The 143,093-nt window shown below is 42.4% G+C and overlaps 10 protein-coding genes, 2 non-coding genes and 3 pseudogenes across 14 annotated transcripts in view; 5 read left to right on the top strand and 10 right to left on the bottom strand.

Moving 5' to 3' along the window:
- LOC133929030 (uncharacterized) overlaps positions 1-110 on the top strand; it is a 2,790-nt gene extending 2,680 nt beyond the window's left edge. Inside the window, exon 9 of the mRNA XM_062375607.1 lies at positions 1-110. This exon is cut by the window's left edge and continues 198 nt beyond it. The gene's annotated coding sequence lies outside the window, so the exon portion shown is untranslated.
- A 13,960-nt stretch (positions 111-14,070) lies between these two features.
- LOC133929029 (probable monofunctional riboflavin biosynthesis protein RIBA 3, chloroplastic) lies at positions 14,071-20,927 on the top strand (annotated as a pseudogene).
- Positions 20,928-21,059: 132 nt separating this feature from the next.
- LOC133929028 (histone H2B.11-like) lies at positions 21,060-21,726 on the bottom strand. Its single transcript, XM_062375606.1, has one exon. It carries the CDS (start codon positions 21,621-21,623, stop codon positions 21,189-21,191), a length of 435 nt encoding a protein of 144 aa, XP_062231590.1. The 5' UTR covers positions 21,624-21,726; the 3' UTR covers positions 21,060-21,188.
- Positions 21,727-32,915: 11,189 nt separating this feature from the next.
- Positions 32,916-32,989, bottom strand: TRNAV-AAC (transfer RNA valine (anticodon AAC)). The gene has a single exon. It is a non-coding gene; the product is annotated as a tRNA-Val (tRNA).
- Positions 32,990-33,508: 519 nt separating this feature from the next.
- LOC133929027 (ubiquitin-conjugating enzyme E2 7-like) lies at positions 33,509-41,131 on the bottom strand. 3 transcript variants are annotated; one of them, XM_062375605.1, is made up of 6 exons: positions 40,900-41,131; positions 40,687-40,789; positions 38,297-38,394; positions 38,107-38,207; positions 37,144-37,221; positions 33,509-34,032 (listed from the first exon to the last, which is right to left on the bottom strand). In XM_062375605.1, exons 1-6 carry the CDS (start codon positions 40,949-40,951, stop codon positions 33,985-33,987), a joined length of 480 nt encoding a protein of 159 aa, XP_062231589.1. In that variant the 5' UTR covers positions 40,952-41,131; the 3' UTR covers positions 33,509-33,984. The 3 variants fall into 3 exon arrangements, with proteins under 3 accessions (XP_062231589.1, XP_062231587.1, XP_062231588.1); XM_062375603.1 differs by lacking the exon at positions 33,509-34,032 and adding an exon at positions 34,051-34,441 and having other exon boundaries at positions 40,900-41,130; XM_062375604.1 differs by lacking the exon at positions 33,509-34,032 and adding an exon at positions 34,492-35,261.
- A 12,863-nt stretch (positions 41,132-53,994) lies between these two features.
- LOC133929026 (cysteine--tRNA ligase CPS1, chloroplastic/mitochondrial-like) lies at positions 53,995-58,066 on the bottom strand. Its single transcript, XM_062375602.1, has 9 exons — positions 57,687-58,066; positions 56,840-56,903; positions 56,251-56,412; positions 55,752-55,922; positions 55,399-55,680; positions 55,168-55,293; positions 54,853-55,056; positions 54,574-54,744; positions 53,995-54,496 (listed from the first exon to the last, which is right to left on the bottom strand). The coding sequence occupies exons 1-9, from the start codon at positions 57,863-57,865 to the stop codon at positions 54,275-54,277; spliced, it is 1,581 nt and encodes a 526-aa protein (XP_062231586.1). The 5' UTR covers positions 57,866-58,066; the 3' UTR covers positions 53,995-54,274.
- Positions 58,067-61,333: 3,267 nt separating this feature from the next.
- Positions 61,334-64,228, top strand: LOC133929025 (heat shock 70 kDa protein 4-like). The gene is made up of 2 exons (XM_062375601.1): positions 61,334-61,662; positions 62,312-64,228. The coding sequence occupies exons 1-2, from the start codon at positions 61,452-61,454 to the stop codon at positions 64,042-64,044; spliced, it is 1,944 nt and encodes a 647-aa protein (XP_062231585.1). The 5' UTR covers positions 61,334-61,451; the 3' UTR covers positions 64,045-64,228.
- A 3,247-nt stretch (positions 64,229-67,475) lies between these two features.
- LOC133929024 (large ribosomal subunit protein eL36x-like) lies at positions 67,476-69,337 on the bottom strand. The gene is made up of 4 exons (XM_062375600.1): positions 69,284-69,337; positions 69,082-69,199; positions 68,226-68,425; positions 67,476-67,677 (listed from the first exon to the last, which is right to left on the bottom strand). The coding sequence occupies exons 2-4, from the start codon at positions 69,181-69,183 to the stop codon at positions 67,644-67,646; spliced, it is 336 nt and encodes a 111-aa protein (XP_062231584.1). The 5' UTR covers positions 69,184-69,199; positions 69,284-69,337; the 3' UTR covers positions 67,476-67,643.
- Positions 69,338-70,905: 1,568 nt separating this feature from the next.
- On the bottom strand, positions 70,906-71,703 carry LOC133929822 (chlorophyll a-b binding protein of LHCII type 1-like; annotated as a pseudogene).
- Positions 71,704-79,691: 7,988 nt separating this feature from the next.
- LOC133929023 (fasciclin-like arabinogalactan protein 4) lies at positions 79,692-81,349 on the bottom strand. Its single transcript, XM_062375598.1, has one exon. It carries the CDS (start codon positions 81,263-81,265, stop codon positions 79,973-79,975), a length of 1,293 nt encoding a protein of 430 aa, XP_062231582.1. The 5' UTR covers positions 81,266-81,349; the 3' UTR covers positions 79,692-79,972.
- Positions 81,350-90,322: 8,973 nt separating this feature from the next.
- On the bottom strand, positions 90,323-99,770 carry LOC133929821 (protein ESMERALDA 1-like). The gene is made up of 11 exons (XM_062376587.1): positions 99,441-99,770; positions 99,142-99,365; positions 97,795-97,864; positions 96,832-96,899; positions 96,633-96,721; positions 94,638-94,835; positions 92,030-92,234; positions 91,722-91,889; positions 91,371-91,538; positions 91,099-91,289; positions 90,323-90,989 (listed from the first exon to the last, which is right to left on the bottom strand). Exons 1-11 carry the CDS (start codon positions 99,580-99,582, stop codon positions 90,827-90,829), a joined length of 1,686 nt encoding a protein of 561 aa, XP_062232571.1. The 5' UTR covers positions 99,583-99,770; the 3' UTR covers positions 90,323-90,826.
- Positions 99,771-102,171: 2,401 nt separating this feature from the next.
- TRNAK-CUU (transfer RNA lysine (anticodon CUU)) lies at positions 102,172-102,244 on the top strand. The gene has a single exon. It is a non-coding gene; the product is annotated as a tRNA-Lys (tRNA).
- Positions 102,245-102,472: 228 nt separating this feature from the next.
- On the bottom strand, positions 102,473-106,860 carry LOC133929022 (kinesin-like protein KIN-10C). Its single transcript, XM_062375597.1, has 13 exons — positions 106,372-106,860; positions 105,975-106,140; positions 105,678-105,878; positions 105,423-105,594; positions 105,129-105,334; positions 104,744-105,048; positions 104,581-104,663; positions 104,217-104,443; positions 104,090-104,136; positions 103,178-103,199; positions 103,028-103,096; positions 102,920-102,958; positions 102,473-102,792 (listed from the first exon to the last, which is right to left on the bottom strand). Exons 1-13 carry the CDS (start codon positions 106,548-106,550, stop codon positions 102,748-102,750), a joined length of 1,761 nt encoding a protein of 586 aa, XP_062231581.1. The 5' UTR covers positions 106,551-106,860; the 3' UTR covers positions 102,473-102,747.
- Positions 106,861-112,748: 5,888 nt separating this feature from the next.
- Positions 112,749-113,915, bottom strand: LOC133929021 (uncharacterized). The gene has a single exon (XM_062375596.1). The coding sequence runs from the start codon at positions 113,702-113,704 to the stop codon at positions 113,045-113,047; it is 660 nt and encodes a 219-aa protein (XP_062231580.1). The 5' UTR covers positions 113,705-113,915; the 3' UTR covers positions 112,749-113,044.
- Positions 113,916-137,076: 23,161 nt separating this feature from the next.
- The window catches only part of LOC133929019 (transcription factor MYB3R-2-like), an 8,948-nt pseudogene continuing 2,931 nt past the window's right edge, over positions 137,077-143,093 (top strand).

The raw sequence follows: 143,093 nt of genomic DNA, 5'->3' as shown, positions 1-143,093 counted from the left end.
GTTGTAGAGGCTCTGCTGATTTGAGTGGCAACTTAACAAACTATTAGCAGACTTCCGGGTTCTTAAGCTTATTTCAGTTGTTCTGCTCTGCTTGTTTGTCTATGAGAAGAGTTGCTGCACTCAGAGTTATACTGCAATTGTTTATTTCTTTCGGGCGAGAAGTAGGGATGGGCATGGATCCACTTTAGTTTAATTTAATTAATTAACTGTAGGACCGATGTAGGTAATTGGAGAAGTGAATACACGTCTTATAATTTTTTCCGAAATAAACGACCTATTATTTGTTCACCTAATGCTTATAAAAAACGTACAAACGAAAGTATGAACTTTAAAAGACAGCGAGGAAGAAAATTTCAAGATAATATAACTTCACAGATGGAATATAAACTATAGGTTTTATTCAAGATCATTTTATTTGTCTTTGTGCATAAAAGCCTAAAATTTGAATCAAGAATAAAACAAAAAGACAGTCACCGAAAGAAACAATTCTTCAAGTTGATAGTCTAACGATAAAAAGATTCAAGACCTTGTCAAATACATGAGTATATGAATGTTTATACCTCTAGTAACAAGAAGAATTACTTCACAAAGATGAAAAAAAACTACAACTCAAAAAGAAAAAAAAGATCACAATAAAAAAGGAAAACTTGCAGGGAACCAATAGAGAAAAAAGAGAAGAAGGAGAATTCGAGCACATGCAAAAATATAAACTTCATTATTTAAAGAGATCAATCCTATTTTAGAAGGATTACAATGATTTTTCTCTCAAAAACTCTCACATATTACATAGGCTAAGCACTCATCTTCTTCTACTCTAAAACTCTAGCACTATGCTCTCAAATGAGTGGCACAAGGTGCTCAAGTAGCTGGTACAAACTCTTCCATAGCTCTACATCTCTATTTATAGGCATAGGAAATTTGACCTCTAATTTTTCTAGCTTGTTACTAAAATACCCCTCTCTTGTAGTACACTTCTACCTACCACTAAGGGTATGTTGGTCATTTTTTTATTCGTCCATCAAATGGTCGTGGCGTCTTCACAACTTAGCTTCGCCTTGACGCAATCTTCGTGATGGTGCCACATACTCCTCCAATCCTCCCAGCTCTATGATGTCGACACGTATACTTCATCTTGCGATCCTGACAGCCAGCAAGTCACTCCCGCTCCCGATCTCTCGGGCCGTCTTGTCACTTGCACTGTCATCCCTTTCGCTTGATTTTGTCAACATGACGTCTTCATCCTTCGTTTAATGTTTTGCTTGACCTCCACGTGTACAGCTAGGATCACTCTTGACTCCACCCGACCTCCTTGATCGCTTAGCACCAAACACCCGTTTAGCCCTGATCACCCGCCGTTGACCACCAAGTTGCATCTATCACCTGCATACTATGAGACAAGCAAACATATTTCTCCAACTCCAACTTCAGTGAATCCATAATCAAAATGCTCAAACCAAGCCCAAACAATCCAAAACTCAACAAACTAAATCGATAATCTTGTCAATCACTCATCACATATAAATCAAGTTATATTTCAACTTGGTTTCTCAATCACCCCCTTGATGAGTGCATTGACAACACCTCAAAAGCACAAAGATTTTGGTTTGAAGAAGATATGCTCATCCAAGTGACCAAAAACTTAAGAAAGAGCAAAAACATATCACTTGGCATAAGAAAGGTTGCATAAATTCTAAGAGAAGCAAAGAAAATCCAAAAACCTCAAAAGAACAATAACAACTCAAAAACATAAAATCAAATGGTCACCATTGATGAATGCATTTTTCATTTATGCAAGATTTTTCTTTAATTCGATGTAAAGTTTTCATTTCTCCCCTTTTTTAATTGATTTCTCCTCCTTTGACAATGCAAACATCAAAAATAAAATATTATGCAATGTATGAACATGCAATCCTAATGAGCTTTCACAAGTATACCACAAAGTATTTGCAAAAGTTAAAAAATATCAAAGTGTTATAGAAAGTAGAAGATAGAGCTCACAAATACACAAAGGCTAAAAAAGAAACAGTGACACAAGAATATGAAGCTGTACAAACTAAATATGAATGATTAGTTGGCGTATTTAATTTCATATAGCCAAATCATGTTCAAGGCGACCACCACATAAGTATCCAATCGTGATAAGACAATACAAGTATTAATAACTAGCCAACTTCAATCTCAAACTAGGCAACAAACAAGCATTGGTGATAGTGGCCTTTCCAAACGCTCACATATGAAATTACGGCTTATTTAGATCAAGTGATTTAAAACAAAATTGACACATTTCTTTCATTTTATCTCAAGTTGCCTCTTATCCAAGTAAAATATCGCGCGACTGGATACGATAAACACATTGAGGCTTCAAAACAACCGTATTAGATCACATTTTAGTATAAGATACTTGATTTCACAAGATTAATAATATTTTCACAAAGAATCGAGTTTTAAGGAACATATGCTCCCCCATTGTTCTATCATGAGATAAATATTTGACAAAGATAGAAAATATAGTGTAATGTTCCCTAATTCACTTACTTGAACCAAGAAGCCTAGAGCAAGATATTCATCAAACTAGCCTTAACACAAACATTGACTAAGTCAAAGCAATTATAAACATGGTGATCAAGAATGTAGCATTTTATAGTCTATATGATTCATAAAAATGTCAAATTTCATCTTTAGTAAAGCTAACTTGCTTGAAATGTGTCATATAAAAGTATCAAGGGGAGCCTAAGATTAAAAACTTGCTCCGCACAACCACTCAACTTAGTCCAAATTCAAGTCTAGCAATAAAAAATGTTAAAGACATGCAAGTCAAAACTCAACTACTATGATTATCTTATATGATAGGATGCAATGCAAATACAACAAAAGTAAGATATAGTATATACAAATATAACTCACTCTCACATAATTCTATAGGGATTGGCACACACTAAGCACTCCCCTCAAATAGGCAAATCTAGTAGCATCTAGATGCTTAATGAAGATGTCGGCTAGCTGGTGTTGGGTATCAATATATTTCAAGTCTATATCCCCTTTTTATTGTGGTCTCTCAGAAAGTAGAATCTCACATCTATGTGTTTTATGCTAAAGTGCTGAACTGGATTATTGGCTAAGCTTATGGTACTGGTGCTGTCATACAAAAGTGGCACACTCCTGAAATCTAACCCAAAATTCATCAAGGTAGCAACTATCCACAAAATCTGTGAGCAATAGCTAGGGGTAGCTACATATTCAGCTTCAGCAGTAGACTGCTTGTGAGAAGACCAAATAAGAGAAATACCTAAGAAATGATACGTATTAGAAGTACCCTTCATGTCAATTATACACTCAGTAAAATCCGCATCGGAAAAACCTCTAAGAGGAAGTAGAAAACCAGAGTTCATACTCGAGAGTATGCTTGAGGTACTATCTGTGTATTGAGTAAAGGGGTACCCTGGCAAACGGGACCCGTGAGGGATATAATGGCTAGAGGCTTATATTTCCTAAAACAGGTCGATAGAGCGATCAGGGTATGGTCCCCGTGACCAGTACAAGGCATACGCGACCAGTCTCCCGGCGCCATCGTATAAACCCGCGATTGACCTCACTGGTCGCAGGGCCGGATCTGACACAACCTGTCCAATCGCATTTATTGACATCCACTCAAGTGTTTTCCTTCCCCAGACGCTAACTCCAGTGAACGAAGTCATAGATGGCGCAGATGGGAATTGTTCCATCTCGTAGCATTAAATGCTACAGAATGGGACTTTTGCAGGTCGACGCAGCACCACACGATGGACGGGACGTTGTTAGCAGGCCGATCAAGCAAGTGGTCGGGGACGGCACAAAGGGGCATTGCCCCATCCCGTAGTATTAAATGCTGCAGAGTGGGACTTTATATACCAGCACAACGGCGCACGACGATGGGATATACTGAGCCATCTGAGTAAGTAGACACACCTAGCCCTCCATTATGATGGTTTGGGTTAGATATTAGGATGAGCAGGGTTTTCTGTTTGGACCCACATGTAAATTCCCCTCCTCTTTACTATATAAAGGGATAAGGATCCCGTTTGTAGAAAAAGTCAGATCAAGTCTGGCAGTTAGCTAGAACTACCTCTGTAACCAATTGAGATCCTCCATAACACAACACACAGGATGTAGGGCTATTATCCTCCGGGAGGTCTGAACCTGTATAACTCCTTGTGTCCCTGAGTCCATCGTAGGCACACACATTAATTCCTGAAAGGTCGTTCATGCACCCACTGTCCAGTATACCCCGAAATCATTGTCAGGGACTAACCCTCGATAGGTACCTCATAATGTGTTTCACCGCTTAGCGGTGAGACGTCCTCGGTGAAGATTGGAAGCACGCAGAGAGGCATATGGCAAAGTGGATGTTCGGTCTTATCGCCGTCAAGTACAGGGGGGAGTCGATCATGCTCATGAACTCCCGCTAGTCCACTGCTTCGTCATCTTCATCTAGATCAAGCACAATTGAGGTAGCTATCAATGTCACCAAGGGCTTTGCGTCGCTCATGTCGAACTCCTTCAGCAGCTTCTTAGTGTACTTCGTCTAGTGGACAAATGTACCCTACTTGCATTGCTTGATTTGAAGTCCAAGAAAGAAGTTGAGCTCGTCCATCATCGTCATCTCGAACGTCCTGCTCATATTTTTTGCAAATTTGACCACAAGTGCATGAGAAGAGCCACAAAAATGATATCATTCACGTAGATCTAAACAAGAAGGAAATCTTTGTCACACCTGAGAGTGAATAAAATTTTATCAACCGACCTCATGACATACTCATGCTCTAACAAGAAAAACATAATCCTATCATACTAAGCCCTAGGTGTTTGTTTAAGCACATACAAAGTTTTCTAAAGCTTGTATACTCTATATGGATTTTTGGTGCGTTCAAAGCCTAGGGTCTGCTTGACATAGACCTTTTCCTGTATGAAACCATTTAGAAACGCACTCTTGACATCCATTTGATATAGCTTGAAACCCTAGGATACCGCAAAAGCAAGAAGGATAATAATGACTTCTAGCCTAGCTACCCGTGCAAAGGTCTCTCCAAAATCTATCCCTCTATTTGAGTGAAACCCTGAGCCACTAGTCTAGTCTTGTTTCTCATTGCAAACCCATCCCCCCTTGTTTGTTTTTGAAAACTCATTTTGTGTCTATAGTGTGAACATTAGGGGGTGGCTCTATAAGAACTCAAAACTTGGCTTCTCTCAAAAAAAATTAAGCTTTCATGCATGGTATTGACCCAATTTAAATCAGATAAAGCATGTCCAATATCATGGAGCTAAAAAAGCAACGAATGTAGAATCTGTAAAATGAGCATGAAAAGCAAACTTGGACCTATTTACCCTCTCATCCGGATCTCAGATCATCATGTGTGGGGAATGTCGCTGTTGAATGTGTTGAGGGGTCTCACGCCGTGAGAGAACCTCCCTCTCAAACACAGCCAGTGCAGGCACGAGAGCAGATGAAGTGGATGTAGAGGCTACAAGACCCTCTGTTAGAGTAGAAGCAGGAGCCAGCTCTGTAGTAGGTGAGGTCAAGGTAAGTAGTGGATCATCCTCGTCATCACCGAGAGCAACTAAAGTTCACCATCTACAAAGATGCTCTTGCTCATCTCCTAATCTCCTGCACACTCAAAGGTAGAACCAACAAAGAGGGTTGTTTCATCAAAAATCACATCACAGGATTTCATGATAGTGTTAGTGTCGAGATTATAAACACTATAAGCATGACTATGAAGAGAATACCCCAAGAAAATACCATCGGAAGAATGTAACTCAAACTTATCGAGATTGTCACGTTTTAGGATGAAGCACCGACAACAGAAAACTCTCAAATGTGAAACATTTGGCTTCCTCACAAAGCACAACTCATAAGAAGTCAAATTCAAGATCAAGCGCAAGATAATCCGATTTGAGATATAGCATGTTGTGCTAATAGCCTCAGCCCAAAAATTCCTAGGGATCCAATGCTCATCGAGCATCGTCCTACCCATCTCCACCGAAGTCATGTCCTTTCTTTCAACCACGTCATTCTACTGAGGAACGTGTGGGGCAAAAAAAATTGATGCTTAATGTCATGTTCAATGTAGAAAGCATTAGAGAGATAGTTATTGAACTGGGTGACATTATCACTGTGAATTGCTTTTAATACACCTAAGATTTCTTTGAATAATCTCAAAGCTAAGCTTCGAAAGTGTGAGAACACTTTATCCTTACTTACAAGAAAGAAGACCCAAGAGTACCGAGAGTAATCGTCAATAATAATAAGGACATATCACTTCTCACCCACTGAATGAACCCGGGAAGGACCAACAATATCTATATGAAGAAGTTCTCCTAGTCGTTCAGTTATCACCGGATTGGCTGGTGGGTGAGGAGTGGCAACCATCTTGTCATGTTGACAAGGAGTGCAAACAAGATTCTTCTCAAACTTAAGCTTAGGCAATCCTAAGATCAAGCATAAGGCACTCAAACGAGTAAGCAAATCAAAGCTCATGTGTCCTAGTCTTCTATGCCACATCCAAAACTCATAAAAAGGTTTGACAATTAAACACAAGAAGAACTAGAAGACTTAGAAAAATATGCTCCAAAAACTCTCCAAACTCAAGAAATCTTGTAAACCAAAGCGCTAGAAAAATCAAGAACTCAAGAAGTATCATGCTTGAAGCGCACTTCTAAGTCATCATCAAGCAACTGAGATATAGAAAGCAAGTTATATCCTAGATGCTCAATTAAAGCCACATCTTTGAGAGTGAAACTCTCATTTACCTCTACTGTTCCTTTGGCCTTCACTTTACCTTTTCAATCATCCCAGAATGTGATGTACTCGTGATGCTTCGTTGGGGTGAAGCTGGAGAACCATAAGGAATCTCTGGTCATGTGACATGAACAACTAGAGTCGATGAGCCACTTATTCTCCAGGCTTCCGCATGCCACCTACATATGAGAAGAATATAGTGTAGCATCTAGGCCCTTAGGTAAGTGGTAAGTGTTTCGGTGATTAATGACAACTGTATCATTGTGACTAATGCATATGTTTTGAAGGGAATCAAATTTCTTTAGTTCATAATGATTGAATGGGTTTCTTGGTCCCTCATGAAATTCTATTGATCGATCAAAGGACTTTTGAGTCAAGATTAAGTATCTTTTAGTTCTAAGTATCACAAGGTGATAAAGGACACTTAGAGTAGACATATATCTCTTTTTGTCTTTTGACCGTACTATAAAGGGGAGCTAAGTGTTGTAACTTGACCTAGTTAAGTCTAGACTTAGTTGAATGTACACTTGCGAAATTCTAGCAATAGGTAGCTCAAAGAAGCCCATAGGTGAGAAGTTGAGAAGTTAGAACTCAAAGTCGATTGAATTCAACGAGTTCCAAAAAGTTTGTTCTCACCGGATTGTCCGGTGTGAGAAGGATTATACTCCCCAGACTATTTTTCTTCTCTGTGAAGATTTCAAATGACCTCACCGGATTATCCGGTGATGGAAGTAATTTTGCACCGGAGCATTTAATAGAAGAGTCATTTTTCATAGAAATTTGAAGTTACATGCACCGGATTGTCCGGCGATTTGGAGGACGCATACAACAGACTATTTAATAGAAGGACTGTTTTCCGGAGAAAATTAGAGTTGAACTGACAGGACTGTCCTGTGACTTAAAAGAGTTATCACCAGACTATTTAACAGAAGATTGGTATTTTCGGAGGAATTGGATTATAACTCACCGAACTATCCGGTGATGCTATGTGGAAGAACACCGGAGCATTTTGCAACGGCTACTGACAACAGTCAAATCAGCGTGTGGAAAAAGTAAACGCGCCGGATTGTCCGGTGTTAACAGAGATGTGTGCACCGGACCATCCGGTGTTCACAGAAAAAGTGAGTGGTTGGGCAACAGCTATATTTGGACCTCTAGCCTATATATACCCCCTCACTTGATTTCATTCAGCTCTCTTGCAACCCAGAAGTATTTGTACACGGTGTGTATCATCTAGAGGCAATGGAAAGCTCTTGAGGTGATTTGCAAGTTCTTAATTGAAGATTAAGGACTCCATTAGTGCTTCAATAGTAGTGAGTGTGCATCTAGCTGTTGTTTAGGCTTGATAGAAATCAAGTGAACTAATTAGCTTGTTACTCTTGGTGGTTGGCAACACCTAGCCGATCGTGGAGGTTGGAGGTGTTTTCGGTGAGCTTTTGGAGATCTTGTAGGAGCCCCGAGAAGCTCGTGTACTTGGTTTGATGCTCGTTAATCCAGAGATGGAGAACAAGCAATCACTAGTGAGCACTTGAGTCTTGGTGACTCAAGGAGGAGCGACATCCTTGTGTAGATGCTCCAACGAGAATTAGTGGAGAGTGCCAACTCTTTGATACCTCAGAAAAAATTCGGTGTCCTCTTTCCCTACTCTTGTTACATTCCACATTTTGCTTCTAGCATTCCCTTCATGCAAGTTTTAATTTTGCACTTTACTTATGTTCTATATGCTTGCATGTTTGTGCTTATCATTCTAACTTGCTAGGTCGTCTAGTTGCTTTTATTCATTCTAGGCTAAGGTTGCTCTTTGTTCTAGAAATAGGTAGTTGATTTTGTTTTTGATTAGTGCCCTTTTCACCCCCCCCCCCTCTAGGGCCATTAGATCCTTTCATATAGGGTGGATGTCTCAGTACTGGAGTTAGTCAAAAACCTCATATGAATCCAGTACTAGATCGTCCACCCTAAAGGAAAAAAATGTAGGTGCATGGAACTTAACGCCAACATAGTAGGGGCGAATACCACGATGAGGAAAATATGGTCCGCCTAAGCGTTAGGACTCAAAGCCTCTTACATGTGGACCCCCACATGAGTCATGGTAAAATCCACGCCGAGTAACATCTATAGTAAAAGACTAAAAAACGCTAGAGACTCATGAGTAGGAGCGGGGGAAAGGCTCATGTATACCAACAGAGGGGTGGTACATGTCCTGGGCACTCCACTCCCACTCACACGGCTCATCTCTCCTACGGCAAAAGTAAAACCTAACCAAGTGCCCCTTTGTCTAACAGTAAGTGCAATGGTAAAGCTTTCAGAAGCTCGAATGTCAGTCACTCTAGGCTCTCTCACAGGGGTTCTCGCGTTAGGTTGTGGAGCTTTCTTAGGCTATGGTGTGGGTTTCTTCTTAATGGGTTGTGATGTGGATTTCTTCTTAATGGGTGGTGGTGTAGCATCAATCTTAGACTTTTCAGCTTCTAGGATATTAGGTGTGGTGGACACAATCTTACTCTCCTTATTGTAAGCCATCATCTCAAAACCCAAGCCAAGAGCCAAACTTGTCTTGTCAACACATATCTTGGTCTTGGCCAAGATCAGATTTATTTTTCTCTTGCCCTCTGAGCACTTCTCCACTAGAGAAAGGATGTACTCATTCTCTATCAAAAACTTTTAAACTTATCATCTAACCTACCTAAGCTTGTCCTAAAAGACTATACATGTGGAATAGTTTGACTACGCATCCTTTGAACACCCAACACTCTCTAATTTAGATTCTAGCTTCTTAAGATGCTTGTATTTTAATTCAATATCCTTTTGCAAGCAAAGTGCAATTCTTGCAAGCATCTAAGAGAGTAGATTTAGATTCCTCCTCAAGGAGCTTCTTCTCGGCATTCTCAAGCTGATTGGTGACTTGAGCATGCACATTCTAAAGCTCAACAAGTCCAGCCATGATAATCAAACAACTCTCACACTCCTCAATATCAGGTCTAGACCAAAGCAATACAAGTTCAGTAGACACAAACTCATATGTATCCCTAAGATCCTTCAACTCATACACAACTTTCTTAAGTAACTTATCCTGACTTACAAGAGTATCATTCAAGGTATCGACTTGGATGAAAAGCTACCTTAAAAGAATCAAGCTCGGGGTCATTGTCGTTGTCGTTGTTATCCACCATGAAGCAGAGGCCGATGAAGTGCTTGGCCTTCTTCTTGCTCTTCACTTGAGATTCCTCCTCCTTCGAACTCTCCTCCTCGTTTGAAGAGGTATCGATGTTGGTGAGGGCTACCACGAACGCCCTAGAAAATATCTTGAATGACTTCTTGGCCATCTTGTTGCGGTTCTTCTTGGAGAAGGGCTTTTTTTCTTCTTCTTGTGTTTGTTGTAGTCGTGGTCGTTGTCCTCATTCTTCTTGAGTTTGGGGCACTCCGCCTTGAAGTGAGTGGTTTCACCATACTCAAAACAAGCTCGAGAACCCCCTCTCCTCTGATCTTTTATATTGTTGTAGTCGTGAGTGAACTTCTTCACAATGAGCACAAAGTCCTCATCATCCAATGCATTCATCCGCTCCTCTGTGATAGAAACCAAGGAAGACGAAGAAAATCCACTCTATGAAGTGTTAGGATAAGAAAAATTAGCTCCAGCCTGATTGTCACCATTAGGTCTGAAAATCAACGTCATGTTCTGAGATAGAGGGTTTTCAAGACTGATCTGAGCCGTCTTGGCTATCTCGATGGACTTAGCTTCCTAAAAAGTTCATTACAAGTTAATATATCATAAATTGATGACTCTTCAATGCTTGAGATCTTAACTTCTCATATACCACGATCAAGAGCATAGAGAAGTTTGATCGCTCTCTCGTGGTCAGAATAGGGTAAAACACCAATGAATCTAAGGTTGCTAATAGTTCCATCAAAACGAGCAAATATAGCATCCAAAGAGTCTCCAGGGTTCTATACGAACATCTGGTATTCCTGGTTATACGTGCTTTGGCGTCTGGTCTTAATCTGGTTAGTATCCTCATGAAAGACACTAAAAGTCGACCAGATCTCGCGAGCAGTACGAAGGTGTTGAACTCTATCAAACTCATTACGACTCAGGCTAGTGAACAATATATTACGAGCCCTGTTGTTGGCCTCATATTGTTCAATCTAGGCCGGAGAAGAATGAGCAACAGGAATCACATAATTAGCGTCTACAATCTTTCATATTGTAGTTCCTTGGCTTAGGATATAAGCCTCCATATGCACCTTCCAGTGCGAAAAATCTTGACCACTGAAGAACATAATTTTCCCACTTCTCTCCATTGTCGCATAAGGATTACAAAGCCGATTAAGTTCAACAAGTGATCAAACCGGCTTTGATATAATTGTAGAACTAAGATAGACGACTAGAGGGGGTGAATATGCGCCTTACAAATTTCTTACAAAATAGATAACATACTCCTTGTTCACCTAACGCTCCTCAAAAACACACATGCAGAAGCATAAACTTTAGAGAAACAAATTGAGAAAGAAAGTTCTAAGACAACATGACTTTATGAATAGAATATGAACTATAGGCTTTATTCAAAATCATTTCATACGTCTTTGTGTACAAAAGCTTCAAACTTGAATGAAGAACAAAGTAAAAAGACAGCAACTGAAAGAAGCATATCTCCAAGTTGATGGTCTAGAGGCAAGCGGATTCAAGACTCTCTCAAATACATGAGTATATGAATATTTATGCTTCTAGTAACAAGAAGAATTACTTCACAAAGATGAAAAAAAACTGCAGCTCAAAAAGAAAAAGGAAATCACAACCGGAAAAGAAAAACTTGCAAATTTACAAGGGAAGCAATATAGAAACTAGAATAAGAGAAATTCAAGCATATGTAAAAATATAAACTTCATTACTCAAACATGTCAGCCATATTTTAAGCAGATTACAAGGATTTTTCTCTCAAAAAATCTCACCTATTACATAGGTTAAGTACTCATCTTTATCTTCTCTAAAACCCTAGCACCATGGGCGGACCCACCATGATGCATGGGTATTCAATTGAATACCCAACTTTTTTGCAAAAAAATTGAGTATATAGCACATATACTACGTATATATATCTTTGCTGCTTCAATCCATCAGACCACTCAACAAATCGTAAACTAATTGTTTTAGTAAACTAATAAAAGTGGTTTCACTAATTTTGGGGGTGTTATGGATTAGTTATGAATTAATCTATCTGCAACACATTTACTCAATCTTGTATGTTACAATAACTATTTCAAGATTTCATGTATTTTTACAAGATAGAGGATCATGTAAGAAGACTAAAAAATTTTGTTTCATAATTTTTGGATTAGTAAATAATTAACTATGCATTTAACTCGAATTAACAAATGAGTTGCATGTTTTTCTTTTTTTTTTCAAACTTACTCTCCATGTAATATGATGCAAAGGATATTATTTTTGAAAACAAATTTCACAAAAGGTCTTATAATTGTCTCTAGTATGTTTTAGAATTTTTTGTGATTTTTTTAAATTTTTTAAATTTTTGGGCGTGTTTTTGCAACAAAATCAAACCTTTGGGGGTTTTTTTTTGCAACAAAATAATTTTTGGAGGGGAAAGTTAAAATCCAAGTGACTTTTGGGGGGGTTTTGCATTTTTTTCTAACTAAAAAGAGCCCACATAGCAACAAACATCAGGTATTTATGATCTTTATGTTGTGACTGCCCAGTTCGGCAATCAGCAATTGAGCGTGAATTTTTTATGCAAGTTAAGGATAGTGACATCATTAAACGCTTCCAAGCCATAAAGTAACACAAAGTTAAATTGTAATTTTCTTTAAATGCTTTGTAATTTCTTTTAATTAGTTGAAACTTCTCTACTATGAACAATTTATACTTTAAAATTTACGCTACTATGGACTTCTCGTATTTTGGATTGAATATTTTTTTTAATATTGAATACCCAATCGCCAAATCCTGGGTCCGCCACTGCCTAGCACTAGGCTCTCAAATGAGTGGCACAATATGCTCAAGTGACTGGTTCAAACTCTCTCATAGCCCTACCCCTCTATTTATAGGCATATGAAACTTAACCCTTAAGTTTTCTAGCTTGTTACTAAAATAATTCTCTTTTATAGTATATTTCTACCTACCACCGAGAGCATTTTAGTACAATTCTTGTTTCATCCATCGAACGGTTGTGGCACCTTCACGACTTAGCTTCGTCTCGACGCAAGCTTCACGATGTTGTGATATAGTCCTCTAATCCTCCCACGGTTTTGATGTCCAACCGTGAAACTCTCTACACACTTCTCAAAGTGTGACTCGTCACTTGCTTACACCTTAAGTAAGCGCTCTGATATCGACACGTGTACTTTGTCTTGCGATCCTGGTCATTGGCAAGTCTCTCCCGCTTTTGATCCCTCGAGCCATCTTGTCACTTGTACCAGCATCCCTTTCGCTTGATTTTGTCAACACGTCGTCTTTATCCTCCGTTTCATACTTTGCTTGACCTCCACGTGTACAACTAGGATCACTCTTGACTCCGTTCGACATTCTTGATCATCCGACATCAAACACCATCTTAGCCCCGATCATCCACCATCGATCATAAAGTTACATCCGTCAATATACACTATGAGATAAGCAAACATATTTTTTCAATTCTAACTCCAATTAATCCATAATCAAATTACTCAAACCAATATCAAACAATCCAAAATTCGACAAACCAAATCGAAAATTTTATTAATCACTTATCATATATAAATTAAGATACATTTTAACTTGATTTCACACTAATTTAATCATTTTTAATAGTTAATTAATTAAATTGAATTAGGTGGATCTACGGATACCTACGGACGTTCAGCCCTAGCGAGAAGGATACCTACTCATGTTGCTGCTATTGTTGCAAGTTTAAAGCACTAATCGATCTGACGAGTGATGATCCTAAACTGCCTGCTCTCCAAAGACATTGATGCATTTCCCATCCCCAAATTGCCAAGCCAAGCGGCAGGACGGCAAGCAGCCTCCCGAATCCGCCAGCCTGCCGCGCCCGCGCCCCTCGAAAATGCCTCAACGCCAGTGCGCCGCCGCCTTGGCCAAGAACCCCCATTCCTCCCCTTGCGGCAGCCAAACCCCCTGCCGTTGCTCTCTTCGGCGCATGCGCATTCCTGCGACCTTGTTCTCGCCCTTGGTTCCTTCATTTGGGCGGCCGCCGTACTGCCTGCGAGCGCGACCATGCCTGCTGCCCGCGTTGACAAGCGCGGCGGCCTCCTCCACTGCCTGTTGATTTACAGGTTCGCAACTGGCTTGATGCATTGATTTCTGATCTGGAGCAAGGATCGTTTAGCTACTTTTCAGTGCAAAGTGCAGACGCTTTCAAATTCAGGAAACTCACATGATGCTTGGATAGCATTGTCCCTTCAGATGGTTTACTAACGCTGAAGACATTGTTACCGTTTCTTTTTACAATGTGGTGAGCATGTGTACTGCTTCCTCTGAAGTCAAAAAGAAGGGGGAAGTGGCAAATCTTGCAACTAATTTCAATGGACATTGACCTGAAGTGCCATTTTCTTCTGAAACCACATTCTTCAAAAAAACTTCTGAAACCATCCAAAAGATGAGATTTAAAAAAAAAATCGTTTACCTGTCATTATCAGCTCCAACTTCTACTACATTTGACTCAAGTATGATCACAACAAAAGGCATTTAAAGGGTGATACCTTGGCATTACCTGAAGTGTGCGATGTGTTGATACGGCTGCTGCTATCTTGCAGCACAGAAATATGTGGTCAGTTTGCCTCCACCTTGTTGGATTTTCCTTCTGTTATCCACATGAGCAGATAAGTCCAAGTGATAGGCTGAGGTGTTGTGACACTGCAGGAGATAAAGGTATATAAACATATTTTGGAGCTGAGATTTGAGGATCGGCTGGGTTAACTAGGAGTCTGGAATCATCAAATGGATCGTGTTCTTCTGAGCCCCCACTCGCCATCACACGCTACAGTTAACGCATGGTATGATTCTCCCACTTCCTTTGTCTAATACAAAAGTTTTATTAAAATATTTCTGAGACCACAGAGTTCATGTTCATATCTTTGTTGTCCAATATGCCAGTTATCCTGATCATCTTTCAGGTTTCATCAAGGCCCTGGTGGTCTTAACAGTATCGGATTTGCAGTCATAAGAAAAGGGTGCTTAAAATTGAGATGTTATGCTATTGGTGATGGACTTGGTGATCCAGGGCATTTAAGTGATCCTTTGAACGAAAACAATAATGGGTCTGTTTTCTGAGGACTCCATGGATCTGGTGCCTCCTTTTGAACTGTTGGTGCTGAAATCACTCAGGAAACAGGAGATTTCTTTGTCAGTGATGCAGAGAGTGACCCAGACAAACCTACTGACGGTTTCTCCTCGATCGACCAGGCTATAAATGCTTTGCGTGAAGGAAAGGTAGGTGAATGACTACATTAGAATATCTCACAAATTGGGTTTTTTTTCATCTCTATATTTTGTATCGTCATATTCAGAGTTTCAGCCTGAACTTGGGCTGTTGGGCATGGAACCTGTATTTTGTGTCATCATATTCAGAGTTTCAGTCTGTACTTTTCATCTCTGTATTTTGTTCCATTCATGTAGTTCTTGGGCATGGAACCTGCATGATCAAGACCGAATTGGATATCTCTACTTGAACATAATATTCCGTGTGTACTTTATATTAATTGATTCGTAAAAATATATCAGTAGCTCCCAATCAAGCATAATTTTGCGTTATTCACTTAATTCTTTTTGAAACTAGAATTCTACAGCTTAACTAGATGAATGATCCTTTCCTAGTCTATCAGGGACACATTGTATTATGAGTTCATTCGGACAGTGGCAATTTCTGCTGTTATCCTGAAACAATGTACCGATTTTTATGCACACTTTTACTTACTTTGCTTTTAAAATGATAAGACTCAGTAAATGAAATCATGTGATACTCGTATTTCCATGGAGCAAGCCCTTCTGCTTCAAAATTCAGGAGAGGATCTTGAATGCATAATTGCATATTGTTTCCCAAGTACAGTTGAATTTAGCTAGAAAGTTAATTCCATTCTTCTCCAGTTCGTTATTGCTGTAGATGATGAAAACGGAGATAACGAAGGGAATCTTGTCATGGCAGCCACTCTAGTGAACCCAGAGTCGATTGCATTCATGATCAGGAAAGGTTCTGGGATCATCTCGGTCGGCATGAAGGAAGAGGACCTAGCAAGATTGATGATTCCTATGATGTCTCCAATTACAGAAATTGAGGATATTTCAGCTGCTGCTTCCACAGTAACAGTGGTAAAACTGTCTCTTAATAGTCTTTGCAAACAAAGAGTGATCCAGAATCCTTACAGATTTCTGGTTCTCTGTTGTGCCAAATCATCCTTACGAATCCTTACGAAGCATTGCTTTCAATCTATTGAGGATGCCAGAGTGAGCATATCTACCGGTGTCTCGGCTGCAGATAGAGCAAAAACCATCCTTACTCTCGCCTCCCCTGATTCCAAGCCCAGTGATCTCAGAAGACCAGGCCACATATTCCCCCTCAAATACCGAAACGGAGGTGTATTGAACATAGCTGGGCACACAGAGGCGTCAGTCGATCTTGTCACATTAGCTGGTTTGCGCCTTGTATCCGTCCTGTCGACTGTCATGGACCCGAAGGACGGCTCAATGGCAGGCATAATAGTTCTGCAACAGATGGCTTTGGAACATGATATACCGATCGACCTCATCCGGTTAGTATACCTTAAGGTGAAGCTTTTGCGAACCTATAGTTCCACTATTTTGCTTTAAATTCTACTGCTTGCATAATTCTCCAAGATCAATAGATAACCGAAATGGAATGTTTTTGTATTAGGATAGTTCCTGGTTTCATCATAACTCTCCTTTCTGAAGGTTTCATCAGAATCTTTTGGTCTGATTCAGGTATAAAAGGAAAAGGGAGAAGCTGGTGGAATTGATTGCTGTCTCACGCTTGCCCACAAAATGGGGCCTTTTCGAGCTTACTGCTACCAATCCAAGCTCGATGGAACTGAACACATTGCTGTTGTGAAGGTAATGCAATGCAATTCTGTCGTGTTTCATCTTCCAGGACTTTTGAGATTGAGCAGGAAAACTGCAGGTTCTTTGGTGTGTGGAGTTGGAGTTGGGATAGGATAGGATAATACAGCAAAGATAGTTCGTCCCTTCAAGTGCGTCCAGGTTTCCAGTCCTTCTCCAGCGATCTCATCTTTTCAGCGGCTAATGTGTGCAGGGCGACATTGACGACGGCGAAGACGTCCTGGTGAGGGTGCACTCCGAGTGCCTGACGGGCTACATCCTCGGCTCAGCCCGCTGCGACTGCAGCAACCAGCTAGACAAGGCGATGCAGCTGATCGACAAGGCTGGCCGCGGCGTGCTCGTGTACCTCCGCGGCCACGAGGGCCGCGGTATCGGCCTGGGCCAGAAGTTCCGCGCCTACAACCTCCAGGACGAGGGCCATGACACCGTCGAGGCCAACGTCGAGCTCGGCCTCGCCGTGGATTCCCGCGAGTACGACATCGGCGCACAGGTAGAGAAGCCCTCTCGACACATCTCAATCCACAAGAATTTTTGGGTCATTTCATCAGATTTAAGGGAGATTGGTGCATTAAATTCGAAGCTCTTTCGATCCAAATATCGGTTTCAGATACTCCGGGACATCGGCGTGCGCACGATGCGGCTGATGACCAATAACCCGGCCAAATTCGTTGGGCTCAAGGGCTACGGGCTCGCCTTGGTGGGGAGGGTGTAACGCCCCGGGTCCTACAACCCGGATTGCTACCAACCATATCTACAAACCTATCTAACCGGGCAAATTATTCAAAATTTCGGTGGAGTTTTTCTTGAAACTGTTATTTTCCTGCACAAGCGAAAACATACATACACCACAGGCATGAAATTCATAACAGAAAGATAGCCCTAACAGTTTAAAAGCTAATACTCGATACAACTCATGGTTTAGAACGTTACACCAAACGAGTCATGAGCTGCAACCGATCAACGTAACCAAGTAAGGCACAAAAGGATTACGGAGACAACTATGAAGTGGTTCAAAAGTGAGCTAAGTATGATCCTTGCCACTATGTGCTGCTACTTTTCCCTTCCACACATGTCGCGTTTAGAACTACCTAAAAACCAAATAAATATAAGGGTGAGTAAAAACATTTAGCAAGTACAAAACTGAACTGGAAGAATAGATGCGTTAATAGTGCCAAGGAAGAACTAGAAATTCTGAGTTTTTTCCCCTTAAAAACAAGAATAAACCTTATAGTTTTCGTTTGAGACGGGCATCCTGAATTTTAACAATAAACCCCGTAGTTTCTATCTGAGATGGATATCCTAAATTTTCTTTGCATTTACAGGTAAAATCGAGCAAGTGAGGTCAGTATTTACTCACAGGAACATGAACATAAAAAACAAATTGCATAGCCGGTATTTCACCGGGAACTTGAATGGGATATAAAGGAATACTTGAGCTGAAAATCAGAATCTTGAAACACATTCTTGAACTTGAATCACATGAACATAAGAAATCTCAAATCTTGAATAAACACAATCGGGACGAATCAATAGACACAAACAATGAGCAAAATTGTGCCAACCTTGGCGTGAAGTCAATCTCGCAACGCTAGTACCAATACTTCTGAAACCTATGGAACAAGATCGTATTCAAAATCTACTTTATAATACTCACGTGAATCTACATTGGATGTTGAACTGCTCTCTAATCGAACTCCGAAGGGAGCACACTTAGAAACCCCCCATCCCCCCTTTAGCCGAAAAACACCCTTCCTGGCGGTCCAACCGCTCCTCGGGTTGTCTGGTCGTCATAACGCGCAGTCCCTTAGAAGTCTCTATTCGCGAGGGGTCTGACCGCACGTTCAACTGTGTCCCCAGGCGGTCTGACTATGAGAAACACTCAAAACCCCAAAAACTCTCTGTACAATTGGCAGTCTGACTACCACGCTCGCAGTTGGACCGCCAGAACACAAGAAGGTATGTTGACTGCTCTACACTGTTTTGGGTATAACTTTCAAATCGCTCATCCAAATATGCCAAATAAATACATCTGGCATATCTAAAGAAAATTATCTACAACTTTCATGTTGCGTGAAAATGTGAATTATGCCTCTATCACGCCAGATTTAAAAAGAAGATCTGTTGTGTGGGTTTTTGATTCCGGACTATGGTACGATTTCGGTGATAACTTCCAAACTGCTTATCCAAATTGAACGAGACTGGCGCCATTGAAAAGATATCGGTGAGACCTATAACTTTTGTTTTGGCGCCATATTAAGATTGCATGCTGTTTAATCCTAGAATTTCGATGACTATATCGGCATAAACCATGGTTCTTTCCAAACCAACTTCATCCTACTAGCTCCATTTTAGCAAGAACAATGGTACTTCGCAACCATGCATACACAGCTCCAAAACCTATCCAAAATCCAAACTAAAACGTGTATTCTCCTATGAAATCCTAGAGAACTTACCCAAGGTCCTTATTGTGATTGGTAACCATCGGTTGGAAAAGAAATTGGAGGGAAAAGCCTAGAGAAGAGGCCCAATGCTTGCTAAAAATTCCAGAGCAAAGGGGGTGATGATTTTGATTTGAAAACCATCCAAAACTTCATGCATGCAAAGAAATTTTTTGGTGGATGGAGAGCTAAGGAGCTAGGGAACGCCATAGTATAACATGTATATCTTGAATCTTGTTGCTTGAGATGGGATTTGGGGAGAAATGGGGAGAGTTTGAGAGAGAGGGAGAGCAGCTCCTGTTGTCTTTTGCTCTGGCCGGTTGGGAGAGAGAGCACGTGAGAGTGAGGGAGTGAGGTGGAGGGTGAGAGAGAGAGATAGTGCTGCTGTTGTAGCCCAAAGAGCGGGAGTGGTGTGGGCCAGCCAGGTGGGCCCTATATGTGAGAGAAACAAGTCCAACTTAGCTGTAAATTCTATTCCTTTCTCTCCTATTTGGAAATTCGTGCAGCAAACGTTGTTTCTTTCATAATTTCATATTACATCATTCTTATTACATTGTCCAAAACTCAGGTATTACACTCTCCTTCCTAACAGAATTCGTCCTCGAATTCATCAATCACGTTACACACGGAGGGGAAACGACTTAAAAAGAACAAGAACACCACTACACGCTTGACATGAACAACTCCAGATATTTCTCCCGCATGTGTGACTCAAGCTCCCATGTCGCTTCACGTTCAATCTGATTTGTCCAAAAAACCTTGACAAACTTGAATGTATTACGCCTCAACACTCTTTCAGATTCTTCCAGAATTCTCACGGGTTAGGATTCGAATGTCAGATTATGTTCAATGGTCACCGGTTCTAACGTCATATGATGTTCAAAATCTCTCAAATACTTCCGTAAATAGAAATATGAAATGCATCATGTATACCTTCCATCCACTCGGGTAACTCCATGCGATATGCTAGCTTCCCAACTCGTGCAACTATCGAGAATGGTCTGATATATCTTGAACTAAGCTTTCCTTTGGTGCCGAACCTTACCACACCCTTGGTAGAAGAACCTCATCTCCCTCATGAAATTCCAAGTTTCGTTTCCTAATATTCGCATAGCTCTTCTGACTACTTTGAACAGTTAACATGTGTTATCGTATCTCAACCACGTATTGCGTCGACTGCTGAACCCAATCAAGTCCCAAGACTGCCCTCTCACCTACTTAATCCTAACAAAATAGTGATCTGCATTTCCGTTCATAAAGTGTTTGTGAGCTAGCTTTACGTTTGCCACACGCACTCTCACGTGCTCTCTCTCCCAACCGGCCAGAGCAAAAGACAGCACGAGCTGCTCTTCGCCTCTTCCTCAAACTCTCCACATTTCTCCCCAAATCCCACCTCAAACCACTTCAAGGTATACATGTTATAAGAACATTTGTCACTCGTGAAGTTTGACTACCATAACAGTTATCATGCGACAGGATGCCGGTGATCTTCCCCATCACCAAGGAGAACCAGAAGTACCTCGAGACGAAGCGGACCAAGATGGGGCACGTCTACGGCTCCGACCTCCCTGGCAGCCTGCCGGAGCAGTTTGCCAATCCCCAAGACGATGCCGCAAACGAAGACGATACCCAAAACTGATAGCACTATTACAATTACAATCACAAATTCTCCTTTCTTTTAGTTTCCCAAATAAAGAATAAAGATTCAAATTAAGTTCAAGAATTGTAGAGGATTATCAGATTGCAATCTTGTACAGTGACAAGAAATTCGGATACCAAACGTAGCACTACCATTCATTTCATTGTTCACGAACTAGCATCACCAATTACAAACTAATCCTCGGCCCATAATACAGGGAAGAGGCAAGAACAGACACGGTCAAAGGGGACATCTATGAATCTAGGAGGAGGTGAACTTGGTGACGGCCTTGGTGCCCTCGGAGACGGCGTGCTTGGCGAGCTCGCCGGGGAGGACGAGGCGCACCGAGGTCTGGATCTCGCGGGACGTGATGGTGGGCTTCTTGTTGTACCTAGCGAGGCGCGCCGCCTCCTGCGCGAGCTTCTCGAAGATGTCGTTGATGAAGGAGTTCATGATGGACATGGCCTTGGAGGAGATGCCGATGTCCGGGTGCACCTGCTTGAGCACCTTAAAGATGTAGATCTTATAGGTCTCCACGCTCTTCTTGGCCTTCTTCTTGCCCTTCTTGTCGCCGCCCTCCTTGGACGCCGGCAGCCGCTTCTCGGCCTTGGGCTTCTTCTCCGCCTTGGGGGCCTTCTCCGCCTTATCCTCCGCGGGCTTCTTCTCCGCAGGCTTCTTCTCCGCCTTCGGCGCCATCACGCACGGATCGGGACGAAGAGGACGAGACGTTGAAGCAAACTCGCGCGAGGAGAATAGAAGAGTGGGGTGATTGCGTAGCGACGCGATGAGGAATCGGGCAGGGGGGCGCGGGGCATATATAGAGGGCGAGATGGTGTGTGATTGGCGGAGAGTAGGGTGGCACGGATCGATGAGATGGCGTGATCTAGAGCGTTTGCTGGATCGTCGGTAGGGATTGTGACGCGTGGGGAACTTTGATTGGGTGGAGGGTGGTGGGGTGCGGATCCCGGGACAGTTTAGGCGGTGAGCGGAAATTTTGGGCGTCCAAATGATGGCGGGGAATTTTTCTTTTTTCTTTCCTGGTTTCGGGCTCGGCTTTTCTGGTGGGGACCGGATTGAGGCAAGTGGGGCCACATTAAAACTACGTGGAAAATATGTGTACAGTCTCTTGTTTTCATCTCACGTACTTCGATATTGGGTATAGATGCTCACCCTAATAACCAAAAAAGGCTTAACGGACGCTTGAACATCCACTGCCATTTGACATAGGATGATCAGACCCTCATGCCTCCGGAGCGAAAAAAAAAAGGCGAGTGCAAAACACTTTTACCATCCCTTAACTCTTGTTGACGCACCTCCCACTTTTTCATCATTGTTCGTGTTGCCACGGGCCCACGGCTTTGCCTATTGTGCCACCGTTTTAGAGCATCTCCACCATTCAGCTCTCAATCGCTATATTTTCTCACCATTTGAGAAAACGCACCTCTAGTAGAATAGCCAACAGTGTCGCTATCACTGTTGATTCGCCATCACGCGAGAGAGGGTCGCCAATTTTAGCTGGTTCTTGTGCCTCGTTGTCCTAATCAAGTACCCCGCCTTTGTTCCTCCGTTCCTTCGTTCTTGCGCAGCGTCCTCGACCTCCCCTCCTCCGGCCTCACAATAGCTTCCGGACCCATCGTCGTGTGCCCTCTCTGCCGCCATGGGACCTGGTGGTGGTGCTGGGGTGGCCCAAGGTGGCGCACGGGAAGGCCCCAGCGGCGGCAGTGTGCAAAGGCCGCAGGCGGAGGGGAGGCCAAGGTGGCGCACGGGCAAGCCTCGGCGGAGGCGGCGCGTAGAGGCCAAAGGTGGAGGGAATGGGGCTAGGAAGAGGAGCAGAGGTGACTATGGTGGACAGGAAGGTGTGGGGAGCGGGCCAGTGGTAGACGTCGGTTGGGAGCATGAGGAGGGCGGGCGGAGCAGGGAGACGCGGTGGGTCATCGTAGAATCAAAGGTGGAGGCGGAGGCGGAGGTGAATGCAGAAGAGGAATGCGGCAGACGTGCAGCCGCCGCTCGAGCTTGTCTCGACTGAACATGTAATGATCTGTGTTGCTACTGCTATGCTTGATTAGTTGTATGCTTGATTCCTAAGGCTAAATTTCATTGGTGGAGCTGCTGCTCTATGCTGTTGCTACTTGAATGCTTGATTGCTTCATTCCTGGTCTTGTACGCTGCTTCGTACCGCTACTGCTTGCTTAATTGCTTCAATTTTTGTGGTGCACTGAAGTTGTACGATGAAATGCCACTTAAGAAACACCCGTTGCAAAAAATTAACCGTTGCAAAAAATAGCCGCTCCAAAAAAACTAGTCGTTATGAATAAAATATAGGTAAATAAGATATGGAGAGTGGATTTAGATAGTCTGCTGGGGTGTGCAGAAATATAGAGAGAGAATTTTTTATAGTGGATAGCCAAAGGGAGATATAGAGGGTGGAATTTGGCTAGTCTGCTGGAGATGCTCTTAACCCTTCTTTAGGCCTCACTCTAAACCCTAGTTGTCATACCCTTCTGTCAATTCATTGTTAGAGCATCTTCAACCGGTCCCCTATATTTGATCTTATATATCTTCATATAGGGGTTTTCTCTATCCAGACCCACTATTTCTCTATGCATTTCAACCGACTCTCTAAATTTGACCCCCTTTATTTCTCTCACTCATATTTTACTACTTTTTTGTAACTACCAAATCAATTCTAACGGCTATATTTCTAATGGATTTTGACCAACATCTTTTTTCAACGGCTTTTTTTCCCCCAACGGCTACTTTTTTTCGGCTACTACTATTTTTTACAATGGCTATTTTTTTCCAAAAGCTACTTGTTCCAACTCTACATATACCCGACCAGTCCACTAGTTGTCATTCACCAAGTCTCACTCCATTGTAGTTCCCTCTCTAGCTGAATTGAGTCATCGTTTTCTCTTAGATTCATCATCATCAGAGGAGGAGGATGACGAAGAACTTATTCTTACTACGCTACACCAAGCACACACTCAATATGAGCTTATGAATGCCGCATGACCCGGTGATTTCATGCCTGGACGTCAGTATATCAACCGCAACAGAGAAGCCGGACATTGAAGGCTATATGAAGACTACTTTTCATATGCTCCAATATATGGCCCAACTTTCTTTCGTCGTAGGTTTGTAAATGGTCTGTTTTTGTTTGTTCGCCATTTTTGTTACCCTCTTGGGTTTGGCTGATTCTTTCTTATTTCTTTCTTCAGGTTTAGAATGGCTCGTTCTCTATTTCTTCGCATACTGCAAGCTATAGAACAACATGATGATTATTTTGTGCAGAAAAGAGATAGAAACAAACGTCTTGGGTTATTTCCTTTGCAAAAGATAACCGTAGCATTAGGATGCTAACTTATGGAGTAGCAGCAAATGTACTGATGATTATATTTGGATTGGAGAAAGTACTACTATAGAGAATCTTAAAAAGTTTGTGAAAGCTATTGTTGAAGTTTTCTGTGATAAGTACCTGACATCCCCAAATAATAATGATACAACTAGATTATTTGCAATTGAAGAGCAAAGGGGTTTTCTCTACATGTTTGGGAGCATAGATTGAACACATTGGAAGTGGAAGAATTGCCCTAAAGCATGGCAAGGTCAGATTACCTGCCATGTGCACGAACCTACCATTATTTTAGAAGCTGTTGCTTCACAAGATCTTTGGATTTGGCATGCCTTCTTTGGTTTACCAAGGTCTCACAATGATATTAATGTTCTTCATCGTTCCCATCTGTTTGCAAAGTTAGCTGAAGGGCACGCTCCAGAAGTGAACTACACTATCAGTGATCATAATTATATAATAGGATATTACCTTGTAGATGGCATGTATCCTTAATATGCCACATTTGTGAAGCCAATACCATCTCCACAAGGGAATAAGAGGAAATATTTTACAAAAGCACAAGCAACGATGAAGAAGGAGGTGGAATGAGCCTTTAGAGTTATGCAATGTCGTTTTGCCATTGTTCATGGACCAACATGATTTTAGGATCAAAACACTAAGACAAATCATGATAGCTTGTATCATCATGCATAATATGATCGTTGAAGATGAGCGAGATGCAGAAGGTGACAACCATTTCGATGGGATGGGAGAAGATGTGGCAGTTTCTCATCGTCCTGCGCCTGAATTGCAAGAGTTCCTTCGACCTCATCAAGCCATTACTAACAGGAAAACTCACTCACAGCTTCGCAATGATCTAGTCGAGCACCTATGAAAAAAATATGGAAGGGTGTAGTGTATGTAGTTGTACCAATATATTCGCTACCTATCATGTACTGTTTTTAATTAAGTATGCACTTGTAATAATATAGTCGGTACCTATCATGTAATGTTTTAAAGTATGTATGTAGTTGTAATAGTGTATGGTAATGTATGCAATCTTTTCATCACACAATAACATTGCTCATACAACTAACATAGAGTTCGTACAACATACTAAAAGTTCAGACAACATACTTAAAGTTCAAACAAAATACCTAAAGTTCAATATATAAAGTAGCTCAACCCAAGCCTGTGCTAAATCGTCGAGTGATGATCTCATTCTGCAATCTTGTATAGTATAGTCGTTGTTGCTCACTCATACCACTAAGATCCATATTCATCACCTTATCATCTTCAATCCTTCTCCTTAACGCAATATCTTGTTCCTTCAGTTCAATCTTTTTCTTCTCAAGTGCAAGTCTCCCATCATAGCTCTCTTTTTTGCAACCTCTTTCAATGGTTCTACCTCTTTCTTCTTAGCCCACATGTTTTTCAACGCTTCTATGTAAAGATTATCTCCAGGAGAGACAAGATTTTTACCTCGCCGTTGTCGCTCTTTCTCCGCCTTGCTACCTCATGGCCTAACCACAGGCTCTAAAGTATGACCCTCCCCATCATCCTCTTGATGACTCTCGTTGGTCTCAGGAGTGGATGATGGACTTCTAGTGGTGGATGTCTTCTGATTTTTCTGGACGCACCTATCCTTCCACTTTTGCTCATGCTGCAAGATATTCCAACAATGCAACAATTCAAATGATGTGCCCTTCGGGTCTTTTGACTTATACAATTCACATACATTCATTACCTACACATGTAAATACGCCTTATTAGACTTGCACCAACATATAAAATGACAAAAGAAAAGAACATTATACTTTATCTTGCTCTGTCACCCCGTTTTGCCTCCTGTTTTGAATTTGGACATAACATCCACAAAATCGGTTAACACCTTCTAGTATGACAGACCAACGGTGAATTGGAATTACGATCATATGCAAAGTCCTTGTGCTCTAAAAATAATCAGGAATTCTTTGCCTAATACGTAGCACGGGATTGTTCATTCCCTTGTATAGCATCCAAACTAACTTCTAGCCATGCCAACACCAACATGTCTTCTTTTAGACTGAAATTTTTTGATCTGGCTTTTTTTTTTCTTTTTGGGATGCACCAGGTTCTACATGTGGCAGTTGTTGCTCCTCATGTGGGCTTACAAATTGACTATCATCCCAATACGATCTATTGTTTTCAATGTTTTGCTCACTCATCAATTCCAAAAAACCATCCATTGTTGTAACCAGCACCTGCATTCCAAAAAACCATCCATTGTTGTATCATGATACTAATTTCTAGCATTACATAATATAAGATTAATCAACTTCTAGCATTGCAAAATTGTATCATGGCACAGAGGAGGCTGACCCTTTCTTTTCTTCTCCCTCAGCCGACCTCCATCTCTCTCCAACTAGCCTCTCTGTGCCAGCCTTCTCTCTCTCCCAGTCGACCTCCCTCTTCTTCTCTCACATCCTACCTCTCTCCCAGTTGCCTCCCTCTCCCCCAGCTAGCCTCCCTCTGTGACGGCCCTCTCTCACTCCTAATCGGCCTTCCTCTCCCCTGGCCCTCTCTCGCTCAGATCTAGGAGGCTGGGGCACTGGAGGACCGGAGGCGGCAACGCGGGTGACCAAGGGGGCTGGCTGCGCGGGGCAAGCGGAGGAGCCGACAACGCAGGTGGCCAAGGGGCCAGTGATGCAGGGCAAGCGGAGGAGCCAACAACACATACCTGGAGTGGTCGGCGAAGGAGATGTCCATGGCGGGAAGGAGAGGTCGTGGAGGAATAGGGAGCAGACAACCGATTCCTGAATCTGAGGATCGATGGATGTAAAGTAGGGATCCTTCAAAAATGAGGAGCCGAATGAGGGATCAGTTGGAGAATCGTTTGAGAGTTATTTACTAAAAAATAGGGTAAGGGGTAGGATAAGAGCTCGGATGGAGATGCTCTTATGCACTCTGTCCCATATATGCCTCTCTTCCGTGAGACGGTGGTGATGACCAAGATTGCCAGCTATGGCGTAGTAGAACCGTTGGGCTCAATTGGTATATACAAGGAGCACGGCAAAAAAAAAAGGTGCTTTGTTGTTTTCAATTAGATTTGCTTCATTGAGAAAATATACACAATATAGGAAGGATTATTAGATGAGTACAAACTCTCAAGTATACACACAAAGCAACCATTAAGAAATATCGATAAGTATATGAGTAAATCGCACTCTAGGTTCATTTGCATATGACATTTTCCCTTAGGACATGTACAATGCAATGATGCTTAGATAAATGCTTAAAAAGAGAGAATAATTAAGCATTTGTTTAAGAGTTTTAATCTCTACCGACGATTGGTAAATTTAATTATACAAATACTTATTTAAAGTAGGGATATCTGGTCATCAACTGTGCGTATTGAAGAGAATGATATGGGATTTTATACACATTCAGACATCCCTTAGGATAATAAACATACATCTTATTTTGCCTTAATTAATCTTAGGATAAGACAATTACAATAGGAGCGTGTCTAGATCTGATCCTAAAGATCTCAGTGAGTTCTCTCATGTTCTAAATTTTAAAGCTATCGTCGAATGAATCTAGCTAACCGTGACTCGAATCTGTTGTGAATCTCAAATGATTGTTTCTATTTCTATACGACTAGGTTTGCTTCATATTGCTTATCCGGCTTCTAGCTTTCCAACCTCACTTCTTTTTCTCTCCACTTCCCTTGGACGTACTCCCTCTCCTCCTTATATGGTCGGATTGAGAAGGTGTACCGTACACAAAGTCTGTAAGTGTAATATTAACATATTTTATTACTTATGAATATTAAGAGGACTACTTCTTGATCTGAGGATAGTTTTTGAGTAGAATATGATGAATTGTTTGGAATATCGTCATATGTCTTATTTACCTCATAGTGGTTATAAATATACTATATTGGATGAACGATACTTGTACGATGGTGATCTTTCTTCAGGATATACTGTATTTTAGTAAATTATGAATTCTTAAATACTCATCAACCTCCAACGCACACAGTGGTCTCTAAGAATTTTTTAATTTACCAATATTGTCACCCTCCATTCATTTTGGTTCTTCTTCCCATGTATCGTATCCTAGTCTAGGCGAAAGGTCCCATGGAATCACATCGATGGTGAGTGAACCGCGATGACAGTAGTTACGGGATTCCCTCGTTGTGTGACACTTAACTAGTTCCCTTGTGGCCTTAGCAACTCCATTCGTCGTTGCGCAGAAGGCATGGCCATATATACACATTAGAGAGAGACGTGGTGCTTGTGCCATTGCGTCTTCATGTCAGCCCCTCAGGTACGCTCTCTTGCATCCCCCCAAATCCTCTTGTTCTTTTTGGATTGTTCTTGTGAAGCTTGTTTGCAGTATGTGTTTATGTAAGATCAGATGAGAGATATCAACAGAAGGATGGACTAATCACGACGAATTTGGTCAAAACCGTCAATTCCTGTTATGCTGGAGGGTCCACCTCCAAGGAAGTCCATCCCACGCGTGAAACCTGCTCCAAACGGCGACCGCCTACATGAGCACTCGTAAAAGCTCTTGGGTGGCTGGGAAACTCAGTAAACTTCCAACAAGCGCCCTGCCATGTGTATGCCGTTATACATGGCCTTGCATAACTTCGCTTAGGCTGTTAGGCACCCCTTGACATCCTTACTTCATTTCTAATAAATAGATAGGAGAGCTGCTGAGTTATATTAATAAGAATTGCCCAACAGATAAAAGCTTACAAAATAGAAAAAAAAAACAAAAGGCACTACAAGCTAAATTATCTCTGCATAGGTGGCCTAAGTGCCACTCTCCTACAAGATCCCAACAGCTCACCTCGTCTTTAATGCTGTTGGCGACGAGTTGTGTTAGTTCTTCCATTTTATTGTAAGTTCTGGTATTTCGCTCCTTCCAAATCTCTAAGCAGGCAAGAATGATGAGTGACTTCAGCCCCCTTCTTGGGGTGTGTGGGATACTTGCCAGGACCATCCACCAATGATGAATGGAGTGCCTATGTGGCGAACTAACCAGCTTCAGTTATGACTGTGACACCCAATCTACAAGTATCGACCATACATGTTTAGTGAAACTGCATTATGCGAATAGGTGATGGCCAGTCTTAGGCTCCTTATTACACAACAGACAATGCGTAGCTAAGATCTAGCTATCAGCCTATTTGGCGTCCATAGTTTGTTTTGGTTTGTAAGCCTGGCAAATAGTTTGCATTTTAATGGAGCCCATGGTTTCTAGATTATGGATTGAAAATTCATATCCAAAGAACCCATGAATTGTGCTTTGTATGCCGAAGACATTGAGTAGTCACTGTACTCTATCAATTTCCAAGTGATCTCATCCCTTGTGTCATGTTGTAACTGCACCTCTTGGATTATGGTCCAAAGCTACACGAATTCAGCAATACACTATGAAGTGATGCCTGGCACATACGCAAGATCCGGCATCCAAGAGCCATCTGTGATGCCCTCGCGTAGTGTTCGACGCTTCAAAGAGGATGATGAAAAGACTTGTGGAACCAGGTCCTTTGGACGTTGTACCTGTAGCAAGGAGAATGCTGGAAAGAGATATCTTCTCTGTTGCCAATGGTGATCTTGGTGCACGCTACAAATAATAGTCTATCCATGTCATTACACGGTGTTCCATACCATTTCCAAGGCATGTGATGGGTCTTCCATTCTTGCCATAGCCACGACAGCCTAATGGCTCTCACAAAGTTTTGAAGGTTAAGGATGCCTAATCCCTCTTTATTTGTTGGCTTGCAGTCTCACTTTCCTCCTGTCAGAGCCTCGGTTCCTAACCACAAGAATTGCATTCGCTATGATCAATGACTTTGAGGATGTGTTTTTGGAGCTTTTAGGACAGTGAGGAAGTAGACCAGTTGCGCTGTAAGTATTGATTTCACTTGGGTGAGTCGTCCATCGGGGGCAATGTTCTTCCCTTTCCACCTTACAAAGGTGGCAAGCGCTTTGTCTATTAACAATTGGAAGTCAGCCCTACGCAAAACGTTGGGTGTTAGGCGGCAGGCCAAGGTACTTGATGGGGAATATTAAGCGTGTAGCTAGTAGCTCTATTAGGATTTCATCTAAGTTGAGGCCCATACATTTAATCGATATTGCCCACTGATTTTTGGAAAATTGTTTGGAGCCAAAACCTCACAATTTTTTGAAGAGATAAAAGAACCACATCGTCGGCATACATTGATCCACACTCTTGTGGTGGACCCTCTTAAGCTAGTTAGCAAGCTTTCCTCCACCACAAGTTCAAGGAGGCTGTGTACTTGATCTATTGCCAGGACAAAGAGCAGTGCAAAGAGGGAGACACCCTACCTGAGACCCCTTCCATGCCGAATTGGAGCATTGGGAATCCAATTTATCAAGACCCTGGAGGAGGAGGTTGTAAGTAGCAAGGTCACTGAGTCACGCCAATGGCCTGGGAATCCATGGTGTTGTAGCAAAGAAAGGAGGTACTCCCAACGGATGGAGTCAAAAGCGTTGGTGATGTCAAACTTGAAGAGTAGGGATGGTGTCCTATTTTTGGTGCAGGCATCTAGACATGCTTCTCACCGGCATGAAGTTGTCATGGATGCTTCGTTTCTTTATGATTGCGCTTTGACACCACGAGACTAGGCTATTCATGTGTGGGGTAAGACACAAAGAAAGAATTTTGGAGATGATTTTTGTTATGAAATGAATTAAATTGATTGGCCTGAATTCTGATATTTTCTCTGCCCATTCCTTCTTTGGGAGAATGACAATATTGATCGAGTTCAACAAGTGCATGCCAGAACCGCACAAATTGTAGCAAGCATGAACAACCACCACAATGTCCATCTTCACAACAGGCCATTACTTTTTGAAGAAAAAGCCAGTGAAACTGTCTAGCCTCATAGCCTTATTCAAAGGCATTTGGCTTATGGCATGCTGAATTTCTTCCTTAGTGAAAGGTGCTGCCAGTGACTGTAGTTCGTTTTCCAGGAGGTGAAGTAATTCCCAATTCAAATCGTTGTTGCGGCTGGACGATCATGACATGAACTTAATGAAGTGGTGTTGCACAATTGTCGCTATCTCCTCATGGTTAATGGCCCATGCCCAATCATTTTGGAGTCTCTAAATGGTATTCTTCCTTCTTCGTCCATTGACCTTTAAGTGGAAGGATTGGTATTGGCATCCCCTTCCCTCAGGTAAGTTATCCTCGTGGCCTATCTTTTTCGGGTCCTCTCGATGATCGCAAGACCCATCACACGTTTCTTGAGATGGTCACATAGCATTCGCTCCCCAATAGACAGAACCCTGACTTCTTGCGCAATGTCTAGATGTAAGATAATGTCTAAGGCCATGAGAAGTTGTAGATTGGTATCTGTAAGTAACACGTTCCTCCAAATTCTGAGTTGTTTTGTTGTGCATCTTAACTTTTGGTTAAGGACGTGCATAGAATCAGGATGGTTTATTGTTGTATTCCATGTAGAGGCAACCATACGCATGAAGCTTGGGATTCGGACTAAAAAATTCTCAAATTTAAAGGATTTTGGTCATCTTAGGCTAGACTGATTGGAAAGGAGTAATGGGCAATGGTCCGAGAGAGAGGTGGAGAGTGCTTGTAGGGTATGATGGCTGAAAGCGTGGTCCCATTCAGAGTTAAAGAAGACTCTGTCTAGCCTTACCAACATCGAATTTCACCTTTCATTACTCTAGGTGAAATTTCGGTTTTGGAGGCTGATTAAACGGAGTTCACACTCGTCTAACGTGTCGTGAAATTGGCCCATAATATTGTGGTTTAGGTCTCTGCTGTTTTTGTTGATCCCTAAGGACGAGCCATTGTTGTCCTGATGGCAATTTGATGCTCCATAGATTGAGGTTAGAAGAAAGGAGGTTAAGCACTCTCTGATGGTCTCATTTGCAGAGACGTGAAATTCGCCACTTGAGATTGCCTTCGAGGTGCATCTCACTGTCGTCCCAGAGAAGTAAAATTCCTCCCCTGGCCCGTCTAAATCTGGCGGCCAGATTGATCGCAAAATTGACAAGTTTGCTTGCCCCAAGGTACGAAGTAGTGGCCAGTTGCACGTTGCATAACTTGACCTCTTGTAGGCATGCAATTTGGCATTTTGAAGCGGCAATGGTCTCATGTACTTCGACACACCGGGCGTGGGAATTTAGGTTTCTAGCGTTCCAGCTGAGGAAATTTGAATTTGGTCCTATCATTTGGATTACCAAAAGCGCGCGCCTTCAAGATGTGGGGAGGACCCGGAGCCTCAAAGGCCTGGGGCAAGGGATCTTCAAGTAACGTGTCGTGATCATCAGGACGGAGGAAGAATCAGTCTGACAAGGCCTAAATTGCTGGCCAAAATAAGGAGGTTTGCAAGCTTCACGGTTTGACAGCGGCCTTAATTGCTGGCCATAGCAAGTAGGGTCGATAATCTCTCGGTTTGGCATCCTTAATTACTAGCTTGGAAGCTGCTATGCCCTTGTACTTCGTAACCAAAGTTACGTTAAACTTTTATCAGCTTATCTTATGTGTTCAACTCAATAAAATCGCCATTTTTCTCGTTGAAGACGGTAGGTGACACCTATGTGCAAAACGGTGATCCCATGTGCAAAGTAACTCAGTACGATAAGGAAAAAAAGGAAAAGGTAACAAAAATGTGGCTTCGCCCGGGTTCGAACCGGAGACCTTCAGTGTGTTAGACTGACGTGATAACCAACTACACCACGAAACCACGGTTGATGTCTTTTCCTTAAGAACTTATATGTAATAGATTATTTGCTCTAGTATTTTGTCTCCGTTGCCTTTCGACGCTACTAGCTACCACTGGTGCGCCATTGCTGGGTGAAAGAGTTCCTGCAGCTCAAACGATTGGAGATCTGACTACCTTGAGTGTTGCCGTTGTTTCGCACCAAAGCAAAGTATAACTTGCTTGATTTATGGAAATGTGAAAGGATGTGCCATCAGTTATGATTCTCTTGGATGTGTGTATCTTGGATATGCTAAGATTAAAAAAACTCTTATATGTTTATATCATCTTACTGTAACGAGAGGAGTTAATAAAGCTTCTTATTTTCATAAAAAAAGTTATGGTTCTCTTAGCACCCTGCTACTTGAACCATCTCGTGTTACTGCACTATGGATCGAATCAGTGTCTCTGGGATGCTATTAGGATTTGTTGCTGTGTTTCCTGGTGCGTTCAACTGCTGTGATTCTTTCAGGTTTTGGTTCCTTTACTGTTGGGACCAAATACTTGTAGGAAGATGACATTTACTCCATTCCGTTACCCACCCATATCATATGGTTTTCCTCGTTGCTCATATCTTAATGTACATTGGATCGAGCATCGGTGTGGATCGAGGTAAACAAAATCATCTCAACTTCTCCCTCGCAAAAGAAAAAAAGGATCTCAACTTCTCATGAGGTCCCCAACCCCAAGTCTTCAATTTCACTCGCGCCTTTTGATCTCGAGCATAGGTTCCATATCGTACTGCCCACAGTAGCATGAGTTCTTCATTGAGAGCATGCATTCGGCAAGGAGCTCCTGTGACTCAATTGATGATTTTGTTAACAGTTAACACAGAGCACTCAGGATGCATTTGCACACTGAGTTCTCCATTGAAGAAACTGCCAGCCTGCTGCCAATCGGTTTCGGCACAGGAAGTACATACCATATTAGGAGGGGATCATGGATAAAACACACCAGAGCTTATACTAAATAAATCAGATTTATTCGGTGAAATAACATTCGGAGCTGCTCCAGTACGCAAATAGATTCTGCACACCAAGTAGAAATGTCAAACAAAAGATGCATTAGGCAACCATCACTTCTTTCTTATGATGTTCATCACGAAAATTATGATTAGGTGGCAGCATGTTCAAAATATTCTTCGACATTGACACTCCATGCCACACAATGCAATCGAACTTTTAGGATAGGCAACATTCCCAAGTTTCTCCAGACCAACACCACCATAGGAATGACACTGAATGGAAAATATACAGGGGAGACGTGAAAAATGCTGGCATCAGGTGGCCATCGGGTGACTGATGGTGAAGTGCATCACACCAATTGCAGCACTTGTTAAACTCCCCATATGTTCCTCTTTCAGAGCATTTCCTGAGATTTGCGAACAATGCGCCTAACCTTTTTCTTGAAATCATCCCTCCTTTCTCTCCAGTCCTTCTGCGAGACAAACTCAAACGTGTAACTTCAGAAACCAGAGGGAGTTCATCTGATAGGAACAAACTGAACCTTTTACAGCGATTCAACTAATACTAGAAAGTTTGGGCACAAATTGGACCAAATGTTGATTAAGACCTTCAGAAGCACACAAGTGCTTTGAGGCTATCATAAGGAAAATTAGTTTGATAACTCAATGATGACAGTAGAACTGCAGAAGTGCTATGTCCCCATCCTTAGCTCAACAAGAGAAGTGTTAGTGAGCTGTTAGCTCAGTCCAACGACGCCCTATTCCTCTGGGCAGCTCCCTGCGCTTTGCCTGGGCACATGGTTCTTGACTGAGCTCTGTTTGTTTGAGTTAGTTAGAGATAACAACAGATCAGCACTAACATACTCTTGTAAATCGTCTATATAATATCCGATTATACTTGATACAATTCAGTGAGTTGAGCTCTAGACTCTTTCATGGTTTCAGAGCGCATTCAATCCGCTATCGATAGCCTATTCGCGTCTACTGCTTCTGCTGCCATGGCCACCAATTCAGTCTCTTCCACCTCTTATTCCCCACCCTCCTTCCCGGAACACCAACGCTAGCTCCCTTGCGCCACCTGCCTCGGCGCCCGTCCCCTCCACCATCCAAATGGTGAACATTCGTTCGCATGTTCCGATTACGCTTGATCTCTCCGAGTCCAACTACACTCAATGGCAAACCATCTTCGACAGTCTTCGGCAAATTTGCCCTCAATGCCCACATCAACACCACTCCTCATGCATCGGCCAATCCAGATTGGATCATGGTCGATTTTGCCGGGGTCAACTGGCTCTACAATGACATAATGCAATAATTTTTTCATCAATCGGCAAAACTAACTGCTGCAATTGCAAATCAGATAAGTGACTGCTGGAATTTACAGGGGCTTCCCTTTTAAATCCGAGTTTGAATGGAGTCAAACTTGAATTTATAAAGAAATTCCAAAAAGAAAAAGAGAAGAAAAAGGGGGAAATGGCATATGCCATCTGGCACGGGGTCACTACAAGGCCTTTAGGCCGAGCAGCCCAGCACCAAAGGGGGTGTGCCCTTATCCAGAGTAGAAGGGGGGGGGGGGGACAAGGAGGCGCCGCCGCCGCCCTAGCCAGGCAAGTCTGCCTCGAATGGGTCTCCCGGCCATTGGGACGTGGCATATCTGATCTCTCGGTTGGAGGAAATAGGTTCGAGCAATTTTCCTTTTCTTCTCTCTGACGAATCCAAACGGAACCTTTTCTTCTCTCTGACGAATCCGAACAGAACCTTTTCTCCTTCCACCCGATCTCCACTCGGCCTCCGGTGAGCTTGTCCACTTCTCCCTTGTCTAAGCCTCCTTGGCTCTAGCTCGTCGGTGTGGTGGTGCCCGCGATGTTGCGGCTCACTTTCCTAAGGTGGGCCCCGTTGCAAAGTGCATCGTATGCCTGTACAAGTTTGACGGCAGCTCGGACCGGCGGCTTGGTTGGTGGTGCTATCGGCCTTGGGTGCTCGTCTTTGTGCGTGTTGTGGCCGTTATGTTGTCACTAGTGCTGTGGTAGTGTGATTTTCATGTTCGCGCCTTCGTGCACATATGTTTGCAGGTGATCAGTGCAGGTGGCAACCTCGTGGCCGTCCTGCTGCCCGTGCGCACCGGCTGGTCGTCCTGCGTTGCGTGCACATCTAGTCTTGTGCGTGGCTGTGTGTGGCGTCGCGTGCAAGTGCGCGTGCGCATGTTAACCATGGTGCATGTGCGCGCTGTTGTGTTCGGGTGCTTAACAACAGCCTCCTTGGCCCGGAGTTGGACCCCTTGCTATCGTGGTGATTACTGCTCCTCGGGTACTTGTCGCAGTGTGCCCTGTGGTAGGTGCTAGGCATTGTATCTCCGAGAACATTCACCCCTTGACCTCATCATAGAGGGGGTCTCTGTTTTCTATGACAACACATTCGTGCGCCTTGCCTCCGGTTTCTTCGTTGGAAAGTAAGACCATTCCCGTTGCCTTTTAAAATTAAGTTTGAAATTTGCTATATCGTGTGCCTGTTAATCTGTGTGCTGATATTGGGATGAATTGCATACTAGTTCAGTGGGTTTTTATGCTCGATGATGATAGTGGGCTTGGGGAGATTGGTGTGACAATACAACTACAGTTCAATTGTGTAGAATTTCATATTCTCATATATTGTCTTGTTCATCTGTTGGCAATTAATGTTGTTATACCTGTTCTGCTAATTGGTTAGAATAATTGTTATATACTGATACTTTAATTGTTAGATAATCAAAATATTGAACTTGTTAATTGCGGTCTAGAACACTAATTTGGTACTATCACACTAGTTGATGATCTGTTTGAGCCATTGGCGTTGGATGGCCGTTAATTCGGCAACCCGCAATGAGAGTTGTTTCTTGTGTTATCCCACCTTATGTTGTTGATTGCCATATATGATATATTGTTGAATATGAGTAGCACCTTTCATGCTTTACATTATGCTAAAATGCTCATGTTCATGTATGTTATGTTATATCATGGCAGTCAAGCTATGTTTATTATGCTTAAATTCGGAATCAATTTAATCAGAATGTTGCTAAAATGTACTTTGAAACAACAGTGACTGCTTTTGACGTTGCACTAGAAGCGTGAAAGAACTTATCTGGTTTCTTTTCCTAGGCGTATTGCACACAAAGAAAAATAATATCGAGTGCACTTACAGCCGCTTCAATATTTGCTGGAGACTCGTCATTTGGACTAGAGAGCATCGAAATGATGCTCAAAACTATACTCTCGACCTGCATGTTATGAAAGCAAAATAAATTAGCAAAGGCAAGAAGCAAGTCAGCGTTGAAGTAATTTGCAAAAAAAAAAAAAAAAAAAAAAAAAAAAAAAAAAAAAACCTTAGTCCATATTCAATATATTTGACCACAATACAAAATCTTTTAAAACTAGGGCTTGGTTAGGTATAGGTACGGACAAACTCCAAGTGATTTTGAGGTTATTTTGGAAGAGTTTTGGCAGAATCATATTCGTAAACCATAAAACAATAATACATATAGCAATCAATGAAACTAAGATAAAACTGGGCATGGATGAGCTCAGCCGTTAACTATCTGAGGTTGATTGATTTCCAGTCAGCAACCTATTGTCAACAGTTGGTTTGTTGTTAGATTTAAACAGTTCAATTGATTGCAATAAAAAACTGGAAATAAGTTCCTACCACCCAATGGAAATCAGCCAGAAACCATTATTAAAAATAATGTCTATCACTGTCATCTAAAAAATAGTTTTGAACTCGATTTGCAAGTTTCTTGTGACAAGCTCGTTGTAAATAAAAGGTAATGGGTATGCACGGAATTACTCCTATAGTATTTTGACTAGAATGTAATTTTCTTTAAAAAAAATTCAATCAACCTAGGAGGAACTAGGTGGTATTGTAACTAAGAAGAAATAGGCACCCAAATTCGAGTCGAAGAGGTCTCGAACTTGGGTGGTGGGGGTGTACACCCACACCTCCACGTCCTAGAATGTAGATTTCAGATCAGTACAGGTGTGCCAATATGCAGAGTTAATAGATAAGGAGTGTGATAGTTTATAAAATGACCCCCACGGAAAAAACTGCTACATAGAAGAACAAAGAGCAAACAAAACATTTATATGTTCTGAATAGGAAGCCCTACCGTGTGCACCGGTGTCCACCGTTCACTTGCAAGCTCATAACCGTTGGGATCTTCACCAGGTGGATGAAGAATAGAAATGCACACACGCCCATCAGGATAAACTAAGAATTCAACATAATCAGCATTGTCACAATACTGACACGATAAAATCATAGACATATGAATATCATCCAGCTAGCGAACAGCTCACCATTCGGATGCCACATCTCAGAAGTAAATCTTACTGATGGCGGGCTGTTCGGATAATTCTGGGGGAAGGTCATTATTGCATTGAAGTAGCCTCCATCACTGCAAAAGTGAAAGTTGATCCTTTTAATTTCATGAAAATCCAAAGCAAAAGGTAAGATAGTAAGTTTAAGTATCCATTTCACTCAGCAGATTTCTTTCATATGAACTTTCTCAAGTCACTGTAACAAAGATACACAACAACGCACAAAATACAATCACTTAAACAAAGATGCAACTGCACTCATATTTTTTATTTCTTTTTGACATGGGTTTCCCTTTTCCCATTATATACGCAACGGAAAATATAGTTCAGTTACACACCATAAGAGAGAAGGGGAGGGAGAGAAATAAGAATTGCAGTCTTAGCTAGTACAGCAAATTGTTAAATCATTCATGGACTAACCTTAACGAAGAGGGTACGGAGAGTATATCACATTATACAACTTTGAAGCTGGAATTAATATATATGATAAGTCCCCATACATGAATCCATTGGAAGTAAACTACAAACTCTGAGATGCAATGCAGAATGCACACCGACAGCAAAAATTATATTCAGATCTAGCATCCGAACTCAGAAAACAAGACTCCTACGTTTGGTCATCCTTGGGTTACTGGTTTCATCTGACAGAACTCCAGCATACCAACGCACAAGTTGTATACGACTATAGCATTGTCGTAACGCTGCACCAAGTATTTTGTTTCATTGTTGTTTGTCGTAGACTGGGAGAAAGAGGCTATGTTGGCAGCTCAGCTCTTTTTAGGCATAATGCCCTGGATGCGCTGGATCAATAATAATTTCAAAATCTGAGGAGACTTTTTTTCCCAAAATAGTAGGGAAAAGATTTTAGGAACTAGAACATTCGTTTCCAAAAAGATATATATACTTCCTTAGCCTTCTCTAAGAAGGCATTGTATCTACTGACAGGATCACAAAAGGCGTGTACCTCCAAGATTCAATGCAATAAAAAGGGAGGCTGCAAATTTTGTAACTTATATCAATTGTCCCTGTTTGATATTTCATGGCATGATCTAGCAGTCATATAAATACACACAATTTGTATTCCTTTACAATTGCCTCAAACATGCATCAGTATAAGCATTATTGATCCAAAACCACATTTTATCCATGTCTGCATCTGAACTCTGAAATCTAAAAAAATCAATTTCTCAACGCTCATTGGTACACTACCTCCAAATCTGTTTTAATTTTTTCACCAAAATAATCTGTTCCATTGAAGTAAATTACATTTATGCATGTCAAGAAATACAAATGAAACATCTACATTTGGTATTGCTCGAAAACAGCTGCGAATGAAATAAACATATACTCCCTCCGTTCTCAAATAGATGTCATTTAGGGTTGCGTGCAGTCAAACTTTATGAACTTTGACTACTAATTTACACAAAAAAATATGAAGATTTGTCACATAAAAATGATATTAGTAGATTCGTCATGGAAACTACATTCTAATAGTTATATTTTCAAAAAATTTCAATAGCAAATGTTTAGAAAAAACAACGGTCAAAGGCATGCATTGGCAACCATGTCAACGTCCTAAACGACAAGTAAAAAAGAACAGAGGTAGCGCATGCAGAAGTTTCCCTTCCCAAAAACTTTGTTGCGTCTACCTAGCTAGTTTTGTGTCCGTTCCAGCGAATGCCCCCCTATGTTTCAGGAGCTCTGGCAGACAGCGTACCCTCTTTCTCCCAGTTCAGTACAAACAACAACAATAAATCCTTTGTCCCAAGCAAGTTGGGGTAGGCTAGAGATGAAACCCACAAGATCCAACTAAAAAGATGATGATAAAACAATAATTCAGTACCAAACAACAATGAAACAAATTTGCCTGCACTTTACAGCCAACTCATTAACTAACGGAGGGAAAGTACAAGGAAGCAGGCATCTGGCTGCTATCAGTTGGCTGGCAAGCCAAACCCTACTGATGTAGCTTTCTCTACACTGCTATTTATCCATTGTAGCACCACCGAATACATAAGTCATAGTGCCTGCCCCCTGAAAGGCAGGCGTCTAGGTAAGTACACAGATCGATACCGACATACATGGGTAACTGCAAATCTAGTGAGCTGCAACACCCGAACATTTTGACAGCAGTTGGATTCATCTGCAAGTGATACAGATCAGCATCAATACACGGAATCCCCTAGGTTTACACCATAATTCACCAGTAACAGCTGCGGATCGACGCAGCAACAAGGAATTCCCACCGTATACACCATGCAAACGAAACAATTGGAACCGAAGGCGACCACGCGCGCCCATCAAGCATGCAATCCATCACCACAGGGTAATCATGCAGTAATTAGAGGGCGGGCACAATTCGAACTCACTATAGGGTCTCGGGCGGGCCGATGATGGTGACCTGCCACTCGAAGACGCTGCTATCATCCACCAGGCCAGCGGAGAACCCATCTACGGGGTTCTTCGCGAGATCTGGGACAATCCACATACAAAGTGTAGAAGGGATCAGGATTCAGGAGCCGATCGCGGCGAATCGGGGCGAAAAAAAGGAGAGGAAACAAGGGGGCCGTTCGGATCGGTACCCTTAAGCTGCTTCTGGAGGAGGAGGCTCGCCTGGCTAGGGGTGCCCGCCATGGGAAGCAGCGCTCCTCGATCGGATCGGGGCTAGGGTTTTGACGATGAGGACCGGTACGCCGCCCCTGGGAGGAGCTTCTTTATTTCTGGGGCGTGAGCAGCTTTGGAGATGGGATGAATCGGGAGGAAGAGGAGAGGCTGTTACAGACTGGAGGATTTATAAGAAACTTAAGAGAGGGTTCCAGGTTGATTAATGATGACATCCGGTCTAATCGTGTGCGGTTCATTTGTATTTATTTCGTTTCGGTTGTCATTATTAATCAAAAACTTCCTTCGTAGTCCTAGTGCTACTGTCTTCTCTGCTCCGTCAAGCTCGGGCACGAGGATTTGGGTTCAGGTTACGCATTCGGGTTAGGGTCCAAGGTTTACCCTGCCCTTAGGTAAGAGAAAGCCAATGGACTACCGGTCATCGCAAATAGGGATGCACTGGGTTGCCCGCACCACAAGCTAAAAAAAGCTGCAACACTATCCGCTTCATTGGAGCGGTTTTAAGCGGTAGTCCGCAGATCCTAGTGGCACCGTACAAACCTGCAAACTCAAGATAGCGACGACGAGCTCGGGCCGTCGGGCACCCTCATCCTCGCCCCCGCCCTATTGCCAACGTGTCCACAACCGCCCACGCCCTCATCCCCGTCCGACCCCCACCTTGCTACCGACGTGTCCACCGTCGCCGCCTACTATCAAGGTATGTGTTTGAAACTTGTATAAAACACCTATTACATTGAGTTGCAAGTGAAGATATTCCTAAATGAGTGTAACCACCCAGAATACTAAAACCAAAAAAATATTAAAAAAATTCAAGGAAATAAAAGAATTTACTAAGCTAAGTAATTCTTAAGTGTATATATGTGTATATATTTTATTGCTTGCTCGATTGCTTGTTTAGATGAGCCTATATATAGGTGATATATATATTGTATAAGTATAATAATATATGTGTATATACATGATTAAAAAAAAGGGAGAAAAGCTTTTGAATGTTTTGACCCAAAGGCCAGCTCTCACCTCCTCTCTTCCTCTTTTCTCTCTGGGCCCACTCAACCAAGCCGGCCTAGCGCTCTCTCTCTTCTCTTCTCTCCCTCTCTGCTTTAGCTCTGCGTCGCAGTAGCAGTTGACACCACCGCAAGCGCGTGCCACCGCTGTCGTGCCCAAGTTGGAGAGCAACCACCCAACCACCAAACGAGTTCACCCAAGCATCTAGAAACTCAAGCCCGCGCTGTTTTTGCCCAAGCCCATGCTAAATCCGAGATGAACACGCATGGGAGTCCGCTGGTCACCGAAAATCCAAACCAAATTCACAAGATAGAGATAGAGTTAGAGGCGAGCAATGGATCAAAAGGGGAAAGAATTCAGATGCTATATGTGAGCTTTTGCCCAAGAGATAGAGTCTTGAGCACGGTTAAATTGTCGGATTCGAGTTTGGGCTGCCACCACCACTCCTTTTCAATTTCGATTCGATTTAGATATTAGGTAGCCTCCCGCCTATATATATGCGACCCTAAAGCCTCACCAGATTATCTCGAAGCTTTTGTCCAACTCGCCGAGACAAAATCATTGCCAGAGTTCATTGCTTCGGGAACCGAAGCTTTAGACCATCGTGCACCATCACCTACCTCCCTGGAGCCTCTCCGATGTTTACATGTCTCCTAGGTATGATCCTTGTACTTCTCCGATTCTTCCCCATCGCTTACAAGAGTAGTTGGAGCACTGGAGTGTCGTTCCGACGAGCTTTTTGGCCGTGTGCCGCCACGGGAGAGACGCCGCCACCCTTTGTTCCACCGGAGCCAAGCGCCAAGGCATGACAGCCATGTGATTTGAAGCCAACAATGCAGATTAGAACCATCTCATACCCCTTCGCCGGCCAACCCGAGTGCGACACGTGGTATACATAAACCCAGTTAGCCGGTCCGCCACCTCACTTGCCCAGTCACCCAGCCACATCAACATTTTTGCTTACGTGTCAAGCCACGTCAGCGTTAGCAGCCCAATCAGCTTTTGTTTTCCTTTTTAATTGTTTTATCTATTTTGCTAACATCATAAATAGTAAATATTACACAATAAATAGTTTTTTAGTATAAAAATAATTCTAAATAATAATAATAATTAGTAAATTAATTTTTGAAAATATTTGATAATCTTTTATAGGTATATTTAATTCTATTTAATAGTTTTAAATAGTTTTGTAATTCAAATAAATGATAGAAAATCCAAAAAAATCCTAGATGGCTTTGGTAAAATCCTAGAAAATTCCTAGCAACATAATTTCATGGTAGATAATATTTTTAGTCATGTTTTAATCTTTAAAAAATCATAACTTGTCAACCATAGCTCTGTTCTAACTCGTTCTTTCGTTGAATTGTCTAGAATAGTATAATCTTGTGATGATGATGTTTTTTGTGTTATGTTTGGTTCTTTTTGAATCTTGGTGTTTATGTGTTATTGTTTTTTCGTGTATGTAACGAGTAGACGCTAATGTTCAGGAGGAGCTAGAAGGTTTGTAGGATCAAGATTTTGAAGACCCAACTGAGTTCAATCAAGGCAAGTTGTATTCTTCATCATTTTAGCTCAGTTTTTAAACATTTCGGTTTACAAACATGCATGCTAATAATTTTATTAAGAATCCCAAGAGTTAGGTTTTATCCTAATTTTTTCCTTATCATCCTTGTCGCTATAGTATGGTTTTGGGTTATGGATGGGTAGATGATGCTTAGTTTTGTTTTGGATGGTAATCATGATAATCATTCCACGAACTTGATAATGGCCCTATGCAACATGATAAAATTTGATGAAATAATTTTTATAGCAACATGGTATAGGGATTTGAGCATGTGGTATGATGAGATGTATAATTGGAAAATTAGTAGTCTTGCTCAAATCTAAGGACCAATTCGTGAAGTGACCTTTTTGTGTTCATAGTACAACCACAAGTCTGGTATAAGATGAGTCTAGCCAAGTAATTTGCTTACTCTCAGTATAGTGTAGATCAGGCAGACGAGCGATGAATGGACGACGTCTTGGGATCCAAAAGGTGCAAGAGGGCTTCCATTGTTGAGGTAGAATCACGCGACAGTGAAACCTTAGCGGGTAGACATATGTTAAGAGGGGCATTGTAAAGTCTTTGTAGTGGATTCCTAGCGCACACATCGATAGTGTGTAAGAGTTCTCTATCAATCAACGAATGCTCAACAAAATGTAATGAAACGTCTTGTGGATAAAGTGCAACCTCTTTAGAGTTAAAACCGAATATTCAGTCATGCTCACGGTCATGAGTGGCGCTGAAAACCTATTATGATTATAACTTGATGTTTTAATTAGTCAGGTCAACTATGATGGTGAAAATCATAGTTGAGGATGATCAATCATAGTGGTGGGAACTATGATTGAGGGTTCAACCTTAGTGGGTGGAACTTTGGTTGAGGTGTTGGTTAGTTGGTTAAGTCAATATGGATGGAATCTTGAGGTGGTTTGTTATTCACTTAATTATTATTGCTTTTCAAATATTTTTACCTAAATGCTGATTTATGCAAAGGAGTCATTCAACCTATTTTTTGTTAAATCCTTTATATGCATATTATTCCTTCACAACTTACTGAGTATGACAAGTGCTCACTCTTGCTATCACCAAACACTCAGTTGGAGAAGGTATCGAGGAATACGCTGAAGATGAATCATTCTAAGATGCTTTCTATATCGACGATGTCTATGGAAGAGTCGTAAAGAATTAGAGTGTTCAAGTTTGTTTAGTTCCGTTGTAATTTATTTGGTTCTTCGACCTTTGAAGGTCACTTTTGTAAGACAGCTAATTCGATTAAATATGGACGTTGTAATGATTATCATCAATGAAGTCACTATATGTTGGGATTGGTTCCTAGGCTCAGCACATAGATGAGATTAGTTTCTTTCTTGAACTGGTCTTGATAATGAGAGGAAACTAGTAGAATAATTTGTCATAAAATAGACCAAGAGAAGCTTTACTAAAGTCAAGAGTTGATTCTGATTTTCGATTAAGGAAGAGAGAGATGAGTTACTATGAGCTTGCCATGCCGTTCCTTCTGATTTTGACAGGAAAAAAGTCTTTTTTGTTCTTGGAAAAGTTTCTTTGCTGGCTTAGAAGCTCCACATCTTTTTCTAGGGTTCATTTTTCTCTTGATTTAGAGTCATTTTGCCGCTACCGGAACACGATTCTGGTAGCCTGACACATCTCTCCAGCTGGGGTTCTACAGTCTTCAAGTTTAATTTATGCAAGAAGGTCTAACCTCCCCTCCCATGTAGATTCTTTGTTCTTGATTTTGCTGATCAATAAAGCTTATCTTGAAATAGGATGAACAAAAAGTCTGAAACTGGTATATTTTGTACCCATTTGTATGTGAGGGTTAGCTTCAAAAATTGGTTGAATAATCAGCAACCACACCAAAGAGCACAATACAAATTAAGATCATAGCAGGACTTAAAATGCACTAGTATGAAGCACCTGGCACTTGGTTCTATTTTCATTCAATCTTTTATATTCAGAACATGTTCATAACAGTGCTTACTCCGTCATTGGAGCAATATATTCATTGTCATGTTGCTGAAAAATTGTTCCCTTTTCAGCCCGGTGATGCATCGGCATGACTTTTGGCTAGGTCTGATTAAGGGATGGCTGCAAAGGTGGTTGTGTCATCGTTGGTACTGAACATTATATGTGACAATGGTCTGATTCAACAATGAAGCATGTAGATTATGTTTCATGCTAGTAAAGTATATCTGAGACTTGATGTCCTAGAATTGGAACCTGAATTGTTTATAGTGCTAATCATCATCGCATTTATTGAGGCAGCACAGAATATTGTGATCTTGTTTGCCGTGATCGTAATGCTTGTGTGCTCGTGTGAATAGCTCTGAATGTTTGTGTGAATAGTTCATAACTCTAACTATTGCAAGTGAAATAGCAATAGCAGTGGACAGCAGCAGTAGCAGCAAAAGGGGCAGGAGCGAATAGCAGCAAGCCAGCAACATGTTTTGTGGGCTTGTCAATACCCGCATATCACCAATAGAAATTAATACCAAGTTTTGCTAGCCCACTTAAGTGTGGTGGACAATGCAGATGTGGGGCAGTCAGTCACAACCCGCCCCACCTACATCCTTAGTTGCAGGGGAGGATATAGGCAATGGGAGGTATTAAGGTATAGCCCCTACAAGTAGGGGTACAAATGGAGTAGATAATTCTCAACCACCCATCAGACTAAAATGACTCGAATGGAAATAAAAAAAAGATATTCGAGATTTTATTTTACTCTAATGTTAGAGTTGGAGTAGTTTTTCTTGTATATGGGAAAACAAGGACAGAGGTATCTATCCAAATCGAAGTATCAAGGAATAAATCAATTATTATTTAGCAACAATTCCAATCCATGTGTTGCCTAATGCCAATTTCCACTAGGCTAGCCTTTGGCTTGATCGATTGGGCCACTGAGCTATAGTACTACTCTCTCCGGTCACACAAGAGTATCTCTTTTTTTATGCGCGATTAACATGTTTAAACCTTGACCATCAATATTGTTTTGAATATTTTGATTGAACTTTTAAAAATAGTATAGCTAAATTTGTTTTGAAAAGTAGTTTCAAAACATTACAACTTTGCTATATTTGCTTACAGTTTATACTAGTAATTAGTGATCAAATTAATTTATTGATGATCGTATCGATGTCCAAAATGACACTTTTGTGACTATAGGGAGTATTTGTCATCTCTGTACCATTGACCATGCGGCCATGCGCTACTCAGATTACCACTGATATGCGAAAGTGCATCTAGGGCTCCTAAGTAGGTTTTGGCTTATTGATGACAAAACGATTAAGGGACTAATGAGTTTATTGAAGCTACGAACAAGTTTTAGTTTTATTTGTGAAGTTATACGACGTTAGCATCCCTAAAAAAAAAGAGAAGCGGTTGGTAGTACTCAATAGGATTTAATTTGATTTTATCTTCGAAATTGAGTTTAGGAAAGTCGTACTATCAAGAGGGATGCAATTGATAGTTTTGATGGTATCTCAGTGCTCAAAGTGACCTCTTAGAACCAAATGTTGAGAGACACATTCACCCACGGACACCGAGAAATAGGCTAAAGTGTTCTGAGTCCGGAGTCTCCTGTGTACACCGGATACTCCGGTACTTAGTGTTTTCGGCCAGAGTCTCCGAGTGAGACTCCGCCAGAGAGTCTCGGTTCCGATTTAATTTAAATGTCCAGAGTTTCCGGTGTTCACCGGATACTCTGGTGCTTGATGTTTTTGGCCGGAGTCTCCGAGAGATACTCCGCCAGAGAGCCTCGGTTTCAATTTAATTTTAAAATGTCTGGAGTCTTCGGTGTTCACCGGATACTCTGGCAGTTAGTGTTTTCGGCCGGAGTCTCCGAGTGAGACTCCGCCAGAGAGTCTCGGTTTGAATTTATTTTAAAAATATCGGAGTCTCCAGGGTTGACCGGATACTCTGGTATCTAAAGAGGCCAGAGAATCCGGCAAGTCTCCGGGTCTAGTCTATGTGGCGTCTAAGTGCCACCTGAAATCTCCGGTGTACACCAGATACACCGGGTCAGTTCAACAGAACTGTAATGGCTAGTTCTGACACTGTTCTGAGCCCATTTTGAAATGATGGCCGGAGTCTCCGATATTCACTGGATACTCCGGGTTAGGTCAATCAGAACAGTAACGACTAGTTTTTTAGGGATAGCAATAAATACCTCCCCACTTCTTTGCATTGAATGCTTGCTATTGCTGCTGAGCTACTCTTTGACAAAGCCTCCCAAAGCATTCAAGAGTCCCTCCAAACCTCTCTAGTGCTTAGTTTTTTGCAAGAATTGAGAGATAGGGTTTGAAAGTGTGATTTGAATTGTTGAACCAAAATCCAATCTTTGAGCATTGAGTTTGTCATCAAGCGTTCATTTGTGATCTTTTTCTCTTGGAGCCTCGTGCTCCTAGACGGCAAGGCGTCGCCTGTAGAGCACTCAAAGATTTTGGAGTACCACAAGAAGTTTGTAATCACCCGTTGACTTGAGTAAGAAAACCTAGCTTGATCTTTGTGGTCGCTGGAAGAGGATAGGGTTGAAAGAGACCCGGCTCTTTATGAGCTCCTCAACGGAGACATAGGCGCTTCTTAGTAAGGTGGCTGAACTTCGGGATAAATCCTTTGTCTCCTTTAATTTTCGTGCAAGTTTTACTAGTTCTTGTAGTTTTGGGGATTTTCCCAAATCCTATTATTTGTGAGTGTTTTACTGCAGGGTATTGTTGATAAGGTCATTTTACATCTAGTAGAACATGTGGTAACACTTAGACTCTAGTAGACTTGCTTAGATTCATTTCGATTTTGCAATCATGTATAAGCCAGATAAGACCGGATACTCCGGACACCGGAGTATCTGAACTTTACTGGAGTATCCGGACTCTGTTAATCCGCTGCTGAGTTTTTTAAATTTCAGAAACGCTTATTCACCCCCCTCTAGGCAACATCAAGTATATTCAATATGTCATATATTGTTATCTCATGCGCTATTTGAATCGGTCAGAAAAAATGGGACATGATATAGGACGAGAGGCATTTTCATTCATATCCACTTTGATTGCATCCCTAGGCGGGGAAGGAGGGGAAAAGGTGATGGAAGTGCATGGGTGAGGCCTTGTCGGCACTGGAGGTAACTACGCGGTGGGGCGGTGTCGAGGATGAGGAGGGAGGAGTTAGTGAGAGAGGTTAGAATAAACATTAACAATTACTACTACATAAAGGCACATCTCAAACGGCTTGAAAACCCTTATCTCAAATAGTTTTCATGCCTTTAGAGATTATGGGTCGGTGATAATGGCCACTATCTCAGATGGATAATAAGGCGTATGAGATAACAAGTATCCCCAACGGTTCTAGTCTGATGCCATATGAGATACTATTTTTAAGAAATTTTAAACCTAGAAGCCACTTCAGAGACTGGTCATGCGAAACATGTGGAAAAGAAAAAAAAATAGGACAAGTGACGTGAATTTTCGCTCGAAATATGCATGTGCGATGTTGCTAAAGGTTTATCTATCCCTAAATGTGGTTTTAGTAATTAATAACAATACCTATGAACTGATGATTATGTTAATAATTGTTAGTATATTGTTTCATAAGTGATGCATGGATGATTGAGTCTGGATTTGTTGAGGAATGCCACGTAATCAAGAGAGATGCATTGAGATCAATAAGCTCTAGGTGATGCTCATGTGATGAAGGAGAAGCTAGAGTGGAAGAGATCTCGGAGGTTGAGGGTGGTATGAATAAGATCGAAAATAAGCATGAATGCTAAGTTACTTGTGGAGTCAAGTAACTGAAGGTATGAGATTGTTAATTGAGTTATGGACTAACACATGTGCTATATGCTTGAAAGTGAGTAGAGTTAGGTTATATATAAAGATTGACAATAAGAGTGGATGTCAAGTTACTTATCAAGATCAAGTGACTTAAGGTATGAAATTATCAATTAGGTTTTATGGACTAACTCATATATTTTGTGTTTAAGAGTGAGTTGAGGTTAGCTTACATAAGAAGGTATGAGTTAAATTGAGATATTCAATATACCAAGTTGGAAGAGCAAGATCAAGACAAGCTTAGTAAACAACTTATATGCTTGATGCTTACAGTTCATGCCTTGGTGGTGGACCAAATGAATATGACATAAAAAGTGAATGCTCCTATGCTTGGTGTGTGGGAAGCTATCAAGTGAGCTTCATTAAGCTTCCAGAGACCGAGTGAAGATCAAGATGGAAGTGAGGATGTTCATCGTTATCAAAAAGAAGAGGAGTTGATGATGAACCTTGAAGAGCTATGAGAAGTATCGAGGCTTAGATGATGTGTTTGTCAAGTCTGATGGGATTGCTCAAGACAAAGGTATAACTAGAATAGGCTTTCTATTTTTGCCGGTCTCAATGAGCTTGGTAGGAGACTGGGTTATAGAATCGATAATTTTACTATCAATATGGGTTGCCTAAAGCATTGCTCGATTGTTGTGTCGAGTGCACAAACCATATGCTTAGTGCGAGATGAGTTTGTGTTGAAAGTTCGTTTTACAAGTCTGGGGTATCTAAAATGTGTTTTAGGTTTAACCCTTTGTTGTTGTCAGTCTTAATAGCAAAAAGTGGTTGTGGCCAAGCCTTAGTGGTATTTGGCATGTTCCATGTGGTACCAAGTTTAATCTTGGGGGATTAAGTTTTTTACAATGGGTGTAAGTATTTGAATAAGCTTTCGGAGTGTTCCTAGTTTTGATTCAATGATGTTGAGATCATGAATTCAGTAGGGGTGTGTAGCCCTCTGAATAAGTTTTTCATAGAGTCTAAGATCACTGAAATCGAACATCAGAATCAAAAGTTATTGTCATTTTTTACAGTGCCGGTTGTGCTAATTTCGGAAGTTTCGATGTGAAATCGGAAGTTTCGATCCAAGTTCCGATGTGTCGGAAGTTCCAATGGGTCGAGACCTGCGATTTTCAAAAATATGGGTTCTCAGGTTTCGAATGGATGTTCCTATCCAAACATCAGAAGTTCCGATGTGTTATTTTCCCCACGTCTGGGAGCGAGTTTCATCCGGATTCGACTGTTGAGTAAGTAGTAGACCCATAATTTTCATCTAAAGTTTTTTTTCATATGACTTCATATAAATATATTATGAATTTCTAAATATCTCATCACAAACATGCAAATAGATACTTCACTACCCCAAAAAAGGGTTATTACAGACGGATTTTAAATCTTATCACAGACGGTTATAGGTTTTATCTCTGTAAAAGTGTCTATGATATCGACCTTGTTACAGACGATTTTCAGAACCGTCTGCAATACACTTACACACAGAAGGAATTTCTAGATAACAATTTGTGCGTAGTAAAAGTTACAGATGTTTGTTTAAACCTGTCTCTGAGTACTAAAAGTTACAGATGATCTATGGTTAAACCCGTCTATGTTAATTGTCACATACGAGTTTTATAAAAAAAAATGTATGTGTCTCCCTTTCCACCTATAAGCAAATTTGTTTCCTGGCTAAGGGTCACATAGATACACACTTTACGATTTACAAACTAAACACATTGACATATTGTTCAGAACACATAAACCTAGCTAGCTATACATCATTATTGGATAATCGATGTCGTATTCCAAAAGGATAAAATGATTGACATCATGGTGACACCGTCTTCCAAAAAGATGAAAAGTGATTGACAAATTTGGGTCGATCGACGCCGTCTTTCAAAAAGATGTGATGATAAACACCATATCAGCCTCCTGCGTTTCAACACAATGTCAACCTAAGAATTATCTTCAATTAGCATCTCACAATCATTCGGATCCGGCTGCACATTGATGATCTCACGCATCAGCCAGAGCCAGACTGCGTTGCTACCAAACCGCTAGCCATGATTCAGCAAGAAATATGCATTCAAGTTTGTCTTGCAGTTGATGAAAATACCTCTATTTTGACGAACACCAATGGAGAAATTTCCATCTGGTAGAATCGAATGGAGAACGTGGTTGATAGCGTACACATGGTCAATGAAGAGGGCCTTTACAACAGCGAAAAAGACAAACTCCACCGTGCCGAAGTTGACGCCAAGCATCCACGCTGTCAAAGCCACCATATGGATAACCCCATCCTGCCACCTCCTGATTCTCGTGAATTGCACCATTGCGATCTATGACGGAAACAAGGTTGTGCCATCAGTTGCACAGATCAAAGCAATGAAAACCTCAGTGCAGTGACAGGAACCACATGGTACTCACCTTGGTGTAGTGAAAGAGATTCGGCCCACGGGGAGATCTAGCTTCTCCAACGCGTATGGCGAGTGAGGACACAGAACACTCATCGTTTCTCAATGCAATGGGACACTTGGATATGGTGAGTGAGGAAGAAGAACCCTCCTTGTCGCTTTATATTGAGGAGAGACGAAGAGTTATGTGTGTGTGAAGCCAAAAGAGCCTTGTGAGGCAAGCGGTTTGTGTCTGTTGGAAGCTAAAAGAGTCAAGGAAGGCAAGTGGTCAAATTTGAAAATGTTAGCAGGTCTTTAAATTCAGACAGGTATTTATAAAACTCATCTGTATCTACCGACTAGACATGGATGGATCTTACAAGAAATCGTCTGTGACAATGTCACATACGGATTTTCCTAAAACTCGTCTGTATTTGTATGATAGAAACATACGGATTTATAAAAATTGTCCGTGAGTTCATTCACACCTAGACTTATATCTTGTTATAGACACGTCTGTCTTAGCAATCTTTGAGGATATTTTATCTGTAATGGGTCCTAAGAAACCGTCTGCTTTCAATGATTTTGTGTTAGTGCTTATTTCCACGGCTTCATCATTAACCAACTTAAGCATTGCATATATTATCATTTCATCATATAATTACTAACGTTAGGTATGTTCATTTATCTAACCAATATTTTATTATCATTTCATGTTTCATCCAACTTAGAATTGAGTTGGCCCACATGAAAGTCAGAGAAGAGCTTCGGTGAGACTATTATATATATATATATATATATATATATATATATATATATATATATATATATATATATACATATATATATATACATACATATATATATATATATACATATATATATACATACATATATATATATATACATATATATATATATATATATAATATGTTAATCATTTTTAGTACTTAAACATTGCATATATTATTATTTCACTAAGTTATTAATACTTTTAACCTTTTTTATGTAACTTAGGAACGCTAGTTACTCGCTTGACTGAACCACGATGAAAGGAGTAAAATCTAATAAGTTACGAATGCCAAATTAATTATGAACCAGATGTGGATACCTAGATGTCTTTAAAAGAAAAAAGTAGACAACTACAAAGTTGTAGACCTCTCCAAGAGCTGTGATTATCATATTAATTGTTTGTTCATTCAACTTCGTATGAATATTTTATGAATTTTTAAATATCTCACTACAAACTTGACCACTTAACCACTATATTATTACCCCGTTAAAGTTGATCATATTGAACCACTTCATATATCATCATCTCATTATGTTATTACTACCATTAGAGTTGACACTACTTAACCACTTCATGCAACATCATCTCATTATGTTTTTACTAGTTAGAGTTGGCCCTACTTCCACTTCATATCATCATTTCACTATGTTACGTAGTCCATTATGGTAGATGTTAGATAGTATCTTTATTTTAAAACTGTGATCATACCTATTTTTAGTTATAATTTTTATATGAAAAAGATTCATTTTAAAAATATTTTTCATAAAAAAATTAATTGTGAAAATATTATCCTAGGTGGTTCTAAATAGGAGCTGCCTGAAATATATCCTTAACGGTTCTAGTTTGGAATAGTCAGTGATAAGCCATTGTCTCATACGGTTCTAAATGATAAATTATCTCTTCAGTTTACCTCTCTGAACCATTAGAGATAAACTATCTCAGACGGTTTCAAAGACATACCGTGAGACAAGACGTGAAATATATGCTTTTATTAAGTAGTGTTTTGTGTGGAATTTCGTGAAATTTATGGCCAAGCTCAGCAAGACCTGGAATGGTATGTCTTGGGTAAATCCATTTGATATATCTCCACGTTCAACTCCGAGGAGACCACAAAACTATGTGATTCCCTCCGGTCTTCATCGTCATCTTCCCATCACCGGTAGCCGCATCACTGCATGGCGCCAGCAGCTAGCCAAGGGAGGCCACATGCATGTATAATCGATGCCATTGGTCTCGCACGGAGTAATCTCTCGTTGTGGCAGTAATTTGGCCCAGCCTCTGGCTATGTACACGATGATGAGTTATTGATACGTATAGCCCATGCTGAACTTAAGTGTCAGCCCACGAAGTTCTCTTCTTTACTAGCAACTGGGCAGATTATGATTTCCTATGTTATCCAAATTCTATCATATGTTATCCAAATCATCCTTGCTCAAGCAAGCACCAAAATAAAATAACCAAATCCAAACAACAAACACCAGAATCAAATTGGGCTGAGAACATAATGCTAAATGATAATCCTTCTGTTCATTCAAATGCAATTACCAAGTTCAATATTCAAATCTAAAACACAACTTCCAAGGAGTCCTCCCGTATACGAGTACATATGGGACCCCTTGCTTCTTACACAACCAGAAACGCAAGTTTCAACTGGTCAGTGAAAACGGAATCCCTATGGAATACAGCATCCGAAAATGCCACTCTTCGTCAATCTACATCAATGCAAACGTTGTGTCTAGGCAAATGTTTCATTTAAACCATCAACTGTTTAACCAGTGATCAAATTAATCATGACTCTTCAGACCGTTCTGGTTCGCATGGTCTCCATACTGTACCAGAAGGTTCGTCCATTAGGGCAATGCCCAGAGTAGCAAGATTTTTCCTGATCCCATCGGATACCTCAAACTGCTTATTCTTCCTAGCGGCATTTCGCTGCTCAATCTTCTCTTGTAGTTGTTCTTCGGTCAACTTTGCTCGCTTTAATGCTTGGCCCTTCAGTTGCTTGAGTACCTATTGGAACCGACATTTTGTTCGTGAACACATGTCGAGACAATTTTATTTTTAGACAGGCATAGTGGGTCTAGTACCTCTGCCAAAGACGATGGTGGCATCAGACCGAGTATAGATAGTTTATTTTTAAGTTCAACTTCCAGTGCGATCAGAGCTTGAATATGATCTTCTGGCCGTTTTTGTGGTTGCTGTTGCTTCTTCTGCTGCTGCTGTTTCTTCTTTTGCTGTTCTAATTTTTGCTGTAGCTTCTGAAAGTAGAAAAGGTGTTAAAGCCAAAGGAAAATGATAGTGTCACGTATGATTTCAAAACACTTAAATCTTGGAACTTGGAAGCACAACAAACAGTACCAACATACCTTCAAATCATTCAAATTGCTGTTTATGGCCTTCAGCAGATCCATGAAGCCATCCAGAACATCTGTAGTTCTAAGATCATCTGACATATATTCCAAGAAAGCTGAATGGTGCCTGTCAACCAGATTTTGCTCCTCAACTGGCACTGGGACAGAGATACCCTCTTCACGATTTATAGATAACACTTCCTCGCAATCATATAAAGTCTACAAATAATTCACATTGAGCGAAATGAGAAAGAAGGATAAGTAATGCTCAATCCAATAATTTGTCGGATATTAACTCAATGACTAATATTTGAAGCTCAAGTCAAGTACCTGATAAATGTAGTACACACGGTCAGATGCGATCTCAAGTGCTTTGTCAGAGTGATTAACGTCAGATCTATAATGTGTACGCATCAGGAAAAATCTTAGAGCCATGGGATGGTATAGAGCAATGATCTGAAAGAAAACAACTGTTAAGAGATCTCAATTCTCAATATAAACCTAAAAGTTTAAACTCATCCAGAGAACTAAATTAAAATAAGCCAGGCATTCACCCCTTACATCTCTTATCGTGAAAAAGTTTTTGTCTGATTTTGCCATTTTCCGATCATCCTTGTTAACAAAGCCGTTGTGCATCCAGCACTTGACCTCACTCTCTGGATAAGCAGCTCGGCTTTGTGCAAGTTCATTCTCATGATGAGGAAAAATTAAATCTTTCCCTCCACCATGAATATCAAAGGCATGTCCTAAATAGTGAGCACTCATTGCGCTGCATTCAATATGCCATCCTGGTCTTCCACGGCCCCAAGGACTATCCCAAAAAGGCTCACCCTCCTTAGCGGCCTGGGGACAGTGATTAGCGAAGGATAAGAAGAAATATGAGTAAGCTAGAAATATCAATGCATCAAACTTACTTTCCATAATGCAAAATCTGCAGGATTACGCTTCCTCGTATCAAAAGCAACCCGAGCACCAGCAAGATTATGATCCAACTTTCTTCCAGATAAACGGAGATATTCGGGAAAACTATCAACTGAAAAGTAAACATCTCCTTCCATAGCATAGGCTTTCCCATTCTCCATTATCTGTCCAGAAACATACACAAAGTGGGAAAGAACTGCAGTTGCTGAGTACAGAATTTCTTGTGATATAAGAAATAAAAGGGATCATAGAATAATTTTGTATGACCAGTATTATCTACAGAAAGTTGTGTACCATTTCTCATAATGCTTAACCCAGATATAACGTGCAAGAGTATGGCTTTAATTTGTATGGTCTATGGTGACAAACAATGTGATCATCAATGTTGCTTTTGTTTACAATAGCTGCACAGTATCATGAAATGAATAAGTATACACGTTCTTTTATCAGCTACACTGCCTTGGTATTATTAACTGCAATACTCGGACATACCTTTGTTATCAACTCTATAATATGCTCGATGTGCTCTGTTACACGTGGCTCGCAAGTAGGAGGTAAGCACTGGAGCTCAGCCATATCAAGAAGGAATTCATTGATAAACTGGCTACTCAAACTTGTAACTGTTTCGCCAGCTTCATTTGCACGCCTAATAATCTGTAAAACAAAAGCAAGTTCTGGAATCACTACAGCACTAAAAGATAAGGAAATATGTTTATTGATTATTTTTCAGAAAAGAATATCGTTTTGGGAAAGAAAGATAACACATATATATTAAAACATGCAATGCACTGGAAAAATGAAACTGCTTTCTAGTCCTGGGATCTGCTCTATGAACAATGCGCTCATGCCAACAACAAGATGTGATGATGGGGTGAGCAAAACTATGTCTGATGGCACTGATGACACTTTTTGCGTAGAAGGAAAGCACAAGATAACTAGTGGAACCCATAAATAAATTAGCTTATAGATGACACTTCATCACAAATAAGATTATTCTCCTTCCATGCGGAGACCTCAAAAAGTTCTTCCATTTTCTCAATGACTAAACTGTACCTCTAGAATGATGTGGAAAAATTATTACCTTATCATCGATGTCCGTAAAGTTTCGAACATACTCAACTTCGTACCCCAAGAATTTAAGGTACCTACATGGAATGTGAGACCAATTATAGAATAAATATATTAGCAGAATGTCAGAAGCAAAGATAGCAATAGAGAAAGCTTAAATTATGCTTTAACTCAAACTTAACAAATGATCTTTTGGGGAATGTATCCAAACATTTAATTTAAACAAACCATCGAAACAGCACAGCAGTACTGTAGTACCACCACGCTAAGGTTAACTTATCTCAACGTGTTCCAAGTTACCAAGGATCCCATGTTGCATATATGAAAGTAATTTATGCCAATGACAAATAATAGCATGGCCGGATGTCAAAGGTTTCATCCATCCCATAAAACATCAAACATACATCCAGATTCCAGAGGCAACTAGAACCTAATGTAGTTCAAACATCACCTGGCTCCACCTAACAGGTACTGAATCCCCTAACGTCGACGTCATGGTGACTTCGTCGCTGCCCCACGCGTCAGCGACGGCGCGCGACGTCACGGATACTCGTCCACTGAACATCCAAACCCGAGCATGACCAGCAACCCACAAGCCACAACACTACACTAGAGACACCACCACCACTAGACTATTTCTCAATTGCGAGAACAAATCGAACAATCCCACATGTGGGCAGCGAGAGCAATCGAAATGCACACAATTGCTGAACTAAATCCTTATCCATCACACCCTTAGACCCCCTAAATCAGCAGAACTCCACCCCTGCTAAACGCATCGCGTTGTAACAGCCGATCCCACCAACTGCGCGCCTACGAAGCCACAGGGGCGCCAGATCCGAGGGGATTGGATTTGCTACCTGTAGAGGACGTCGAAGGCGACGTAGGCACGGGCGTGGCCGATGTGGCTGAAGTCGTAGGGCGTGACGCCGCAGACGTACATGCCGACCTTGCCCTCCACCCGTGGCTGGAAGGGCTCCTTATTCTTCGTCATCGAATTGAAAAGTTCAAGCTGCGGCGGCTTCTTGGACTCCGCCATGGTGGGGATGGAGGGGAGAGGGCTGCACGCGCAAAACCTAGAAGCCGCGTCGGCGGGGGCAGAAGCGGATGAGAGAAGGGGACTTTGCGGCGGGTGCGAGATGGTGTCCTGTTGCGAAGGATTTGGGGCGGCGGCGAAGCTGCGTTGTGGAAGACGGCGATGGGGAAAGAACGGAATGGCACTCGTCCGCCGGTTCGTGCCCTACTGTGGGCCAGCTCAAGAGGGCTCGGGCACGTTTTTTCCTTTTCCTTTTCTTTTTTCCATTGTTTTCTAGATTTGTATTTTTTATACGCGTTTAACATTTTGAAACACAAACAATTGAAAAAATAATTCAACAATTTAAAATAACACATTTATCATTTATTATGTCAAATGTTGAAACGTGTTTCAGACGCACTCAACATTTGAAAAGACCTTATTTATTTACGACTGTTTCTGTGGCGATCCTGCTGATGTTATATGCGGCATGCACAGCTTGCTAACAGCATGTTTACTTTAAGAAAAGATAAACTAGTATATTTTAAAATTATATATATTAAACGATTATCCGATTCATGAATCATTTGAATCACCATGCATATTATTTACTATAAAATATAATGCACCTGCATATATTTGGACTTAGTGATAATATTCTATTTCAAATAGATCAAAAAGGAATCATTCCTTGATCTTAATAATAGCAGTTTTGATGAGAATCACATCTTACTGTGGTGGTGTCTATAATTATGATGTCTATAATTTACATACTCGAGTGTTTTTATAGGTTTATTTGTAGGTATATGATAGAAGACGTATTTATAGGTGTGTGTGGTGTGTTATTTTGTAAAAAAAAAAAATAGTAGCTTTGACAATTCTGAATGCTTAAGTGAAATACAAAAGTTAGAGAAAGGGCATATTTAATAGAGCTCTCTCTAATCTAAATTCTTTACGGGGAGTGATTTTCTGGAAAAAATGATTTTGTGACTGAAAGTGATTTTTTATGATTCTTTAAAATAAAATATATGGAAAAAATATTCTATACGGGAAGTAAATCACGGAAAGTTGCTTATTTTAGCTCTTCAGCTTCTAGTTCATTTTAGATAATCACTTCAACGTATTCTACTCAAAAAACTAAAAATTAAAAATTATTGTTTAACAAAATTTCCTTAATTTCAGCCAAAAACTATTCTCGAAGCTCTACCAAATAAATCCAAAAGCAAGAAATTTGCCTCCCTGAACGGAACTGATCGAAATACAAAGCAAAACGGGTTGCTTGGAGCCTTTGGTGCAGAAGCACTTCCGTTGCCGACGAGGAGTCCGTAACACTAAACAAAGCGGACGGAAGACTCGGCTAGGCCATCGCCCATCGGGTTGCTTTTCCACTCGAACACAACGAACCGGTTCCGTAGGAAGCATTGGCCTCATCAGTTCATTTGCAAATAAAATAGCATTGCACGACGTCTAGAGTCCACGTAACCTGTGCTTCCCTGCTACGACACGCTACGTACTACGTAGCATATCTCGATCACCACCGGATGACGAGGCACGCCGCTAACAACGCCGGAGCCGGCAAGTCTGCTGCGCACCGCTCCGCGCTCCTCGTCCCGGACGACCCTCTAGACACCGTCCTGGGGCACCTCGACGGCCTCAGCATGGACGAAAATGGCTGCGCATGGTTCAACGATTTCCGCGACGTGGACTTGGACACGATCGAGAACGATGCGGATGATTTCATAGAAACTCTTGAGACCCTCCCGGACAAGACCGTCTCCAATGCGGACGCAATGGGAACGCCAAAGCGAACCGAATCCGTCAGTAAGCCGGGCAAGGCAGCCGCGACGAGCCCCTCGTCATCATCGTCGTCGCCAAGCGGCTCCTCATCTGAGGACGACGACGGGCGACCCCTGGCTCCGGCCCAAGTCCAAGAAACTTGTCTACAGTGCCAACGCCAAACGCCGACCGCGGCAGAAGGAGCAACGAGCTCCAGCGGGACAGTCGAAGTGGAAAAGTGAGTTTTCTCCGGGCCGCCGGTACCGTGCCACGCGATGGTCGCCATGGAAAGCGGAGGCGGTGGCGACGAGAAGCGGTGCCGTCACTGCGGCGGCACCACGGAGACCGCATTATGGCGCGCCGGCCCGGAGGGCCCAAAGACGCTGTGCAACGCGTGCGGGCTGCGGTTGAAGAGCAGGTTGGCCCGGCGGCGAAGCCGAGCCGCGCCAAGAGCAAGAGCTACTCCGCCTTGCCGGTGACCAGGGTTAGTAAAGTGGTTGTAAAAATAATATTCAAAATAAGAAAGTAGTACAAATAGTTATTAGTCCGCACTCTAATTATTGATTAGCTATCTATCAACAATTGAAGTGCTGATTAGTCTATTTTTATAACTAGATAGCTGATATATAATTTTATAGGGATATATTGAAACTCTATGCGCTGACAGGTCATGTGTCCCACATATTATATTAAAAGAATTTATAATTTTTTAGATAGAGATGATATTTATATTAAAGTTGTATTTATCGATGAAATCAATCACTTTATAGTTGAACATTTTTTATTTAAATTTATTTAATTATTCCAAATGGGTTAAAATTTTGAGATTTAGTTTTTTAATCTGACTTCTCCTAAGTTTCACCCTTTTTTCTGAGCGAAAAAGAACGTGTTCGTTTTTTAGCGAAGCAGTAACTTCAAAACGTGTGCGATCGTGGAATTTTTTTAATAATATTAATTTATTTTATTATAAAAAAGCAAAAATAATATTCAATACAGAAAAATTGCAAATATAAATAGAAATTGGCCCTCTAATTACCAACAAGAGTGTTATCAGTAATTGAAGTACCGGCTAATCACTTGGGATAGCCTATCACTAGTTGTGTAACTGACCTGTCCAGAAAACCAAGCCCTAGATCTATCAGTATACCAATTGTTAATAGGTTTCTTATATCTCGCAGATAATATTAAAAAAATCATAACATTTTCGTCTGATCTTAGATTAAAATAATTATTATATAAAAATTATACCCATTGATAATATCTAAAACTTTAAAGTTACGTATTTTTTTCATATAAATTCGTTTAAATACCAAAAAATATTAAAATTTTCAGATCTAATTTTTTACAGCAAAAACGTGGGACTGCCCGAGTCACCCGTGAGGCCGCGACGCACACAAAGTTCACAGGCAAAAGCGGCAATTCTCCGCCGCCAACGAAACGAATCCGACACCGCCGATGCTATCTTCCTGCACAGTGTAGAACCTACCAGAGCCGGCCGGCTCGAAAGCGCGCGTGAGCCAACCCCACCAGCCCCGGACCCTCACCACCCGCGGCGTTGCCCCACCAACCCTGGACCCACCCCACCCGCCGTGCCATTGGCGTCCCGTACGAGAACCAGCACCCTCCCGAGCCTTCCAGAACCCCCGATCCGACGGCCCAGATCGCCCGCGCCAGAACCTTCTAGACCCGCCCCCTCCGCGATAAAACCTCCCTCCCGTCTCCTTCCCTCCTCGCCTCGTTCGAGGAAAAGTTTCCACGCGCAGCAACGAACAGCGCTCGTGAGATTTTCGTGCAAGGATTTCCTGAGGGTTTTCGTTCGTCGAGGAGAGGAGAGATGGCGAAGGGGGAGGGGCCTGCGATCGGGATCGACCTGGGGACGACGTACTCGTGCGTTGGCGTGTGGCAGCACGACCGCGTCGAGATCATCGCCAACGACCAGGGGAACCGCACCACGCCGTCGTACGTGGCCTTCACCGACACCGAGCGGCTCATCGGAGACGCCGCCAAGAACCAGGTCGCCATGAACCCCACCAATACCGTCTTCGGTACGTGTCACGCATTCCTCTTTCGATCCCTTTGAACTTGAACGACAACTGTGCCTTTGCTTGATTCCTTGTCCGTGGACGCGTAGTGGATTTTTCTAGCTTTACGCGTAGGAATTTTCCATGTGCCTTGCGTAAGATCTAGTAGATCTACGAGAATTTGTTCTGTTTCTGTGGTCGACACGAGTAGCCATTAAGAGCTGAATTTGTTCTAGTGCGAGCGGTAGCCGCTTTTTTCTGTGCTCGATGTGGGAAATTTCTTCTTCGAAATAGAGGCTGCCATGCTGCTGTCTTCGTGCGGTCTTCTGTTTTCTGAAATTTACTAGTAGTAACTGCAATCAGGCTTGTGTTTCCTTGATTGTTTTAGTTATGCAATGAGTTGGTGCCATTCTAGTATTCTACTAGTAGTGATGCTATTCTAGTCTGCTGAGATGGATTGTGGCTTGCTACTTCATTCTGAAACTGAAATTTTCTAGCAGCTACCTCAGTAATTTTTCTTTGTTAATTTTGATTCGGTAGTAATCCCTGACTGGAGTGTAGATAATGCGTATTCATAAAATGTATCTGTATTTTCATATTGAACTTGAGATCGTCTGATTTCAACTTGCGATTTAACTGTCCAACTGACTGCTGTTGCTCTTCTTCGGTGCAGATGCGAAGCGGTTGATCGGTAGGAGGTTCTCTGATCCGTCCGTGCAGAGTGACATGAAGCTATGGCCGTTCAAGGTCGTGCCTGGCCCGGGCGACAAGCCGATGATCGTTGTCCAGTACAAGGGCGAGGAGAAGCAGTTCTCCGCCGAGGAGATTTCCTCCATGGTGCTCACCAAGATGAAGGAGATCGCCGAGGCCTACCTCGGCTCCACTATCAAGAATGCCGTGGTCACTGTACCGGCCTACTTCAATGATTCCCAGAGGCAGGCGACCAAGGATGCCGGCGTCATCTCCGGCCTCAACGTGATGCGTATCATCAACGAGCCCACCGCCGCGGCCATCGCCTACGGGCTCGATAAGAAGGCCACCAGCACAGGCGAGAAGAACGTGCTCATCTTCGACCTTGGCGGTGGCACCTTCGATGTGTCGCTGCTGACCATCGAGGAGGGCATCTTCGAGGTCAAGGCCACCGCCGGTGACACCCACCTCGGCGGTGAGGACTTTGACAACCGCATGGTGAACCACTTCGTTCAGGAGTTCAAGCGCAAGCACAAAAAGGACATCAGTGGCAACCCCCGCTCGCTCCGCCGGTTGAGGACGGCCTGCGAGCGCGCCAAGCGCACGCTGTCGTCCACGGCCCAGACCACCATCGAGATCGACTCGCTGTACGAGGGCATCGACTTCTACACCACCATCACGCGAGCCCGTTTCGAGGAGCTCAACATGGACCTTTTCCGCAAGTGCATGGAGCCCGTGGAGAAGTGCCTCCGCGACGCCAAGATGGACAAGAGCAGCGTGCACGACGTCGTGCTCGTCGGCGGATCCACCCGTATCCCCAAGGTGCAGCAGCTGCTCCAGGACTTCTTCAATGGCAAGGAGCTCTGCAAGAGCATCAACCCCGACGAGGCCGTGGCGTACGGCGCCGCCGTCCAGGCCGCCATCCTGAGCGGCGAGGGCAACGAAAAGGTGCAGGACCTGCTCCTGCTCGACGTAACGCCGCTGTCCCTCGGTCTGGAGACCGCCGGCGGGGTAATGACCGTGCTGATCCCGAGGAACACCACCATCCCCACTAAGAAGGAGCAGGTCTTCTCCACCTACTCCGACAACCAGCCCGGCGTCTTGATCCAGGTGTACGAGGGCGAGCGCGCCCGGACCAAGGACAACAACCTCCTCGGCAAGTTCGAGCTCTCCGGCATCCCTCCGGCGCCCCGCGGCGTGCCCCAGATCAACGTCTGCTTCGACATCGACGCCAACGGTATCCTGAACGTGTCGGCGGAGGACAAGACGACAGGGCAGAAGAACAAGATAACCATCACCAACGACAAGGGGCGGCTGAGCAAGGAGGAGATCGAGAAGATGGTGCAGGAGGCGGAGAAGTACAAGGCGGAGGACGAGGAGCACAAGAAGAAGGTGGACGCCAAGAACGCGCTGGAGAATTACGCGTACAACATGCGCAACACGATCAAGGACGACAAGATCGCCTCCAAGCTGGCCGCGGACGACAAAAAGAAGATCGAGGACGCCATAGACGGCGCCATCAGCTGGCTGGACAGCAACCAGCTCGCCGAGGCCGATGAGTTCGAGGACAAGATGAAGGAGCTGGAGGGCATCTGCAACCCCATCATCGCCAAGATGTACCAGGGCGCCGGCGCCGACATGGCCGGGGGCATGGACGAGGGCGCTCCGGCGGGCGGCAGCGGTGGCGCTGGCCCCAAGATCGAGGAGGTCGACTAAGCTGTTTGTTGAAAGTGAAATCCATGGGCCGCGGCCGAGCTACGAGATGCCATTTGTGTTTTGCTGCTAGTCTTTTGAATTCTCTGTCGTGTCGTGGTGTCATCTAGTTGGTTGTTCAATTTGGTTGTGAAAACCGAGGACTTCCAGGTTGTGGCTTGTTGAATACATGGTTATGCTTCCTTAATTACTGTGTTTCTAATCTGTTTGGTCTCTGCAATGTTTGAAAGGATCGCAATCTTGCCTGTTCACAACTTCGATGAATAGCATCATGTTTATTGGGGGTTTAGTAAAGGGATAGGCTCGGTTTAGCTAGAGCAGAGGAGGAACCGAAAGGAGTGTGAAGGGCTGCGCATAGCTGGAAGAAAATTATGCATAATTCGAATGTTGGAATGAACTATCCCATTCCCATCAGCACGCATGGGCTAATCAGCACATAGAGTAACATGGGGATTAAGAATAAGATCTGTGTGTTCCTTCGAACTTTCCTTACTGAAAAAAAAATAGTCGGATAAAAATTTCAGGAACACTGAAGACACGTGAGCCTCGAATCACCAATCTGGAGTCCAGACATGATCCAACATGTCTTATGAAACAAAACTGCCATCAATGCTACAGTACATTGCCTCATTCCAATTATTTGTACAAATTACAATGCATAGTATCAAGTTCGATCCATTTTTGCTACTTACAGAGTTACATATTGCAGTATTTAGCTCATCGGCATATCAGCAACTACAAAGTATGGGAAAATCTCACTAGCATTGAAGAACACTTTGTTTCACTGAAGATCAACTAGGTCTTAGAGTAAATACACTTCTGAAAATGTGTACTGTCTACATCACCTTTTTTAACATAATTTACCATTCATTTGCTGAAAAAATATAAGAAATGGTGAGCTGATGAAGTTTTGTGCAGAGGTTCTGCAAAAAAAATGATAGAACCATGATTTAGAATTATTGACCGAAAGCTAAGCTAAGTTCAGTAAACATCGACTTCAATATTTGATGTATCAGGATTCAGATCAAACGTGTAGCATCGGAGCCGATTTGGAATGGAACGTCGAGAATCGAAAAACTTACTCTATCCCTAGCTTGCAATCGGTGCAAAAACCAGCTGTAGAAATTAATAGCATGTATTACGCAGCCCAATCCCCTCACATTGCAGCAATAATTGTCACAGCGAGGCTATGTTTTTTTAACACTGGTACCCCTTCCCAGAGCTTTCTTTGTAGACCTTATAACGATGTGCGACGTCACGGGATCGATTATGGATGAGCTAGGTGCACGACGGGAGGCCAAGCCAGCCAAGCTACGCTCGCTTCGCACAGCAAGCTACGTTTAGCACGCATACACACTAACATGTTCCATGGTGAGGCACTGTGCCTCGCTTGACCACAAGAGGTTGTCGTCCCGCGCTTTAATCCGCCGATGCAGCGCGCCGGCCACCGACGTGAGCTAAAACTGTGGCCATCGAGGCAGCAACACCTCATCCTTTCCCTCCCTCCGCCTTTGCAAATGGCCCCATAACATCTCCACTGTCTCCTTGGCACCCTCCCCTTCTTTCACGTCCTTCACCGTCACCTTTGCCTCTCCCTCTCGCCCTAGTTCGCTGGCTCCTCCTCCCCTTTGTGGCGGGCTATGGTCGCATATCACTTTGCCACAGTCTGACACGCCGACAAGCCTTGAGAGAGAGAGAGAGAGGCGCCTGGAGAGGGGACGATAGGAGGAGGAGTAGCAGTATCAATGATGGGGAGGCAGATGGGCATCCGGATGGTGGCATGAGTGCATGGGCGAGCAACGGTTGGAGGATAGCGTGGGGGGAGAGACATGCCAGATCTGGCGTGTGGGAGGAAGGTGATAGCGTGTCTGTCAAAATAGCGTGGACGATGGAGACTCTGTTGGAGATGGATTTTTGCTCATTTTGGCTATCGAGATGGATAGGATGATCACATCATATTTTTTTTAAGCGTTTAGTTAGAGTACTAAGGGGATGAGATAGCTCAAGAGAATATTTCTTTAGATACTGGACCCCAAACACAACTATCCTACTTAGGACATGAGGATGACGGTAGATTAAGGCTCTAAAATAGACTCGTTTATCTCTTCTACCAAATAAACATTTTAAATTATCTCATCTTATCTCATCCTTGATAAATCATCCATCTCACTTTATTCTCCAACCAAACAATACCCAAATGTTTATCTGAGTATGAAATGAGATGCTGCTAGTAGTTCTGTTCAAGCTACTGGTCTTTTTGGTTGCTGAGATAAGCGCGGATAGGCTCTGACTACGTCGTTGTTACAGCAGGAGACTTTCTGGTTGTGCTTTGGAACTTTGTGCTAAACTATTCTTGTGTATATGATGATTCTTCATTCACTATTCTTGTGCTCTGTTTGACCTGCGATGATTTATTAGCAGTTCGCCGGCTACAAATTGCCTACTGGTCATCCCGGTCTGTAGATTAAGCTGCAGGCCCAATATTAGCTTGTCACAACTCACAAGAAGTTTCTTTACTGATTGAAGGTACGTCAAGTAGTTAAACAGAATGCATTAGGGCCCTAACAAGTAGTCTCTTCTTTTTTGAAATGGAGATTGGTGTGTAGATTTTGAGAACTCTCGCGAGACCTTTCACCTGAGCGTACTCCCGTCACTTTAGGCCAATAGTGATTATCTCTTTTATTGAATTTCTACTTTGTAGCTGTCGCACAGCTTCTTATTTATGTGAGAGCTATAAATGTCTTGATCATATTTGCTATGAGTAGTCTAAAGATAAAGAATTCTTAAACTATTAAAGATGGGTTTACTTCACTCATTTATATAACTATTTTTTTTTCACTAATGACTACTATCTCAGATACATCATAGTATGAAATTTTTTAGACTACAAGATCAAACCAAATAATAGTACAGGGACTCATAAATAACGCTCAATAAATTGAGATTCATTTAGCAACCGATTTTTAGTTTGAATTTATTTCCCTAATTCTTCTAGTTTCGTTTGAACTTATTTCCTAGTTCTTCTAGTTTCTTTGCAATTACCATGGCTCGACAATAAGAAATAGTCAAAATAAGGAACAACAGTGAGACCTGGTAGAATGGGACAGGAGATTGCGAAGCACTCCGACGCCTCATACCAGTTTAGATTGTGTGCCGAGGCCGGGATTGCGGTAAGGTGAATGCGACACCAGCAGACGACTTGTGGCCTGGCCACGGAGAATACTATGCAAAGCTTCGAGTCCATATTCAATTAAGTGGAGGCTCAGCCGCTCAGCGAATAAAACAACATCGTTGCCCCATTGTTGCAACATGAAGGGCTGCAACATAGGTAATTGGCAAATGTCCCAAGTATTTTTTTTGGCTGTTGATAACCCGGTGTACGGACTTGCAGGCTCAGTCGTAAAACTATGAATAGCTGGTAAAGAAAAATAAGCAGAAGCAAATTGACAAACCATGCATTCAAAGTTGGACGAAGAACTCATGAGGTGGTTCGACACATGAACATAATGTTTCGCTGACAGATAGTCTATCAGGTTCTACAAGTAGGAAAAACTGACACCAGAGCGGAATATTGCTGTCAACTTCACGACCTTTGAGATACTCTATTTCTTCTTATCAGTGTGAGTACCAGCCGATCTGCATATCCCAACAGAAAGTTCAGATAAGATCGATAATAACATTTGTATGGCAAAAGAATTTTGCATGATTGCAGTAAGCTTCTCTTCTCTATGGAGTTCACTGATAATATTGCAAAGATGAATCATTCTAACCATCATATGATAACATAATAGGGCAAGTCCTTTTCTATTAGCGTTGTACTAACAAGGCAATAAAATGTTTATGGATACCAGCTGATGATAACAAACTAAAATGTGAATAAACAGGAAAAAAACAAGACGTGTAGTACAGAAGCTAAAAAAAGTACAACTTCAGCAGATTCTATACACTATCACTCATTCCCAGTAAGCAAGTTACTATCCAACATTAATCGTCAATCATTAATCAGTAAAGTTGGGGCACGAAAAGACTATGACGCAACAAAAAGACTATCCACTGCAACTGAAGACAAGCTACAAGGCAGAATAGAATTAACCCACATTTGAAAGCACATAGTCCAATGCAACTGAAGACAAGCTACAAGGTAGTTTAGAATTGCAATGCAATATGATTTCAGGTTTACACACCTCATCTTCCTGAGGACATTCGACATCTCCTCTCTCTTCTTCTTTGCCCTCTTGTGAGTTCCAAGCTTTCTCTTGGCCACCTTCAGTGCACGCTTGTCCTTGCCAACCTTGAGAAGCTCAGTGATACGCTTCTCATAAGGAGCAAACCCAGCAACCTCCCTGATCAAGCTCCTGACAAAGTTCACCCTCTTGGTTGCTTTCTGCATATCAACAATGAAAACTTGTAAGGATAAAAGAAGCCAACAATCATGACAAATAAACTATAGAGTTAAACAGACTGTTTGAAATTTACTAGAATGTCTATTTCAGGAAAAAAAACGATTTAACATCCTATGCTTTCCACAGAGTAAAAAGACAAATGAACCCTCGCATCTTAGAAGGAACATCTGGCTGGCACATCAATAAGCCGATTCGATGTAATTAAAGGCATATATTGCGTAATTGGATTCCAACTAATATTCCTCTGCAACAACACTTAGGTATAACTTCAATTTAACGTTCACTTCTAGCAATACAATTATAACCATACTACTTTATGTCTTCTGAACTACTACCGCAGATCAGAAACATCGTAGTTCAAGAAGTCCGGGCAGCTAACATGGGAAATGAAACCTAAAAGGCAAACTTGGACCGAAATGGTAGGGCGCTATGAGATCCATCAGTACCACAAGCCCAGTACCAACGCACAAACCCTCCACGCTCGACAACCATAAAGAAGCAATCTTCTACTGCACAATCTACCAGGAAGCAGGCGAACCAAACATGCTAAACACCCCACAATTCACTAATCACGCTACCACCCGCGTCATCAACACTACACCGCTAAGAAAGCTCAGAGTAGAGTCGGGCGGCTTACCCCCTTGCGGTCGGACGGGCGCGGCGGCAGCTCGCGCTTGGTGACGACGTGGCCCTTGTTGATGCCCACGAAGAGCCCGGACTTCGGCAGCGACGGCGCCATGAGGACGGACCCTTTCCTGCGTGGAAACAAGCGGAGATATCAACGTGAGGGAAGGGAGAGGCGAAGGTTTCAGATCGGCGGCGGCGCGTGAAGGGCTTACCTAACCTGGGAGAAGTGAACCGGCTGCGACCGAGGGGAAACCCTAGCGGAGGGCCGTGTTTATATAGGCGGCGCCGAGGGGCTTCGCGGCGGGTACGAAATGGGCTGGGCTCATATGGGCTTTTACTAGGATTTTTTTCTCTCGGCTGTTCTGTTTTTCGGCCTCTCTCGTGAGATAGGTCCAGTTGATGCAAGAAAGTTTCAGATTCTACAGTGATTATCTAGAATCTCTGTTAAACGTGGCCAAATATGTAACGTCTTATTTGAATCATCTGAAATATTTCTCATTTTTAATATTACAAAGAGAATCATCAAAAGAGGATTTCACCTGCTTCGATTCACTTCTCAATTTTCTTAAAAAATCGAATTCAGAATCCCTGCCAAACGTTTTCAAAAAAGTGAGGTAGAATCACATATTAATGTTTTCAAGGAGAAACCGAATTAGAAATGTTTTTAAGAGAATCTGAAGCTCTGTCAAATGAGCCTTTAATATGGAACTGTTGGGCTGGACTGGCCTACTTGTGTAGTTCTAAGCTATTGTGTGGGCTTGGCGGCATGCTATTTGGTAGGAATACCGCTCCGCATCAGATTTTGAGTTTATACGTTAAAATAGAGTAAAATTTAAAAACTTAAAACTATTTTGACATATATTGTAGAAAACTATAACTTCTTGTGTCTATTTTAAAAACCTATAATTATTTTAACACATGTTGAAAAAAAACTATAGCTTCTCACCGTGGGCCTAACTGTCATCCTCTAGCAACATGTGGGCTCACGATTAATCCTCCTATTACACGCTATAGAAGATGATAGGTGGATCTATGATGATAAAGTTGTAGTTTTTTACAATATGTGTCAGAATAGTTGTAGGTTTTATAAATGATACTAGAAATTGTAGTTTTTTATAACATATATTAAAATTGTTATAGATCTTTAAAATTTACTGGCTAAAATAATATGATCTAAATCTCTATTTTTAATTAAATTGGAAATAAAATGACTTACATAACACTCTCGGTATACTTCAACTTTATCTGAAGCTAAGAATACCTAGCTTTAAGAATTATTGGACTAAAAAAAGAAAAAAAGATAAAGCGTTGCCCCGCTGTCCTGAATTTTACTCGGGCAAATGAAGAAAGTTGGCAGGTGTAGCAAAAACGTTGAGATGCCAATATCGATAATAGTCATTTTATCAAGAAATGGGCCAAGGGTGGCAGTGAGCACTAAAATTGATCTGTAAGGTAAGAATTTTTTAAAATAGAAACTTTATAGATTCTTATGGTTACATAAAAAAGATATAATCATATAAAAGTTTACTCTCGGATGTGTAAGGTAAGCACCAGTGATTTACAATAATTTTGATTAAGGCGTTGCGGGCGAGCTTGGACACCGCCACATAATTTGCAGACTAGCTCCAATGATACTAGAGTGTTGTTTGTTCTGATAGAACACCCAATTGCTCAAGAAAAATCGATGGCACAGATTTATCAAACACCCAATAAGTTGTACTGGACACGAGACAATGAACACAACAAAGGGTTCCGCACTGAATCCTCATAATTTACATCATAGTACAAATTAAAACCAGTGTGCACTCAGTTCGGGACGCCTACAGCCGGCACCTCACTTGACAAGCACGAAGTTGGTGGCGTAGGACTAGGTGTTGTTGTTGACGGGGTCGACGAGGTGGTCAGCGAGGTTCTCGAGCGGGCCCTTGCCGGTGACGATGGCCTGCACGATGAAGCCGAACATAGAGAACATGGCAAGCCTGCTATTCTTAATCTCCTTCACCTTGAGCTCCGCGAACACCTCCGGGCCGTCGACTAGGCCGAGAGGGTCAAAGCTGCCGCCAGGGTAGAGCGGGTCGACGACCTCACCAAGTGGGCCGTCGGCAATGTGATAGCTGTCGATGGCTCCCATGAGCACGACCTGGAATGCCCAGATGGCGAGGATGCTCTATTCGTGGATTAGGCTCGGGTTGCCGAGGTAGTCCAGCCCACCCTCGCTGAAGATCTGGGATCCCGCCTTGAACCACATAGCCTCGCCGAACTTGATGCCGTTGCGGGCGAGCAGCTCGGGGAAGACGCAGCTGAGAGCACCCAACATGGCCCACTAGCAGTGGATGACCTCCAATTTGCGGTTCTTGGCGAAGGTCTCGGGGTCAGCCGAGAGCCCGATGGTGTCTCAGCCGTAGTCGCCAGGGAACTCACCGGTCAGGTAGCTCGGGGGCTTGTCAGAGAGCGGGCCGAGGTAGAGCATGTGGTCGGGGCCATACCACGGGCTGTCGGGCACTGTGACCTTGGGCTTCACCGCAGTCTTGCGCATGGTGACACGAGCATCGCCGAAGAGAGCCGATGATGGCACGTTGACAACGTTGTCGGTGAAGGCTTGGGAAGAAAGTGCCATGGTGCTAGCTGCCATTATGCTGCTAAACTTATTGTGTGTTTATGCAGGAGTGAGCCTTGAGCTTGCAAATGGCTTGAGATGTGTGGAGACTACGAAGGTATTTAAAGCGGTGGAGGGAAACATTGGCTGGTGCGTGTGATCTATCTTGAACGTCGTCAAGAGTGACAAAAAAAATCCGTTGCTTGGATGCCATTGGTGCAATTGAGATCCTGGAACACTTGGCGCAACGGGGGCCTCAAGCAGATGAGATAGTTGTGGCTGAGGCTTGGAGAAGGGTGATTGGGCGCACTAGATTTTGTCGTGGTTGTGGATTTTTTTTCTTCAGATTTCTTTGTGATGCCACAAATGTTCCTCTTGGTGATATTTTTGCCCATGAGAACGGTTAAAATCCAGTGATGTGAAAAAGGAGATTGTCTTGGTGAGACAAGTGAGACAGGCTGGTCTGCAAGTTAGTGGTTGTTGCATGTTTGCAGTCCTTCTTTCTCGAATCCAATTGACAACTAGCAACTTCGCTGTAGCTATTGACGATCACTAGAAACTTGCAAGTTTGCATTTCGTTGTAGCTATTGACAAGCACTAGAAACTTGTGTTCTTGGAATAATTTATTACTAGCCTAAACAATGCAAAGTAAGCATTAGCTTCAAGACATTGGAGTTCAGGTAGTAAAAATCAAGCCAACCTCTTGCTTGCTGCTCCCTCCGATCACCAGCTGCGTGCACCAACCTCTGCTCTACTACGCAGCTCTCGGAGGAGGATGGATGGGGTAATCAATCAAGAAGGACGAGGCGAAGGATGAGGTGCGTCGTCTGACAATGGCGCCGGCATCTCAGCCGACAACGGAGCAGGAGGAACACGGTTGCTCGGAGGAGAAATGTAGGAAGTCAAGAGAAGACCACATGTTGGCGTGATCTAAATGTTGACATGCTCTGGAGTTCTGTTGTGAATCTGAGTTCTCCGGCAGCAAGTTCTGGGCAACGGATGGTGTAGATTCAGCTTCTAAGGCAGATGATGTTGCTTCCACATTCACACCGAAGCTGGTGCAGCATGCGAGGGATGTTGGCTTCTCGGTGGCGGATCTTCTAGCCAAGGAGGCTGACCTATTCTCAGTGTCGACCTCCAAGGTAAGTTCATCGCCGGTAGATGCAGGTTCGAAGAAGAGAGGAGCTTTGGCGCGTCGAATCGTGGATGAGATTGTTGCTCACATATCAAAAAACAAGCCATGGCGAGGGCCTTTGCCTCTGCCTAGGGTGTCACCTCCTTGGGCGTTGGGCGGCTTCCTTGACGGTGCAAAGCTGGCTCCATGGCATCAATCACTGGGCCTGGTTTTCCATGTCCAGGGGGTCACCGTCGTTGTTGCCGAAGAATCCATCAACGCCGAGTGTCCATTCCGGCATTCATGATGGCCGTGCGAAATCAAGGGAAGAGATTTCTAATTCAAATTGAGTTGCTACATCTGGGGTAGGCAGTCCGACCCAAGCTCGGGCCCAAGATCCCGTTTAGGCCCACTACAGGGTTGGTTGCCCTATTCAACAAAACTGGAACGTCTTGCTAAAGCCAAAGGGTGTTGCCTGCTGCTTTCTCTCCGCTATGAAATTGATCTTACGTCGAGGTCATTTGGAGCAGCATGGAGGTAGCGGTGTGGGTCAAGGGGCTCTGCGTGGTGGTTTCGGTTCTTTTTGAGGCTCAGCACACGGAGGTTCGAGTCTGGGGGCTTCCATTGGTCGTGGTGGTTTTCATGAGGGCTTCCACCCCAGCACTATGGCAGGCGTAGCTACTACGGCGGCTACGACTGGCACTACGCGTACGGAGGCCACGGTGGCGGTCGTTTCCCGCATCATCACCAGGTCACTTCAACGGTCGGATGGGTCACCATGGTGGCGGCCCGTACAGCTACAACAATGGCGTGTTGGGGCTGCCTCAAGGGGCGTCGGCTAATGCTCATGCTGGTATTGTTGGAGGACATGAATTGGTGGTGGCAACAGCTTCAACGTAGGGTGATGCAAACCTGGTGGCAAAAGTGAATGCAACAAATCAAGATCCTTTGTCAGCCGCAACGAAGGTGGATGGTGCAGCATTGATCTTGGCAAATGTGGGGTTGGGGTCTCAGTCGAAGCTTGGAGGCAACGACCATTTTTTAATGTGCCTCTTGTGGTATTTCTGGGTACCTTTTAAAGGATGATAAAAAAGCTCTAGATCTTTAGCACCTTTTTTTTTATTGTTTTGCTTACTCCATCTCTAAGTAAATCTCAATTTTGATAGTTGGCTTGGCAAAATCACAATGGAGACTTCAGTTCCACATATGGCTCAAGTATGGGTCTTTTTTTTTGACTCGGTATGGTACTGAGCTCCTGCGACATATGTTGCTCATTTTCTAATTACTGAACATACTTCCAGTTCAGTAATGTTGTAATGTGTATCCTACAACATGTAGATATAGTTTCAACTCTCAAGAAATGGAAATCAAAAGTGTTCTAGTCGATCTTTCTTTTATGTAGCAGTTGTATTAAACTGAAACCAAAAGAAAATGTTCATATACTTTTGTGAGTTGCTGATGTTCTTTCACACTAACCAATCAGTGGCTTCTTTTATAGGTTTGGTATTTCAAATGTGCAGCCAAAGTTACTTCTATATTTCATACCAAATTATCCATTGATTAACTTCATGCGTACTACAACGATGTAACTTTTAGTAAGCTTACCAACTTCAAAGTCATTTCGTTCAATAGAATCATCAAAAAGGTATTCATTACATGATTTATACTGCACCTACCATATCGGATGTTTAAGGTCACAAACATACTTAATGAGGCTTTCATTCCCACTAAGGATAACAATAGTCTGTATCAAAAATTTATTGCTGGGATCGTCATCTCTGTGCGCCTCTATTGCCGCTCACTTGTTCTTCTAAAAATTCCAATTGTTTAGGTAAACACCTAGAACCTACAATAGTTGAAGTTATCTACTCTGTCTTGAGCTATGTGTTTCGTATAACTCAACTCAGATAGCACATTGTATCTCCAGGGATGAAGAAATTTCCAAGAAAATGAACTTAAAGTTGATTGCTTTTGCAACAAGTTTGATTGATAGGATGCTCAACTCTATCCTCAATTCCTTTTCATTGTTGGAGATAGTTGAACTGCATGAAGAAGCTGCTCATTTGCGCATGTAGAATATTGCATTACCAGAGGATGCTGATATAGGGGGGGGGGGGTCCATTTTCATATGTTGTGAAATCGCAGTCAGTGGCAGAACTAGGCGCAGGGGCCAGCAACATCATCCTTCTTAGTGCGCAGTGAGTCTTCTTCGATGTTACTGCCCTTTTCTTTGATTGCAAATATATTACTGCCTTGTCCCCGTCCCAACAGGCATCAAAGGAGATTAGCGTATATAAAGGTAACAAACAAACCCATATCTGAAGCAGTAAGAGTAAAAGGTATTTTTGTACAATATGAAGGCATAGATACTAATATTTAGTAATCTGTAAAATTGAAATGGTTATTTGAAGTTGAAATGCTAATATTTAGTAACATGCAAAATTGAAATGGGTATAAATGACCAATAAGCTCTTACTGAGTCAGGTTTATATTACTAATGATATAGCAGACATGTGATAGCAACAATACCTACAATGGAAGTGATTATCCAGCTTTAGAAGTACGAGATTTTCCGATACAAACTAAGGTGCTAGGGTTGGTTGACACCTACTATTTGACTTTACATGTCAACCAACTCAAGCATCTTATCCTTATTTTAAACTACAATATTCCACCAGTTTTTTGCCTTTTTAAATACAAGTGATCGTCGTGTACCCTGTCGACATCAAAATAGCCCTTTGCATCAAGGTTAGTTTATGAAACATGTTTTCATGTTATTCTTATAGCTGTCTACATAAGCATATAACTAATTGAACCTCTGCACTTACTTTGCAGAATTATACAATCAAAGATATGAGAGATGGGACATCCATATAATTTGTGAACTACATATCCTTGTAGGACGACATTCTTTTATCTGATATGTTCAATCTATTATCTCATTGTTTTAGTCACTAAGGTTTATATCATGTATCTTACATTGTGATATATTCCCCAACTTAAATCATAGTATTATCTTTATAAATAGGTGACATTCCGATGAGTTGATCATAATAGAGAGGCATTCAGATTCTTAGGGTAATAAAAAAAAAACTTACTGTCTCAATAGTTCTGTTATCCTCAGGTGACATTTTTCGCATTTCCTGCCTTTTGCCCAAATGTTCAGCATAACAAAATTCACAGTGATTAATCAAACCTTTTGAGTTCTTACTGTTCAACATAACCTATTTACATATCCAACTTAAATGCTCATAGTTTTTTTCGCCTCATATTCATCTGTATTTTTCAAGTTCTTACAATTATATTATTATAGTTGTTGCAAATTTAATTATGGCTTATATTATTATATCCTCAACAACCTCAAGAGTGAGCTCAAGACGATATTGGCTCCAACTGCCAAGCAGGCTACCCGAGAAGAGCTTCTTTAGGCTGCCATGGCTAACATGGTCACGGTGAGCTCCCCAATTACTATCAATAGCTTCATGCTCTCTAGCAAAACTTCTGTCTACGGAATGTTTACATTGGTCCTGTTGTGTGTAACCTTTATATGAGCAAAATCTAAAATTAGACAATATACCTTAGCGTATTTGTCGAAATAGATAACATGTAGTTGTATTTATTAATTTAGCATTTGTATTCGGCACACGGTGTACCAAAAATAAAATAGATTTTCGGTACACCGTTTACCAAAAAAGCCATTTTTTGCACATGGTGTGCCGAATACAGCATTGTTGCCCGTATTTGGCACACCATGTGCCGAAAAACACTTTTTCGATATACGGTCATGTCGTGTCTGCTTTTTCGGTACACGGTCATGTCGGTAAAAAAAGTATTTTTTGGCACACGGTGTGCCAAATACGGCATTGTTGCCTGTATTCTGCACACCGTGTGCCGAATACAGTCCATTTTTGGCATATGTTATGCCGAATACGGGCAACAATGCCGTATTATGCACATCGTGTGCCGAAAATGGCTTTTTCGGTATATGGTGTACCGAAAATCCATTTTTGGTACACCGTGCGCCAAATACATATGCTAAATTAATAAATACGAGTACATGTTGTCTATTTCGGTAAATACGCTCATATATTTTGTTTAATTTTGGATTTTTGCCCCTTTATATTGAACCATGCACCCTTGTAATGGATTTGGAAGGCATTGATGGAAGAGAGAGGAGAGAGGTAAAGAAAACAAGCATATCTCCATTTGAATTCAGATCATACATACTTATCTTGAAAACAGGACTAGATTGTTTAATATGACTGATAATTTTCTGACTGTTGCATTCTATCTTTTCCTTTAATCTCACAAGTTGAAGCTGAAATTTGAGCTAAATTAACCTTCTTATTGCTCATAGATAGTTATGGAGCTTTTACTCCACATTGTGCTTATATGAAACTCTAATCTTGTTTAAGTAAAACATATTATATTATGCTATATTGAACTATGTAATATCGATTATCATGTTTGTAATATAGATCATATCTGTATACACTAAATATATTACTGTTTGATGTCATATGCTATGCTATACAAACTAGCTTCGTCTGTATTTTAGTAACCAGCACATTAGGCTAACACGTAGAACATACTTCAAAGCAAATGATTGCAGATTTTTGAAACTATCTAAAATAAAATATTTAGAATTTATGTCTTTATGTCGAAGGTTAACTTAGTGCAAGCAATACGGGTCAGCGGGCGTGACAAAGCCGCGCTGCTTTTCTAGTATTATCCTAATCTTGAAGAAATTGTTCATCACCCGATAGTTGAAGCATGTTCGAGCTGGCGCATAGGGATGAACTTGAAGTGATCCGTGAATCTACTACTCATTCTATCTCAAAATAGATGACGTTTTAGTCTATTCTATAATATTCAAAATATATGATGTTCTACAATTTTGAGTTAACTTTAGCTCAAGTTTTTAAACCTTATCCCCTCCATTAAGTGACTTCCTAATGTAAGTCTCATTTTCTATACAATAAATAGTATTAAAAAATGGTAAAATAATTATTTTATCTTTCATCTTAATACTTATGTGTAATTCTAAAACATCATCTATTTTAAGATAGAGAGAGTATAGTTCAACTTAATTAATTAACTAGTTAAAATAATTAGTTAGTTGATTGAATTTATACGTATAACCACGGATCGATCATGGTCATCCCTATCCGCCAAGGAACATCTCGCATCTCGTTAATTAGGCGTCACGGATGCTGCGGTGCTAGTTGTGTTGCTAGGCAACGCAATAATTCTTGCTGTGCTTGGAGACAGACAGGCATGCCAGGCATTCACATCCTGAGATAGTGTAAGCCTTTCCCGTGTAGCAGAAGGCTCAAAGTTCGAATCAACATCAACTGGCTGTGGTTTTGTTTGCCAATCGTGAAGAACACTGCAAGTCTGAAACATCGATCTTCCTTTCTCTCCTTAGCATTACTGTACACATCTTTCCAAAGATCGAGCCCCCTATTGAACTGAAGTCCTTGTTACAGGGTTACGAGAGCCTCATAGTCATAGGTGAGGCCCAGCCTATGGTAGAAGAATTACTCCCCAGCGTTAGGGCCGGATGTGGATCCAGATGCAAATGCAGTAGAGAGGTCCAGCAAGCAGCATCATCAGCAGCTGAGAGCTGTGTCCACTTCACACTGAATGATCGAGCATTCAACAGTTATATTCTATCTGCTAGTAATATCCTCAGCACAAAATCGCATGACATCCAATCATACAACCCACCGATCTCTAGATACAAAAGCAGTTCCACCGTCAGAGAAGAAAAAAAATGAGGAACCATCAGGCTTCTGATCAGAGCTGATCAAGTGATCAGACAGACGGCTAATGATGGAGCGACTCCCGAGTCCGGACAGAAGCAGCCAGCTCCCTTTTCACTGTGCCTTCCCTATCTGCTGTTGCAATTGATCTTAGCCTTATATTTTTACATATTCCTTAACGTGATAAAAAAGATTTTTACATATTCCTTAACGTGATAAAAAAGAGGAAGTCCGTTTCCTCCCATGCGCTTCGATTAGAGACGCAACTAATGCCATGGTTGCGATTTTGAGTCAAAGAGTACTATATATATTTGGAGTAATTTGCTAGATATTATCGTAAAAATCATAAAAGTTAAAAAATACCATCGGTGTGAGAATGAATATGAGCTTTGGACCCACAGGTCATCCTCACACTGATGTTATTTTTTAATATAGATATTTTTATAATGGTATTCACCTAATTTTTCTATATATTTAAGAGGATCGGCGCATAATGAGAGAATCTATCCTATGAGGTATCTAAACCCTAACAACTATCTCGTCCTTAAGAGGCGTCAGATTAACTCGAAGGCCACCGCTGCCGCTACTGTACTGTATCAACCGAAACGATATCGACAGTCTCCATTGCAATATCTACGTCAACACCTTTACATTTCGATCACGCTATTTACTTTTAACTCAAGATGATGTCACCAAAAAGTAGATTAGCCTTAACGATTCCGCAATTAGCGTATGTCTGTTGTTTGAGCTAATCATTATGTGAGTCGAAGTCCCTTTTTTTTTTGCATTAACACCTGCACGCACGGCAGCCTAGAGCCGGAATTCCTGCCGGCGGTGGCGTGGCGGCGCGACAAAAGCAGACACGCGCGGGTGCCAAATAGGGGGCGAAGCGACGCGCGCAAGCCGGAAGCAAAAGGCGATCGAATCTAACCGACGGCCGCGTCCCCACGCCCCCGGCCGCCAGCTCACTGCCAGCCACCGGCCACCCCTCACCCACCGGTGCGCACTACGCTTCGTCCCACCACCCAACCCAACCGCAGTTCTGATTCCAAGCAAATCCATTTATCCACACGGCAAAATGGAACTGGAGCAAGCAAGCTGCTGCGACGCAGCATTCTGGACCCAGTGGATGGCAATGCCGGCTGTGATTTGCAACAAAAGAGAATGGATTGGAATATCGGATCATTAAGATTGGATTTTTACAGATGGTTGTGCTATTATTTCACTTTTCCAACATGGAGCGACTCGTAAGGAAAAAAAAATGCTGCGTTTTTGCAGCTCAATCTTCTTCTTCTCTTCACCTCTCCCCCTCCCTCCCCACCAGTGTACAGATTCTAGCAAAACCCAAAGGAAAAAAGAAGAAGAAAAAAAGAAGGCAAAAATTGAGCATAAGAGGAATGGCAATGGACTGACAAAATCCCGGATCTCATACCAGAGGCGCTAGAAGTAGATACACCAATGCTACACACAACCATCCGATTGCTTGCGCCGGCGCCGGCGCGGACGCCGTGTGGTAGCCCTGCCCCACGCTGCGCAGCGCGGGTGGGGAGGAGAGTTTTGTCGGCGGCGTCCGCGCGCTCTGGGAGGCCTCCGGTGGAGTGGCGACCGGCGGGGGGGAGGACGCGGCGGTGGTGGCGGCGACGATGGAGGAGTCGCCGCCGTCGGTCCGGGTGAACATCTCCTTGGGGAGGAGCACCTTGGAGACGGCGAAGACGGCGACGGGGTTCTGGTCGAAGACTGTCCGGGTGATGGTCGCCTGCACGACGCCGGTGTCGATGGCGACGGAGCCGTTGGTGCGGGTGATGTTGAGGGTGAAGCGGCCGGCGTTGCTGAACTCGGTGGCGAGGGTGGGCTGGAGGGGGTTCACGATGGACTCGAGCGAGCCCAGCGGGTAGTAGGAGTGGAGCACGTGGAAACGGAGCACCACGGCCTTGCGATCGGCGGGGAGGGACTGGAGGCGGTCGCCGGCGGGAAGGCCCGCGAAGGCGTCGTCGGTGGGGGCGAACACCGTGATGCCGGCACCGCGCTCGTCGGCCTCGAACTCGCCAGCGACTCCCGAGGCCTCCAGCATGGAGGCCGCCACGTTGAAGGCGCGCGCGTCGGCGAGGACGCGGGTGATGTTGACCGCGGCGGGGGGCCGCGACTCGGACGCCGCGAGGTCGAACCCGGACGGCACGATGAGGCCATCCACGGAGAGCACGCTCAGGTTGTACGGCACCGCGGTGATGGCCCCGAGGACGGTGGCGTTCGACCCCGGGAACGGCGCAGGCGAGCGGATGACGGCCAGGGAGGACCCGGCCGTGCTGACGTTGACCGCGCCGAGGTCCGCGGGGGCGCGGCCGGTCGTCTGGAACAGCGTGGTGACCAGCTTCCCGGAGACCGGGAGCCGGCGTAGGTCGGCGGGGGCGAGGTACTCGAGGAGGACGTGGTAGCGGAGCACGTCGGCGAGGTCGGCCCCGGAGGCCGCCGCGAACGCGGACGGCGACTGCGGAAGGTTTCCGTTCGGCACGGCGAGCAGCGTCAGCGACGACCGCCCGGCGAGCTCGGACGCCACGGGGCTGGACGCCAGCAGCCGCGTGAAATCGGCGAGGTCCGGGAACGCCGCGAGCACGCCCATCACGTTGACCGCGGCCGCGGGCGTCGGCGCTGCTACCGCGGCGAGCAGGGCGGCCATCCCGAGGAGGACGAGGCGGGAGACGGGAGGGATCTGTCTCCGCATCTCGCCGCCACTGGAGCTGAGCGAGCACTCAAGTGTGGGAGTGAGCGAGGTGGTGAAGCTTGAGATGGGGGAGTGGTGACTGGCGAGCGGAAGGAATTCATATTATTTTACTTTTCTGTCAGTCTAATAACGTTTTAATTTTAAAAAAATCAAGGAATTTTTTAAAAAAATCATGGGCATTAGAGTAGTCCTAATTAGATATCTAGATGGAGCAGGCGATGATGGATTTTTCCTCCCATTCCCACCCACATGTCCCCTGTCTCATCTCGAGACCCGATGATTTTTTTTCCCGCTCCGCTCCATAGAGCTCGATTTTGACCCGACTAGCCTCGTTATGCTCTAATTTAAATAGTTAAAAGCTCTGAATTAAATTTAATTATAAAATAATAGTCACTGTAACATAGAAATCAATAATAAAATTGTAAGATTTACCAGACGTAACATAACACGATAATAGTTACGTATATGTATTAGTTTCCTAAAAATTTTACTAAAAAAATAATAAATTTTTTAATAAATTTATTAAACGTGCATATAATATATACTCCAGGATGGATCTTGATCTAACTATATCCTATCCTGATAGGTGCCTCGCCCCACCTTACTTCATCCTAATCGGTACCCCGTTCCGTCTTACTCTATCCTAATCGGTACCCTATTCCGTCAACTCCAACAGAATCCAAAAATTTGCAAATTCGGGTGCTACAGTGATTTACACTGTACCAGTACTGTAGCATCCCGGATCTAGTGCTGCAATGCGCTACTGTAACAGTACTGTAGCCAGAGGCTAAGAGTGGGTCCGAAGGGAGGAAAAAAAGTAGTAGAAGGTAAGAAATAGGGTAGCTGTTGGAGATAAAAAAAAAATAGAGAATACTGTAGAAGGAGGCTGACAGTAGGTTCGGCGGGAGAAAAAAGAGTAGTAGAAGGTAAGAAATAGGGTAGCTGTTGGAGATGAAAAAGTAGAGAATACTGTAGATAGAGACTGACAGTAGGTCCGGAGGGAGGAAAAAGAGTAGTAGAAGATAAAAAATAAGGTAGCGATTGGAAATAAAAAAATAGAGAATATTGTAATAGTGATAGTGGATATTGTAATAGTATTTTTAAGAATAAAAATTTAAAATAACTGTTGAAGATGACCTAATCGGTACTCGTTCCATCTTGGAACCGATAAAGACCTGACGGATCAGGGAAGGATTTATACCTGTACTTCTAACGTGGGAGGTATGGTTACTCATAAATATTGTGGAGGTGGACTGTAGAAAAAGATTCCTATGTTAAGCTTATGGGCCACCCACAATCAATAAAAACATATTTATTCTATCTCCTCTCTCTCAATAAGCCAGAGCGGTTGCTCCTACGTCCTACCACCAAGCATGGGACGCGCTGCTGCCTGGACCAACGGCGACAAACTCGACGTCCTGCCGACACGAGATCCAGGATGGGTCGTCGCCGGTGGTCATGACCAGCTCGTGCTGGAAACTGACGGCCATGTCACATGAGCTCGGAGGAGTGGCACCACGAGGTCGGGAAGCGCCATCGCCGGGTGTGACTACCTGGAGTAACGCTGCTGCCGGATCCGAAAAGGTTGAAGTCATGGAGGTCTGCGGCCGGGACCCCGTTCGTGACGGCCCGCGGCGGGAAGCTCGATCTTGCAGGCGGGGGCTCCGATTCCGACGAAGGAGAGGCTCTCCCCTGCGAAGATGTCGTTGCTGCTCCCGACACCAACGCTAGCTCGATGATGAAGCGAAGTCCATCTCCACCAGGCGTGAGCAGGAGAGAGGAGAACAACGACGGCTGGATTTGGCCGTGGCAGTGCGTAGTGTGGAGCAAGGCGAAGAAAGGCGCCGCCGCCGCCACCTCCAAAACTGCCGTATCAGAGCTCGATTTGATCGATGAGGTGCTCCATTCCGCCGGCCGCCCGGTCAGATTCTGACGAGGGAGAGGGGCAGGTGCCATCGCGGCCACGACGGAGGAGCGCGGGAGAGTATGAGCGAGGGGAATGAGCGGAAAGGGAATCGTGAAGGTGGGAGCATGACGGTTAGTTAGGGTTGTCATTTTTTTTACGGGAGTGTCTAGATTTAGACATTCTAAATCTGTTAAATTTAGATTCTTTGATCCAGATGAGACGGTTTAGATTCGTCTTTATATATATATATATATATATATATATAGAGGACACCTATTCTATACTCCTAGGAGTATGTACTCCCACATACAATATACCACCTAAACAAACACTTTATACTCTTTTATCATTTTTAGTATACTCTAATATTAATTCTAAGATACTCCAATATGAGTTGTATGAAAAAAAATTCAATGTTAGCCTTTCATTTTTGCTATATACTCTTTTTTATACATAAAAGAAGTATATACGCAAATTATGATAAAAATCATGGAATTTCATAAAAATTTTCGTGGGATTTGTATTGTAGTATCTTATAATTACTAATAAAGTATATTTAAAATGATAAAGAAGTATAACACATGTGTAAAAGTGGTATATGAGAGGTGAGAGTACATACACCCAGGAGTACATACAAGTTTTCCTATATATATATATATATATATATATATATTCCTATCCTAATCTCCACCCCATCCTATTTCTCTTAGCTCGACTCCCGTCACCACTCTCGACTCGGCCCTGTGCGTTGCCATCGCGCTGCCTTGTTGGTGCCATCCTCGGTGTCTGCACCAGTGTGGTCTGCCTGTCTGTGCCCTCTCTCCCTTCGACTCCGTCACACCTACTTCGACGCTCTTCACTACTCCTTTGCCGGGTCTGAGCTCTTTTTCCCGAGCTCCCTGTCTCCGCCGCCACCGGAGCCATCGCTCGCCACCGTCGTCGACGCTAACCACTCTAACCTCCACGCTCCCCCCCATCGCCGACCCAACTGCCATCCACCACCACTATGACGGGCGACGCCCCCCCCCCTCCTGCCTCGTTGTCCCACCCACCACCGGGTCAGTGAGCTCCCTGATCATCTTCTAGAGCCGGAGGCCCACAAGTCTCCTTAAAACTCTGAATCCTAACCCTAACTTTGTCAGAGTTTATGGAGCTCGCTGGAGCTCATTGGAGGTGGAAGAGGAGGAGTCCAACACGAATCTCAAGATCGATTGAAAGGTTAGAAATTTGACATATTATCTCTCTAAAATCTGTCATCAAATATTTAGTGTTTCTCTTTTTTTTTATTGATACGTGGGTCCCATCTTGTAGCTCACAAAGGTATTAAACATGGTAAAATTTGCAATAACTAAAGCCCATCAACGTGTATCCCATCATGTGGACTGGTTTTACAATATACTGTTAAGAAAAAAATCTTAACGATTAATTAGACACTCATTATGAAAATGTATTTATTGGGAGAGGTGTCTCTCAACAAGATATGAATTTATTCATTCGCTCTATATAAATAAAACATGTGTACAATAAAAGAATCAATTTTCACCCTCAGTTCTCTCTTGGATCTCTATTGTATCTGTTACAACTTCGTACTTCAACAGATACACTGTGGTTGTGGTTGCTCTTTGTGTTCGTTTGCAACAAAAACTTGTGCTGTGGCGCCTGCGCCGTGCGTTGTGATTTGCGTTTTGAGGAAATTAATGACGTGGGGGCCCGGCGGGTGGGTGGCTTGGACTGTAGTCGCAGCAGCGAGCAAGGCTGGCCAGCTCAAGCGCAACAACGCAAGACTCCGCGGTTCCTACTACTCTACAATAACTTACTGTTCTGTTAAACAGTTGTAGCGTTCAATCTACAAGACCGGCGTCCTCTAGGCCATCCTCAACAATTTGAAAGAAAAAAACCACGTTCTAAAGGAAATCGAACAACGATAGAAATGAGTATTATCATTAATTATTCAAAGAGCTATTAAAATAATGGGTTTTAACTACTTATTAGGCAGGTAATTGGCCCGAGAGGTGAAGAATAAGACGGGAGGCGGTGTTTACCAGCAAGCTAGACGGAGATAGAGGGCATGTTTTGTAGAGTTTTTTTAATCTAAAATTTTTTGAGTGAGGTTTTTTTTTTTAAAGTGATTTTGTAACTGAAAATTAATCTTTAGAGTTATAGAGAAAGTGGTTTCGTGTAAGAAGTGATCTATTGGTTTTTATCTAACGGTTGAGAAAGGATCCTAATGCATTTTTACTGTAGCTCTCTGCAATTGCTAGTTGCAACTGCAGAGAATCCCGATCGAAGTAATTGGCCCGAGAGGTGAGGAATAAGACAGAAGGCGGTGTTTAACAGAGCTAGACGGAGATAGAGGGCATGTTTTGTAGAGCTTTTTAATCTAAAATTTTTTAAGTGAGGGTTTTTTTTAGGAAGTGATTTTGTGACTGGAAATGATTCTTTAGAGTAAATTTTATAGAGAAAGTAGTTCCGTGTAAAAAGTGAATCAGAAAAAACTATTTTTCTCAACTGTTAGCATCTAGTTTATTTCAGAGAATCACTCTTATAATTTTTACTTGAGAGTTAAAAATTAAAATATGTTATTTAACATAGCTCTCCTGATCCTGATAAAAAATTACTCAAAAAATTCTGTCAAACACATTCAGAGATAAAGAGCGATTATGGGGAAGAAGCTAACCAAACTGGATTCGCATGCCTTTCAGAGAGGAACGCCGCTAACGGGGATGTTATGGAGGGGACCAAACCAATTTAGCGACCAAATTTACTTCGAAAATAACATAGTGGATCAGAGAGGTATATACTGACATGGCATATAAAGAATTTTCCTCGTAGCAAAAAAGATCCAGTGACAGGCGAGACCGGGCCCCGTGGGTCCAATTGACCGGTGAGCGTGTTGGTTGGGCCGCCCCAGCCCTGCACGAGAATGGTAAGCATACTGTTAGGTTTACCAAATCAGGGCAGTACTCGATCCGAACAGCGCCTGCCTCATTGCCGTCGGATGAGGTAAAGAAAAAGGTGAAACTACGCTACGGAAGGACACGGACAGTACCTCTCGGATTTGTGTTTTTGTTTTGGCGGTACAAGTAGGATGAAAACGAGCCGGAACGTCGGAGAAACTTTAACCGTTTTTATTTCTATATTTTCTCTTATAAACAAAAAAAATTAGAAACAGGTATGAATTTAGGAATATCAAGATATAAAAAACGAATCAATTCGAAGAGAAACACGTAAATATCGGTCAGAAATCGATAATTCAAACCAATAACACCGATCTATACAACCATGACTTTAAAAATCGACACGACACATAATTAATTCATATCAACAAAAATAATTCATACTATATATAGATAGATCACATAGTAATATAAATCTCAATTGAAAATAGCCACCATGTGATAACTTACGTGCTCGACATAACACATCGTCACACAAATATTAGGGTTAAAGGCAGCACAGGTGCAAGAGCTTGGATGACATCGATAGGTCAACATCTGACTGAGACTAGTTAATATTGATAATCTAGATAAAGTTTAGGATACAGGTGACGTTTGAACTGATCAGCTGAGCTTGGCATATGAGCTATATTGTGTTTGTGAAGTTTGGTCTAAATTAGAAAAATGAGAAATTTCTAATTAAAAATAGGATACTGACAATACAATTGAGAAAACAGTAAAATCATTTTCATTCTGTTTCCGCATAAGTCCAAAAATCCAAAAATGGACGAGAAAAATATAGGAAACTAATCAGAACAAGAACGGGTGTATCGGTCCGTTTTTATCCCTAGTTTTTTACCGTACATGTCGTGGGGGCTGATCAGTGATGACTGAACCGCGCAAGCGAGATCAGTGTTGGGAAAAGAGCGGCTTTGCCATGAACTGCTTTGTGCTCTTTGGATGTGGTGACGGCAGCAAACAAAGTGGACTGATCATTATCCCTAAACAGGAAGGAATCACGCATGACCAAAGAACATGTCTGCTTTTCCTGTTCTTTCAATTGTAACGCTATATATTGCAATGTCATGTGGTCAAGTTTACCTATAAAATAGTTAAAAATGGCCAATTGTTTGACAGGAGCAATACACATGTTTATTTTATCTTAAGAGCATAAAATCTTCTATATTGTAGATTTAAAAAAATTAGATTGTAAAAAGCTAAGAGTTGTTTAACATCCTAGATTTCAAGGTGGTTAGATGTTTATTTTGATTACGTAATACCCATAATACCCTTAATTTTTTTATACATATTTATGTCTATTTAACCTTTTCTTTTATTGTTTTCCAACTGTACGCTTCCAACCTATGGGATTCACACGAAACATGTCAACATGGAGAATACTGTCCGAGCCTGCCCCATCATTCCGAGACTGGCATACATTTGAATCAAAGAGTTGCAGAATGCAACATCAGTGGCAAAACCCCTCTTTACTGCAAGCCCAATCATTTCCTTTGCAAAACCTATGTCAGACAACAACCCTGATGGGACAGTCACACTGGTTATCGTCATAAGGTCAGGCTGCACCTCACCCTCCAGCATGGTAAACAACAACTCCAATCCGGCGCTGCACTCATCATTCTCAAAATGCTCACCAATCATCGCATCCATGAGATACAGTCCATCGCGGCCATACTGTCAAACACCTTATGAGCAGCCACCATGGAAGCTGCAACAAAGTCACCATGGAAGCTGTGAAGAAACGATCTCACTTGTCTCCAATCCTGTTAACCCATATAAGAGAGCTCAAGAGACTAGTGTGCCTTCCATTTTCTAAGTAGGTGATCGTGGATCTCTCCTTTCTTAATCTTCTGCAGGCACTGTTTCAGCTTCGACAGCGTTGACGAGCTCAACTTGATACTTCGATCGATCATGTCTTCTGCAAACTTGCACGCCTCAGGTAGCCTATCATCCTTCAACTTTGATATAAGCATGTTCCCACTCTCCTACGGCCACGCTCGACGTCGGTGGTGGTGATGCGGACGTCAGTGTTGGTGCCGTTGAGCGTGGCGTCCACGTCAGGGGTGACGGAGCCCAGGATCTCATAGAGGAGGCGGATCTTTGGGGAAGGTCCAACGCATCAGAGATGGCTAAATGCGCGGCCCGGCCTGGCACGGCACGGGTCCATTGATGCAGGACCCGTTTAGACCTGTTAGCTAAACGAGTTGTACCGTATCGGCCCACGTGCCTTGATTCTAGCCCAGGCACAGCCCATTTAAGATCGGGCCGTGCCGTGCCGGCCCGCGGTACAGTAGGCTCAATGACTTTTTTTTGGCCCTTCAACCCGTCAGCCAGCGGAAAATTGAAAAAAATCATAAAAACTTGCTTTCACTTAGAATCGAACACCCGACTTTCTACTTGAGAGTCAAACATATTACCATTGCACCACATATCCTATATGGTATTAGATCTAAACAAATTATATAAAATACTATAAAAATATAAATAGTTAAACGGACCGTGCTATGCCGGCCTGTCGTGCCGCGGCTTCGGCACGGCCCAAGTCGTCGTGCCGTGCCGACCCGGCCCGTTAGCCGTCGCACCATGCCGTGCCTGGACCGTGCCAACAATGTTGTGCCTCGGACCAGCCCATGTTGCACGGCCCATTTAGACATCTTTACGACGCATCCTTGTAAGTGGGGAATGCGGGGGCCAACAGGTCCCGGGCACGCTTCGCGGCCGAGGAGGCTGCAACATCGAACATTCGCTTCGCTCAGTGGTCGGACATCGCGGCGGGGATTCGGTGGTGGGTGGGATCGAGCAGTGGCGCTAGGACCGAGCGACCGGGAGGGGCCGACACTAGAGGAGGCGACAGGGAGAGGACGTCGGTGACTGCTGAGAGGCGGAATAGAATATGACGGGGAAAATGAAAAATAACGGTTCGGAAATAGTAATTGCATTGGGGTAACTACAGGAGGCATATGGCACATGTATTTTACCTATAGTCACAATATATAAAAAACTGGTGAAAAATAGCTTATAGATTATGGTAGAAAAGAGGGTGAGCTTTTAAAAAGCAGAGTGTAAAAGCAGCATGTTTGTTTTAGCTTCAACATTTAAAAGCTACTTTTCAGAATCCCTAGCTAAAACAAACATACCCTAAGTTTAGCTAATTGTATTAGAGACGACGTGTAAACCATAGACCACTAATCAACTTTGGGAAAATTTGCTCAATAACTCTACAAAAGACACATAAATTGGATAATAACATCCAATGTGATGATGCCAAGTGAAGCCTGAGGCCACATGGTCAATGACACATCAATATTATTTCCCAACTCACATGATATTTGTAGTTATCAAGCAACTTGCCGGGCCCCTCGATCATGTTTTGGTCCACAGAAGCATGCAAGCAGCAAGCTAACCCAAATGTCTAAATCCGCTAATGCACGAGATAAGCAATTATGCTAAGCCCCGCTTCAAAACTTGCTGGGATATAATGTATAAATTGATTTCCAACTTTGCTTTCCTTCTAAAATTGTTTTGGCTAGTGCCTCTAATTCCTTCAAGATGGGTTTCAAGTTGTTTCGCTGCCAAGAGAGAGGTTCTTTAAAGGATGAACCGGGGCATGTGAAAAAGGCAATAATAATGAAGTGGGCAAACCGTTCGCCACGAGGTGGGCGTAGTCTTCTTCATCATTCAGACAAATCTGGAAAATTGCCATGCCTTGTTGCTGTTGGGAAGTATGCTGGATCCGTCAGTCATCTCGACCAGACTGAAGAGAAAGAGCAAATAAATGGGCAACTCTAATCTGCCAAATTTCGAAATAGAGATTCTAATTGACCTGTTCTGAATTCAATAGCTTCCTTCCACCAAGTCCTGTCGTTTAACAGGAAATGGTTTTCCCTCCATTCCAGATTCCCAGAGCACCAACGGTCTAGCATGTGAACCACTTCAATGATCAAAGCCTGCTGTGCTGACTCTGCTGCAGTTAAATGTTTGCGCCTACAACAGAATGAAGTATTCAGTATATGCAGAAACAATAACAGTTCAGCAAACGGATGATATACCTTACCTGAAGCTCAGACGCTTGGTCATTTGATAATATTTGACAAAAACGAACAAAAAAATTCGCTGATAAGCAGCTTCCAGAGCACATACTGCACATAAGCAGATAGTTTGGGACTATAATAACAAGTGCACCAGACACTTTCCACTGTTAATATTGTCAGAGAGTTACAACTTACAACAGAGAAGACCTAGCTAAAAGAATACACAGACTATTGCAGCAATGCCCATTTTTGGAGCAAGATGGAAAAAGACAAAAAATGAAATTTACAGTGCCTGTCTTCCATTCAAACTTTGTGCGTGATGACAGACTGCTAATGAGCCATGTACAGGAGGCAATACTACCCCAAACAGTTTGATACTTCACTGACAATGGATAGCAGCCCTACAGGTGTTAGATCTGTTGTCGAGAGTTAAAGTGACTCAATGGATTGTTAGCACCATGATGGTCTAATCCTCCAGGGAATGTGGTGTATCCATGTTGGCAAATGCTATCTGAGGAAAAACCGCCACCCAGGAGAATAGTGACATACAATGTTGTGGCAGGTTGCTTTTCAGGTGAAATAGAGGACTGCAGATCACATGAAGAATGAACAAATTAAACTGTATGCCGGAACAAATAAGGTTAGCCTATTGAAATGCAACTGTGAGATACTATCTAGTGTGTCTGGGTTTTGAGTGTTCTGTTCTGTTCAAGCGGCACATGCAGTCAGGACATGGAAAGGTGTATATGGATTCATTTGGTCTTTTCATTTCTATCCCTTTGGCATCACTGTGTGCTCTCATATTAAGCAAGTGCCGTTTCAATGACTTCCACCTGCACAAAAATGGAAAATATGATTTTAGAGACAAAGAATGTGAGGTGTTCAGTGCTTAGAACCTGAAATAAAGCAAACAAACACTATGGGCAAAGAGTACTATCATACCCGATACGTGGATTATCAAAGAGTACAGCTAGCCTTCTTTTATCTGGTTTAATAGTTTTTGAATGCCCACCATACAAGTATCTCCTGTGACCCATAAGGAAATGAGGGAAATTTCCACCTTGTGTGGTTACAAAAACTTCACTTTGGGCACAAACGCTATAGTCAATAGCAGCCATCCTCGAGGAGAAATTCTGGCAATCGTGTATCGATTTAGAACAATGAACGTATGGAAATACAGAACAAAAAAATGTGGCTAACCCTATAATCGCTACCTTAAATGGCGCAAGTTCCTCTTCTGATGCTAGAGTCTCTTTTGTCTGTAGGAGAGGAAACATTTCAAGAAGAGGAGCCATGTTCTTCTCTGCTCTGTAAATCTTTCCAGATGCCAAAAAGATTGCAGTCTTATTGCTGAAACCCATTCCACGAAGCATTAATCCAACCTAAAGATCATAGCATAAACATCGAAATCTTCAAGATAAATAGTGCAGTGATCCTAAATGAATCTGTTTTTAATTGGATAAAAGAAAATGTACAGAGTATGGTAAGCAAAATTTGCTTGACAACAAATATCTGGAATTTCATTAAAGCAGGTGTTCTGCTTCTGATATTAGATAGTGGCATACCTCCAAAGGTGTTAGCGGACATTTTCCATTCATTCTTATCACTCCTGGCTTTATTACCCGTCCTCTCTTCGTAAACTTTCCTCTCCAACCTATTTCTCTGGCTGCATCCATCTCCTTTTTCTCCTCATCACCACCATCATAGACACAACATGAGAAGGCAACCATATCCTGCAAGATAACAATTAGCAGATACCCCTATTATTTCATAACACTGGCGGCATATTAAAACACCAAAAGTTAAATAGAAAAGGGTGGATCCCTGGTTCCCAAATATATTAAACATCAAGCTTTTACGAAAGAAATCCAACCTCCTCAAAACGAAGATGCACTGAGATATATTTTCCATTGCTTTCAACACTTTTCTCTTTCATTCGAGAAACTAAGGTCTCAGATAAAGATGCAATTGGCTTGGAGAATTTTAAGGCTTCAAAATTAGCCAAGCATCTTAACCGTTGAACAGCAGTTGGTGCATCAAATGAGAGCCGGTTGGCAAAAGGAGAAATCCTGATGAATCTGTACTATTGAGCACATAATCAGAAAGAGTCACATCATAATAAAAGTGGGCACTTCATGATATTCAACAAACTACAAACGACATTTCCAGAAATGGATGCAATCAGCCAACTTCTAGATAAACAGCAGTGTCCTGGTAAACAGAGGAATGGTTTCACCAATGAGGGCTCCTATCTGATTATTAAAAATGTATCTAAATGTAAAAGGAAGCATAAACAATTGAATGTTCCTCAAAACTCAGTGTCCCAGGCCACGGAAACTACGGCAAAGAAATGAAAGAATTGATCAAGTCAGAAAAAATAGATGCCGCAGGCAAGCTTCCGGTGTAAAAAGGCTACCTTCTAGAATAAAATTAACAGGATACTGTTCAAGAGATGCTCCAACTATCAACAATGATTTTTAACAGAGGATGTGGTACATGAACTAACTATAGATCAATATTGTAGAGAGTGTAATAAAATGGCGTAGTTGTTACAAAGATATCATAGTGTATTTACAGTTTTTCATGTGAAATTTATTAACATCATATTCGTATCTAGCATAGTAGCGATGCACCTCTAAGTTTTAGACTCTAATGTTAGCGTAAGTGTACTAGTTAAATCATATATAAGGTTAGCGATTAATGACAGGATATAACATGAATTAAAAAATGCATCATAAAGCACTATATAGCCAAAATGTTATGGGCCTTGGGCCAAGGAACGGCAGCTGCAAGGCTGCCGCACGGCAAGGCGGCAACAGCAGGGTGCACAGCACAGCAAGGCGGCGGCAGCAGGGTGCACAGCGAGGCAGTGGCAACAAGATACGTGAAGCACTATGGAGATAAATTAGTTAGTTAAGTTAGATTGAGTTTGTTATCCAGGTTAGCCTTATATGTTAGTTAGTACGTGATCTCATCTATTAGTTTGTTAGTAGCTAGCTCTATATAATGTGCCACAACTCTTCCATTGTAATCAAGCAAGAAGAAACCTAAAGAGCGGTCAGAGCCTCCGAGATGAGGGCGACTAACCGGTTTCTTCCTATTATTCCATCTACCTTAGTCAATCCATATCATTTAGTATCAGAGACCTCTGATCCTGCGCCTACTCGCTCACCACAACTTCTGTAGCGGCCAACAACAAGATTTAGTCACCATCCACAAATTTCCATCTACAACTTCTCCATAGCCATGGTGCCTTGCCTCCACAAGTTGCACTATACCGAATTTCCGACGCAGCACTATGCCAATTGGTCCTTCAGTGAGGAACAAACAGTGGAGGACGCGATGGACCTCAACCTCGACGACTTTTTCTTCCATGAGGAGCACACAGCGGAGGACACCACCCACGACAACCAGCCCTGCTCCACACAGCTTCTGTGTGGATCTGGAGCGCCGCCCGACTGCCACCGCTCATCTGCCGGCGCCGCCTCTTGTTCCACCGAGCTGCCTCTCCAACCAACCACCGCCGCTCCTCCGCCCGGCCTCTCCACATGCCTGCGCCGCCTGACGTAGTCCGCCTTGCATCGTCACTCCTCCGGCCGGCGCCGCCCACCAGAACTTGAGCGGATCAGCCCAATCCGCTCGTGTCACCGCCCGGATCCAGCCTCCTGCTATCCATCCGATCGCCGCCACTCATTCGCCCCGGACGCTCCTCAACTCCGCGCTGCATGGCGGCCCCTAACGCAGCCGCCATCCCTGACGCGGTCGCCGCGTCCATCCATCCCACACCCTCTCCTTCCTCACGACCACGTCTCCAAATTTCGACGGCCTTCCTCTACTGCTGCTGTACCTTTCACGAAGCACAATCCTTGCTCGCCTTCTTCAACGTCGCGGGCAAAGGCAACATCATCGTACAACGTATGCTGCTATCCTCATCAACACTGGGCAACATCGACCTTCTTCGGCAGCCTGCTGAGCATGCACAAGAGACATCGCATCCATTCGTCGACTTTGGCCCTGCAACGCCTACAACAATGGCCACCACAACAGCTAGAGGACGAGCTGTCTTGGAGGGGTGGTGTAATGTCATGGGCCTTGGGCCTAGGAACATCAGCTACAAGGCTGTAGCACGGCAAGGCGGCAGCAACAACAAGATATGTGAAGCACCATGGAGATAAATTAGTTAGTTAAGTTAGATTGAGTTTGTTATTCAGGTTAGCCTTATGTGTTAGTTAGTACGTGATCTCATCTATTAGTTTGTTAGCTAGTTTGTTAGTAACTAGCTTTATATAATGTGCCACGACTCTTCCATTGTAATCAAGCAAGAAGAAACTTAAAAAGCAGTCAGAGCCTCTGAGAGGAGGATGACTAGCCGATTTCTTCCTACTATTCCATCTACAATAGTCAATCCATATCAAAAAAAATGATTTAACATAAGGAACAGTAAATTCATGAAGAAATAACTGAATTGGATTTAAGATCACCTTTCTTCAACTAATTTAGGAAGAACAATATCTTTGTAGTATTGAATACGGGCCCAAGCCTTTATCTTGAAATTGAATACATTGCTGAGATTGTGACCGAACCGCTCCATTATAAAGTCAGGCACTTTGTCAACTACTTGAACATCATTTTGTAGACGTTGTACAAAGTGATTTTCATCATAAATATCACTGAATTTGCTGTATCAAAAAATAAATATCAGTAATCGTATTTTGTTAATACAATTTACAAGCAGAAAAGTTCAAAACTGATAGGCAATGTTTTCGTCAGCTATCAGGAAGCTAAATCTAATAGGTGTACATAAATGATCAATTACATTTATCCAACCACTAGAGTTGTCAAAGAACCTGAAGAAAGTGGAACAACTCAACAAAAGGGCAGAGTCATCCAACCAAGTGCAAATGTATACAATGCCCAACAATAGGCAAAGCGGTCCAACCGTCAAACAATCAATATAGTCTGCCATTTTGCCTCCTAGAATTAATTGATATAACTCTTTTAGAACTTTCTCAGCAATAATAACAAGTAAACACAATTCAGCTACCCAAGTTACTCAATATGATGTGCAAACAAGATAACAACCCATATCCCGTGTGCAGTAAGCAACAACTAGAGACAGAGTGCACAAGTCATTTCACATCAACATAATTTTGTGTATGTTATTAAGATTGTATAGGCAGATGTGGGAAGAATATTTCTGGTTGCTTCTAGAGCTAACGTTATGAGAAGTGCAACTCCCTCAGCCTTACTTGACATTAGACACTAATACAAGCTATGTCTAAAATGAAAATAAAAAAGATAAGAATGAAGCAATAATAGTATAAGGAAATTGATGCATAAGTTATGGTTTTGACACGTGGATTGCAAAAGTAATAATGGTATGAGGAGACTGATGCATAAGTTATGGTTCTGACACATGGATTGCTAACTTTCACGCGTTTCTATTCATAGATAGTTCTTTGAGGATATTCTATTCCTTCAAGTCTCTCCTTACAGACTCCTCCCATGTTAGGTATGATTGACATATGCCTCTCTTCACATTATCAGCGCATCTCATTATCCAGCTATGCACAGGTGACTCTGGAGGCCTCCGTTGAATATGTCTAAACCATCTCAACCGATATTAGACAAGCTTTTCTTCAATTGGAGCTACCCCTACCCTATCACGTATACCATTATTTCGGATTTGATCCTTTCTTGTATAGCCACAAATATATCGCAACATACGCATCTCTACTACACTTAACTGTTGGACATGTCGCCTTTTAGTTGGCCAACATTCGACGCCATACAATATCACGGGTCGAATCGCCGTCCTATATAACTTACCTTTCAACTTTTGTAGCACCCGCTTGTCACAGAAGATGTTAGAAGCTTTACGCCATTTCATCCATCCAACTTTGATTCTCACCATCCCTCTGTAGCATCAATTCCAAATATCGAAAGGTATCCTTCTTGGGAACCACTTCTTCACCGAGACTAACATCTTCTCCCTCATGCCTAGTAACACCGAAATCGCACTTCATATACTCAGTTTTGGTCCTACTAAGTCTAAAACCTTTTGATTCTAAAGTATAACTCCACAACTCCAATTTCCTATTAACTCCTATCCTACTCTCGTCAACTAACACCACATCGTCAGCAAAGAGCATACACCAAGGGATATCTCCCTGAATGTCCCTTGTGACCTCATCCATCACCAAGGGATAAGTATTTTGTAAAGGCAATTTCACTAAAATGAAAGAACATCTCTCACATTAGCATCAAACAAGATTACCATGCATACTAGGAAAAATATAATACGTTACAGATTTAACGTCATGAACTTTTACTTTCAACAATACATTCGTAAAATAAGGAAGACCGAGGGAAACCCATTTGTCTCACAGGGGTTCATGATATATTTCAGACTTAATTCAAGTTAATAACGAGTCAAACACATATTTCAGGGTGGGGAGATAGGGAGTGAAAGAGACCTAGGATCCCTCCAAATGCTATGGAAATGGAAATTTGGGATAATAAGAGTAGCATTTAGAAAACCAGCAATAGCGACTGCATTGCATATCTGAAAACAGAAAAACAAAAGAGAGAGATGCATGGGTGAGTAACTAATTATGAATAGAACATATGTAAACTATTAGGAGGAATAAGGAACCACTGAGGTAAAGCAACTACCGATGTCCTTTGTTGATTTAAACCACCATTTGCCTCAACATATATGTAGCCATTTGATTCAGGCAAACCTAACAGAAGTAATGAAAAATAATTAGGGAGATACAAGGGGTATGTTCAAATATGCAAACTCTCTAAACGCAACTCACTCCAGTCACAAACAAAAAGTGATGTTTTTGCCTTTACATAGGCTATGATGGCACATTCATTTACGGATAAATTTTCGTATATCCTGAAAAGGTTATAAAAGTGTGATTTATGAGAGTAAATTTTATGACAGATTCACCCATATCATTTTCATATATCCAAATAACATATTCTACAAATATTTGAAGTCAACATTAATATATTTTGACTACTTTCTAGGCCTCATTTTTTTTAAAAGAAAAAGAACTTGTGGAAGTAATATGTATGAGTTCTTCCAATGGTGAACTTGGTAAGCGCGGTACATTAAAAACAAACTTTACAAGAATCAAGAATGAAGAAAAATGATTCTTATATCAGGTAGATGATCAGTTAACCATCAATAAGAACTTGTCAATCATATAATAAAGCATATTAGGTCCCAACATGCACTGCTTGTGAGTTTTATGAGGAACTCACATCAACGGAGGCAATAATAAGCAGTAATACATCTTCTACTTGCATGTTTGCGGTTCTATAATAACAATTGAACTATGAGCGATGAATCGACCCGACCATATGTGAAAATGAAAACGTAAGACAGCATCAAGTAACTTTTGGCATGATAAAATACAAGAAATCAAGTTTTTCTCCACAATCAGACTATGTTCAGGGGTTTACTATTTACATATCAGAGAAGAAACAAATTCATTGGAAATACACTAAAGACAGTAGAAGGAAAAACAAGCAATGCTAGAAATCACAAATCCACTGAATGTGCACACCTCATGTATATTATTTACTCAAGAAAAATAGAAAAGAAAGTCCTAGAAAATGGCATACCATTGGTCCCATTGTTTATGCAGGGTCTCCATGCGCCACCTTTGTAAGTGTGCCTCCATACAGTTGCTAGCTAGAAAATTATGAAAATGTGAGAAAGAAGCATACATGCAAAATTAACATAAATTAAGAAGGAAATTGTATCGAGAAGCAAAAGAAACATCATAAAAAACATGCAACAGAAGATTAACGATGGAAGTACAGGATATGTTCTTTTTCTATTTCTTTACTGGACATTACTTTGTCATTTAGTTAAGATTCTTTGCAGGATATTATAATGAAAGATGGACGTAAATGCATATATATACTCAACATGCTTATTCCACTTGACTTGAGAAAAAAGGAAGCTCTAGCTGCTGATGGATTTAATGTTGAACCTTCCCATTCATGCACCGCATCCAATGCACAAATATAAGTTTAAGGGATTTCAATTTAGAAACTCATTTGTTTGGTCTGTTCAACCGCACTTTATATCAGTTCATCTGAGATTCATTTGATTGGTCCGTTCAACCACACTTTACATCTGTTCATTTGAAATTTTCTTGTCTGGTCTATTAAACCAGACATTACATAATGTCATTTGAGGACATAAGAAATAGATAGTGTAGATACATGCAAGTGATAAATGAGTAAATAATGGAAGAGATGACTACAAAAGAGATGTAAAACACCTAAACACCAGAAATGCAGGAGCAGCTTGCTTGTTGTGTTGCCAGTTTGCTAAAAATGCCTCTTGAGCATGAGCGTATCAAGTTTGTTCTTAGCCATCTCATGATTTTAATTTTGTAGTATACAATGATGTGCCTGCACTGTTTTTTTTTTAATCCGGAGCAATAATTCTCTCAGCAGCAAAAAGAAAAAGGAGGAGGGCAAGCGAAATCACCATCACTTACAGGAGCTGATTTGACGAATAAGTTTTTCTATTTCAATTTTCAAAGGAACGCACAGTGTAGCCCAAACTGCACTAAGCTGATTCAACTGACGCATGATGTTACAAGGTAACAATGACTGATATAAGCTGAATCAAATTTCAGGTGGTGATACAAATATGTTGTTGATGACATCCCATGAAGCTGCAGCAATTCCATACGCTAGCAAATAAACAAACAAAACCCCACGTTCCCTGGCAATTTGAAGAAGACTGAGGGCCAATCGAAATTAATTAACACGAGTTAAACTAATCTAAATCGATACCAACCATCTCTGCTCGATCAGTACATAAGGAAAACATTCCACGCCCAACCTAAGCCATACATTGCACGGTTGATGATCAAAAAGGCAAACAATTAAGCCACATTGCAACCCAGACAATTCAATGCGGCAACGAACGTGTAAAGAGGAGGCACTGACCGCGTCGGTGGAGTTGTCGGCGTCCATCTCGGCGCGGAGGCGCGCGTACAGCTGCGGGCTTTGGTACACCGACCCGGGCGCCTGCCGCGCGATGATCCGCGGCACGGCGTCGAGCGGGAGCGAGCCCATGTACAGCAGCATCGCGGCGACGTACAATAGCGGAGCGAAGAGGAACACCGCCTGCCTCCGCAGCAGCGCCGCGAGCACCGCCCTCGCAGCCCTCCCAGCCGCGCCGCCGCTGCCCCACCCAACCCCCGTCCACGCCGCCGCCGCCGCCGACGTGCTCCCCGGGGTGCCCCTCGCCGAGCCCCCCTTCGCGGGCGTCCGCCTCCCACCGCCAGCCCGCGCCGGGAACAACGGCGGCGGAGGCGGCGGGGACGACGCGCCCGCCGCCCCGCCGAAGCTCCCCAGGCGGCTGTACGCCTGGGCCTGGCCCTGCATCGGCGCCTCACAACAGCCCCACCCCGGGCGGCAGCTTAGGTCTAGGGCTCTCCCCCCCGCGCGCGATCGCTCCGTCCCGCGCCGCGCAATGGGGGCGAGACGCGAGGGAGACGGGACGAGGACGAGGTGGTGGTGGCGCGTGCGAGCGAGCGAGCGGGGAGGAGGAGGAGGCGCGGGCGAGTGCGCGGCGCGTGACCGACCGCGCGCGGGGTGGCGAGGTGGCGTCGCGGTCGCACGAGTAAGATGTAATGCGACTCGAGAGCCTGACCTTTATATGTAATAATAATTTGTTTAGTTGTTTGTATCTTTTAAATTTAATTGGGAAAAATGGTGTTTAATTTTTCGTATAAATATATATTGTATAAGATAAATATATATAAAAAAATGTTATTATAATATTTATTTTATATAGTTGTACTATTATGTGTTTTAGGTTTTGACGCCGCTAGCTGATGGAGATTTGATTTTGAGGGCCATCTGCTCACGTGATGTGTTGAGCTGCAGGAGTTAACGTACGTACGGGGCATGTTTCAGGGGCCTTAATTCGAGAAGCCGTGGACAATTAAGCAGCTAAACGTACGTAATTTACGGTCTTTGCTCGTGGATTATGACAGCGACGGCTCGGTGTTGGGTGAATCGTGAAAAAACAAACATCGTGCTAAGGCCTCATAACTTGTTTGATTTGTGTTCTGAATAAACTTGTTCGAAATAAATAATTAGTGTAATATGAGAATTGATGTGATGTTTAGTTGGGAGGTAAAGTGGGATAAGATAGAGTCGTCCTTATTTTTAGATGAGATAATCTTCTTCTTTTTTATAGATAGGATGAGTCTCTTTTTTTTAAGTTAGAGGGACGATGACGGATGAAAATGAGAATCATCAAATAATTATATCTTTTAATTTTAAATAATAATTATTAATAATACACTAATCAATATGCCCTAACGACGTATTAATGTTACTCTTGACATAGTCATTACCAATTAACAATAAAATATGCTAATTAATTCTAATCATACTCTAATTAGTTCATCAATTGCCACTAACTAGTATATTAACCCTTACAAATTCTAATCTCATAGTAATATATACTAATAAGTAATACAAACATAATAATATCACTAATCATTTTACTAATGAGTATGATTAGCAAATGTGGATTACTTTGTCCCACTGATTTAGAGGGATAGCTTCATTCAGCATATTGGGAAAATATTTCTTAAGAGGGATGATCCCACCCTGCTACCTCTGAACTAAACATCACAAAAACAAGAATCGTCTTCTTCCATCCCACATCATCCCCTAAACCAAACACATCCTAAGTCGATCCCTGAAACCAAACACTCCATTAGCATCTTAAGCAGTTCAAACCCACCCTTTCTCGACTCGCTATCCTATTTTCTTAGCGAATGCAGCAAAAACAGGTCTCCACATCGAATTTGCTACTTGTCTTGCTAACTTTAGGAGCTCGCTATTTCGTCGTCTCGCACACCACATACAGGGAGGCTCCTCCGCTCTCTATCCTAGACTGCAACTTCGTTCTCGTTGCCACCAAGACCTAGGTTTGCTCCTTCTTCACCTTCCCGGTTTCTCGTGGTTCCTTCTCCCCGTCCCGCAGGCCCGAGCGCCAACTCGATAATGCGCCTCCACAGCCCCTGAAGTCACCCGTCGCCGCCCATCCCACGCACGGGCGTTGTCAGGGGGCTCCAACAGGGGTTGCACGGGAGCTTGGCGTCCCACAACGCCGCCCGGGCGGTGTGTAGAGATTAGAGAGAGGATGATTGGAGAGAGATTAGGGAGAGGAGGAATGGCCTAGACCTGTGGGTGGTTGGAGCTTGGGCTACGGCTGACCGATGCTAGGGAGGGAGCTTAGGCTAGTCGGCGTCAGGGAGGGCTGCTCGGGCTGGTCAAGGACGAGGTCCATGCCACAACTCTCTACTCTTGGGTTGGGATGGATGGAGATGGTGCTCTGGTTGGGGATGGAGCTCACAACATCACAGGAGGGGGAGAGAGAGGCCGCGGCAGCGAGCTCGAGCTTTAGCTGGTTGGCTGCAGACATGACCTAGCTTTGTATAAAACGGTTAGAACTATTTAGTAGGTAAAAGATATTGATAAAATATAGGTAAGTGAAGTATATGGAGCTAAATTTAGGGAATATGTTAGAGTGCGCTGAGAAATAGAGAGAATCAGAATAGAGAGTTTCCTATACAAAGAAAATAATGAGACAAATTTAGAAAATAGGCTGGAGATGCTCTTACTACCGGTGTAGTAGCTGAGTGAAAAACAACGAGTGCTTAAGATCATGGTAACATGCAGCTATGCACCTCTACATTGGGCATGGACTTGTGTTATAAGTATAGACCATGTGCCTTGGCTACTTTAGAAGTTTCGTATCGAGATCCATGGATGAAATTCTGTGCTTAAATGGCGCCGCATCCATCCAATGGGTAGTTGGTACTAGACTGAAGAAAAGGATCGATCTTCTCTTCTTGTCTCACGCTGTCTGCCTAAAGTTCGTCACTAGTTTCATATTAAACGATGCTACTTATTTCTGAATTATTAATATTCTATACATTCGAATTACAACAAGCCCGTCTAGCTCAGTCGGTAGAGCGCAAGGCTCTTAACCTTGTGGTCGTGGGTTCGAGCCCCACGGTGGGCGTAGTTAGGTTTTTTGCGGTCTTTCCATTTTGCACCCTACTAGATGTGTTCTTGCTCATCTGTCAGTTGGGTTCGGCAGAGACATGTTCTCAATTAAGGCTACAATTTCTGTAGAATTTTCTACAAATTGAACAAAATCGATGCTCTAATTCCTATAAATAGTTCAAATCGTCAAAATTCAAAGTAGTTCATTACTCAATTTGCAAAATTTGAAGGCAAGAAAACACCATGAGATAACCAAACTTCATCACACTTCACGCTGCAGTCTACGCTGCAGTCTCCATGTAAAGTACTAGTAGTAGCAGAAGTGCGGAACTCCTACATAGTTGTTCAACTAGAAACACACCTTGTCTAGTTAAAAGGCCCAGGTCTAGTTAAAAGCTGCAGCGGGGTATTGCCTGAAGTCACCAACACAAGACTGAACAATTCATGCAGCGCAACAATCCAGTCCGCAATATGAACTAGCATAACATATATGTTACAGTACAACAACCATTTTGGTGATCATTTGAAGATTCCAGAAGCCGTCTTCCTTACGATATCTTGGATCTACAAGTGCAACACAACCAAGAGGGCCAAAGGCATTACTGGTGGTGTATATTACCACAGTAAGGGGCAAGAGAGTACGCCTTAAGAGGCCAGAGATGTATGCCTTAAGAAATCGACAGAAGAATACCTGTTTTGATGAGAGGCCGATGTTCTCCAAATCTGCAAGCTGGAAAATCAAATTGTGTTAGAAGGTGATTTCAAGCATCAGGATTACTTTGTAGTCTACAAATCTTACAGATTTGAATGGTCTTGGTGAATCCTCCCGTAACTCCAGAATGTATTCTGCTCTCCTCGCGCCGATTCCCTAACAAACAAGCGGGGAAGTTAGACAGAAGAAAAGACTGAATAAGAGAGATCAACTTATTATGAGACGAAAGGACCATACTTTCAGCTGTTGTAGCTCCTCCCTGCGTTCATAAGTGAAGTAAAAAATTAAAAAGACTGAAAGAAACTGAATATGTTTGCACATAATCACGTAAGTCAAGCTACACACAGAGTAAAAAATTAAAAAGACTGAAAGTAAGCTGTTCAGCCATCATGTATTCTACTAGACTAACAAGCCAACAGCCAGAGTTTCATTCCTCAACAAAAAAAAAGAAGGGTTAGAGTTTCATTGACGGGGAAACAATGAAGAATGGCAAGATTCCATTTGCAGGGTCATAATGCATAGCTTTTCAGCACAAGTAGATAGCAAAGAAATGTGGCTTGACCTCTGACTCGAGCGTCGAACCTACACCTAGGGGAGCAAATTACTTGAATAAAAAACTAGGAAATTGAATGAGCACCCCCAAATGTCACCCCATGTTTGCAAAGGCCCTTTAGTTAATTTGTGATGTTCACACACCCACAACTGACATATCCATGGTGATTTGTCAAGGTCGAAGATACATGTCTCCCAAGAGGAAAGCTAGATCCTGAGCATAGAGAGATAAAGGGGAAAAGAAACATTCACTTGAAAGTTATAGCCACTAATGTGTGGACCATATGATAGTGTCTATTTATTATGCTTCCAATGGTTTTTTGAATAAATTAGCAGATCAAGAAACGATAGGGGTATTTTGCAAATAAAATGAACTTATGAGGGCGCAAATGCCGCAATAGGGGGACTTTTCGAACTCAGAGTCACATCTAGGAGGATTTATAGCGATTTAAATCCATTTCTTTTTTTTCAATCTACCTTAGTCAATTCTTCAACAATAAGAACATCAACCATTATATATATCAAATAAAGCCAATAGCGTGTAAAAACCTGGAACACTGAGGTGTCAAGAAAAAGTTTGTAGAATTTTGCACTTACTTGTTTGCAGAATTTAAGAAGTCAAGGTACTGATGAACAAGAGTTTCCTGAAAAGTTATAATGTTAATGATAATCTTAAACTGTAGTAGATTGCTCATCTATGAAATGGGCAGGGAACCATACAAACCTTCAGGGTAGACCCTAGCGCATTGAATTTATCTAGGGGTGTAGCACCTGGAATCTTCTCGACTAAGTTACACATTGGGGTTTTGGGTTCCAACAAAATGGGCAAAGTGCCAGTCTCGGATGTCTGCTGCTTTACAGGCACCCTATTTGAAGAAATTGGTGAAAGAGCTCTCCTGAGAGAAGATTCAGACTTGTCCTCTTTGCAAGGAGTTACTGAAGGAAGCACCGCTGCACAAGAGACTACACATGTCAGGCTCGTGTGCGAAAACACATGATAAGTCACAGAATTTGCTGTTAGCAAATTCTATATTCTTTAATCACTTTTTAATATAACTACAAAGCTATTCTGCATGTTAAAAAAATACCTTTACTCATATTTGGATCATCTTGTGTGCTCGCTCTTGGTAAGTTTTCATCTGGAACACGGATGGCCGGATCAAAAAGTATCCTATGCAGCAGAAGATAAAGAAATAAGAAGAGAATATGAAACCATGTAGTCAATCGGAGTACATGATCAGACACACTTACTTCTTGATTTTACCACCATCTTGACCCATTGCCTTAGCTCTACTAGAGATCCTGGAAGATGCCGGTTGCTTCATATGGCTCATAGATGATGGAGTCTTGCTTGAAATTGGGGAGAAAAGACCATCCATTCTTTGGATGCTCTTTGTTTTCCCCTTTGATTCCAACCATGCTCGCAATTTGGCTTCCATGTCAACCTTTACTTTAAGAGTTTCTTGCTTGCTTGCTGAACTTACATAGTTTTCAATATGGCGTGAACGAGCAGCCAGACTTACTGTGTTGACTGACTCCTGGTATTCTGCAGGATTCTGAAATAACAAAAAAACAATTAGCAAGATTCTATGAGATGAGAAGTCTATAAAAAGTTTGAGGAAAGGTCACCACTCACCAGGCATGCTATCATCACAGCACGGCTGCTGCCTCCTAGAGAGTCTTGTAGTATGCGGGTCAATTTACTCTCTCTATAGGGTATTCGGAGCTCATTCTTGTTTAGAGCTGAAATGACATTGGACAATGCAAACAATGATTGATTTATCTTAGCGCTTTCTTGAAGGCGGATCCTCTCATTGAAAGTCCTTCTGTTGTCCTCGCTGCCTAGAAAGGACAATCAATTCAAGCACAATATGAGTTAAACTAGATAGATAAAGCTTAAGCATGTGCAGCCCATTCCGGAGAGGCATACCAGCCAAGTCTATGAGGTTAAGCTTCCCTTTCACAACATCAGCACTAACCCTGAGAGAGAGCACAGCATGGCTTCTACTGGAAACATCATTGAGTCCAGTGTGGGCAACTTTCCTCCTCTGGACGCCTATGGAATAGAGCTCCTGGAATTCCTCCATAGATCGCACCGGGACCTTCAACCATCATAAGACAATAATAAGTAACAAGCTGAATTCCAACAAACACATTCAATAATCAGCAAGCCCCGGCTCATTACCCAACAACAGCCCTTCAGCTGCATGTTACCATCTTTGTCATCCAAGGCCATGATCTCCTTTGCCTTGGGCTCCAGCAAGTCATAACACCGTTCCATGTACACCTCATAGTATGAGACCTCCACGGAGCACCATGTGCCAGTGCAGAGCGCCAGGATGGTTGAAACTGCCAAGGGGATGAGCCCCGGGAAATCCTCCGTGCCCTGCGCAGCAGCCACTCAGTCAAGTTTCAGTGATAGGTTATTTTGCCAACAGTGGCATTTCGTCAAACGCATTGCAGTCAAGAGCAAAACGGGCACCTGCATCGTGTAAGTCTTGCCGCTGCCGGTTGCCCCATAGGCGAAGACCGTCGCGTTGAGCCCCTCGAATATGCCTGGGATCACTGCGACGACCTCCCGATCAAATATCTCGCTGACGTGGTCCTCTTGGCCAAAGAACGCATCTAGTTTGTAGTGCTCACTCCGACTGCAGAAATGGACCGGTGCACCAAAACAAAGCATCATGAAACAAGTAATCAATTACTGGCGGAAGAACAACTTGCAGTTCGTTATCCAGCAAACTAGAATAGATTAAATTAGCCGTACTATTTTTTGATAATTTTGCTAAAACGGAGCTGCCAAACGTCGGAATCTGAAATTAACTCAGGAACGACTCCCAGCTCCAACTCATACATCAAGGGGAGTCGCTGAGGCGTACCTGGTGTGCTGGTCCTTGAGCTGGACGGTAACCTCGCTGCCGGGGCGGCCGCCGAGGAGGGAGACGCAGGGCGTAGCGGCCGAGATGGCCTCCGACGGGAGGAACGGGCGCACGCGCAGCACGACGCGCACCGGCTGCGAAGAGGGAGCGGCGCAGGGGGCGGGTGTGGTGGTCGCCATCGGAGCGAGGCTCACGCGCTCAGCACGCGGGCGGTGGAGACTGGCGAGGAGGTGGAACTCGCAGAGGCGGCGAGCGGCGGCGGAGGGAATCGGCGTGGTGCTTGGAGTCTGGGCGTGGGTGTCGTGTGGCGAGAAGAGGGAACGAGGACGGGTGGGGGAGTGAGGAAGGCGGTGACCGTTGGGAAGCCGGCGGGGAGGCGGTTCGAATTTGAACGCGGGAGGCGGTGCGGCGTGGTGGGCCAGTAACCAGTAGCAGCGGAGGGGAGCTCACCTCGGATTCTGTTGTCATTCCATACTGGATCAGCAATCCTGGCCTCTTGGAGTAAACTCCAACAGTCTAGTAAAATTCCATCCTAGTACATTACAACGAGAGCTAAAAAATTTATGAATTAATATAGTTAGCTAGGTAAAGCTAATACAAAATATCATTTCATTAAAAAAAGTTCAAATAGAGTTACAAACAATGTTGCAGCTAACAAAAAAGGTTGAACTGCTCATATTTATTTGCATGGGGCATGCTGCCACAATCTGTGTTTATGGTGCAAATATAGATATCATTTACGTTATATCAAAAAGGTGATACAGTCCATTTTTTTTAAACAAAGCAGGCTAAAATGGGTCTTTGAAATGTCATGTAACAAGCTGTCAATGCATAGGGATAATACACACCATCGAAGCAATGGATAGATATCCAATAACATAGTTTTGATTGGTATCTAATATTATATGCTCGCCTATAGTTTTGATTGGTATCCAATATTATATGTTCGCCTATAATTTCGCAAAATAGTTACAAATGTTTACATTTGAGTACAGAAAAGGTATAACAGTCGTCAAGTCTTAGTTTTCATGGCACGAATGAACCAATCAAAAAATGTGTTTGCATATGTAAGCTACTGTGCATATGGCTATCAAATGAAAGAAATTATACATTAAGAGCAAAATGATAGAACAAATAACGGATTAGTTGATCATTCTTAGACACATCACCGGTCTATTTTATTCTGGCTACTTCCATAGCGCAGTCTTACAGTTCTTTCACTGCAATGAATAAGTGGCATGGGTACTACAGCTAGTAACCAAAATAGCTTCATTGCAACGGAACACAAAGTCTGCATGAGATATGACAAATATCATGCAAAACAACATAACTATAGGAAAAGTAAAGCGATCAACAGAGGAACACCAAGACAAAATCAGGAGAAAAAAAAAATTAACACCTCAATAGAAGAAGGCAAATTTCCAGTAATCAAGTAGCATTGCGGGTGAAACAATATCACCAATACACACATCTACCTCCAAAGATTTGCCATTTTCCACAAATTAACATCCGGTGAGCATGGAATTAAGTAGATGGTGTGGTCGATTGCACCACCACAGCTAGCAGAAGCGACACCAATACAATAGATAGGCAATACCTGTGAGGAGAGCCCTCAAAACAGAGGGGAATCTGACAGGCATGCTGAACCTGGCCTAGAATGGGCGTATGGTTCCTTTACTCATCCATTTGTGGCTGCACATATTCTCCTCCTCCAAGAACATAGCAACTATGCAAATTGTTTAAAATATAATTGTTCGAGCAAAAAACATGAGAATAAAGAGGCCAGTGAGATGAGCTTATATGCATTGAATTGTGCTATTTATTTATTTTTATTTTTATTTTAAAGTAGGATCTATATCCACAGACTTCATTGGAGGTAGGTATAAATGCATGCCCGTGCGAGCGAACGCGCTCGCGGGCCGGCACAGGCGCCCGCGCCTTGCGTGCGCCGTCCTGGCCAACCAAGCCAGTGCTATTGAATTGTGCTATTTATATGAAAGAAAGCTACTGCATAAGGACTATCAGTCCAGAGTTCCCACAATCCAGATGTCTCACAGACAAATTAAAAGTAAACCAAAGTTTCTATCGTAAAAACCATACACCATGGATGAAAATATCAAAACATTTGCAACTGATCGGGTTTGAAGTATGTTGTTTGATGTTGCACTATACAAATCCTGAAAAGCATAGAAGGAAAAGAAGCAGGCATTTACTCAATGGGATGAATGCATTGAAAAAGCAGTTGTAATTTGCCTAAAGAATATGCTGGCCAAGGGTTAAGCACTCGAGACTATACGCATCTTTTGCAAATCAACTCACTATAATGGACCAGAAATTCAGAAATTTTTGTAAATGAAATCCAACAGCCATTCTATGTTTGCATCAAACAATTACAAGCTCTTCCAAATTTCCAATGCAATCTACAACCAGTAAACATATTCATCAACTCAGGCATCACTCAAACAGAAATTGTGACTCTGATCACATCAAATTGCATATATTTTTATTTAGCATCTCGTGTCAATAAGCACATGAATAATTTCAGTATACATACCTTTCTGCCATGGGGACCTTCTTCCCTGATAGAAAAATCTTGACAATTGTTCCATCAACTGAAATTTCAGTATACAACTGAAATCTTGACGCAGCGTTTTTTCAACTCCTCTTTCCTTTATCTGTTGCCTCTCCAAATAGTTCGTGCACAACAAAGGGAGGAGAAAAGCTAAAGTGATGGGGCCCAAATTATCGAATTCGTTTTCCTTTTTGAGTAGCACATGCTGTGATTGATAGCTTCTTTTCATGTATTGTAAATAACTATTAAACAGTGAACATACATCTGGTAAGCTGATTATGCTACTGCAGGCTTATTGTGATCCTAAATCAAGTTAGACAATACCATGAAGTGCATTCATCTTGGGAGAGAGAATTATTCAGTTGAAATGTCTATATTTTTCAGTCTCGTACAGAATTATAGATATCCTGATTCATATATATATTTTTTAAAGTAGAGACCCACACCCATACAACTGCAAAGGACCTGAACGAGCTACTCCAGGGGTGGGCACCGGGGCTCTAACCCAATCGCCCACCTGGAAGCTGCTTCCAGGAACCACTCGGCAGCCCCCTTGCTCACGATGAATTTGCCTTCCATGCAACTTTTGTTCACATCATTAAATTCTGAAATTTGTTCCAGTAGAGACTTTGCAGTAGCAATTGCAGTATAATCAATCTACTGCTAGTTATTGGTTGTGATTTCATATTAGCAAATAGGTTAACCGAGCCTTCTAAGGATTGATCTACAGGTATATATTAGTGTAACATTTGCTGAAGATCCTCACATGTTTGACCTTTATCTGTATAAAAATATACGAATCTGTATATTTCAGCATATTAACTTCGAAAATAGTTTCATAATCTTTACACTAACACATAACTTATGTGTGACTCTGGTGCAAAATTAAGGATAACAAATTTACTTGCTCCTATACGTCATTTTTTTAAACGTCCCATAAATTACAAAATTCATCCTCCCATGATAAAAAAAAAGATCCAACGTACAGCCTTACTTTTTAAAATACAGCCCTAATGTACACCATACTAATATTATCGAATCTGATTGTACTTTCAACGATATATTACCTCGTGCTGAAGTTCGGTAAATGAAGGTCAGCAGGCGAGACCAACGAATGCCGCGCATTTTTTTTAGTTTCAACCTACATCCAAACGGCACCTAGGTACCATCGGTGGCTCAAAAAAACCAATATGGCTTGGTCTTTTTCCGGCCTAAGCTGGTGGGCTCAGTTCAACTGCGGCCCAATTTGACTAGCAACAGTGCTTTGAAGATAAAGCTGACTCAACTAAAGGAGCTTGGCGATTTGCCTGTTCTCTTTTCCGGGTAAGCACTAACTAATTATCTCAACGAAAAGTAGTAGTTCACTGTCACCATTTTTTAATGAATTCGTGAACCTATAGGCTGGCATGCTCACATGCGAAAATTCCCAATCACCTGGATAGCCATGGGTGAAAGAATCCTTTTCTTTTTCCTTGGAAACTAGGCCAGAAGCTCTGCACTCAAAGGAGGTGTGAGTCCCACCACCGAAAAGGAGACGGTAATCCTCCGTCCCGTCGCAGGGATGGGGCAACTCCCATCGCATTAATTTTGCATCGTCCCGCTCCGACGGCCGAGTGGGAGGGAAATGGATCGATGGATCACTCCGATCGTACCCAAAGCTCGCCGCCTACCCCGAATTCCCGAAGCAGCACGAGAACGAGGGAGGCGGAAAAGTCCCCGCGATCTGCGGGCGAAGACCAGCACCCGAATACACGAGGCAGGCAGGCAGACGCGCATAAAATACGTCTCGATCGATCTGCTTTTCGTGCCCGGTCGGCTCAGTCCGGGCGGGGCGGCCCCGGCGGCATGATTGGAAAGCCAGCGGCGGATGCAGAGGAGTAAGATAGGAGATTTTTTATTGGCTGTGAAGCAAGGCCCGGGAGAAGTCGTTGCTGCTCGCCGTCGACGTGATCCAGAGATGAACATGGTCAGATGGGGGTGTTAAATCATGTCCAATGAATTCGCTTCGTGACCTAAGAATCCATTCACGAATGGATTCTTATTCTTTTCAGCGTTTCAACAATTTATTTTTACAGTTCCTTTTGTAAAGATATTTCCTCTCGGACAGGATTATCTCTCATTTCTTTTATTAATAGATTCGAAAAAAATTATTAAAAATAAAAGAAAATAAAAAAAAATAAGAACGAGAAAGTGAATTAGAAAGAGAATAAAATGAAGAAAAAATTATTAGGGATGGTATTAGGGGCGTGTTTGTTCTGTGACACCAGGAGGCTAAATCAAATTTTGGTGCCAGGTGATTTGGCTAACGTTTGGTTCGAAGAAAAAATTAGTGGACTAGAATTCTTTTGTTGTGTCTGTCTATGGTCTAACTGTTGTATGTCAAGTTTTGGGCGGCTGATTTGACCGCCCGTGTTTTGATCTGGCCACCAAATTTTGGTTTGGTGACTATTTTTTAACTAAATTTTGGCATTACCCTGATTTTGACAATGATCAAGCACTCCGGGACCTGCAACCAAACATCCCTAGGTTAGGTGCGCTCCCAATTTTTGGAAGAAACCCGGTGCGCCAGAAATTAGCTGGACATGCCGGGGATGACCTTGCGAGAGGTCGAGGAGGGCCCATCAGGCACCTACCTTTCGTATATAGATACAAGTCTCCAAACTTGTGATCTGAGATATCCCAGTGCGTGCTGGAGGACTAGAATATGCTTACTGTAGTCTCAGATCCAATGGATGTGGTTCCTCTCAACAATGATCAGATGGCATCATATTAACTCAATCCCTAACCTACTACTACAATTTCATTCCCTATTACCATTTACGATGAGAATCGTGTGCTCACATCATATAATCTCTCTCGGTAGCTAACCTACGCCCTGTTTGAGCCCCGTGTTGACGTCTTCTGCTCGTGTAGAATCCAGTTTGTGATAGGAATCTTCTGCTTCATATTTCAATATCAGCTTCCGTTTGCTCATAAGCTGCTGCAAAATGCATCATTTCAGATTTTCTCTCTGAAGAAGCTGAAGTTTAAGCTGTGGTAAACAGGACCACAAGCCACAGCAGTACATCACCGTGGTCAGTTATCTTGTATGGAAGGAGATCTAAGGACTGAAGAGATGATCTAGGATGCATGTTTCAGTAGAGGCTGCACCGTCCGTCCTTTCGCAGCGCACTATGTGAGATTTGGCTTTTGTTTCTATAATGATGTAAGGGCGTAGTGGATGGCCCATGGCGCTCAACCACTCATCATGTCACTGCATCGAGTGTCCTGCCCCAACCAACTTTAGCTCCTCCATGATCATGGCGACAGCACCCCAATCTGTCCTTTTGGCTGCATTTCACTACTGAAAAATGCACACTGCAGAATCTGGACTCTTGGTCAAAAAAAATTCTTGCCTCAAAGGTTCGAAAAGATTGGTGTCACTCCATAACAGGTCAAAATATAGCATATATTCATCTTTTCTACCAGTTACATGATGGCAACTTCCACATAAACAGATAAGAGCTGTTCCAAAACAAAAAAAAGAAAAAAACAGACAATAGCATCCACTTTTATGAGATTCTGTAGTGCTCACTTTCCTCTCTGGAGTTTTGACTCTCGATAGCTCCAGTTTGGCGATGCCTAGCAAGCATTTCAGAAAGAAACAGCTGTGCAATATGCAAGTGGGTGCAATTCTATCAAAGAAAGCTAACAATCTGCGAAAACCATGAGTACAAGGCTGAAAAAAGATTGGAGCAAAGAAATTTCCGAAGCCTGATCTGTACCATAACTGTAGCAACATGTGCCGTACAATACCGCAAGAAAGTGTCATAGCACAGATGGCTTCATTGATGGATTATTTCAGGGACAGGAGTATATCAAAATGTGAGACCCATGGAAAGAAAATTGCCTTTGGAAAAGCCTATGCTTAATTTGCTGAAACACTTTGCTCAGCAGATCTATACATCTCCCAGCAGAGGAGATGAACACTTGCACCGACACTGAACAAACGAATCGAACCGAAAAAGAATTAGGGCCCCTGCAAATTGCAAGCCGGGCATACCTGTTCTGCACTGCTGAAGTGATCAGGTTTCTTGTAGCCTCAACAGAAATGCACTGATCTCAGTGAGCCACGGCGACCCGGGACTGCAGAGTGATGCTCTTCTGGCTCGGCATGGCGAGCATGGTGGTGTGATCCAAGAAATCCTTGAGCTCCACCACCGCCTGCAGTATCCTCCTGAGGTCGTCGGCGCACATGAACCCGGCGGCGCCCAGCCGGCGCACGGCGTAGACGTAGATGGTTAGGCAGCCCTTCCTAAACTTAAACCGCGCCATCTCGCTTCCCGTGAGCCCGCGGATGAGCTTCTTGTTGACGTCCCCGAGCGGGATCATGGCCGGCCAGAGCTGGTCCACGGCCGCCTTCATGCTCTCGGACTCGAACACGAACAGCACCACCTTGGACTTCTTGGTGCCCAGGCCGAGCGTCAGCGTGTGCCACGCCTGGTGCGCCAGGATGGTGAAGCTGGTGGGCATGTAGGTGGTCGTGGACGGGAACGGCAGGCTCTGGCACTCGCTCAGGTACGACGGCGGGATGTCGAGCAGTCGAAGCAGCTCCAGCGGCGACGCTCGCCGCACCGTGAACGACTTGACGATGAACTGGCCTCCGAACCGGATGCCCTTCACGTCGGCGCACGGCTTGAAGAGCGCCTGCTCCGTGCCGCCTGGCTGCTTCTCCTTCTCCTTCTGCTTGTGCATGTGCTTCTTCTTCTTCTCCTCCGCCATGGCGTGCTTTCGGCTGGAGTGAGCTGTGCTGCTGGGTGACCTGGGAAAAGGCTGCAATGACGAGTCCCACAGCCCTTACCCTCGCTGTGTTTGCTGGTACCATATCACAAAAGTGTTGTCAGAGTGAAGGGGCATCCGCTTGGGCATTAAGGAAGAGCTTAGCTTTACCATCTTCGTAATAGAGTTGGTTGGTCACACAACGCGGAGGCATTGTTGGCAATCTCCCCATCTTTTCCATATAAAACGAGTTACACTTGTTTATTTCAGAATCTTTGTACACGCACGCATGCGTGTCTAATTTTGTGCTTATGTATATAGTTTCAATTGTTCCTTTTCGTGTAGTGTAGCCCTACAAAGCAACCCAACTCAATGATGCTTCTCTGTGCCTGCTTAAAAAGGCAGTACATGATTCTAGGTTCTGCTAACTGCTAAGGAAGAAGTGAATAATTCAGACCAAATAATGAGATCTCGTTTATGCAAACCTGTAAATCTAATTCCATTTTTTTTTTCTCATATGTTCTTGTCCTAAGTTCAGGACGATGGATAAATTTCTTGGACCAATACAGAAGTACTAAGAAACAAAGAAGGTTAAACTAGAGCTGCCAATGGGAGAATCCAAAATAAAAGTTACAAAGACAGACTTCGAAACATACCTGTTCACACAATTGATCCTGTAAGAAACCAATGTCCCTGACAAGAGCTTACAGAAGAAGAAGCAACTCTCAGCAGATCAGGTGAACCATTACTTAAGGAGTAAATTTTCTAAAACTACACAAATTATCGCAAAACTACATATTTAAATAATAGTTTCACAAAACTATATATCGAGAGTTAGTCCCTGACAATGATTCCAGGGGTTAACGATCAATGGACGCGTGAACACGCTTACGGTGTGATGAACTAAAAACACCAGAGGTTATCCAGTTTCAGGTCCCCGAAGGATAACAATCCTACATCCTGTGTATTTTATTATGAGTATTTGTGAACTGGTTACATATGAGTTACTTCTTGAATCCTAAACTCGTTCTTCCCTCCTCTCTAAAAATCGGTCCTCTCCTCTTTATATCAAGAGAAGGAGAACTTACAAGTGGGCTCCTTTTAGTAGACCAGCGCAGATGGGCAGTGTCCTGTCTCGTAGCATTAAATGCTATGGAGTGGGGTTTTACGGATCAACTTGGCGCCACACAACGGATGGGATGGACCCTGCAGTACCACCGGCGCAAGGTACAACGTGCACGCTCCTTGTGGTTATGACCTGAGAAAAGAGTATCTAGCTAGGTTAGGTATGGACGTCCCGCGAATAGCAAGGGCTGATTGCGGGATCACAATATCGCAAGGAGGTTGGTTGCGCTTCGCGCTGGTCGAACGAGCATTGGCCTGATCACGTGATGGGCCAGAGTTCAGGAAATATCCCCGCCAGTTGCTATATCCCTCGTAGAGCATGTTAGCCAAGACGTTCCTTTACTCAATACTCCAACAGTAGCCCCCAAGCTTCTCCGTGGCCGTGGTTAGGTCTGGTCGCACCACTTGGGCCCTAAGGGAACATAGTCCACCTAGAGAGTGGTCGTTGACGCTGTTAGCTTTCATAGTTTGATTCTAAACTTCACGTCACATGGGAGTCCTGAGAAAAAGAGAGAGAGAAACATTGATTGCCGTCGGGCCCGAGGGACTTTCGTTTCCCTATGCGCATCCCCTTGGATTTCGAGCAGTTCGGATGCCGCGCCGGTTGAGATTCCTCAGTACTCTTTGGAGTGAGGTGTCATGATGAGATGTGTATAAAAAATGAAGGTGTTGGTGCCCAGACGCCACCACGCATGCACGGGTTTGACTGGGGCATGGCCATGAGCCCCCTAGATAGTAAATGATAGGATCATGGGGACATTTCCCGCAACGGTTCCGCATTCCACACCAGGCGTGTACCAATGGCTAGCTGGGCTATAAAAGCAGGAGTATACCCAGCTGGCCACCCATCGATGTTTTTTGCAAGGCAAGACAACTCTCCTTGTGGATCATGGCGTCCTCCTCCCATTCTTCATCTGGAAGGTCGATGATTTTGGAGGATTTGGCAAGAGCTGAGTCACCTCTGACACCGGCTCCGCTTGCTGTGGTGCTCCTGGGGGTAGATAATCTCAAGGGCCTACTCGCAGGGTTGGAGCTGGCCGTCATCGTGCTTCCCTCACCACACAGAGAGTCTCCCCTGCCACTCCCGCTCGATCTCCAGCCCGAGCGACTGCCCCGGTCGAGGTTATCGACATCTCCAATGACGAGGAGGAGGTCGACTAGGACCTTATGGAGAAGGAGATCGACGAAAAGGAGAAGGTGGAGGAGGGTCAGCCCGGTTCACCGGCGGTGATAGACAACTCCAGCAAGATCTTCGCGTCGGCCACCCTCCCTGACCCCAATGCAGGCCATCATCTGCTTCCTGGGGTGACCAGCTGCCACCCTAAGGAAGAGTATAAGAGGTCACTCGACTCGTTCAAGGGCAAGTAAGGGTCCCCATACTTCTGAATTCTTAGAGCCGGTGAATCTTTATGACTTGCAAGAATTAGGCGAAACCTTTCTGCCAACTTTGCACCAGCCACACGATTCAAGAGGGAAAGAACAAGCATGTAATAAGATAGTTAGTCTGATCAAATGTAATCGTGCTGCCTGTAACCTATTTTTTCTATGAATGAAAATGTTTTGACCCTTTCCGATGGCCTCGCCGATGGCCGGTAGATCATACGGGAGCCTTACAGTTTTTGGATCGTCTGGTCTAAACCACTATTCGCAGTGTTCACACAGTTTTCCTTGTGTTGTCATGATGAGTAGGCTCTGATTGTTCCGCCCTGCTTATTAGTTAGGCTTTCCAAGCCAGTATAGCCGTTAGAACGATAAGTCCCTCGGCGGCGACTAGTGCCCGACCCATGTAGAGACTTGTGGCCTTGTGGTCGTTATCTCGAGCCGTTCCTACCTTTGCTATTGCATGAGCAGCGATCCCACATTGTTCCAGAGCTCTTGGCCATCTGGTCATTTGAACTTCTTGGTTGCCAGTTCCCGTAGTGGCCATCGAGAGTTGTCATGTACTGTGGTCAGAGAGCCAATCTGGTGGGGGTTTGTTGTTGGTCGTGAAATCTTGCAAAACAGAGTGTTTGGTTTTTTAAACTTTTAAAAGCTTACGAGTCATATTCCACACTCGTCTAGAAGGTTCTGCAAAATAAAGAAACAAGCCCGTCTCTGAGCAACCCTACACATAGAATTTAAGCAACAAGGCGATGTTACAGGAGTTGTGTAATTCAGAGACTCCCTTCATGGCTAACTTGACCGTACCAGGTTGGGTGACATTGACCACTTTGTAGGGCCATTCCCACTTAGAGGAGAGTTTATTCTGACCGGCCTTATTTTGAATTTGCCTAAGGACGAGATCACCTACGACCAGTCTCCGCTCCTGCACCTTGTGGCTGTGATAGTGTTTGAGGCTTTGCTAATTTCGAGCAGCTTGAATTAGAGCATGCTCGTGGAACTTTTCGATCAGGTTTACATCATTCTCTCACTGCGCCACTTGGTTGTTGTCTGAGTAGTTGGGCACTCGAGGTGATTGAAAGGCGATCTCAGAGGGAAGCATTTTCTCTACGCCAAAAATAAGGAAGAAATGGGTTTTGGTAGTAGCCCTACTGAGAGTCATTCACAGCAACCAGAGTACTGTGGGTAGTTCATCCACCCAGCATCTTGAATAGCTTTTAAGCCGATCAAAGACCCGAGTTTTGATCTCTTGTAGTATCATCCCATTTGCCATTTCGACCTGTTCATTGCTCTGTGGGTGTGCCACCGACGTATAGAAAACTTTGGTCCCGATCTCTTCGTAGTAGTCCTAGGAAGCACTACTGGTGAACTGAGTCTCGTTGTCCATAATTATACGATTTGGACTGCCAAACCACACTACTAGCCCTCGTATGAACTTAATCGATGCTGCAGCGGTAATCTTCCCAACAGGCTCGGCCTCTATCCACTTGGTGAAATTGTCGATTGCCACGAATAAGAATTCAAAATAGCACGAGGCTTTAGAGAACAGTCCCACGATATCGAGCCCCCAGGCAACGAAAGGCCAAAAGAGTGGTATAGTTTGCAGTGCTTGAGCTGGTAGGTTGGTTTGTCAGCCATGGTACTGACATGACTCACACCGTTTCACCAACTCACAAGCATCCTGGAGGGCAGTGAGCAAATAAAATCCTTGTCGGAACACTTCTCTGACCAGAGTGCGGTATGAAGCGTGACAACCACATTTGCCTCTGTGGATATCAGAGAGCAACATGCTCCCCTCTTTCTGAGTGATGCTTTCAGTAAAAGGTTGTTGCTCCCCCGGAGGTAAATGCGTCTCTCTACTAGGGAGTATCTACGGGCTTACCGCAAGACCTTTTTTGCTGACGCATCATCGTTGGGGATTGCTCGATTTTGAAGATAAGCTGAGATCTGATCCATCCAGGTCGTACCCAAATTGAGCAAGGCGACCATGTGATGGCCACCCGAGGTCGACAGAACCGAAGGAGGCATTGCCTCCAAAGGTGTTGCCTTTGATGTTCTATTTCCAAGCGGAGCATCCCCTTCACCTTGGCCCGAGACCGCGGTGGATGGTCGTGTGAGTCTTTCTTTAAAGATTCCAATCGGGATAGGTTCGCGAGAAGAAGCTAGACGGGCTAGCTCATCGGCCAAAGTTGTCCTTACGAGGGACATGCTTGACTTTGAAACCAAAAAAATATCTCCCCAGTCTTCTCACTTCGGTGAGGTATGCCACCATTGTCAGATCAGAGCACTGAAACTCCTTATGCACTTGGTTGACAACCAATAGCGAGTCCCCTATCGCTAATAGACATTTAATCCTAAGTGTGGAGGCTGCTCGCATTCCAGACAAGAGGCCCTCGTATTCCGTAATATTGGTAGTGGCTAGAAAATATAATTGAACTAGATACCTAAGGATTACGCCAGTTGGTGAGATCAGGACCACTCCAACCCCCGCTCCCTTCAGCGTGAACGATCCGTCAAAGTGTATGGTCTAGTGCTCGTCTACCTCTAGTCGCTGTAACTGCTCAGGCTCAAAGGACGACCACTCGGCCACAAAATCGACTAACACCTAGGACTTGATAGCTGTTCGGAGGACGAACTGAAAATTGAACTCCTCAAGCTCTACTACCCATTTTGCAATTCTTCCTACCGCATCCCTATTGTGGAGAATTTCTCTAATCAAGAGCGAGGAGATGAGGAACCTGAGCAACTTCCCTGATAGGGCTCTGATCTTATCAGGATTTGCCTCTATTCCTCAACTGGAAATGAGGAACCCAAGCAACTTCCCTAATGAGACTCCAAACATGCACTTCTCAAGGTTCAGCTTCATGCAGTAGTTTCGAAGGTTATCAAATGTTTCTTGGAGGTTCGCGACCAGGTTGTCCTTGGTGCTACTCTTTACGACTATATCATCAACATACGCTTCGATGTTTCTACAGAGCTGTGGTCGAAGAATGAGCTAAATACAACGCTAGTAAGTGGCACCATCACTTTTTAAACCAAAAGATATTTTTACATAGCAGAAGACCCCGAAGGGTGTTACAAAAGCAGTATTCTCCTCGTATTCCTTATACACGCTAATCTGATGGTACCCCGAACGGGCATCTAAAAAGCTTAAAAGATCGCTACCAGCGGTTGAATCAACAAGCTAGTCGATCCGGGGCAGAGGGAAGAGATCTTTTAGGCACGCCTTGTTGAGGTCGGTGAAATCGACACATATCCTCCATTTACCATTGTATTTTCAGACCATGACTAGGTTAGCCAGCCACTCTGGGTACTATATTTCTCGGATGAAGTCTGCTTCTAGGAGCTTGTCGATCTCCATACGAAGTGCTTCCTTTCGATTTGTTACAAACCAACACACTTTTTGTTTGACTGGTCGCATGTCAGGTCGCGTTGACAACTTGTGCTTGATCACGTCCTTGGGGACTTCGGGCATGTCAGATGGACTCTATGAAAAGACATCCGCATTCATCCGGAGGAAAGTGATGATCGCGAGTCCCTATTTGGAGTCTAGGCCGGCCCCTATCTAGATTGTCCTAGTCGGGTCGGAGTCGTCGAGGCATATTGCCTTGAGCCGCTCGTCCTGACTGGCGGTGATGTGAACCTTGACCAGTCCTAGTGACGAACATGGTGTTTGCAGCTGCAGTTTGGCGTCGGGCGGTCTCAACTAGGAGGGTGAGGTCACACAACCATAGTGCTACTGATGAACCCTCTGGTATTGCTATCAGTGGGTGACTAAGAAGTATTTGCACAGTTTGCAGATTCTGCACAGGTGTCATGGCCCCATAATCGAGCTGCCGAGCGCGGAGTGGCGACATATCGCGAGGTGGGGAGCCCCTGACATTTGTGTGGCGTGACGACCTTGGTGTCGACGCTGCCAAAGACTGCGTCCTCTGCGGCAGCTCCTCTAGACGATGCTATGATGGTTGGGGCTATGTCAGAGCGTCCCTGTGTCCGACACCAGTCTGGTTCCCCTCTGGCGTGTGGCCTGGGGATCATCGCCAGCACCCGGAACACGAGAACCTCCGCTACCCCCTGTTGCATGAAATGTCATACAAACTTCCCATTGAGCTTCGGAGCCTTCGGACTCCGATTCGGTGTTCCACACCTGGAGCACACTGGGCTCATCTGGGTCGTATCCTATGACGAATACCTCACAGTGACCGGGGTCCTCGGAACAAGACTCAATGGTTTTTCGCGGATCCGGCGATGGGTAGCCCAATTTAATCTCCAACACTTATTGAAACGCAAAAACGCACCCCCTACCTGGCACGCCAACTGTCAAGAGTTAGTCCCTGATAATGATTTTGAGGTGTACCGGTCAATGGGCGCGTGAACGACGCTTACGGTGTGATGAACTCAAGAACACCAAGGTTTATCTAGGTTCAGACCTCTTGAAGGATAATAACCCTACATCCTGTGTATTTTATTATGAGTGTTTGTAAACTAGTTATAGATGAGTTCCTCCTCGAATCCTAGACCCGTTCTTCTCTCCTCTCTATAAACCGGGTCCTCTCCTCTTTATATACAAGAGAAGAAGAACTTACAAGTGGATCTCTTTTAGTAGACCCATACCTAGCTAGATATTTTTTTCTCAGACCATCACCACGACGAGCATGCGCGTGCGCTTTGCGTTGGTGGTACTGTAGGGCCCATCCCATCCGTTGTGTGGCACCAAGTCGGTCCGCAAAACCCCACTCCGTAGCATTTAATGCTATGGGATGGGACACTGTCCATCTGCGTCGGCCACGACTTTGTTCGCTGAAGGAGGTGCCTCAGGAAGGAAAACACTTAAGTAGAAATCAATAAATGTGATTAGACATATTAGGTATAGACGTCCCACGACTAGCAAGGACTGGTCGCAGGATCACAATATATCGCAAGGAGACTGGTCGCGCAAGCCTTGCGCTGGTCGAGCGAGCCTTGGTCTGGTCGCATGATGTGCCAGGGTTCATGAAATATCCTCTTTGGTCGACATATCCCTCGTGGGGTTCGTTAGCCAAGACATCCTCTTACTCAATACTCTGACACTATAAATTTAGTACTAATTTTATCATAAAATTATAGATACTTTAGTAAAATTATCGCAAAACTACAGATTTAAGCAATAATTTCATAACACTACAGATTTAGCACCAATTTTATCGCAAAACTATAGATTCTAAAGGAGTTGCTTCCAGCCCCATTACCATAACGACTGGGCCCTCTGCTTGCAGTCTCACAGTAGCTGCTAGCTCATGAAATGGACCGTCCGGGAGTTCATGTGACTGCAAGCGGTGTCCATTCGCCAGTTTAACATGTCTGCGATAGAATTTATAGTTTTACGATAAAATTTGTGCTAAATTTGTAGTTTTATGAAATTGTTGCTTAAATCTATAATGTTGCAATTTACGATAATTTTGTCAAAATATCTATAGTTTCATGAGCTCTCGGATGGTCCGTTTTATGAGTTGTCAGCTGTTGTGAGACTGCAAGTGTGATCCGGTCGTCATGGTAACAGAGTTAGAAACAATTCGTCTAGAATATGTAGTTTTACGATAAAATCAGCGCTAAATTTGTAGGTTTATGAAATTGTTATTTAAGTATGTAGTTTCGCAATAATTTTATTAAAGATTTGTAGTTTTATGATAAAATTGACAATAAATCTACACTTTTATAAAACTATTACTTAAATCTACAGTTTTATAAAACTATTACTTAAATCTATAGTTTTACGATAATTTTATTAAAATATCTGTAGTTTTACGAAAATTACTCTTACTTCAGCTTCCGTTGTGCTCTCCACTTCTCCCGTCATTCTCTCGCTGATCTGTCGGAGACTCTTCAGGTGAATATCTTGACATATAAGGTTACACCACAGATGTCTATTCCTACACTTGGAAGAATGCTATGCTTAAAAGAGAATGCATAGAGGAATTACTACAACGACAGCACAACAACTTGTAGCTAGCCCAACACAATTAGAGCTTACTGAATATTGATACTGTACAGCAAGCTCCCAAATCTCTAACCAATCCTTTCCTTTTGTATCGAATGCCTCCTCTTGATATATTATCTTATATATCTAAGACTTCTTTTCATAAGGGGATTGGCATATAGTTCTTGTCAGTTAAGGCAGCACTGCTGGCCCTCGTACTCAAATATGAGAGCAGATTCAGATTTATGGACCCAACAAAAAAGTTTACTTGTCTCAAATCAATTCTTAAGACAACAAAAATCAATAGAATTAAGCTTTGCAGCATCGGTCATAATTACAAACGACAAAAATATTAATTTACTCCCAACTTCGTCTTGAAGCTCACTGTTTTGGACGCGACCCCTTTTGCTTTCTGTCGGTTTGGATCACAGCGGAGAGTAAAGCACAAGAGTGAGAAGAGACAGAAGTACCTAGCAGTCATCTGGTGGTTGATATTAAGCTAAGTACATGACAAACGTACAGCTGGGTAATGATTTCTCCAGTGCAACAACCAACCTTAACACATAAATCCCCTAGTCTAAAACTCTAATTCAATCTGCATTGATGCGTACCTCAATGAAATCAATGTAACAGAAAGCTTATGATTAGAAAGCTCAACAGCTATTATCAACTATGGATACCACAGCAGATGTCAAAATGTCGAAATCAGAGCTACCCTGTCTGGCTGTCTACCGGTAGAACCGAAGAAAGTTGTGAATTAAAGCCATCTCCAGCAAATTGTGAATTAAGGTCATCTCCAGCAGCTACTTTAAATTTTTATCCAAAAAATACTATTATAGTATCCCATATCACTATTACAGTATCCTTTATTTTTTTCATCTCCAGTAGCTACCCCATTTACTACCTTCTACTCCTCCTTTTCCCGCTGTCAGTCTCTGCAAACAGTACTGCTACATATTCTCTCTTCGTAACACTGTAGCGCACTGTAGCTCTAGATACAGATGCTGCTGAAGATGATTTCCAGTGCTACAGTACGCCGCAAAGTACTGTAGCACTGAATTCTGCAAATTTGGAGTCACTGCTGGAGTTGCCTTGAGAAATTTAGCTCATCAGCTAAGGGCAACTTCAACAAATACTCTAAACTATTATGCTCCAGTAATACAACTCTTTTACAGATGATGTGCTGCCGCAAATGCTCTCCGTCAGCAGCCACTTCCAATGCTACAGGCGTGCTACAGCGATAGAGGACGGCAGCTGGGATTGGCAAATTTGCCGATGCAAAAAGAGCCTGTATCACTGTTTACTGAGTATGTGGATGGATCCGAGGAGAGATGTAAAGTAATAGAATGTAAGAAATATAGTAGTTGTTGGAGATGAAAAATAGAGGATGCTGTAATAGTGTTAGGAGATACTGTAATAGTGTTATAGAAGATAAATTTTTAAAGTATCTGTTGGAGATGGTCTAAAGAGTCAAGTTCTTACATAGTTGGCCTTCTGAGTTGAGGTATTGCTGGAGCATTATAGAAATGATGATGAGCATCCCAGGGATAGGCTACGAAAAATGGAAAAAATAATCAGCAGCATTTACACAAATACATCAAATTTAAAAGTAAAGATCTCTCAATACAGCTCATTATGTGCCTTATTAGCTAAGAAAAGGAAAGAAAATCACCAGCAACATGTACACAAATACATCAAATCTAGATGTAAAACGTCTCTAAATAAAGTTAATTGTATTCCCTGTAAAAAACTGTTTGCACTCAAATTGTTTTGAATTGAAATCTAGTGTTCTAAATGATAGAAGAACAACCTTTTAAATCACCTAGGTGAGCAAGTCATTTACACAAAACTAAATGAAAAGAAAGGGCAATAAGCAGGTCACTCAATGCAGACCGCGGGCACCAAAGACAAGTAGTGAATATTTTCAAAATCTAGAGCTATCTTTAGGTGCATAAAATGAGGTGATCAGTGATTCGCATGAAGCGCTGTAGTTACTACTTGTGCAGTCGATTTTTCTACTATCATCATTTTTTAAGGAAAAGAAAACATGATGGAATTGCGCTTTATTTTGTTTCAGCAAAATAATAAGGTGCAAGCCAACAAATCAAACTTTGGCTTCTAAGGCTCAGAAACTGTCTCCCCTGTGGCACTGTTCTGTATTAAAACTCCGAATTCAGTTGGACGAAATACCATGTTAAAAGCACATTACATGCACGGTAGTAATACTCCTCCACCAAAGGACATGCATTGGGCAGCACAACAACCATTGCCCAGAGTTGGTTTTGAAACGCATAGGGCAATCAGAGTGAGACGATATGATTGAACCAGCCAACCAAGCAGGATTTTTTTAATAATATTATTTTATTGTAAAATTATAAAAATAATAGCTGAATTCATAAAATTGTAAGAATAGGTACATGTCGGAACTCCGCGTGCTAAAATCCTACGTGGCAGTGGGTCCGGGATCCTGTCGGCACTCCTAGTGCCAATAGGCCCCCAATGGACACCGATATGGCTGTTGGGCTAGACGATATCCAACTATCCTGTCAGCATTCAAAGTGCCGACAGGCCTGTCATCAAACGGCGTGCCAACATGTGGTATTTCAGTAATTTTTTTATTTTTTAAGTAATATTATTTTTTGATTTGTGAAGAATCATGTATTTAATGAGACACAGCCAGAGTAAAAGTCAGTGTACATTCATATGGCCTTTGGTCATCACGATGGAATCATACTACCATGATGACTTGTGTCCATTGTTCACCATCAACTTCTCCAATATAGAATTTGACAATTCCTCCAGAATTCTAGCACCTGAGTCCACAAATATGCCGAACTCATCGTCATCTGCCTCCATCTGGTTAGCCATGTAATCCCAATCAATCCATTGTATGAGAGTTATTGGCTTCTTTTTTGTAAGGATCACTGTTTCATATAAATCCGCTTGGAAGTCACTCCAAAAACGATGATCATCTACATTCTTCACATATTGAAATGGATCCTTATATCTTTCTTTCTTTACTTTGCTTGCTCTCTTCATGTAATTTACAACTTGTTTGCGCATGTCATTTGTCGTGTGTAATCTAATAGGCCGATGAAGCTTCAGAGGACTCAACATAGAAGTTTCTTCGTCCTCACTTTCTTCTTGCCATTGACTCTAAGACCCAGAAGCAACAACCTTCCATTTTCCTCTATCTTCTGTTGCACCCCTTCCTCTCCCTCTCATTGCTTGCATCTTTGTTCTCCCACGAGGTGCATTTGTTGTGGGAACGGTCTCATGAATGTGAATGCCTGTTGATGAAGCTGGCACTTTCCGAATGACTGAACGAGAGCGACCATGCCCACTCCGATTGCTACTCCCGCTGCCCTCTGTTTGCTGTGGAGAAGGTTGAGCAAGCAGATCAAATTTTGCTTTTATTCTTCTTTGATAGGCATTGACCTTGTCTCGTCCCATCTTCACAAGTCCTAAGATACACCAGTAGGGGAACAATTTGAGAGACTATAAGGATTGCACAGGAAGGAATTGATGAACGATGCTGATTTGCAGAAAATTGAACAACCCGGAGTATTCGGGTCAATCCGGATACTCCGGGTAGCCCGACTCCGGGGTAGAGTTCTAGGGTTTGAGAGATTGAATCAAAGCATTGCAACATCCTTGGAGTATATGATTCTATGAAGTATATGGAGCATATCTACCAAAGGAATCTGACTCTAGATCAAAGTATTGAGAGATCGGGTGAATATGTTCTTGAGGTACCTTTTTAGGGCAAATAAAGCACCGACGATCGATCCGGAGGGAGGGCCGGAGAATCCGGCCTAGGGATGAAGTAGACTTGAAGAGAAACTTTCAAAAACCTTGGAGAAAGCTTGAGATCGCCGGAGGTCCCTTTCCACGAAGAGAGAGGTGAAGAGAAGTTGTGGAGATAGAGTAAGAGAGGAGTTGCCGGGGTAGGATAAAAAAGCCTGGATAACCCGGAGACTCCTTCCCGGAGGGTGACTCGGACCCTCCGGGTTCTGTCAACTCAACAGAAACAGTTGGACGTCTAGAATCCGAACACTCCGGATTAATTCGGAGACTCCGGGTACTGGAACTCGACAAAGATAGAATTTTGAGCTGAGATTTGACGGGGGATTTCAAGAGAAAGATTGTTGGACATATAAGAACTTTTTACCACTTGTGATCAGCCAACAAATAACAGTACATAACTATGATCACAAGTAGCAAGATATGATCAAAAGATCAAGAATCAAATAATTTTTGAAAATAGCAATCAAAGAGATTTTTGCAAAAATCTAGCTACCAAAACTATAAAACTAGAATAGTCAATTGTATGCAACATATCAAGCCACGTTGCAAGAATCGAGAATATTTAGCTCATTTCTCAACTCGCAAAACCTTTGCTCATCAAGTGGCTTTGTGAGAATATCGGCTAGTTGTTTTTCGGTTCTCACATGACGAATATCGATGTCCCCTTTGGTTGAGTGATCTTTTAGGAAATAGTGACGGATGTCTATGTGTTTGGTTCTTGAGTGTTGCATGAGATTGTTGGCTATTTTAATGACACTCTCATTATCACACAAAAGTATGACTTTAGTCATGTTGTAGCCATAATCTCTCAATGTTTGTCTCATCCAAAGAAGTTGAGTACAACAAGCGTCCACGACAACATACTCGGCTTCGGCGGTGGATAGGGCTACGGATTTTTGTTTCTTTGAAGATCAAAACACCAAGGACCTACCTAAGAATTGGCAAGTCACCGAGATGCTCTTCTTATCCACTTTGCAACTGGCATAATTGGAATCTGAATAGCCGTAAAGGTCAAAGGATGAACCTTTAGGATACCATAAGCCAAGGTAAGGGGCATGAACCAAATATCTAAGAATCATCTTAACGGACACCAAATGACACTCTTTTGGAGAGGCTTGAAATCTTGCACACATGCACATACTAAGCATAATATCGGGTCTAGATGCACAAAGGTAAAGTAAAAAACCAATCATGGAGCTATATACCTTTTGATCCACGACCTTGCCATCTTCATTTAGATCAAGATATCCATTTGTTTGCATAGGAGTCTTGATGGGTTTGACATTCTCCATATCAAACTTCTTGAGCATGTCTTTGATATACTTGATTTGATATATGAAAGTTCCTTCCTTAAGTTGTTTAATTTGAAATCCTAGGAAGAACTTCAACTCTCCCATCATTGACATCTCAAATCTCTTGGTCATGCTCCTTCACAAAAGCTTTTATTAGTAGAACCAAATATAATGTCATCGACATATATTTGACAAACAAATAAATCATTATCAACATTCTTAGTAAAGAGAGTAGAATCGGCTTTACCTATTTTAAAACCCTTTTTGACAAAAAAAAATCCCTATGGCATTCATACTATGCTCTAGGTGCTTGCTTAAGCCCGTAGAGCGCCTTATAGAGTTTAAGAACATGAAGAGGATACGTGGGATCTTCAAACCTGGGTGGTTGCTCCACATACACCAATTCGGAGATTGTTCCATTTATAAAGGCACTTTTGAATGTACTTAAAGTCGCCTAGAGGGGGGGGGGGTGAATAGGCATTTCTAAAATTTAAAACCCAGCAGCGGATTAACAGAGCCCGGATACTCCGGTGAAGGTCGGATACTCCGGGTGTCCGGACTATCCGGTCTTGTCCGGATTATCCGGGTTATACAGGATTTCAAAATCGAAATGAATCTAAACAAGTTTACTAGAATCTAAGAGATACTACAGGTTCTACTAGGAGTAAAATACTTAAACAACAATACCTTGCAGTATGATACTCACGAATAATAGAATTTGGGAAAAATCCCAAAACTACAAGAATTAGTAAAGCTTGCACACAAGTAAGGAGACAAGAATTTATCCCGAAGTTCGGCCACCTCACTAAGAAGAGCCTACGTCTCTGTTGAGGAGCTCACAAAGAGCAGGGTCTTTTTCAACCCTATCCTCTCCTAGTGACCACAAAGATCAAGCTAGATTTTCTTACTCAAATCAACGGATGATTACAAACTTCTCGTGGCACTCCACAATTCTTGGGTGCTCTACGGGCGACGTCTTGCCGTCTAGGAGCACGAGGCTCCAAGAGAAAAGATCACAAGTGAACGCTTGACGACGAACTCAATGCTCAAAGGTTGGATTTTGGCTCAACAACTCAAATCACTCTTCCAAACTCAATCTCTCAATTTTGGAACAATCTAAGCACTAGAGAAGTTTGGAGGGGCTCTTGAATGCTTTTAGGAGGCTTTGTCAAAGAGTAGCTTAGCAGCAATAACAAGCATTCAATGCAAAGAGGTGTGGAGGTATATATAGCTATCCCTCAAAAACTAGCCGTTACTGTTCTGGTTGACCTAACCCGGAGTATCCCGTGAACACCGGAGTCTCCGGCCATAATTTTAAAACGGGTTCAGAACAGTGTCAGAACTAATCATTATAGTTCTATTGAACTGCCCGGAGGAAAAACAATACAAAGCAGGTGGGAGCGGGGGATTTGGGCGAGCGGTGGATAGAACAGGAAGTTGAGAGGAGGAAACGGCCCTTGGATGACGCGTTTGGGAGTAGACGGTGTGATTTGGGGTGAAGTCAGAGATCCGAGTCCGGCGAGAGACAACTGAGATTGGTGAAGTCCGCAATCATTGGTGGGTTGCTTAACTTTGCTTCGATTTCTTGTGCATTTGGGAAACGAGAAAAAACTTTGCTTTCGTTCGTACTCGACTCCATAACTCCCATACAAAAGCAAAGTAGTAGCCGTTATTTTTCCAAACTATTGTTTGCCTCCGTTCCCAAGTTTCAAAACAATATGTGTCGAGATCAGGGTCTGCACGTACCAATGCGATGATGAGTACCAGATACAAGATTAACTTGACGATCACATGTGCAAATCAGGGGCGAAACTAAAAGGAAATTGACGGTATTACATCCATATATAATTTTGAAGCATTAATTTTAGTTGTTTTAGGCAGTCAAAATAAACTATTTAGTACTTAAAAAAAATTCTAGGCTGATGTTTATGCACCCAATTGGCTCAACGTGGCTTCCCCACTGGTGAAAACTCTGTAGCGAAAATGACCTTTTAGATTATGATTGTGATTTTATTGATTAATGATAATATAGTTAATGAGACTATACTTATTAAGAATATATGTTATGAGATCTTATAGATGCAATACATGAAAAAGTCACCGCAATTTGGATAAAGTTGGACTGATAGAGAAGTCACAGGAAGATTTGCCTCACCGGATAGTCCAGTACTCTGGGTATTGAATTTACCGGAGCATATTTGACAAAGAGGGAGAGAGGCATGAAGATCTCACCGGAAGGTCCGGTGATTAGCAAATGTACATATCGGAGTATTCCTAACAGAGAAGATTGCAGCCATTAAAATTGAAGATCAAAGCACCGGATGGTTCGGTGATCAATGTGTTGTACACACCGGACAATGAATAGTGTAAAGGGATAGAAGGAGTTCAACACATCGGAAGGTCTGGTGTATATGTTATACACACTAGAGGCTTAACACTAGACTAATTTATATAGAGAGGGTGTCAAGTGTTGAAGAACAAAGTTCCAGGCACTGGATAGTCTGGTGATAAAGTGATGTGCACCAGATGTTTACACAGGAGCAATTTATACAAAGAAAAAGAAAAGGTTCGGATGGCTCATGATAATTCACTGGATAGTCCGTGATGGAGATGAAGCATACACTAGAGTGTCTGGTGTTCACAGAGTCTTGAGTGAGGTTCCAACGGCTACTTTGTGAGAATGTGTACTCACCGGATGATCCAGTGTTAGTACTATTGTTCTCACCGGATCATCCGGTGTTAACAATTTTTCTGAGTCATTTGGTTAATGGCTAGTGTGCGAGTTTGAGGCTATAAATACCCCTTCACTTAGTCATTTGAAGGCGTGAAATGCAGCTGGAATCCTGAGAAGTTCATGTACACTTGAGAAAGACATCTAAACAATCAAAGTGCTTAAAGTGATCATTCAAGGTGATTAAGCACAAGATTAGTGAGTGATTAGTGCTTATAGACCTAGAGAGAGTGTTGCTAGGTGATTACTACATAGAGAGTGGATCAAGGAGTGATCCAACCTTGTACCAAGTGATATGCTAGTACCTTAGAGTCTTGGTGACTCACTAGCAAACTTGTTGACCCTCTTACTTGGTGTGGAGCGGTGAGGAGAAGCGTGTACGGGGATGCAGAGATCCTTGCCTTGGTGACTCAAGCTCTGAAGTGATCACGGAGGCAAGGAACCAAGAGAGAGGCTAGTGGTGAGACCTCCCCTTAGTGGTTTGGTGGCTCATCCAGGTGGAGGTCTTGTCTTTGTGATTTGGTGGCTCAAGAGCTGTGACCGGGTGCCAATCGAGAGTATATCCTTTGTGTAGCTCTAATGTGGACTAGGGATGATATTAATGTCATTAATATCATGGGATAAATATCCTTATGTCGAGTTTATTCTCTCTACCTTATTTACGTTTCCGCATTTTATATTCTTGCAATTTACCTTATTAGATAGGTTGCAAGTGCTTTGATCGATAGAGTAGACACATTAGATAAACCTAGAACATATTTAGATAGAAGTTGATATAGATTTATCTTGTGTAGTTTTTGGAGCCGAATAGATTCTAAGTGTCCAAATTCATCCCCCTCTCTTAGGACGTTATCGATTCCTTCAATTGGTATCAGAGCTATGACTCACATTTAGCTCTTCAATTTATGTTAGAGCTTCACACCTTTCACAAGATTTCACCAATTCAAGTGGCATTTGAGCTTTAGTCTCATTGTGATCAGTTAGGCTTCACCGCCTAGCCTAGTGAGTTGTGACGTACACGGTTGGGATGGATTCCCATAGTGCTCTACTTTTCGATAACACAAATTTTTTCTGGTGGAAAATTTTAATGACTTGTTATTTGCAAGCCCGAGGGTTAGATATTTGGAGAGTCACCGAGGAAGGAATGAGACCTCGCATCATCAACAAAGAGAGACAATTAGATGCATTGGCCAAGAGTAACCTTTTATCATCTATATGTGTTGATACATTTAATCGTGTTTATTCTCTCACAAATGCACATGATATTTGGAATAATCTCATTGAAATACATGAAGGCACAAATGATGTGTGCAATGAAAAATATCATGTGCTTGTTACTAAGCTCAATGGCATCAAGCAACTACCTCATGAAAGTGCTAATGATATGTATTCTCGTTTGAATATTTTTGTTAATGAGATCAATATGTTAGGTTTGATGCCAATTGAATATGATCAAGTGATGAGAAAAATACTTCAAGCTCTTCTTTCAAAGTACAAATTGATAGTCTTCATCATCTACGATAAAAATGACATCAAGAAGATGACTTCAAGTCAAGTACTCAGTAAGATCACTGCTCTTGAGATGATAATGAACATAAGGGTAGAAGCTTCTTCCTTATCTGACTCCAAGAACCTTTCTCTCATAAGCAAGCTAGCTCAAACCCAATACATGAAGATAAGGATGAGGAGACAAGAGCAAGAGTCAAGCTCAAACAAAAGATGATGGTGATCAAGATGAAAAGAGCCATGAAGAGAATGATCAAAGCACATCAAGTGATGAAAAATTAATCCTAAGATAATCAATCTCTTCTCAAAGTTAGAGAAAAAACATGAAGAAGATCAAAATATTGATCATCCAATCTCCATGAAGGACTTGATCAATACAATTGATCATATCAAGAAGGAGAAGAAGAAAAAGAAGACAAAGAATAAGAGGGAGACAATGGGAAGAGCCAAAATATTCACAAGCATAGAAAGATGGATGAGTGACAATAAAAAATCAAGCTCAAGTGATGAGAACCTCACCATCCTCCCCTTCAAAAGAAGCTCTTGCTTAAGATCATCATCACACAAGTAATCACATAAGTGTCTCATGGTCAAAGGTATGGATAGCGATGTAAGTGATGATGAATCCGATTAGGATTCTCCATCCTATGATGAACTCATTTATTTGATCAATGAGCAACAAAGGGCCTTTAAGAAACAATCAAAAGACCTTAAGAAATTCAATGTACCTAATGACATTTATGCTACCCTTGTTTCTAATTATAAATAATTATTGAGCAAATTCAATTTGCTAAACAAGGAGCATGATGAGCTTAAGGCTAAATTTGAGTGCATTAAATCTCAAACTAAGGTCCCTTTGAAATAATTTACAACTCTATTTAATTTCAATCCTAAGCTAGATGCATCTACTTCTTGTGATAATTTAATTGTTTTGTCTAGCTCACTCTTTTGCAATGAGATTTGTGTTGAAAATATTGTTGTAGAATCATATAACAATCTCATTGCATAAGAGAATAATGAGTTTAAGCAAGAAGTTGAGAAGCTTAAGAAGGACATAGCGAGTTTAAAGGGCAAAGGATGTGTCCAATCTCCTCAAGATAACCGTGCTTTCATGGTGAAGAAGCTTACGGAGGGGTTCACCTTGACATGCTTCAAATGCCATAAAAAATGCCACAAGTCCTTCCAATGCAAACAAGCCAATAAGGCGACAAAGGAGAAGAAGAAGATGACGAACCTCTCTAACAAGACCTCTAACCTCTATACCAAGCCCAACTATAAGACCAAGATCAAAAGCAACCACTACAAGCTTAAGAAGAATAATAATGGCAAGGTGATTGTACACATGGTTGGGAGAAATGATTGAGAGTGAAACCAACCTATTTGGGTGCCTAAGGAAGTCATCACCAATATGAAGAGACTCCAATCGGTTTGGGTTCCAAAGAACACTTGATGCTCCGAAGCGGCTACGAGGGTTTAAAGACTTGACTCATAAGATGAAGTGAATGTATAATAAAAAAAACAAGTAGTATACTTAAATCCTCATCCAAAAGTAAAAGAGGTAAATGGTAGGTAGACTTATGTTCATGCATTGTGTTTTTTTCTTCTAGCTTATTTGCCTCGTCTAGGATTGCAGATGCTTATTTCAATTTATTGCAATGCCTAGTATAGTTTTTCATATAGTAGGTTGCTTGTGTTTATCTCTAACCTATGAGCAACCTACATGATTTATTAGTTGTAGGTTCATTTCATAGCACTAGTTTTTACAATTGGTATCTTTTATATGCCATGATCCAATATATAGGATAAATCTCTATTATTATCAATAACAAGTGCATATATCTTATAAATATTCAACACTTGTATGCACACTTTTAGGGGGAGTATATCCTATAGGTTGTGATTTTGAGACTAACATGTGTTCTAAGTTGTATCTCTTGTAGTCTTATGAAGTAATCAACATGTCTCCGGAAATATGCAATGCTTAAATATTTTAATTGATATTATTGTCAAAATTTTTATTCATTTAAGCTACCTACATGCATAATATAACTTAAACTTTTTATCTTGACATATTATCTAGTTATGCATATTTTTCTTTCTCATCATATGTATGCACACATATATGGGGAGTTTAGACTGTATTATGTGAGTTTTATAAATTATGATCCATGTGCTTTCATAGGCTACAATTGGTATCATTCATTTGTAGTGATATCAATACAATCGGTATCTTTTTAATTGGGTTATGATTTGTGAAGCTCTCTCTCATGTGCTCTAATGTTTTTTCCTTCGAGTTCAACATGTGCATATAGTTTTTTTGGAAGATTGTTGATAAAGAGGGAGAATTTTGATAACCAAAGCAAGATGCAAGTTGCAAGATGAATAATATGGAGGAGATTGTAGCTACTAGCAAGATGTCTAGGAATGCTGAAGTTGACAAAGGAGGAAGAGAAGAAGAAGCTCTTGCATGGGTCGATCAAAGGAGATAATGTCGATGGAGAAAGGGGAGCCATAACAAAAGAGGACTAAGTGGTAAGAATATGCATCCAAGTAACATAGTAAGGTTTTGTGCTTATTTATGATCTTTACATTTGATATCATTTATTATATGCCACTTGCTTTGGTTGTGTTATTATCAATCACCAAAAAGAAGAAGATTGTAGCAAAAATTGTCCTATTAGGCTATAATTGTGATTTTGAAGATTAATAACAACATAGTCAATAAAACTAACATGTTTGTCAAGAATATATGTTAGTAGGTCTCATGGATGCAATACATGAAGAAGCCACCACAGTCGGGATAAAGCTGGACTAAATTGGAGAAGTCGCAGGAAGATTTACCTCACCAGATCGTCCGGTGCTCTGGGTATCGAACTCATCGGAGCATATATGATAAAGGAGGAGAGAGGCCTGAAGACCTCACCAAAAGTTTCGGTGATTAGCAAATGTACATACCAGAGTATTTCTAACAGAGAAGGTTGTAGCTATTGAAGTTGAAGATCAAAGCATCAGATGGTTCGGTGATCAATGTGTTGCATACACCTGACAATGAACAATATAAAGGGACAAAAGGAGCTCAATACACTGGAAGGTCCGGTGTATGTGTTGTACACATCAAAGACTTAACACCAGACTAATTTACATAGAGAGGGTGCCAAATGTTGAAGAACGAAGTTTAAGACATCGGATAGTCCGGTGATGAAGCGGTGTGCACCGGATGCTTACACTAGAGTAATTTACACAAAGAAGAAGGAAAGACTTGGATGGCTCAGAATAACTCACGGGATAATCTGGTGATGGACTATTTACATTTCCGCGTTTTACATTCTTACAATTTACCTTCTTAAATAGGTTGCAAGCGATTTAATCAATAGAGTAGACTCACTAGATAAATTTAAAATATATTTAGATAGAAATTGATATAAATTTATCTTGTATAGTTTTAAGAGCTAAATAGATTTTAAGTGTTGTAATTCACCCACTCCTTAGAACGTCATGATCTCTTCAAACACCCATTTCCCTTTTTTCAGAGGAACATCACAACAATGCATGTAGCAGCTTAGCAGGTGACGACTGACGAGGTCGTTCCCGTGAATTTACACAGAAGAATGTTATATATACATATGTATATGTATGTATGTATATCCCATAGTTTGTACTAAGAGTATATATTTCTTGTTTGATTCACAGTTGATTTTGTTATAACTAAAGTATATATTATTTTATGTACTTATATACTTCTTTATAAGTGAAATATATATTTTTTCTGAGATGTATATATTGTTTTTAAGATATATATATATACTCTTTTCTAAGTATTTATTAAGGGGAAGTATGGACATCCGAAAATCTTACACACATCCATGGTTCCTCTTTTGCTAGCAGAAGTAATCTAGTCCCGCAACATGCCACATATACATGGGGGTGGTTACAAAATTCCAATGTCGGACATGGTTCGTAAGGGTGTGCCAACCAAATTGTTTTCTCACGGACTCCCTTACGTATTGGGACTTGGCACGTGTACGTGGCACTTGGTTTTGTACCCGAGGGTCCGGTTCATTTGTCCTTTACGATTCGAACAAATTCTGTAACAACTCTGGTCACGCTTCGTACGTAGTACCACACAGCACCGTTTGTCGAACTACGTCTAGGACCCGAACAAAACATCGTGACGTTCGACGTCAGCACCGTTGACTAACCTTGTTGACGCGGCCGTGCGTGCGACGTAGACCGCAGCAAGACCACGCGAGCGCGCCACCGGGCGGCGATGAGCGATCATCCGACGGCGCGAGGCGAGGCGACCCGCGAACGACCGGACGCGCCGGCCTCGTGGCTAGGCCACCGCCGCTGCGGCCGAGGAACCGTTAGGGTTCAAAACCCTCTCGCCCTCAACAGCTAACTGCTTCGGCTTGTGGGACTACGAAGTTGAATAGGATGAGATTGTTTTAGAGATATAAGATGTTTTTATAAGATGATACAAGTGGAATATTTAGTTTGATTTATAAAATAGTACATGAGAGTGTTTTATTGAATGTATAAGATGCACCTATGAATATATTTAGTTATAAAAAAATAAACACTACCCCTTAATATAACTTAATTTTTATAATATGATAATTTTATAATTATAATTATCAATAAATTATTCTAATTAGTACTAATCTATACTAATTATAATTAATTATGCCTTAATATATCACTATCCATCACTAATTATCATGATAATACTTAATTATGTCTAATAATATTTAAATGTAACTAATACATAACTAATTATTGTTAATTCTCACTAATACGTGTAACTACATGGGCTAACAGAGCTCGTACGATATCATTCGCTCAATTTTTTCGTATGAGATGGTTCAATATCTTAATAAAATATTTTTAGAATCTGTATTATCCTATTCTAAACGAGTTGATATTAATCAAAAACAAATATAACAGTATATATATATATATATATCATATTATTCTATACACATAGCATCTTATATACAGGTAATCAAACACTACCTTATTCGTCAGCGGCCTTTCTTTCGCCTAGCCCGCGGGGGAATGGCGGATCGGCACCTTGACCCGACGGCACCGACCGCCATCTCGCCGTGAAATTCCCCGCCGCTTTCCTTGTTCGCTGCGTGCCTCCACAGTTCTGTTTCCGGGTCATGTTTCTCACTCATCGTCACTTGTCATCCCGCTCCCTGGCAGATCCGGTAATCGCTAAACAGTCCTCTTCAAAACCAATGAACCACTGATATTGGTCGTTCAACGAGGCACTAGTTTCATCTCAAATCTGATATGGGCAACTACGACATGTAGTTCGTGAATTCAACGCGCAACATAATAAGTCATGGACTGCATGAGAAGATACATCAATAGTATACACATATATGACGTAACTACTGACTTCAACTACGAAATTTATTTACTCTGATAAAAATACGGGTTATGGGCTATTGTCATAGTCTTCTTTGATATCCCAAAGAAAATGGGAGTTGCTACTTTCAGTCACAAGCCACCCCTAGCAATTCACAATGACATCAGGGAGATATCTGAAAGGAGCCAAAACGGGCGAGGTTTTTTGAAAGCCGCCTCCTTCCTATCTCCTGTTCTTCCCCTTCCTCTGCCTCTGCCCAAACACACAACCGAAGCCGCCCGCGACGCAGTACTGCAAAAAGCCCCGTGCTTTTACCCCGCCTAGGGTTTCGGGCTGCCGGTCTCGCCTCTCCTCGCGCTCGCTTCGCGGTTCGCGCCATCTCTCACTCCCCATTTGATCCTCCCCGATCCCCCGATCTGGGGGTTATCCGGTTTGTAAGCGGCGGTGGCGGCCCTTTGATTATGTCTTTCAGGCGTTTCCGTGGGGGAGTCGTGGTGTAAAGTTTTGTTTTTTCCCATTTCCTGTGTGGTTTTAGGTGGCGGTCGTGTTGATGAGGTGGTTGCTGCGGTAGATGGGCGCGATGGCGGTGGTGAAGGTGGATGAGCACGAGGGGAGCGTGGAGAACACTCCGTCGGTATCGAAGTCAGGAAGTTGTGGGGGCAGTGCGCGGATGTTGCCTGTGGTGTCAAGCTCGGCGGACTCCGTCTCCGGCCGCAGGTAGTGCTCTCCGCCGCCGTGAACTGTCCGAGACTCTGTTGTTGGGCACTAGCGGTTGCTTACCTCACTGGGGCGCTTGCTAGCTTGGTTGATCGGGTTGTGGATCGAATGGGGTTGTTGTTCGCCTTGGAAAGGTGGTGTTTTGAATGGTTTGATTAGTTAGCAGATGTGGTTTGGTTAGATTGTGGAACTGTTCGCCTGTTCGTTTTATTCTCGAAAGTACGTTGCATTTTGGGTGCCATTCCGAATGGAAACCTGACTCTGATCTCTGGTGCTGTGTGGTGACTGTTTGGACAGCAAAGGTGGGAGCTTTTCACATGTATCATAGTGTTGTTGATAATATCTGTAGTTTGCCTCGAATTGTATAAGAGGATGCTGCACAAGCTGAAAGGTAAGTTCTACGCGACGGCGATTCGATCCCTGATGTTATATGGCGTCAAATGTTGGCCAACTAAAAGACGACATGTCTAACAGTTAAGTGTAGTAGAGATGCGTATGTTGCGATGGATTTGTAGCCATACAAGAAAGGATCAGATCCAAAATGATGATATACGTGATAGGGTAGGGGTAGCGCTAATTGAAGAAAAGCTTATCCCATATCGGTTGAGATGGTTTGGACATATCCAACGGAGACCTTTAGAGTCACCTGTGCATAGCGGAATATTGAGGTGCGCTGATAATGTGAAGAGAGACAGGGGTCGACCAAACCTAACATGGGATGAGTCTGTAAAGAGATACTTGAAGGAATGGAATACACCCAAAGAACTATTCACGGATAGAGGCGCGTGAAAATTAGCAATCCACATGATAGAACCATAACTTATACTCTAGTCTTCTTGTACCGTTATTACTTTATTTTTTGCTATTACTAGTACATTTATTATCATTATTATTTTCTCATCATCTTTTTAGTTGGATCTTGTGGGTTTCATCTCTAGTCTACCCCAACTTGCTTGGGACAAATGTTTTTTTGTTGTTGCTGCTGCTGCTGTTGCTGCTGCTGCTTCGAATTGTGACACATCTCAGAGTTTTGTAATTTTGAGAAACTCGTGGTGTTGAGAGTTGAGTTTGTCTTGACTGAAACTTGATGTCAAAGTGGTGTATTGATATTGATTTTGTAGGGGGGGGGGGATCAATATATTGAATGCTATACATTTTTTTTTGGAGATTTACTGCTCTAAAATGCTAGGTTTGGGATGCTATGTGTATTTGTTACATTTGTAAGACTGATACGTGATATATTTGTTCTCCTAGGGATTAAAATGCACTGTTGGTTCATTTGGTTTGGACGTTTCATATTCCAGGACTCCAGGTGCTGGGATGTAGTTGTTTGGAAAGGACACATGGGAATTCTAGTCCTCTATTTGTGGATATCTGATGCTTTCCTTCTGTCATTGTTGTGCCGGTTCATCGAATAATTTCGTTGAGTTGTGCTGTGCTGTCTTGGAAATGCGAATAATTTTCTTGCCTGAGGCATGTTTAAGGTACTTTGTAACGGTTGTTAACATGAGTAAGAGTGGTGATTTCTGTTGGTTTTAAAGGTCCGTGTTTCAGTCTTCACTTTTTGTAGCTTGCTTTGTGGTGTGGTGATACATGAAAGTCAGATCCAATTTGTTTATCTGATTCTTTTGTCGAATAACATTTGGAAAGGTTATCATATTCAGTACTTAGAAAAAAAATGTTCCATTTCTTTTAGAGTATGATGGTTTTTGATACAGAAAGCAGTTCTTTTATTCATTGTTATCTTGTTGATCATGTTTAGTAGCTTAACTTTGCAAAAGTGTGTAGACTCGTTCTTTGTTTTTGCTTAACTTGCTGTCAGTTCTGCCAATTGATTGTAGTCTCTACAAATTTGATATCATGGAATTATGCATCTCTAGATAAATGGTTGTTGAACTAATTTTACTAGTGGTGCGTGTTGTTGGAAGTTATTCTCTTATTCTATATTTCTATAGCTGAAAATTACACCCTAGTCGTGCACATAATGTATATCTTTCGGTTTCCCTTGCACTGGATGTGAGTAATGGCATATCAAGATGGCTATGTAGGATCAAAGGTTCCCTATTTAGATATGCCTAATTTATGAAGTTGGAATAAGGGCTTCACAGGAAGATAGGCTGATGGTAATATGGTAGTTAAGTTGTGCCCATTTTGAGGCCCACACTTAATTCATCATGTGGAACCCACTTATTTCCAGAATTTTTTTTTTTGGCCAAAGAGAACTTGTTTATCGTACTAACTCCCCACTATAACAAATGTTCGTCATGTCAATAAATATTAAGTTGTTCTAAGATTTTTACATGGTTCAAATCCTAATAAATCATTTCATGATTAAGCTGTTTGATGAAAGAACAACAGTTGAGGTTGAAAGTTGAGAAACAATCGAGAAATCCAAGCTATGAGAATTAATTTCTTTTCTGCAGTGCACTGTCTTGGATGTTGCTTCCTCAGTTGTCAGTCTGTACATTATACCTTGTCCTTTATATATTGTGCTGGATCCTAGTTAGTTTCTCATTACATGACTATTTATATCTCATTTTAATGTTGCTGATCAAATCTTACATATATCAGGCGAACAAGTGGTCCAGTAAGGAGAGCTAAGGGTGGCTGGACACAAGAAGAGGTATTTAAGTCTATTTTCTTATAACTCATTCCTACTTCATTTCCAATTAATTCAGTGTACCTTTAATAAAATTCCATCTCATGTATCTATATGGCATAATTAACTGTCCTTTTTAAAAATTATATTATATATAGTAGACATAGTAATCAGAATTAAATATCAATGACCTCCAACATATACAAAAATGGTTAACTGTTTTGTATATAGGCATCTGCCATTACTTTGCTCTGCTATTGCATCCATTTCTTTTCGTTTTTTGTTTCGGTGGGGTCCAGGGTGGTGTAATTGTCATTGCTGTGCTTCACTTCTGCTCCTGCCTGACCAGACTACTGTTAATGCTTCACTAACGCTGGGATTTTGTCTTTTCTATTTGAAAATTTTCATCTTTACTTCCAGCGCAAATGCACAGCTGTTGCTTATCTAGCTCTTGTTATGTGGCTGCAGGATGAAACATTACGGAAGGCAGTGGATGCTTTTAAGGGTAGACATTGGAAGAAGATAGGTTTGCTTTCCGCTTTATGCTCTGCATCCCTTACTGTGCATTCAACAGGCAATTTAGGAGAAAACTAGTAACCGCGCATTTCTTTTCCTTACGCATACTATCATTTTGTCACAAAGTTTGTCTATTTATTGGGTCAAGAAATATTTGACATTATGTATTTTTGCTTCGTGGAAGAGAGTCCTCAACTCCTCGTTGTTTTGCCTCCCAAGCTAGTTGCCTATTCACTCTTATCTCTTAGATAAATAGACTGGGTTGATTACTGCAGCAATAATTGAGGTGGTATCATATTTTTATCGTAAAAGGAAAAGGAAGTGGATAGGTAGGAATCTATAAATAAGAATGAATCAGGATATAATCTCATTAAGTTCTGTCTTGGACATTATTTTCTTCTTCGTTTTTCTTGGGTTGGCATTATCTTAGTAACAGGGTTGGTGACTGCGGTTCCAGTGATGTCATTTACACTTTAGCCTTGTTTGTGTTGCATCATAGTGGGTTTACAAGGCATGCTAGAATCATTTTTCTTTTATTTCTATTCTCCCCATTCTTGTTTTAAATGTTCAAGGTAGAACTCACGTTGTACCCCTTATATTAAGAGGATTCGAAGAGCATTCTTACAATTGTAGTTCATAACAGTGAAATTGAGCTAGTAAGTAGCCAGTAGATCCCTCCCCACCCCCACCCCCCCAAAAAAAAAATCACAAGTGTATTAAGCTAACTTCAGACCTGTTGCCTATGTATGTAGCTGAATCTTTCCCTGATCGAACAGAGGTACAATGTCTGCACAGATGGCAAGAGGTTCTTAATCCTGAACTTATAAAAGGTCCTTGGACCCAAGAGGTTTGTCAAATATTCATATTTTTTGTTCCACAAAATCAATGATTGCATGCTCTGCATTGTAATTTGTCTACTGAGTTCTTTTACAGGAAGATGATATCATTATCAATATGGTAAAGAAGCATGGCCCCCAAAAATGGTCTCTGTGATAGCAAGGTCACTAGATGGTCGCATTGGCAAGCAATGCCGAGAGAGGTATTCATCTAATGCCATACCTATGATATTTCCATAAACAAATTATTAGTGAAATGTCACATTCATATTTCATAGACCTCCAAGTTAGTCATTCTTCCTTTCATTATCTGAGATACAACAACAACAAAGCCTTTCAGTCCCAAACAAGTTGGGGTAGGTTAGAGATGAAACCCATAAGATCTTGAAAGTCTAGTCATGGCTCTGGCACGTGGATAGCTAACTTCCACGCACCCCTGTCCATGGCTAGTTCTTTGGTGATATTCCAGTCTTTCAGATCCCTCTTTACAGACTCCTCCCATGTCAAGTTTGGTCTACCTCGACCTCTCTTGACATTATCCGCACGCTTTATTTTTCCGCTATGTACATGCGCTTCTGAGGGCCTGCGTTGTATATGCCCAAACCATCTCAAACGATGTTGGACAAGCTTCTCTTCAATTGGTGCTACACCAACTCTATCACGTATGTCATCATTCCGAACCCGATCCTTTCTTGTGTGGCCACACATCCATCTCAGCATGCGCATCTCCGCTACACTCAACCGTTGGACATGTCGCCTTTTAGTTGGCCAACATTCTGCGCCATACAACATCGCAGGTCTAATTGCCGTCCTATAGAACCTGCCTTTTAGCTTCTGTGGTACTCTCTTGTCGCAGAGGACGCCGGAAGCTTGGCGCCACTTCATCCATCCGGCTTTGATTCGATGGCTCACATCTTCATCGATTTCACCATCCTTCTGCAGCATCGACCCCAAATATCGAAAGGTATCCTTCTGAGGTATCACCTGCCCGTCAAGGCAAACCTCATCCTCCTCGTGCCTAGTAGAAATTGGTCGGAGATAAATTGCAGAAATTGGTCAAAGAATGTTTCAGCATACTTCTGGGTAATATTATTTTTTATTTATAGTCAGGATGATGCAGCTACTAGGGAAACATTAATATAAAAAAATCATGATACATGTCCTAACTAAAAACCTTCCTGCCTTTTGGTCCCCAAACTCCAGTGGTGCAGCACTCCTGTGCAATTTCATCCCTGGAGCAGTGTATGTTTAGTTTACCATGGGGGACAGAAACTTTGATACACAAGGTATGAAGTTAAGGGATCTATTGACTTCGTCGTAGCCATGGTTTTCTGTTGTTGTGTGAAGCTCATAAAGGATGTTGTGATTTGCCCACAGCTGCACAATCATATGTAGATAACTTTTGGCATCCTTGGAATGTGAATAGCATGTGTCTTATATCCATATTTTTATTTATTTATAGGCAGAATGATGAATGTCATGTGTCTTATATCCATATTTTTTCTGGGTGCGAAGAAGGCCAAAAGTAGCAGGACTTCTTCATTAATCAGTTT

This window comes from Phragmites australis, chromosome 9 (assembly GCF_958298935.1).
Source record: "Phragmites australis chromosome 9, lpPhrAust1.1, whole genome shotgun sequence".
NCBI lineage: Eukaryota > Viridiplantae > Streptophyta > Magnoliopsida > Poales > Poaceae > Phragmites > Phragmites australis.
Note: the sequence above shows the minus strand (reverse complement) of the source record. Positions and strands in the feature narration are given on the sequence as shown.

Excerpts from the sequence above, each read along its gene's own strand:
- LOC133929027 (XM_062375603.1), bottom strand. The coding sequence starts at position 40,951 with ATGGCGGGCACCCCTAGCCAGGCGAGCCTCCTCCTCCAGAAGCAGCTT. Across the intron at positions 38,208-38,296 it reads TGAGATGTGGCATCCGAATG|TTTATCCTGATGGGCGTGTG; the intron begins GTGAGCTGTTCG and ends TTGAATTCTTAG. Across the intron at positions 34,442-37,143 it reads CAGCAAATATTGAAGCGGCT|AAGGACTGGAGAGAAAGGAG; the intron begins GTAAGTGCACTC and ends TTTGTCTCGCAG.
- LOC133929022 (XM_062375597.1), bottom strand. The coding sequence starts at position 106,550 with ATGGCGACCACCACACCCGCCCCCTGCGCCGCTCCCTCTTCGCAGCCG. Across the intron at positions 105,879-105,974 it reads GCAAGACTTACACGATGCAG|GGCACGGAGGATTTCCCGGG; the intron begins GTGCCCGTTTTG and ends GCTGCTGCGCAG. Across the intron at positions 103,097-103,177 it reads AGGAGCTACAACAGCTGAAA|GGAATCGGCGCGAGGAGAGC; the intron begins GTATGGTCCTTT and ends CTTGTTTGTTAG.
- LOC133929025 (XM_062375601.1), top strand. The coding sequence starts at position 61,452 with ATGGCGAAGGGGGAGGGGCCTGCGATCGGGATCGACCTGGGGACGACG. Across the intron at positions 61,663-62,311 it reads CCCCACCAATACCGTCTTCG|ATGCGAAGCGGTTGATCGGT; the intron begins GTACGTGTCACG and ends TCTTCGGTGCAG.
- LOC133929021 (XM_062375596.1), bottom strand. The coding sequence starts at position 113,704 with ATGGCGGAGGAGAAGAAGAAGAAGCACATGCACAAGCAGAAGGAGAAG.
- LOC133929028 (XM_062375606.1), bottom strand. The coding sequence starts at position 21,623 with ATGGCGCCGAAGGCGGAGAAGAAGCCTGCGGAGAAGAAGCCCGCGGAG.
- LOC133929821 (XM_062376587.1), bottom strand. The coding sequence starts at position 99,582 with ATGCAGGGCCAGGCCCAGGCGTACAGCCGCCTGGGGAGCTTCGGCGGG. Across the intron at positions 94,836-96,632 it reads AGCATTTGGAGGGATCCTAG|CAAATTCAGTGATATTTATG; the intron begins GTCTCTTTCACT and ends TTTTTGATACAG. Across the intron at positions 91,539-91,721 it reads GTCCGCTAACACCTTTGGAG|GTTGGATTAATGCTTCGTGG; the intron begins GTATGCCACTAT and ends TATGATCTTTAG.
- LOC133929026 (XM_062375602.1), bottom strand. The coding sequence starts at position 57,865 with ATGGCGGAGTCCAAGAAGCCGCCGCAGCTTGAACTTTTCAATTCGATG. Across the intron at positions 56,413-56,839 it reads TTACGGACATCGATGATAAG|ATTATTAGGCGTGCAAATGA; the intron begins GTAATAATTTTT and ends TTTGTTTTACAG. Across the intron at positions 55,923-56,250 it reads TTATAGAGTTGATAACAAAG|ATAATGGAGAATGGGAAAGC; the intron begins GTATGTCCGAGT and ends GTTTCTGGACAG.
- LOC133929023 (XM_062375598.1), bottom strand. The coding sequence starts at position 81,265 with ATGCGGAGACAGATCCCTCCCGTCTCCCGCCTCGTCCTCCTCGGGATG.
- LOC133929024 (XM_062375600.1), bottom strand. The coding sequence starts at position 69,183 with ATGGCGCCGTCGCTGCCGAAGTCCGGGCTCTTCGTGGGCATCAACAAG. Across the intron at positions 68,426-69,081 it reads GCCCGTCCGACCGCAAGGGG|AAAGCAACCAAGAGGGTGAA; the intron begins GTAAGCCGCCCG and ends GTTGATATGCAG. Across the intron at positions 67,678-68,225 it reads AATGTCCTCAGGAAGATGAG|ATCGGCTGGTACTCACACTG; the intron begins GTGTGTAAACCT and ends TGGGATATGCAG.